Consider the following 121,896-nt stretch of genomic DNA (forward strand, 5'->3'; position numbering starts at 1 on the left):
GAGATGCGAAGAACTTCAACGCATTCACAGAGGTAGAGGTGTTGTTGTGGACTGTGAACCACTGCGTTGGAATCCCTTTTGCCACATATGCCACACTCGACCCAGGTGTGGTAATAAGTGGGTACCTGGCAGGATTCATTCCTTGAATGCACTGAGCGCTACAGTTGCGGCAGCTATAGCTGTGGACCTGTGGTAATAATATCCAAAGTCTTCGGGAAGCGCTCAGAAAGGATATATCAAAACGTGATATACAAGGACGGCATAATATTATTTACTATCCACAATCATCTTCTGTGATGGCTAACATGAGGACAAACTACACCGCCGCATTTACCGAGAACATGGTTGTCTCTTTTACTGTTGTGAGACTCGTCTTAACCGGCATTGTTCTGGTGCTAACATCCATAACTTTGGCGATAATAATAATAATAATAATAATAGTACATTTATAAAGCGCAGAAACTATCCAACATTAGGTATATATTCTACTGCGCTACAAGAGCTCCTGATATGCGATGTTCCTATTCAACAGAAAACTCTGGAAACAGCATAACATATTTCAAGTGAACATCATATTGGCAGATACCATTACCAACCTTATCGGATTTGTATTTATTAGCCAGTCAGATGCTCATCATCGGGCAAGTATTTGTTTAAAACTTTTATTCCCGCGTATACGATTTTGAATGGCCCCAACCGAAAGATTTTCGTCAGATTTCCAAGAGCTCCGGTAATACATTGCCAGATACTGGAAATATTAGCGTGGAAGCTTTGATCTTTTCTCCCCTGAAGTTGACTTTTGGGGGCAAATTATAATGCCCAAACCTTTATCTAAATTACATTACTATTTACTTTTATTTTTCTTAGCAGCGACAGTTTTCATCGTAGATTTTGAGTTTTGGCTCTGTCAAGATCAATAAGATTAGTGTGGCCATTATCGTAACTGGTTCATTCTCTACTCCCTCCCCCCCCCCCCCTCTCTCTCTCGATATCTATCCTAGTATATTTATGTTGAGGTCAAATCGATAGGTCACCGGATTGTCATTCCTTGAATTCATGTTTGCACCTATGGACAGGTGGGCTAAAGCCAGGTTGGTAGTAGTAGTACGTTCTAGGCACGTTGAGCATTACTCGGGATGTATAAACATGTCTACATAGTTACATGCAGTTGTTATTATTGTTATTATTATTATTGTTGTTGATGTTGTTGTTCATTTTATTATTATCATGATTATTATCACAATCAGCGACAACAGCATCGTTGTCATCACCAATATGATCATTATCTTTTCATTTCATATAGAATTTCAGTATCATCTATTATCAAACTAATTCTCTCTCTCTCTCTCTTTCTCTTTCTCTCTAACTCTCTCTCTCTCTCTCTCTAATGACGTTTTCTTTCTCATTGTTTTTATTCTCCGTCTCTAGATATCATTCTTTTTTTAATGTGAGTGCTGAATCAATTTATTTGCTCAATACTGTTTCCCGTTAGGTTCGACTCAAAGTCGTTAACAAAACTCATCTATTAATTCCACCAATGCCAGGTCACTTTAATGATTCATAATTATGTAATAATTTGTTTTTTAATCTAATCTTTCAGAATCCGTTTCTGTATGGTCTGGTGTCTATCCCGGTGGCAGTCTCGTTGGTAAACATCTTGTTGGTGGCGATATATCGATACATTAACATCGTCATGGATCCTTTTGGAAATCGCTCAATACTTACTACACCGCGATGTACCGTGGTCAGCATTTTAACATGGCTCGTCATTTCGAGTTTGGCTGTAATAGCCGCAGCTTTCCTCTCAACAGGACCTAATATTATTGTAACACTTATGATTGTTGCCCTTCTCGTAGTGACTGGGGTGCTCTACATCACCATTTATCGCGCGGTGTCAAGGAGCATGAATCACACCGAGCAACGATTGGCTGAGAACAAACGCATCCTCAAGACATTTGCTCTGGTTTATTGTACAACTCTTGTATTTATGGGTACACTCGGGGTATCGCAATTTGTATATCACTACACGGGTGTCCCGAAGGCCATCGCAGGGTATATCGGTTTATCTGGAGAAATGTCTGTTATTTTGGGCACAATGTCAAATTCACTCATATACTGGTGGCGACTGCAAGAGTTTCGTTCGGTCATCATGTTCCTTAAGTGTAAGAGACCTACGGTTCAAGTTTCAACCCATAGGTTTTGAATGACAGAGTGATACAGTCATATATCATAAAGATAATATAGGTTTTCCCGGTCAATTTCGCAACTCTCCCAATCCTTTTCTATTCAAATTGATGATCTGTGCATTTATATTCGCATTTTAGTCGGTCAAATAAACATGTTTCTCATTCAAATTCATTACTATTATGCACGCCTTTCGTCAAGCGTTCATTCACTTTAGCACTACATGATCACGTAGTACTGCCGTTCGTACACTCAAATTCCTTTTTTTTAATGATTCTCTTCATAAAAAATTTTAAAAATTGCAAATCACTTTTATATATAATGACTATAGTACGAAACTTTCAAATTTGCTTTGAATTAAACTTATATGAAGATGATTATAGGAATTTAGATTTAGGATATGGGTGTAGAACTCAAGGCCAGTGATTGGTGTGTGTGTGTGTGTGTGTGTGTGTATATCAAACTTTTGTACTGAGAGGGCTAAGAGAGGTTCGTGTGATTTGGTTGCTTGTAACTAGGGGCATTCATGTTACTAGGGGCCTATATGTACAGTTTTATATTTCTTTTGGGACGGGGGGGGGGGGAGAGGGGGAGCTCTTGAAATATAAGATTGCGCACATGTTCACAGCGTGGCAACTTTTGTTGTGGTGTGTGATAGGATGTGTTTTGGGGTGTGTGTTTTGTATGCTAGTGTGTATGAATCTGGTGTGTTTTGTGGTGTGTGTGTGTTTGTGTTTGTGTGAGGGAGGGGGATTTGGGAGTACCAGTAAAATAATCTCAATTTTTTTTTAATTTTTTTTTTAATATAATTTTTTTGTTTTGTTATTATAAGTGAATAATATGTACAATTGACTTATCACTTATGTTTATGTACTCTAAGTTTTTGCTCAGTTATAATATTAGAGTGATAACACTACCTGTGCACACAGTCTGCCCCATGCACACACACACACACACACAAACACAAGACACTCACACAACACTCTCATACACAAAGACCGTTTAAACGCATATTCATTTTAAATTTCACCATAACATTTTTCTTTTGAGGCGGTCATCCTAGTCAAGAATCGCTTATGATTGCGGTCTCCTGCACTTTGTCCACAGATAGCCTCATTCGGATAATACTTTAAATTTATAATTATGTTATAGAAATATTAAATTTTGTTATTATATGTATATATGTAAATAACATTTTGACATGAAGTTACTATTGTTTGTATAATTCGTATTATACCTAACGTTTATATGTTCTTTGTTATTTCAGATATTATATTTGGAAAAATGCAGCAATTGAATAAAATTAAATAAATATTATTAACTTACAAATCTCAAATATCAAGGTACTCATTTAAAATGCAGTTTACAACAACAATTTTAAAATAAAAGTGATGAATTATTGACTACATGTTATCGAGTGTAAAGATTAAACTGCTGAGGAAATGGTGAGAGCATAAACATATCTACGTTGGACTTGCTTTCATATTAACAATTTTATCGTTGGATTTGGCCTATAAGAACGTCACCAGAAAATTAAAAACATTATGGGTTGTGCTCGAAGCTCATATCTTTGTTCTTATCGCCTTTTGTAATGATCCATTCTCTTATTTTAAAGTGTGTGTGATATAAAGTGTTCGATCTAAAATGTGCGATCTAAAGTGTGTGATGTAAAAAGAGCGATTAAAGTGTGCGATGAAAAGTTGATGATGTACAGTATGCGACATTAGTCTAAAATTTGTGATGTAAAGTGTCATATGTATATATTATATATTGAGAAGGATGTGAAGTTTGCCATGTGTAAAGTATGCGATGTAAAGTGTTATGTAAAGTGGGCGATATAAGGTGGGCGATATAAGGTGGTGCGATGTGATGTAAAATGTGTCATGTAAAGCGGTTGATGTTAATTGTGCGGTGTAATTAGAAATGATCACATCAAGCACCCACACAAATACGAAATGGGAATGCAGTAGCTGGTCGACTATTTTACACCCCTCCCCCCCCCCAACCTTCCTTTAAAAATAATATTATCCGAAAAAGGATGAGACCATTACATAATTAAAAATTAAAAAATAAATGGAAACATGCGTATCGAGCGTCGTGTAAAACAGTTTTCAACGAAAGCTATTGTTATGGAACCAATGGGTTCGAATGGAACTAATAGATCGAATCAAATTGGTATGAAGGTGACAGGTCCATACATGCAGCAAGAGGGATGATTCACACGTTACACAATTTAAATACTTAACATACATGGAAGTACGAAGAAGGCAATGATTACACGTATTTATATTAGCAACGGCTCATTTACACGAGCTCTACAGAAATCAGGAGAGAATCCATGATTTTGTTAAAGAAGGGAACAAAACATTTCTGACATGCACAAAGGAAAAGAAATATCACCTTTTCAAGGTGGATGCATTTTTAAATAAAATTGTATTTCAAAGGGAAAACAATTTTTTCTTGATGTTGTACTTCAGGAATGGAAGACTGGTTTGTACAAGGGGCACATGCCGCCAGTTTTTACTTACTAAAGTCGCCTCTAAATGATATTAATCTGACTCTTTGAAAGCACCAATTTAGAGGGCATATACTCCATATTCGATCCTTTTGATCTCTTCACTGCAAACAGGACAGGACCATATAATTTATTATCCCTCGAACCAATAAGTTGTGATTGAGGAAGACTTTTAGATAAACCATGAACGAAACATTATTGCAACCTAAATACAATTTGTCATTTTCCTCTTTGGCATTGTCGTTTCATTACTGCTGGGCATAAGACCTAACCATATTAATGGCAACATAGTGAGAACGCGCAACTAAATGGTAATCATCGGTAATTTACTTTATGAAAGCTGTATGGACGCTCTGTTGACAGCGATAAATAATAGATCATAAACGGGAAATTAAAAATTCATATCAAAATTGCGTCCCTCATCAGAGCAACCATTCTCGTGTCAGTTATAAAAAGCACCTTTGGCGAGAAGAGAGAAATATGAGATATTGGAGTTACTCTTTGACAGTCATCACTCGAGGAAGCAAAGACATTTTTATTTCAGTGATAAAATAGAATATTCTTACAATAATTGTTTTAAAGCAAACCTTATGAACTGAAAGCGTTTCGAAGCAGCAATTGCTTATATAGGGGAAATAAGTGAACAAACGTGGATAAGCCTTATGATCTACCTTTTAGGTCGGATTTTTTGTTTAATTCAGTAAGGAGTGAAATGTAATACCTGTGGCTGCAATTGTATCTGCGACTTAATTTTTCTGCTCATCGAATTGGCGCCAAAAAAAATGATTGTGAACAGAAATTGATTGTGACATCTCTGTCAGTTTCTTCCAACTTGAGATGCGAAGAACTTCAACGCATTCACAGAGGTAGAGGTGTTGTTGTGGACTGTGAACCACTGCGTTGGAATCCCTTTTGCCACATATGCCACACTCGACCCAGGTGTGGTAATAAGTGGGTACCTGGCAGGATTCATTCCTTGAATGCACTGAGCGCTACAGTTGCGGCAGCTATAGATGTGGACCTGTGGTAATAATATCCAAAGTCTTCGGGAAGCGCTCAGAAAGGATATATCAAAACGTGATATACAAGAACGGCATAATATTATTTACTATCCACAATCATCTTCTGTGATGGCTAACATGAGGACAAACTACACCGCCCCATTTACCGAGAATCTGGATGTCTCTTTTACTGTTGTGAAACTCGTCATAAACGGAATTGCTCTGATGCTAACATCCATAACTTTGGCGATGTTCCTATTTAACAGAAAACTCTGGAAACAGCATAACATATTTCAAGCAAACATCATGTTGGCAGATACCATTACCAACACCATCGGATTTGTATATAATAGCCGGTGGTCAAATGTTCATTATCGGGCAAGTACATTTTTATTTTTAGTCTCGCGTAAATGATTTTTGAATGGCCCCAACCGAAAGATTTTCGTCATATTTCCAAGAGCTCCGTTAATACATTGAGAGATACTGGATATATAAGCGTGAAAGCTGTGATCTTTTCTCCCCTAAAGTTGACTTTTGGGGGCAAATTGTGATGCCCAAACCTTTATCTAAATTACATTACTATTTACTTTTATTTTTCTTAGCAGCGACAGTTTTCATCGTAGATTTTGAGTTCTAGCTCTGTCAAGATCAACAAGATTAGTGTGGCCATTACCGTAACTCAGGCGCGGATCCAGGGAGGCCGAGCGGGCCTTGCCTCCCCTCCCCCCCCCCCCCCCGCAAAAAAAAAAGAAAAAAGAAAGAGAGAGAGAGAGAGAGAGAGAAGGAAAAGAAGGGAAAGAGGAGAGAAAGGGAAAGAAAGAAGAGGAAGAAGAAAAGAAAAGGAGGAAAAAGAAGGAGATCGGGGGGCCGAAAGGGCCTTGCCTCCCAGCTGTTAACCCCCCCCCCCCCCCCTCCCATCAAAAACTAAGAGAGAAGGAAGGAAAGGGAAAGAAAAAAAGAAAAAAAGATAAAGGTAAGGAAAAAAGAGGAAGAAGAAAAGAAGGGGGAGAACAGTTGCGATTAATCCCGCCAACAACGTGTGGATCGGGGGGAGGCGAAAGGTCCCTGCCTCCCCAGGAAACCTAAAACAGGGAGAAGGAAGGGAAAGAAAAAGAAAAGGGGAGAGAAAGGGAAAGAAAAAAGGAGAAGGAAAAAAGGTAGGGGAGATCAGTTACGATATGTTGGAAAGTGGCAAATTCATGAAGAAAGAAAGAAAGACTAGTGACCTGCCTGAGTCACATAATAATAAGGTGTCAAAATTTGCTCATCTGACCGTGATTAAATGCCTAAAACCCCTGAGCTCCGGGGGGCTCTGCCCCTGGATTCTTCCCTGTGTACCTAAGGCGGGCACCTGGATGCTCATCTGACGGTAATTTAATGCCTAAAACATCTGAGCTCCTGGGGGCTCCGCCCTCTGGACCTCACACCAATTTGTGTCCTGCCAGTGTCACAGATAAGGTATCAAAATATGCTCATCTGACCGTAAGTTATTGCCCAAAACCCTTGACCCTGGCAGGGGCATCGCCCCTAGACCCCACGCCAATTTACGCAACGCTCTTCCTGATCGTTAATACCTACCCCCCCCCCCCCCCCCCCCCCTCCGTCCCCAAACATTTTGCTCATTTCGCCACTGCCGGTGTCATCATTACGTACCAATATTTCGCTCGCATAATTTCTTATCTGTAAAAGCCTGTTGTCTTTGATGTATAAGTGACTTAATCTCACCATTAATCCACGGTTTATCGCTTTCGCGGAAACGGATAATCTTGGGTAGGAGATGTAATTCAAGATGGGATTGGATTTCCTTCAGGAGCATATCACACTTTGTAGATGAATTATTAGCTTACATGACATCCTCCCTAGTATGATTAGTTATCCAACTGCCGAATGCCCGGAGGCCGCTATCTGGTAAGCTAGGGTCTTTCGATTTTTTCCGAACTCTCTCTCTCTCTAATGGCGTTTTCTCTTTCTCCTTGTTTTTATTCTCCGTCTTTAGATATTATTCTTTTTTAAATGGGAGTGCTGATTCAATTTATTTAATCAATACTGTTTCCCGTTAAGTTCCCGTTAAAGTCGTTGACAAAACTCATCTATTAATTCCACCAATGCCAAGTCACTTTAATGATTCATAAATCATAATTATGTATTAATTTGTTTTTTAATCTAATCTTTCAGAATCCCTTAATGTATGCTCTGGGGACGATCACGGTGGGGGTCTCAGCGGCAAACATCTTGTTGGTGGCGACATATCGATACATAAGCATCGTCATGGATCCCTTTGGAAATCGCTCAATACTTACTACACCGCGATGTATCTTAGTCAGCATTTTCACATGGCTCGTCTTTTCGAGTTTGATTTTCATAGCCGTAACTTACTTTTCAAATGCAGCATATGCTACTATTTTGGCCCTTATAATTTCCGCCGTTCTCGTAGTGACTGGGGTGCTCTACATCATCATTTATCGCGCGGTGTCAAGAAGCATGAATCACACCGAGCAACGGTTGGCTGAGAACAAACGCATCCTCAAGACATTTGCTCTGGTTTATTGTACAACTCTCATATCTGTGGGTACAGCCGCAGTATTGGAATTTGTATTTCACCTCACGGATGTCCCGGAGGGCATCGGGGTGTATATGAGTTTATCTTTAGAAATATCTGTCATTTTGGGCACAATGTCAAATTCATTAATATACTGGTGGCGACTGCAAGAGTTTCGTTCGGTCATCATGTTCCTTAAGTGTAAGAGACCTACGATTCAACCAATGGGTATTGAACCCGGGTTTTGAATGACAGAGTGATACAGTCATGTATCATAAAGATAATATTAGGGTGATCATACTGCCTGTGCACACAGTCTGCCCCACGAACACACACACACACACACAACAGCAGTCAGTTGGTAAAAATAGCTATTTTTGTATTTTTTTTAATTTTTTTTAACTAAACAATATTTTAATTTTTTTATTTCACATTTATTTCAAGCATACCTTTAACTACAATTCTGTGTAGTTTCATTGTAATAGGCATTTGGGATATATGTTGAATTATTTAATTAGAATATTGTCCTTTCAGCCATTATTGTGTGACATGGCCCGCTGATCGCCCGTTGACTCGCGCTGCTATTCTGCGTGGTGAAAATGCACCTCAATGTATAAAACTCCCCTACAAAAATGCAATATCCTCATGTGTTTCACTCATTGAATCAATGTGTTATTTACACTCAAGGTAGTCACAACTGTACTAGGATCACCAGACTCTTTGGTACTCTGAAGTTCAGTCCCTGTGGAATGTTATGGCCTGTTGAATGGTTTCTCGGAAAATCGTCATAAATCCTCAAATCTGATATCTTTTAAATAGCCAAATATACTGTGATGTAGCTGAAAGTCTACAAATTCTTATCATATGATCGGTTTTTGTGAATAATTTGTGAAAAACATGAGGAAATAGCTGTGACGGTGATCCAAGTAATTTCCATCGCCATATTTGATTGGCAATGCAAAACTATTTGGAATTTAAGGTTAATATTTGGTGTAAATTTGATCTATGAATATATGATTTAAAAAATGCAAAAAAAATGAACAGTTTGACTTTCCTAATTTGCATAATGAGTGCGCGAATATATAATTAGCTGAAATGACCAAATTTGCATATTTGATGAATATTCATGATTTTTTTATTATTTCAAATGAAATATATTTCCATACCTGTCTGATATACATAGGTTTCACTGATGTATCATGTTCGGTTTTGATTTGATTACATATGCGCATACTAATTAGGCGGACTTAGTTATTTTCGCAACTTTTTCATATCTGCAGATTCGCAAAAATTGCAAAAATGACTTATTTTGTTGGCTTCTGTTTTCAAAACGGTAATAGATATATGAATTTTCTTTTTTTAATTTTTTACCACAAAGATGATATTTTAGTGTTTGATAATTTAATCTATTATTTGTGTGCAAAAAAGTGATGAATTAAATTGTCAACTTTGTCGAATTTTGTCATTTTTGCCAATTTGACCATTTCTGGCTGGTTTTTCGGTAATTTTGCGATATCAAAAAAATGGTATAAACTCACAACGCATTGACCGATTTCGATTCTGTTTTTTGTTTTTTGAAGCTTTCATAAAGCTTGATTATTTGCAACCATCAAATAACATGTGTTTGTTGTAATTATTTTTTGTGTGCTATACCTAATAATATAAGTTTTCCCAGTCAATTTCGCAACTCTCCCAATCCAATTCATTTCGTGTGCACTCAATTTAGCGCAATTTAGCGTTCCTTTTTTCTTTGATAGTTCAAATTCATGATCTGTGCATTCATATTTGCATTTTTAATCAGTCAAATAAACATGTTTTTCATTCAAATTCATGTACTATGCACGCTTTTAGTCAAGCGTTCGTTTAATTTTAATGGCACGACATGATCATGTAATACTGCACACAAAGTATACCCATTTTATGTACTCAACGTTCTCTTTAAAAATTTACCTAGCTTTCTATACATTGTTTGTTACATGTGTAGTATGTAACACCAATGGTAGTTTTATAGAGGTTTAATATTAGGCATAATTGTGGGTGGAGGAACTCATATCTATTACTATATTAGTTACGGAATGGGCTTTTTGATTTCCTTCATTTCTTAGCTGCTGCCCAGTTGTTGATTTCTGTGCCAAGTATCGTACACAAATTATGTGATAGAAGAAGTTGTTATGTGTGTTGTTTTGTTAAAAAGTGTCAGAATTAAATATGTATTTAGTTGTAAGCAATACAATACAATTGATGGCAAAAATGAAAACTTAATGAAATAGAAAAGCGACTTTAATCTTTTGATTACTATAGATTCATGGACTTCACGTCATCTCTCATTGTTAGAGCGCTCGTGAGATTATACATGTACATTCAAGAATGAGTGAACTAATTCCATGTCAACCATTGTGAGTCATAAGTTACAAGATTTGAATTTCAATACATTGCAATTTATTTCATATTGTGTATAAATATATATATACATAATATAAAGGCCTATGAATGTTTAAATATACTATGCATATCTAATCGATTCTCACATTATTTTCCTATGTGTACGTTCAACGTGTTATGTAGTTTATATTTCCAGAAAAGAATGTCTATCTTTTACATAAGATTTGTATCTTGGTGGTCTTATTTTGTGGATGTTCCTTCAATTGAAATAACCAAAATGAAATTTACATCCAAATTTAACATTACCTCAACAGATTAAAGATAGGCTTAGACCTACTGCCCTCTTATGTTCGTATGACATTTTGTATTGATAACTATCTCCATTTCCCCCTCTTTTCTCCTTCCTCGTCCATGTTCATTCCCTTTTGGTATGTTCATTTACCAAACACCATCCTTTCCCTACCCCCCCCCCATCTCTCTCTCTCTCTCTCTCTCTCTCGCGTGTTTTCTATATCTTTTATTTTAAGTTTATTCACTATAAAACTATACAACATACAAAACTACTCTGTGTGGCCATGCCTTGAACCATAATGCATGGCCGTACAGCCATGTACAGAGGAAATTATCTGTTGGGGACCGGAGGGAAATCCAATGTATTATTATTAATTTATTGCATTTTTTTTCTTGTTGTTGTTGTTGGGGCTGCCCCCTACGCTAGCCCCCCGATGCGTACATTCATGTTTCAGTGGCAAAGCAATGGCCCGAGAGGCCCCAGGATCAAAACCGTGTCGATGTGATATTAGTGCCGTTGTGTGAAACATTAATCCTCATTAATGTCAGTTATGACTTAAGGCCGTAGGTCCATTAGTTGATAAGCATAGTAGCACACACACATGCTTTAGCAATCACGTAAAACAAGCACTCGCAAAGTATTATTTAATAAAATCTGAGAATGTATATTACTATCTATAGCTATCACGAATAAATCATTGTCGAAATCATTCCATAAACTTTTATGACCAACAGTGTGTACATTTATATAAATATGGCATCCGGTTTTGTGTAATGTCTAGGCCTGCTGTATATACACGCATTGCTTCTCTGTTTTTGGCATGCACAGTATATCGAAGTATGCATACTATTTATTGGGTACATTCTATCCGTTCTGATCCTCATTAATTCACAATGTTACACTACTTTATTTATTTGTTGTCACAAATGATTTGTTTATTTACTACATTAATGACTTTATAAATTATTGTATTAGTGCAGGGTGCTGTAAATGAATACACACACACGCACACACAATACACTCACACAACACATTCATACAGAAAGACCGTTTAAACACATTTTCATTTTAAATTTCACCATAACATTTTTTTTTTTGAGGCGGCCATCCTAGTCAAGAATCGCTTATGATTGCGGTCTCCTGCACTTTGTCCACAGATAGCCTCATTCGGATAATACTTTAAATTTATAATTATATGTTATAGAAATATTAAGTTTCGTTATTATATGTATATAGGCCTATGTAAATAACATTTTTACATGAAGTTACTATTGTTTGTATAATTCGTATTATACCTTAAGTTTATATGTTCTTTGTTATTCAGATATTATATTTGGAAAAATGCAGAAATTAAATAAAATTAAATAAAAATTATTAACTCACAAATCTCAAATATCAAGGTACTCATTTAAAATGCAATATACAACAACAACTTTAACATAAAAGTGATGAATTATTGACTACATGATATCGAGTTTAAAGATTAAACTGCTGAGGAAATGTTGAGAGCATAAACATATCTACGTTGGACTTGCTTTCATATTAACAATTTTATCGTTGGATTTGGCCTATAAGAACGTCATCAGAAAATTAAAAACATTATGGGTTGTGCTCGAAGCTCATATCTTTGTTCTTATCACCTTTTGTAATGATCCATTCTCTTATTTTAAAGTTTGTGTGATATAAAGTGTTCGATCTAAAATGTGCGATCTAAAGTGTGTGATGTAAAAAGTGCGATTAAAGTGTGCGATGAAAAGTTGATGATGTACAGTATGCGACATTAGTCTAAAGTTTGTGATTTAAAGTGTCATATGTATATATGATATATTGAGAAGGATGTGAAGTTTGCCATGTGTAAAGTATGCGATGTAAAGTGTTATGTAAAGTGGGCGATATAAGGTGGTGAGATGTGATGTAAAATGTGTCATGTAAAGCGGTTGATGTTAATTGTGCGGTGTAATCATAAATGATCACATGGCAAGCACCCACACAAACACGAAATGGGAATGCAGTAGCTGGTCGACTATTTTACACCCCCCCCCCCCTCCCCCACCCCGACTATCGTCACCTCCTTTAAAAATAATATTATCCGAAAAAGGATGAAACCATTACATAATTAAAAACTGAAAATAAATGGAAACATGCGTATCGAGCGTCGTGTAAAACTGTTTTCCACGTAAGCTATTGTTATGGAACCAATGGGTTCGAATGGAATTAATGGACCGAATCAAATTGGTATGAAGGTGACAGGTCCATACATGCAGCAAGAGGGATGATTTACACGTTACACAATTGAAATACTTAACGTACATGGAAGTACGAAGAAGGCAATGATTACACGTATCTATATTAGCATCGGCTCATTTACACGAGCTCTACAGAAATCAAGAGAGGATCCATGATTTCGTTAAAGAAGGGAACAAAACATTTCTGACAAGCACAAAGGAAAAGAAATATCACCTTTTCAAGGTGGATGCATTTTTAAATAAAATTGTATTTCAAAGGGAAAACAATTTTTTCTTAATGTTGTACTTCAGGAATGGAAGACTGGTTTGTACAAGGGGCACATGCCGCCAGTTTTTACTTACTAAAGTCGCCTCTAAATGATATTAATCTTAATGTTGATATCTCCCGTTCTTTTAGTGACTCTTTGAAAGCACCAATTTAGAGGGCTTATACTCCATATTCGATCCTTTTGAGCTCTTCACTGCAAACAGGACAGGACCATATAATTTATTATCCCTCGAACCAATAAGTTGTAATTGAGGAAGACTTTTAGATAAACCATGAACGAAACATTATTGCAACCTAAATACAATTTGTCATTTTCCTCTTTGGCATTGTCGTTTCATTACTGCTGGGCATAAGACCTAACCATACTAATGGCAACATAGTGAGAACGCGCAACTAAATGGTAATCATCGGTAATTTACTTTATGAAAGCTGTATGGACGCTCTGTTGACAGCGATAAATAATAGATCATAAACGGGAAATTAAAAATTCATATCAAAATTGCGTCCCTCATCAGAGCAACCATTCTCGTGTCAGTTATAAAAAGCACCTTTGGCGAGAAGAGAGAAATATGAGATATTGGAGTTACTCTTTGACAGTCATCACTCGAGGAAGCAAAGACATTTTTATTTCAGTGATAAAATAGAATATTCTTACAATAATTGTTTTAAAGCAAACCTTATGAACTGAAAGCGTTTCGAAGCAACAATTGCTTATATAGGGGAAATAAGTGAACAAACGTGGATAAGCCTTATGATCTACCTTTTAGGTTTGATTTGTTTTGTTTAATTCAGTAAGGAGTTAAATGTAATACCTGTGGCTGCAATTGTATCTGCGACTTAATTTTTCTGCTCATCGAATTGGCGACAAAAAAAATGATTGTGAACAGAAATTGATTGTGACATCTCTGTCAGTTTCTTCCAACTTGAGATGCGAAGAACTTCAACGCATTCACAGAGGTAGAGGTGTTGTTGTGGACTGTGAACCACTGCGTTGGAATCCCTTTTGCCACATATGCCACACTCGACCCAGGTGTGGTAATAAGTGGGTACCTGGCAGGATTCATACCTTGAATGCACTGAGCGCTACAGTTGCGGCAGCTATAGCTGTGGACCTGTGGTAATAATATCCAAAGTCTTCGGGAAGCGCTCAGAAAGGATATATCAAAACGTGATATACAAGAACGGCATAATATTATTGACTATCCACAATCATCTTCTGTGATGGCTAACATGAGGACAAACTACACCGCCCCATTTACCGAGAACCTGGATGTCTCTTTTACTGTTGTGAAACTCGTCATAAACGGAATTGCTCTGATGCTAACATCCATAACTTTGGCGATGTTCCTATTTAACAGAAAACTCTGGAAACAGCATAACATATTTCAAGCAAACATCATGTTGGCAGATACCATTACCAACACCATCGGATTTGTATATAATAGCCGGTGGTCAAATGTTCATTATCAGGCAAGTACATTTTTATTTTTAGTCCCGCGTAAATGATTTTTGAATGGCCCCAACAGAAAGATTTTCGTTTGATTTCCAAGAGCTCCGTTAATAAATTGCCAGATACTGGAAATATTAGCGTGAAAGCTGTGATCTTTTCTCCCATAAAGTTGACTTTTGGGGGCAAATTGTGATGCCCAAACCTTTATCTAAATTACATTACTATTTACTTTTATTTTTATTAGCAGCGACAGTTTTCATCGTAGATTAGTGTGGCCATTACCGTAACTGGTTCATTTTCTACCTCCCCTCCTCCCCCCTTCTCTCTCTCTCTCTCTCTCTCTCGATATTTATGTTGTGGTCAAATCGATAGATCACCGGATTGCCATTCCTTAAATTCATTTTGCACCTATATGGACAGGTAGGCTAAAGCCAGATTGGTAGTAGTAGGACGTTCTAGGCACATTGAGCATTACTCGGGATGGGTAAACATGTCTACATAGTTACATGCAGTTGTTATTATTCTTGTTGTTGTTGTTCCTCTTATTATTATTATTATCATGATCATTATCATGATCAACGGCAGCAGCATCGTTGTCCAGTGGCGGAACCTCCCCTGGGAAAAAATACAGTTAAAAACACGTAAATTTTACCTTTTTTGGAGATGGGCCCCCTCCTCTGGCGTTCAAGGGGAGGGGGGTGCGATTTTTTAAATTTTTCGAAGGCCACCCCAAAAAATTGTGCTCCTTACCTCCCCCCCCCCCCCCCCCCCCCTCCCGCTTATTCACCGGCTTGCTGTTTCGCCGATATAATATTCTCTCACGAATTGGGCCCCCTCTTTGGCCCCCTCCCCTGCCGCCGGCTGGATCCGCCCTTTTGTTGTTATCACGAATATGATCATTATCTTTTCATATCATATAGAATTAACCCCTAACATTTCAGTATTATCTATTATCAAACTAATTCTCTCTCTCTCTCTCTTTCTCTTTCTCTCCATCTCTCTCTAATGACGTCTCTCTCTCTCTCTCTCTCTCCTTGTTTTCCCCATTTTTTCAAATGGGAGAGCTGACTCAATTTCTTTGATCAATACTGTTTCCCGTTCAGTTTGACTCAAAATCGTTCAAAAAACTCATCTATTAATCCCACCAGTGCCAAGTCACTTTGATATCAATTCTTTTTATGTGATCTTTTAGAATCGCCTTGTGTATGCTGTGGCGACTATCCCAGTGGGGGTCTCAGTGGTAAACATCTTGTTGGTGGCGACATATCGATACATTAACATCGTCATGGATCCCTTTGGAAATCGCTCAATACTTACTACACCGCGATGTATCTTAGTCAGCATTTTAACATGGCTCGTCATTTCGAGTTTGTTTTTTATATTCGCAAATTTCATCCCAACTGCAACATATATTATTTTTGAGGCACTATCCATTTTTGGCCTTCTCGTAGTGACAGGGGCTCTCTACATCACCATTTATCGCGGAGTGTCAAGGAGCATGCATCACACCAAGCAACGGTTGGCTGAGAACAAACGCATCCTCGAGACGTTTGCTCTGGTTTATTGTGCAACTCTCATAACTATGGGTACAATCGGGGTATTGGACCTTGTATATCACTTCACGGGTATCCCGGAGGACATCATCGTGGTTATTAGGGTCTCTATAGATATATCTGTTATGTTGGGTACAATATTAAATTCACTCATATACTGGTGGCGACTAAAAGAGTTTCGTTCAGTTATCATGTTTCTTAAGTGTAAGAGACCTACGATTCAACCCTTGGATATTGAGCCCGAGTTTTGAATGGCAGAGTGATACATGTATTATAAAGACTCGCCTTTCGCGCGCTTTGTGTGAACGATAAAGCCTCTTTCACACCAGGCCATACGTAGAGTTGCGTAGTGTTGCGTACCGACTACGCCGGGCGTACGCTGCCCTACGCTGGCCTACGTTACTATACGCTGAGGTACGCAAGGGAGTACGCGAGATGGACGCAAAAATTGAACATGTTTAATTTTTTCGCGTACTTTCGGCGTAGACACAAGATGCAGAAAGTACGCATTTGTTACGTAACACTACGCACCACAACGCTACAGTACGCCAAGCCTACGGAACGGTACGCTACCCTACACCAGTCCGACAAAGCCGCAAACCTATGCACCAGGCCTATTAACCTACGCAAACCAGCCGTTTTTTAATTCTTGATTTGTATTATATTTGTAATTTGCATTCTTGTATGTATTTTAATTTTTATACGGAAAAAACCCCAAATCAAACCAAGATACGCGGTGCCTATGCACAGCAGGGGCGTACGCAGGATTTTTTCAAGGGGGGGGGGGGGGGTTTAAAATCTGGCCCAAAATATTTTGCTCTCGAAAATTTGAAAATCGCGCCGGCCGAAAAGTCGCTCCGGGGGCGGGGGGGGGGGGGGGGGGGTAAGCGGACACTTTTTTTTTTTGGTAGTCCAAAAAAAAATCGCAAAGACTCAGCCAACCGAAAAGTCGCTCAGTGGGGGGGGGGGGGGGGGGGGGGGGGGGGGGGGTAAGCGGACACTTTTTTTTTTATTGGTCTCGAAATTTGAAAATTTGACATTTTTTTTCGTTGGGGGGGGGGGGGTAAGGTCACTTTACGTTAGCCGTGGGCATAATTTTTTTTTTTTTTTTTTTTTTTTTTTCAAAAAAAACAAAAAAAAGGGGGGGGGGGGGTTTTTAGTTTTTTTGGGGGGGTTTACACACATAAAAATACCAAAGGGGGTTGAACCCCCCCTGCGTACGCCCCTGATGCACAGGATACGTAACCATACGCCATCGTACGCCAGCCTACGCATTACCTACGCATAACCTACGCAGGGACTACGCCGTAGCAACATTTTTGTTCATGATTACGCAGCCTAATTTTGGCGTAGTCGGTACGCCACACTATGCAGCTCTACGCAGATCCGGTTTTGAAAGGGGCTTAAGGTGTTGAAAGGACGCGTACTTGAGAGTTGGCACAATGGTGGATTGGAAAAACAAAACGAAAGAAGTTGGTGAATGTTATCCTCAACATAATTATAATAATTACGAGACATTTAATTCGTCATTGAAACGAATTAGGTGGTCTGTTATTTAATCTGAATAACTGGAAGACTGTAAACATCTTTGAAGGAGAGTAGAATCATTATATACAGTGCGTCCTAGAAAAAACGAAACCGAGAATTATTGATGTTTTATCATAAATTAATCACAATTGTAATTAATAAATGACACATATTTGTAAAGCTGCGATCCTCTTTCATTTGATGCAATTCATATGATGCTATGATACATATTTCATGCATGAGTGATTAAACACAATTTGAAGAGAGAAAACCAAAAATTCATTTTTTTATGGGCGGTATCTGAATTTCAAAGAGAAAATCACATTTCTAGAAAGTTCATTTTTAGCCTTTTCATATGACACCTCAATCAGGAAAAATGAGCCAGGAATAACAAAGTTATGTTTTTTAAAAGTAATGCCTGCATTTCCCTAATTTGATTAAAGGAATACGTTTTCACTGGCCGCCTGCCGTGGAAACACAGGGTTGACACAGGGTTGACGATCAGCCATGCATCAAGTCTTTCGTCTTCTTTGTGCATGGCTGATCGTCAACGAAACGTATATACGCTCGTTATAATGGCGCCTGACTGGAATGCTACCCAGGAGAGTGGTGTGTCCATTATCCACGAAAAACTAATTGAACTTAATGATCGGGGTAATAATAATTACATTACGTTAAATTAAATGTGGCTGCTATTAGGATGATTAGTTTCCACTTTAGAAGAAATTGGTTGAAAATTAACAGTTTTTTTTATTTACACCTGCTTGATAACTCTTGAGTATTTATTTAAGCTCATGGTCCTATAAGTACTATTTTTTACATTCATTTATTTTATCTTGTAGAATTGCTTTTCTTTTCAAATCGTACGGTTCAGTACAAGTTTTATCTATACAAAAAAATACCATGTTTATTGATTCATCTTCTGGATTTTTTGTATTTTATATACTCATTATAATCGATATGTTTTTATCTTCTTAATATTTCAGTATACATTTGTTTCCCTTGATAAAGTTCGATTAAATCGCCATGTAAATGATTGATTTGTTTGGTGTAAATTTAAATGGATTTTGTTCCGTCTGCATTATGTGCAATTAACGATGTATAAAGTTTTTAAGTGTTCTCGGTGCAGTTTGTGTTAAAGGAAATAAAAGATATGAAATAAGATCAACTATCAATAATAATTAGATCATATCTATAACGCTGCTATTATACTCTACTGCAATAAAAACAAAAATATTTGTCAATACTCTGGATGTTACTGAGTCCTCCTTTATGTTGAATATAAAGAGAGGCTTGTTAAATTGAATAATAATATTATTTATTTATTTATTCATTTATTTATTTATTTATGCATGTTCACAATTTCACAATTCATTGAAGCTAACATCACATGAAAAATTAATATAAGATGACAAATCATTTTCAATTTTACAATACATTTGAATTAACTTCACGTGAAAAAGAATATAACATTGTTTTATCAAAGACAAGTTGCAACTTATATACAGTTTGGAGAATGAACACACAAAGGTGATGAAACATAAGCAAATAGAGCTTGAATCGTTACAATACCTTTCAAATATATAATATATGACAAATAAAATTCCTAAAGTTTTGTAGTGAACTATTTACACTATTTACAAAGTTTTTAAAAAAAAGAAAGAAAAAAAAAAGAATTTCGTTAGGCCTAGTAACAAAATTATGTTAGATTTAATTAGAACTGATAAATAGATTATAATGTAAGTAATATCTTACATCTGTGAAATGATAATACATTTGAGTGCTCTTTTAAAAGAGTTTGCTGATTTTATATTTCGAATATCATTAGGTAAAGAATACCATACATCTGGACCCAGGCGCGTACGCAGGATTTTTTCAAGGGGGGGGGGGGGGTTTAACATTTATAAATCGGGCCGAAAATTTCGCAACGACTCAGCAAGCCGCTGAATAAGCGGGGGGGGGGGGGGTTAGAGGTCACTTTTTTTTTTTTTTTTGGTCCCAAAAAAATCGCAACGACTCAGCAAGCCGCTGAAAAAGCGGGGGGGGGGGGGTTAGAGGTCACTTTTTTTTTGTTTTTTGGTCCCAAAAAATCGCAACGACTCAGCCGACCGTTGAATAAGCGGGAGGGGGGGGGGGTATGAGGTCACTTTTTTTTTTTTTTTTTGGTATCGAAATTTGAAAATTTGACATTTGTTCCGCTGGGGGGGGGGGTAAGGTCATCTTTTTGAGGTCAGTCATGGGAATTTTTTTTTAATAAAAAAAAAAAAAAAAAAAAAAAACCAAAAGGGGGGGGGGGGGGTTTAGGGAAATTTAGGGGGGGTTTACACACAAAAAAAAATACCAAAGGGGGGATTAACCCCCAAACCCCCCCCCCCCCCCCCCCCCCCCTGTGTACGCGCCTGTCTGGACCTCTGTGTCTGATTGATTTCTGGGCTAATGTAGTGTGAGGATTGACCACATGCAAATTCGATGACTGCCTTGTTGAATACAAATGAACCATGTTATTAGGTTGGAACATTGACGATAATGACGTAGGTAATAATTTGATATTAAAACGGAACATAAATATGGCAATTTGGAGGAAGATAATATCATCAATCTTTAAGCGTTTCAGTTTAACAAATAGTGGGGTAGCATGGTCACGATAACCAGCTCGGGTACATATGCGTACAGCTTTCTTTTGTAACAGAAGAATATTATTAGTCACACACTTGGATGTTGCCCACAAAATATTACAATAAGAGATGTGTGGTAAAATTTGACTATTATATAGCATAAGTAATATTCTATCAGAAACAAAACATTTTATTCTATACAGATATATAATAGATATTGTAAAAAATTTTGTTGGTCTACATAAATATAAAGCCAGCTCAACACACCTGTATAAACTTTAAATTCTTTTGTACAGACAGCAAAAAGTAAAAAGTTATGTTATCAAGTATTGAATGCCTATTACATAATAATAATAGTGTAATAATAATAATAATAGTGTAAACTTATAGAGCGCACACACCGTCCAGGGACGCTCATGGCGCTAGCTCAGCAACAGTTCTCTTTGATACAAGTAAAGTAAATAATTTTGCAATATTTTTTGTGATATTTTGTTATAACCCATTTCAATCCTCAGCTCTGCCTGGTGGGGCCCGGTGCCCTCCAGCTGCTCCGTTCACTGACAATTTAAGGGACTAGCCCAGTCAGCACATTATTCACAGAAGCTCTAGCATCTGAGGCCAACAGGCCCCACACAGGCAGCCAATGAGACTAAAGGGTGATAACTAATTAATTTCAAATGTATATACAAATAACATATCAATTATGGATTTAGTAAAATAAACTTATACAACTTAAGGAAATACTGGGTTACAAATGGAATAGGTAAGTCTTAAGACGAGTTTTAAAGGCAGAGTATGTTGCAATACAGCGAAGTGATGAGGGAAGCTTATTCCATAATTTGGCTGCTGCATGCGAAAAAGCATGGTCTCCCCATGAATGACTGGTACGGGGAATTTGCAGCAAATTATCACTTCCAGATCTTAAGGTACGAGTTGGATTGTAGGAGTGTCGTGAAAACATGTAAGATTAAATATTAAAGATTTATCTGATATATTAATTGATTCCCATGTTCCTTTCAATTTCTCTGTAACTCTGATGATTAATTATATTATCTTTGCCAAACAATGTAATAGAAATTAACATTAACTTATTCAATATAGGCGTCAGTATCAAATCATTTCATGGGTATTCTATTCAAGGGCAACCGGGCTACCTAATCCACAAACGGCTTCTATATCCTACTCGATAATCCCACAAGGGGCGGTGCATCCGATAACAGTATCATATTAACAGCATAGAACATATTAACATATCGTTTTGAAGAATTGACGCTGGTTTTGTAAAAGTAAAAACGCATAATCATCTTTTTCTCACGGTTGTTTTCATTAATTACCGCTTTCTTCTCGAATTTCCATCAACACTGACAAGACTCCCTTTATATAATATATATGACTTGTATATGAGTTGAGACATAAAAAATGAGCCATATATAGGCATGTTATATTTATATCTATTCATGTATTTTCATGTCTCAGCTCGCCCCGGGGTAAACTGAACAATAAACCCGGCCGGAAAGCAAATAAGCCTCTGTGCTAAATATAGAACGAGGGCAAAAGGAAAATACGAATAAATACAATGTACTGCAGTTTCCGACACCAAGCCGAGAGACACGTGCAGGCGAATGTGGATAACGTGAATCTCTCTACTGGAAAGATCTCTTAAATCTTATCTCTTCATGCCGTCGTTCAGTTCTGGTGACATATCATTAAAAGCATATTAACTACATGTTTATATGCCTTTCATGCGGATCCAGAAAATATCAAAGGAATAGTTAAAATCACATACATTCTGTACAGCTGTGTAGTTAAATCATCAATATGGCCCGTGTGAAGGACAAACACTGGAAACCAAAGGATATATTTCTACTGCCCAACACCTTCAAAAATGGAGATTCATATCCCAACAAAGGACATCAGAAGGCATTAGAAACCGGCGGATATGGTGAGTATGTACAACATGTAGCATATGGGCTGGTGTGTGTATATAAGCAATGTGGGGGGGGGGGGGGGGGTGGTGAGTATGTGAGTGTGTAATTGTGTATGCGAAAGGGAAAGAAAGAACAAAGGTTGCTTAGCTTAAATCAAAGCATACATTTATATATGTAGAGAGAGAGAGAGAGAGAGAGAGGGGGGGGGGGAGGGAGGGGGGGGGGGAACACAGTAGTTTATTTATTTGTACATGTACTGTATCTATAGTCTTGCGTATACGTGGCATGGTGGCAGAATGGTTCGGGGAATCCCCACCAATAGACTCGCACTGCCTAAAGTCCAACAGCGAGCTATTTTTGAACTCAAAGAGAAATTCGAGTTCTGGTAATGTGAAAAGGGAAATTGTGAGCTTTCTCTTTAGATGGTCCGAATTGTCTATTTATCATGTTTATATCGTTATGTCCCCCAAGAAAATGCTCTCATATTCGAAATATGATCTGATTGTTATATTTAGCTTAAACCTTTGGGACAAGTTTACACGCCAGAAATGCGTGTAGCCACATCAATTTCTGTTAGCAAAACTTTTCATTGTATGTGATTATCAGCAAGAATGAACTAATTTCTGTAAACTCCTGCAAAGCATAATGATTGAAAAAAGCTAACATAAATTGTAAATCATAGATATATCTAGATCATGGCGGATATCGCATTTTATTTGTATTTACATAATGCAATTGTTCCTTAAAGAGGTCACACACGAAAAATAAAATAAACACATCTTTAGCAATTGTATTAAAACGAAAATCAAATTTTAAAACAATCAAAAAGTAATCAAATAAGGACAGGCATTAAAACTATTTGTTAAAACCTGACAAAGCATGGTTACAATTGTAACAAAAGATTAGGAAGTTATCGAGGTGAGCTATAACACTGATTTAAATGACTGGATTATGGAAATAGCATGCAATATTGAGGGTCTATTGAAGAAAAAAAAATCCTTTACAACTGATTCTTCTCGGTCTGATAGTTTCATATAATCTAGTTCAAGGTTAACTACGATTTTAAGAGAAGGTTGAGTCCTGGGGAGAGGTGAAAGATAATTTGAAAAAAAATTAATGTTCCCTGAAAAGCATGGCTCTTCAAATGCCTCCATATTCTAAATATCACAAATAGCAGCCTAAAAATAAGGCCAGTTTTTATGCCACGTGTTTGTGTAGCCCCATATACATCTTTCTGTGTATAAGGATTGCTACTTTACCAAGACTTGGCCAAATTTCTTATCATTTTGATGACTCCAGAACATTGCAGTACATAGATACTTATATGATACATGATCAAGTTTTTTCTAATCGATTCCACACCGTTTCTTTCACAATGCACTCGCATGACCAGAACTCAACTTTATCTTTAAACATCATAAATACTCTGTTGTTGTTTCTCCTATTCCCTAGTTTTTATCTCTCTTTTCTCCTTTGTTATTGGTCCTTTTCTCCCTAAACGCCTCGACGGTCTTTCTCTTTCTCTCTCTGCCTATTACAATTTTAATCTTCTTTCTTTCTTACTTACTTCATTTCTCTCCTTTTCGTCTCTCAGCAAGTGACATATATCATTTTTCGTTTGCTCATCCTTTCCTCCATCATTATAGATATGGATTATATCTTTTTTAATCTTGTACAATTTTACTGAATTCGTTTATGATATGTGATATTTTATTTGCTGTATTTAAACTACTTTGATTTGACTTTATCTTATAGTTGTGACGTACTTTCAGTGCCCAATGGGAGACCAACTTTTGTTGAATGGTCTACACTGGTGAAATAATTGTAAAAACCAAAATAATGAATAAAAACAAAATAAACCAAATTTTGATATGCTCCTTTTAACGGATTTAATTTCCTTCATTATAAAATGTCATGTATACATCAAGTTCAAGTATGATAATATAGTTTCGTTCTGAAAAAACCCTCCCGCCCGGTTCTGAACTTTCTGTAATAAATACAAATATTTCTTAGATGCAGATTGCCGAAATATATCCGCATAATCAAAGCGGAGAGAATAGATTATTTTCATACTTCATACAGTAAGATTCATTTAGAAAATATTAAAGTCTCCCAATAAAATCGCCCATCATGATTTTGCCTATTTTAATACATAATTACGCTCATTACAAATAATAAATATATATATATATAAAATACAAATAAATATTTTATTTTTATTTATTCATTTATTTTTGTTAATCGAAAGAAACACTGCCATTTTGCCTGATGTCTGGTTCCACAATATTCTCAGTATTTTCTATCTGATTTGTTTTCTAAATGATCAAGATATAATAAAGTTGGGATGTGTACACTATAGAGTGGAGCTGATGTATACTAAAGACATGCAAACATCAATACAATTATTTGAAGTATAGAGGGTTCCTCGTGATAATGGCTAATAAAGACAGTATAAAGTTTCTTGTCTCACCATTGTTGTATCAATATCTGGATACACCACTAGCTGAGGCACAGATCATCATCATGATGATACTTACCTGTATAATCTGGTCCTTATTATACAAGCTATTTCAATTGAAATATTTGCTAAAGATTGCTCATGGTTGTAATACTGATCTGTCAAAATGCATTTTGACATGAAATAGATTCAGCAGACCTTCACCCAACTGGCAAGATAACAATATTGATCGTGACCCAGTCATTTACCATTGGAGCAGTAACAATGCTCATTCCAAAGCGGTTGGGATAAATTTAACTATACCTCTATATGACTATTGGTATATACGTATCTTATTTGAACTGGAGTAAGCTATGAACACATAATCGTTTTATTGTTTTATTTTAGTTCATTATAAACGTTAACAAATAAAATACAAACGTTTGTTGTTATTTTCTCAAATCAGTTTTAATCTTTGTATTCTCATCCACCATTTTACCTTCTTTAGTTTAACATTTAGAATTCTTTCAGCAACGTTTGGGTCTTTATCAAAAAACATAATAAAACAGTATCATCGTATATATATGAAATTAACATTGATTTTCAGTTACATTACTGCCTCTGTCGTAATCATGATCGGGTTACTACTTAACATTTCCAAGTCAAAACTAACTTTCAAACATATTTTATGTTTCACCAGTTTGCTTATAGTATATTATATTTTCCCGATTACCTTGCTTCAATCCCATGCGCCCAGCTATTTCACCCATTTGATTTTCCATATTTTCTCAGGAAGCTGCAATGTTGAAGGCGGCTTAGATCGATCTTGGACCATAGACCAACTTGTGGACGAGGTAAGAGGCCAGTTTCCTCGTCACGAGGCTGAACTCGCTAAGACTGGGATCGAATTCGCCCAAATCACCCCGAATTCCAAGAAGATCAACGTCCATGTCCTTGTCAAGGGTGATACTGTCGCTGATCTAGAGAAAAGCCATGGCAGCGGAATCTTGGTAATTCTTCAAAAGGTAAGCCTCGTTAGCCTCCCGCAAGAAGATCGTTACTGCCCTTGATTATCTACCTTTTACGGCGCTCTTGTGGGCAGCCGACGAGGTCATTTCGTCAGCTGAGAACTAAAATTACTTAAAGTTTAAACCTTATGGCCATCAGCAAACGATTTATCAATGAATGCAGTAGCATATAGTCCATGATCGAGGTGTTCCCTATTTCTACAGTGTCCGTATAATCACTTCCTAAAAATCAGAGAAGAAGATAGATGTCTCGTATGAATCGCTGTAGGCTATGATGTCCTTTTGCATTTAAGTATTTTTAAAGGTTTGTGTCTCTTCTGTTTTCCTGACGAATTTGTTACAAGTTAAATGTTTTAATATTTCAATCGTTCTACTTATCTATCAAAATTGATTTGTTCATTCTTTCTTTCTTTTTTGTAGGCAAGAAATGCGTCACTAAAAACGGTGCCAAAACAATCGAAAAGCACGCCTCATGTCAAGCTGGAGATCAAGTCCCCGAAGAAGCCACAGAGCCAAATACGAATAAAATCCGAACCAACGTCACATAACGCTCCGCTTAACCAGGTCCAGTATGAGTTGGACATCTTGGCGCAGTCAGGAGGGATCAAGATTGCTCATCTGAATTGCCAGTCTCTTTGTAACAAGAAAGACGAGCTGAAACTCCTTCTGCTTTGTCGGACAGACATCGATGTGATGACACTGAGCGAGACTTTTATGAGACCAAACGACTCGAACGGCAGCTTCAGTGTCCCCGGTTACACCATTTTGGCACGAAAAGATGGTGTGTCCAAAGACAGCGGTAGGCCCCGCGGTGGTGTTTTGACATATGTCAAAGTCAGTTTAGCGAGATCTGCAAGAAAGTGTTCTGTCGACCTTGAGGAAGGCTTAGAAGCAGTCTGCGTTGACGTTGAGCTTGATGACGATGGACCTAGCAAAAGGCTGACGGATCAGGCCAATTCCGGTGCATGTGTGAAGAAGGCTCTTCTTAGAATTGTCAATGTGTATGTGCCGCCAGGAACAAGGGGACAGATTGTCCTGTTGAAAAAGCTGCAAAGAAGTATGGATATTCTGAGAGGAGCAGATAAATGTTGCAAGCCAACATCTTCCAGAGGAATTTGTGACAAGAAGCATTCTTGCAGTTGTAAAACGAGCTATGTGATACTTGGCGATTTCAACTGCGATCGAAAAACTCTTGCGGAATGTAAAGTCATGGGGTCGGTGATGGGAGAGAAAGTCCAAACGCTCGATGAACTTGAAAGTAGCCATCACTTGACACAGTTGATAAAAGGTTTTACACGGGTTGATTTGCGGAAAGAAAGAGGTCGGGATACGTATAAGAAAACCGAAAGCTTGATTGACTTGGTGTATACTGATGACACAGCCAGTGTCATAGCGTCCGGGGTGGTTCACATCGGTATGAGTGACCACTTTATGGTGTACTGCGCTTGGGGACGTGATAGGAAGAAGGGTCTTCGTAAGGCAACCCGGTTTCCGACGCAGGATGCTGCCTTTCGGCAATTTTCTACCAAGGTCAATAGCGACATCGATCGACGTGTGTATGACTTGATTCGTGATCGCGACTCTGCTATCGCAAGGGAAGACTGGGACGAGTACGAGAGACTAAAAGATGACATCAAGATAGCTAAGAAAAATAACAAAAAAGATCAGAAGCAAAACGAAAAGGCAATGAAGACAAAATGACTTACCTCAAAAAGGAGATAGTGATGACCCGAGTCATATGGCTCCACAAACTGTAGACACGTGCTAGGTCTGTCGGGAGTTATCACAATCATACTTCTCTCATGTACTTTTCGGTCTCGCGGACAGAACTCAGTTTAGAATTGAAATGAACCCTGCATGGCTCCGTTTTTCAGATTTCTTCCAGAGATCCAATGGCTGTTTAAACCCTTCTCTTGAATTAATAGGCAAATTTGGGTGGAGGAACTCATATCTATTAATATAATAGTTACGACATGGGCTGTTTGTTTTCTTCATTTCTTAGCTGCTGCCCAGTTGTTAATTATATGTTGAATGTACATTTATATGCATATTTTGTTCTCATTTCTCTATGTTACTCGTTCTAATTCTATCCCTCTGCGCCTCAGAATAGTTTTAGATCGATGGCTCATAACAAATACTGTATTTATTATCATATTATTGTTGATTTCTGTGCCAAGTATCGTATTTACACAATGTATTTGATAGAAAACGTTGTTATGTTGTTGTTGTGTTGTTAGATAGTGTCAGGGTAAAAGGAATTATATATGTATTTAGGAGTAAGCACTACAATAGATGGCAATAATGAAAACTCAGTGGAATAGAAATCAATTTTATATTTTGCTATAGATTCATTGACTTTACGTCATCTCTCATTGTTGGGACACTCATGAGATTATACATGTACATGCAAAAATGCGTGAACTAATTTTACGTGAACCATTGTGAGTCATAAATTACAAGATTTGAAATTCAATATATTACAATTTATTTGATATTTATTTTATTTAATATTGCGTATCAAAAAGATATATGTAAAATATTCCATACATATCTAACAGATTATCACATTATTTTCCTATGTGTACGTACGGAGTGTTTCACTGTATAGTGTTAATCCTTAAACATTAGAGTCGTATTTTGGTAGCTTTATTTTGTGGATGTACATTTAATAGAAATAACCAAAATGAAATTTACTTCCAAAATAAACATTATACCTCAATCAGATTAAAGATAGGCTTATAGGCCTACTGCCCTCTCACGTCCGAATGACTTTTTCGATTGATTTCTATCACCATTTCTTCTCTTTTCTCCTTCCTCATCCATATTCATTCCATTTTGGTTTCTTCATTTACCAACACAATCCTTCACTACCCCCTCCCCCCATCTTTCTCTCTCTCTCTCTCTCTCTCCATTTCTATTTTCCGCTAAAGGATAACCCCTTATTCCTTTCTATTTCATATTACTTTCTTCTTAGATTCGATCCCCATCTTCTGTTTCTCACATCATCTCTTCCATTCTTACACACACACACACAAACCCTACTCTCTCTCTCTCTCTCTCTCTCTCTCTCTCTCTTGTGTTCTCTCTCTTTCTCCCTCCAATTTCTCTTTACTCTGTCTCTATTCACTATAAAACTACAAAATATAACCACCCATTTCTCATGACCAGAAGTTGAGAGAGAAAGAAAGAAATAGAGAAATGAGAAGAAGTAGAAGAAGAGATGTGGAGAGAGGGAAGAAAAGTTAAAAGCAATACGAATATTCCATTACTTATTTCATTGTAATAGGAGGGGTAAAAGAATGAGAGACAGAAGGAAGCAGAGAGAGAGAGAGAGGCTGACAATAATGTGAAAGATACGGGTATTGTTGCGAACATAAATTGTTTGAATCAGATAAATACATTGTAGCATCTTTGAGTTCTCATCCATAGAACTACCTATAAATGAAAACATGATCGCAAACGGGTCAAAACATCAGTTCAGTGACTTATTAACGAGACTTCTTTAATACCATTAAAAGGTGCACTGACCTTTTCCCCATTCGAAGGGGGGAGGTGAGGGTGTACATTCCAATTTATTCCAGTGCCTGGATGCTCTGAAAGCGAACATGACTAAGGCTTTAATGACGTTGACATTGACTCCAACTCCCCGCATCATCACTTTGCATTGTGTGTGCCTCGACTTCATCCGTTTTTATTTCACCAACATGATCGTGATTATGACTCTTGACCCAGAAGTCGATCCGTTGGTCCTTTGTTTTCTCTTTCTTACGAAAATGAAACGCCGATCCTGATTGGTTGAATGTTCACCCAGTCACGATATCCACAGTTATCCGACCAAGGATACTGCTGCTTCGTAAATGTGCAGGTTGCGATGATCTGTGCCTACTTAACTTGAGAAAAAACCCATAAATCGTGATTGCAAATACCATCACAAATTATATAGGCAGCAAAATGTATCCTGAATAATTTCCAAATGAAATAGCACAGCTAAACAGGGCTCAATTGGCGCCATTGTAATCACTTTCTTGTAAGGACTAACATGAAAGATGCACTGTACAATAGGGTTGTATTTATAAAGTATGAGTCTGAGCATGTGTGTGAATAGACTATTCTCAAATCATATTAACCCTGACATTTTGCACGTAGTCCCATGTCTTGCTCAGAAATGGAATTATGTAGATTTGATGAGTAAAGCACGTGATGCGACTTTTGACCTTATTGGAGGGGTCACAAAGTGAACTTCATGGGAAAGGGGGTAGTTGTCTGAAGGAATGCAATATTGTCGATATATTTTCAATACTTCATAGTCATTCCCATAACTCAAGATCGACTATTTTAAATAGATTTTGTTCTTTGGTTTTGTTATCACTTGTCAAAGATTGCAAGAATTCAGTTATTTAAAAATATCGGTCAGGTCTACTGCACTGACAATAATGGAGTGGGTCAGTATAATATTCATGTCCACTATATTAAAGAAAGTTATGTTTCCGTGTGATCAGAACATAAATCTCACAAACATAATAGACACCGTACACTTTTAACCGTAATAGTTGTTTACTGAACGAGTTAACGGATTGAAAGACTATTGTTGGCTTATTTCGGACAATTATTAATTTTTAACACTAATTATCATGGGTTATCATGAATACTGAATTTTAAAAAGGTGAATTGATCGTACTTTCAAACCACGCACGAACAAAATGTCGAACGCAAACTTTCGACCTTGATCTTGCACCCGGAGTAATCTATTGTTTACCCATTCGTCTTTCTCAACCCATCTCCATCATCCCATGACGTAAGCTAAACACGCAGTACTTGGAAAGCCACCAGTCATGTTTAAATTACATCATAACATATACACTCAATCCGTCACGAACATTACGTAGGGCCGTGAACCACTGCTATGTGACCCCATTAGTTCTTCCTTTAAAAAAAAAACCTCGAAGTTCAATGATCTTTATTACCAAGCCATATTATTAAAAATTTTCACTCAACAAATAGGATTGGTCATTCATTAACTTCTTTCAAATAAATTTCTAATATTGTGTTTTTTTTGCATTTTAAGGCATTTTGTGTATTTTTTGACTGATGTAATGAAAAAAAAATCCCATTGGTTAGAATCGGAAATGTTTAATCATGTTAACAGGACATCGATGAAAAACAGCTTTGCTGATTCGATTGTTTCTTTTTTATCCTGTATAAATATGTCAAATAAATAAATAAATAAAATATTATGACGGCACTCTGACACTTTCATTGTCAAACTAGCTTAGTGTAAGCCCATTTTACTTTTCTTGTTGGTTTTGTTCTTGGAGTTTTTACCTCAGATATGATCAGATCTTCTACATCTATACATACACACCCTCACCCACCATGACACACTCACCGAAACACTTAAAAGTTGCACCACTAATGAATGTAATTTCGTACGATTATTCTTTATTTTATTTTTTTAATCACTCGATGAATTAATCAATCAATTAACAATCTTCTTACCAACAGCCAATCAAATTCATTCAACTAAACAACTAACAAGTCAATCAACTACATAGTTAACCAATCAACAAAATCAATCAAATATCAATAATCCATAGATCTATAAAACTGCAATGGCCATGTTTAGATGTAATTTTTCTTGATCCTGCTATACCACGCGATTAAAAGCACGATCGCTATCCACAGGATTTCCAGCATTTTATGAAGAAAAAAAAATTCCTGATTTGTTAGAATAAATTTCCAAAAATTAAGGATCAATCGAGGAGGTGCTTTACACACTCAAATATAACGGACAAAATATGAGAGGCTGTCTACTTTCTTTGGGGGGGGGGTAACATTTCCTGATGTTTCCCTGATTTGAGAGAGATTTAAGTCAAGTTCTCCTGACTGGAAAACAGAAACCCGTTTGTCCAGGTTCGCCCCGATTTCAAGGATAAAACTGGGAACAGCATGTATGCAGTTTGGCATATATTGGTGTCAAAAGAAATAAATCGGAAAACTTACCAGTATGGGCAGCAAAACAAAGCTACATTTATGCTGTCCATACGGTATCAGATGATCTTAACGTTTCTTTGTGAACCAACATTTTCAACAGTAGGGCCAGGTGATAGTGCGTCATTTCATTCTTAATGTTCATTCAATCAATGCTCAACTATTCCATAAAATTTCCACCTCGTAAATTGTTTTTCTCTTAGCTGTCTTGGCAATTGCAAGCACACAACAGTGACAACACATAAAAGTTTATAAGTAAGAATTTTGAAGGTGAAGATATCTAAAAAAATATGTCACTTCATACGTTCACAATCTCCATCACAAAACTGCAAGGGATATGTTCAGCCATGATCCTGGGTGGCAGTTGATGAATAACAACCGTACACAAGAAGCTTGAAATTAACGAGTCACTATTGCTGTCATTTATTTCATATACAATATGATGCTTTCGTATGTGCACACTTCAGAAGTAAAACAAATGTTAAAAAGCCAACGAAAACCACAAAACAAACTGATGGACAACTGTATACCAGTTAAAAAAAGGACATTGTCTTCTTCTTCCTTGAGCCTTTGGTAAGCAAAATTTAGTTTCTAAACATTGAAAAAATGTAATGAGCACTGTCTACCTTCAAAGCTATTTTATAAATGATTTTACACAGCCTTCTTAAAATCAGAACAATTAAATTTATATTTGTTTGATCCATGATGAAGATTAGACAACCTCGACCGTTTTCATTTGTGTACTGTCCTGACCCAGGGGTTGGCCGAAAGAATAATCGCCAGGTTTCTTTGATTTCAGTTGAGAACAGGATACGATTGAGATACTTACAATCCTAAAACTTTATAAATATTATCCCCTGTATCATATTTATCTCGAGTAATCCCTCATCAATATCTAAATTATTCTAATGTTCCTATGCTTTATATTTCAACTCTTGTAATGTCTATAAATATAGGACGTTTTCAATTAAATGGCCCTTTGGCACTTGTCTCTATCCACAAAGAGCAACAAGGTTTCACCCCTCTCATCGTTACTGTATGCCTTGATATTACTTCTCATGGAATGTAATGCCAACGTCATAGTTGTGGATTTTTCCTTCATAAGTATCACAATAGATAAGAATAGATCGAACTGAAAGAACTAATATTGATATGATTGTTTTTTGTCAAATTACATAATAAATCATATTCATTTATTCAGTCTTTTCGTCGATACCGTTATGGTCTTTACAAGTGCAAAAATAATCCAAAGTCCTAAATACACAATTTTAATTAAATGTCAACATTGTCGCCTTTATTTTAAGTTTTGGTTCAAATACACATTAGATACATTTACATACACTGACATTTTATTTTATTGTTTGCAATTGTTCAGATTGAAACGTATTAAAGTCAATAAAGTTTCAAGATATCCCTAGTATTGAGTCAATATAGTTTATCACGATACATCCTGTTCACACGTTTCTGAAAATCAGTCTTCATCTCCTTACAATCTATATTTTAATCCCTATTACATCACTTCTGTAAAATGGGAACGATATTTTCTGTCACAAGAGCATGGGTTCAATTCATAATTAATATGACACAGCTTATACAACATACAACAGAATAATTTAGAGCCGCTAAATAATGTGCTCGAAAGTAACCACTCTTTTCTTCATGATTCCAAAGTATCTTAAAGTGAATATATTTTTCGATGGAAAGCATCCACGGAGTCTGATAATAGATAGATAGAAGTAGTAACATAATACATGCTCAAGATTCTACTTAATTAAAGCCCCACTGCACTACTTATTGCTACTTGCGCCCTCTATATAGCAAACAATGCATAATCGATGCCTGTTGGTCCCCCATGGTCCTATTTTTCTTATGTTAATTGAGAGCTGATTTGAATTTAAACCCATTCGAGTCATTACAGTAACTATACTTTCACCGGGACTTTCACAAACTCACAGAGCTCCCTCGAGAGACTGAAGCCAAGATAAACATTTATTCTGTCTTCGCTCGTTTCCAGCTATTCCTTTTGTCGCCTCTTTGTCCCGGTGGGACAAAATATTCTGAATGTATTCCCGAGAGAATTCCCTCACATTGATGAATCGAATGCCACCGATTTGCTCTTTCAGTTCATGCAGGTCCACAGGCATTGACAATCGACGACCGTTACCAACTGGAGCTTCGTCGTCCCCATCGACACGACTATTTAGTAAAGTCCCGACAGATCGTCTTCGAGATGAAGCTTTTGAGATTCTTTTCACTTTCGTTTTCTCATAACTGTCAGAATCGCTAGAGTCTGGACGGGGACAAATCTCTTGGATGTTTTGCAGCGTTGCCTTGAAATGTCTTGAATTGCCAAGTGCCGGTGTCTTCGGTCGATTCGTCGTACCTTGATCGTCATTACCTTCGTCACCCTTGTCATTTCGTATACCATACCCATCGTTTCCAAGGATAATCGTATCCTTTCTTTTTCCTCGAGACTTCTGATATACTTTTCTTGGGTCACTCGGTGGTCGGGGACTTCGATGCATTGGTGTAAATTTTGAGTGTTCTCCATTTTCGGTCGAGCCTGAAGAGCTCGCTATTGGAGTCGGTACGCGAATTCGACGCCTCGGTGACGTCGTACTGCCATTCCCGCTAGTCCAGGACCCGCTTCCCGTTGCACTGCTACTGATGCTATTCACACCAAAAGGACTTTCACCTCCAGCAATTCTTATTACCGTTTCTCTGCCGCTGTAGAAGTCATGTGAACCTGAAGAAGCGGTCCCTGATTCTAGTATTGTCTTAGACCTTGATGATGCACAAAGTACCTTGTTGTCGTGAACACATATTGTCCCACATTTTATCCTCTGTTGTTTCGCCCCAATTCCAGGGAGTTCCCCAGGATGCTCTTTAGGTGGTGGCATCGGTCTTGATATGATATCATTGTTACTGCCGTGAAGATAGATACGTTTCGTGCGTTTTAAACCATGTTCAAATTTGCTCCACTTACGTACACTAGGTAGACCTTTGTCTCCCAATACACCTTTCCGGCGCGCAAAATCCATTGGTTTCATAGTCAAGTTTGAATGGTGGGAGTCTTGCTCAACTATTGAACTGTTTGTGGCACACTTTATATCACTAGATGCTCTTTCAATCCGATTTGAAGGCTGCGTTGGCACCATTTCTTCAATAAACTGTATGTATTTGCGATTCCGTAATTCATAAGTTAAACCCATTCCGACCTATGGATTTCTTGGAATGAAACAACGCTGATTATAAAACGATGTAGGAAAAACTGAATTAGTGACTCCTCTAACCTGCAGCGATACGGAATGGCGTGTCACTATTCGACGAGTTCGTAGAGACATTGGGAGAACAGGGACCTAGTTCGGCTGTGCAACCGCAAGAATGTCACCGTTTCCATGGAGTGACGACAACATTTTCCCATCCATCATCTTTTCCTAACCAGAGTTTGCATCCCCACGGCACCGAGCCCAAGACGGACCACTGTGAACTCTGACCTACGTACTGGGTAAACAGACATGACGAGCAGAATTGAAGCCGTGTCGAGTTTCGATGTTTTATGTCGTACAGTAGTATTAGTTCAAATGCACTATGTCAGGTCGTGTGGTACTTTCGGCAACTGAAGGTCGTGTAAATGGAGGTTATAGGGATATATATAAAAAAATAACATTATTAGAAAAGAGAAAAGACCAGACAGATCCCGGAGACAGATAGCCTAGACGAACTAAGGTGTTTCATTCCGTGTCTTTCTCCTTTTTTTGTCCTGGTCGTATTCATATAACTTTCCCCGTCCAATTATACTTTATCACTTCGCTTACCCATTCCCCGAATATTTTTCGAGGGGAAATATCCTAAAGATATAATTGACACTTAGTTAAAAATACGTCACACTTTGGGGGCTCTGATTTTCTCTGTAGTCAACGTTCGTCCCAAAATATAAAATCTCTCTTGGTTGCTAAGTACGCTACCCTGCATCCTCTGTAGTTTAACTATAGGCCCACTACAAACCGATACTATATGACATACACTGTAAAAAAGAATTTGTTCATTGGTAATTTTTACGTATTTTTTCCATGTAGAATTTACTTGAAAACATTAGTTTTGCCACTTACGCACTAAATTTAAGTCTTGCTAACTCAAACTTTCAATTTAGTAGAACATACGTGGAATATTTAAGTAAAATCAAATACATAAGAACTTTAAGTAATTTCAGCTTGTATTAATTTAGTAATTTTAACTCAAAATCAGAAATTATACGTATTACTCAAACAATTTATGTTGATTATTCTTATCTTTTTAAAGTAAGGACCGATGCAGTGCGTAATAGAAATATTTACATAATTTATGAATATTCATTAAAGATAAACTCCAGTACTGGTAAAAAAAAAAAAAATTCTCACAGAATCAAACGAAACTTACACTGAATGTTCAAGATTACAAATAAATGACATGTGCCAAACAATTTTGGAAGAAAATGTATACTGGCTGAGTAATGAGCATAGAAAGACAAGGAAATCAAGGTAGTACTAGCCCCGACACCATGTGTGTTGTCCCATATATAGCTTTCTATGTGAGTGCTTGTTACTTTACCAAGACTCGGTCAAATTTATTATGATTTTGATGACTCCAGAACCTTGCAGTGCACACCAATACTTACATGCTACATAATCAACTGTTTCTGATCCTTTCCACACCTTTTCTTTCACAATACAATCGCATTACCAGTACTAAAGTTTATCTTTAAACTCTTTTTTAAAATAAAACAATTCTTTTTTGTGGTTGAATGAAAATTTAAGGACTTTAAAACATTTACTAATTCATTTAACATGGCTAAGCAAAGACAAGACAATTTTTAATTGTTACCCAGTTCAAAACAAATCAAAACTTGATATTTCAGGAAATTGTCAACCAATTTTCCTTTTAAGATGCTACGATCAAGTATATATAAAATTTGGAGCCTTTCAATATGTGTCGAATTGAAGCGTATGTAATAGTTTGTGATGGTGGTAGATATATATATATATATATACGGTTAAATCTTAAATAGAAGTAGTGAATGTTACTTGTTAGATTAGATGGGTACCAAATCGTGCAATATGTAATCCTATCATAGCTTTTTTTTAATTATCTAAAATGATTACAATACTTAAATTATTTACGTTAATGTAACTCGATTTCACTGAGTAAAAATTTATTCAGCAAAATAAGTAAATTCTACTTAAGATGCCGTAGGTAATATTTACTTAATAAAAATAAGGCAATTCTTTTCCTCAATTTTATTGAGTTATTTCGACTATTATTTTTTTACAGTGTAGGCAGAGGTTTCATTGTGTTCTGACATTTGCCAGAAAGTAGGATGTGTATGATCAGGAAGTAATGAATGGCAATGCAATGTTAAAGAAAGGGGGTCTCCCACCACCACCCCTCTACCCCCCCCCCCCAAAAAAATACAGTGCATGAATACGGTTTATCAAAGGGATGGCTACACGCAAAGTTTGTAATGCAATTTATTGTATAATCGGGATTTTACTTCCAAAGACATTACCCTGTTTAGCCTCAATGTACCTCGAATCGACGACCCCCCCCCCCTCCCTCTATAATATGTTATTAGATTTTACTTTTTTTTAAATTAAAAAACGTTAAACAGGAAGAATAGGAGAAAATTGTTTCCCATATAGGGTAATGTAGTACCCGGGCAAGACATTAACATAGAAAAAATAACATAAACAATCATACACATGAAGTTATGCTTAATTCAATTAAAGATAGCGGAAGTTCATTGAGTAATATAATTCCATAAAATATCTACGAGGTAAGAATATTATACGACAATCGGTCAATCTATACGGGTTCTTTTTCGAAAAGTAAATGTTGAAAATGTGGTAATTGAAGTACATGGGGGAACCCCACCTCGATCCATTTCTTGTCGGTCTCTCGTCTAGTCCTTATAATCAATAATGGAATGGATATCATTCAGAACTATCAGATTGTCAGCAGGGGAACTATTCCCTGAACAAACCTTGAAAATCGAGTAGTGCGAAAAGAAAATTTGATTCAAAGAGATTGCTTTGTTTCCCCTTGTCCCTTTGCAATCATTAACGTCCTTCAATTGCCCGTTGAGTTTATGTACCCCGGTGTTTAAATCCCACTGCGTACCTCCAAAGACGAAAAACATTCGTAAAAGAAAAGAAATGTTCCTCTTTTTTTCGATGATGTTATCAAATTTTGAACATATCTCATGTATTCATGTGAAATGTGACGCTTTTTGGTCAAAATGCCGCTCACTGCATGAGGTGGATGTGACCCCATTCCTGCTCAGCTTTGCGCCTGCATGCCCGCCGGCACAAGAGGCAGGAAGGTCGGAAAATGTCTGAAGTCATGAATGAAAAAAAACATTTACTCATGCATACGAGAATGGAATTTTACTATCAGCAGTTTCAGGAAGAGAAGAGAACATACTAGAAGAAAGTTATATTATTCTCTCTCTCTTTATGAACTTAATTATAATCTTTGTAATCTAAAACTGCAGAGCCTTTCTCCAACCCACTTTGGATGTCCGTAAATCAGTTATAACTTATTGTAAATATTTTATTATTTAACATACATATTTGGGTGGGGTTTGTTTCTTCAAATCAAGTACCAACAGAGTGAGATTGAGACGAAATTGAGAAACGATTCATGCTTATGTCCTCTGTCCATAAAATTGTGATTCCCCTAAACTTTTAATGCCCATGCCAAAGTCGGTTGTTATTCAAAAGAAATTATCCCATGTTACAATGCCTTCAAACAGTGGCGTACGCAGGATTTTTTCAAGGGGGGGGGGGTTAACATTTTGAAATCGGGCGAAAATTTCGCAACGACTCAGCCAGCCGCTGAATAAGCGGGGGTGGGGGGGGGGGGGGGGGGGGGGTAAGAGGACACTTCATTATTTTTTTTTTGGTCTCGAAATTTGACAATTTGACATTTTTCTTCGTTGAGGGGGGGGGTAAGGTCACCTTTTTTAGAGCAGCCATGGGCATAATTTTTTTTGTTTTTTTAATTATTTTATTAAAAAAAAAAAAAAAAAAAAGGGGGGTTTTAGGGTTTTTTTTTTTAAATACACACATAAAAAATACCAAAGGGGGAGGTTTAACCCCCTAACCCCCCCCCCCCCCCCCCCCCCCTGCGTACGCGCCTGCCTTCAAATAGTCTGCAGATCAGGTGTCTCAAATACATCCAATGAGGTGACTTCCCACTCAATATCTATGCCCTAAAATCACATTTACGTATTTAATTACTTGATGAGAATTTTAGCATTTGGAATTTTGGGGATCTAATACTTTTGGAGAAGATTCGAACATATCCCACCCCCCCCCCCCCCCCTCCCTCGAAAGAAAAAATCTCCTTCCATGTGTCTGCAGATGGGCGCCATTGCTCAAGGGGACCGTCCTCAACGTGGAACAGCTAGGAGCGTTGTAAATCAGGAATGAGCCTATTGAGCTAGGTGCCCGGTCTCATCAACCTTGGAATAACCTACCTGAAAAGGTAGTGTCTGCACCTACAATGGCGCCTTTTAGATTGCGTCAATTGAGAGCCCTTCCCTTAGGAAAAGAGGGCTAATCTACCACGTAAGTAGGTAAGAAAGTGGGTACCCCCCCCCCCCCCCCTTGTCTCCCACCTCATTTTGCGATCATCGTGCCACCAATATTGATTATGACACCTACAGACAATATAGAGGCATGTTAGCCTATAGTCTGGTGAATAATTATGTTGGATTCCCTATATGGAGTAATATGGGTGTATATAAAAAAATATAACCGATCCAAATTCAACTTTTCAATAAGAAACTCACTCACGGGGCTCACTTATAGGCGATTTCAAGTGTCTCTTCAAATATTTTGTTCGTGTATTTGTTACAGCAGAGACACCGTACAAGTGTGGGCCTTTCATACAATTTTTTTGTCGACAAAAATTCAACATTTTGACGCTGGGTAAGGTTCTTCTGGTACTCAAAATCCGAAAGTAGAAATTTATGATATACATGTACCCTAAAAACATTAGTTAACTCGTAAATTTTGTTTATTGCGATAATGATGATCAAAAATATATCTTTTAAAATCATGCGTCAAATAACGGTCCCATATACTGATCAATGTGTTGGCGATCTCTCCGTAGAGTTTTGCGCATTCATCACTCATTGTCATTGGCACTCGTGTACTACGTCGACTACTAAACTAAGTAGTACTAACATGTGGTTGTCTTAGAAATCTAATGTTTTCTTAAATTTATTGATTTAGTAGGATTAGATATTCTTCAATTATATCTTTGAAGAATCCTTTCTACTTTTTATGTTGGTTTAAATTAAACCAACAAAAAATGGTTAATCATCAATCAATGATTGGATTATTTTTGTATGGAACGTGTATGATGTTGAGAGAGTCTGAGTCACTCTGAGACTGAGCTGAGACTGAGCTGAGACTGAGCTGAGACTGAGAGAGAGAGAGAGAGGGGGGGGGGCGATTAATGTTATTTCAAAGTTGATTTTCAGACGTCAATTTACAGACATGGCCTTTTGTTAGATCAGCAATAATGTTTGATGGCATGCACATTTGCACTTGGGTCAGATACCCGATGCCAGATTTTTACTTGTACCATCTTTAGATCTTAATATGTTTGATCTTATGCCTGACCTTATGTTTGATCTCAATTTTATTTTTATTTTTATTATTATATATGCATGATTTATTGCATAAAGAACAGATTTATATTTTGTGTGTTTAAAATGTAAGTTTTGGTTGGTACTTTTTAGTCAGACAGTGGTACGCTTACAAACACCCGTATTAAGCACCTAATAAATGTGTATTTTTACTATTATCATTACCAATACCATGCGCAGCATCAGCCCCGCTCACAGAATGGGGCAGTCACCTCGATACACAACATGAAACGATGAAAAAGGTGTTCACCTTTACCATGAGAACATCTCTTAATTGTTTCACTTCAATAAATGCCACAATTTTAATAAAAGATGGACTGAAATTGCATTAATTCTTATCACTGATTATTCAAAAATATACACTATTCTACCCTTTTTGTACCCAAGTATGAGCAAATATCATCTCTTAATAATTAAAGGGATTGGGTATCTTTGCCTCAGATTCTAAACAAAATCTGGGATTTAGCTCGTGCTGCAATCATAATTATTAACCTTTAGGTCAGAAATGAATCCCATAACTTTTAGAAGCCAATCGCATGTTTGATTATCAAAATATTTACAATTGGAAATCAAGATTTAAAAAAAACATGTTCATATTCCTTAGTATATACTATATATTATTAATTCATAAATCTGAGGTTTGTTATATTACAAAGTTATTCAATGTATTATTTATGACATGAAGTAAACGATGCATATTTATATATTTCTAGTGTTCACCTTTTAATAATCATATGTTATTCGCAATGTATCATTGTATTTTATCAGTATGTACATAATCGTCAAGAGCCCATTTTGTCTCTCTCTCTCTCCTGTTTTATGATCTCTCTGAATCTTTTTCGTCTCTCTTTCTTTTTTAAGTCAAACTTTTAAATTGTAATATTGTGTAAGATTGATGGTATATAGTATACATGTACACGCTCTTTATAATTATGTAGATTGTAGTGTGATATCTCTTGAAATCAAATGTATAATCGCCTTTTACATCAATGTTTTTATTCATGTGCAATTCAATTACTTGTTACTGTGATATGTCTTGAAATCTATACTTGCCTTTTACATCAATGTTTTATTCATGTGCAATTCAGTTGCTTGTAACTGCGATACATGGAAATAAATCAATAAATACCATTTATCTATATATCTATCATCTATCCTTAACCACCATTTCCCATGCCGTTATTCATATGTTTTGCACAATGATCACTAGATTCAGAGATTCTAGTGAAATTATGCCATTTTAGCAGTAGATTCTTTTGTTTTAAGTGTTACTTCTGAATTTAGATGTAGTATTGTAGTGAGATACAAGGGCCTGTGTCTGTAATTAAGAATGATTTTAATTTCAATAATCCTTTTTTACACTTGATCACCTCCTAGATTGACAAATATTTTGTGGCAGAGATTTACCAAATAATATTGGATATTTTACCCATGACATGTACCCTAATATTTTTGGCCAATCCTGTAATTGAAGGTTGTGATGAATGAAAATGTTTGCATATCAACAGTAATCATCTTATATTCGATGTCAACCGACCTTTAAGCTGCTAATAAGATATGTCTGTTTAAAAAATTGCAAATTCCCTCTTGTTGATTTCTGACATAATGAGTTCATTGTTTCCCCTTGCTCAACTGTACAGGTCTAAGCAGCAATGGCAGGACTGGGACACCTTTTGTCAAGGAACTCAGATTTGATAGGGAAATGTCTCACTGACTTCTCATGCAGGTCACTTAGGTAAGTTCTGGTGATAAACGCTGCATAGGAATATAATAGATGTTCCCTTGGTAAATGAGTATATTCACAATGGAAAACTTCTTGGAGCTGCTTACAAATTTATTCCAAGCTCGATCACTCATTATTTGCGATTTTCAATTTCACCTCATTTGGGGTGTAAAAACAGCAAAACACTGAAAATAGTATAGTTCCATTTCATTGAGTTCAACATCTCTTGTTCATTTTATTTATTTTTCTTCAACTTTTTCTTCATTCTTCTAAATACCCTGAAAGCAGGTTCTTTCAATGAAAGAATATATCAAATCCTTCATAATTTTTTATATTCTCATATTCAATCATTCCCTAAAATTATTATACAAATATTTTTTTGTGGTAATGTTCAATTGCTGAAATTAACAACTTAATGTTATGTAATAGTCAAAACCAGCAAATAATCAAAATACAACCAAGAATTCAGAGAAATACCTTCCTCTTATCGTAGCTTCCATGCAATCATCATCTTCACCTTCATTGTCTTAAGCATGAAAGCTCTCCTATTTCCATACTCCAAGGAGTTTGGACGTAACATTCTCCCATAAATTAGATTTATCTCTGTTAGGAAAAGAGTTACTGAATTAACTAATTGCAGTTTGTTTATATGTATTATTAATTCTATGATCAGTTCAATTTCTAGTTCAATTATGCTTATGCTTTTTTTTTCTTCCTTGATGATTCCAAATAGTACCACCAACCCCTGCAGTGCTATCATCCTACTGAGCAGACTACGATGTGTTGATAACTCAGCTCTGGGCGCTGAGACCATCAGGCACAAGCCTCCACGATGCATCCACGTCTACAACAAGCAGCGAGTCGGGAACGTCGGAGACAAGATCCTCGTGGCCATCAAGGGGCAGAAGAAGAAGGCATTGATAGTCGGCGTGAGGAGACCGGGCGAGAGCATGCTGCCTCGGTTTGATACGAACAATTTGATTCTCTTAGAAGAGAATGGCAACCCGACGGGGACGCGGATAAAGGTTCCGATCCCTTCTCATCTGAGAAGCAGACCAGAGTTTTCTAAAGTATTCGCTATTGCTAGTAAATTTGTATGACAATCTTGGAAGAGAAGAGGACTCGAATTTGTATATGACATGTCGGAGTTGAACATTGTGCTTGTTTTCAGCAAGAGAGTCATGAAAGTGGTGCTTTCTTAGTTTTAAATCATATTCATTGTAAATCCTAAAAATGAATAAACTTTATCAAAGCAATCAATCTTGTATGCTGTTTGGATTCTGATTCATCACTTTTTCTTACAGATTAAAAAAAGCATTAAAATCATTCAACAGTGTGATGCAGAACTGGTAATGTATTCATTTAAACTTGTGTTGTTGCATTGTTGTCCATGAAAGGATGATTTAAATGGCAATTTCCCTCCCTCCCTCCCTCCCTCCCCCCCCCCCCCTCTCTCTCTCTCTCTCTCTTTCATACATAGATTGCATGTTGTTTGATGGTTTGTTTTACCTGACTGCTAATAAAGCATGTGTAAGCTTGTAAGTAAGAAACCAAGGTACCAACAACTTAAAGTCCTCCCCAGTGGACTTAGTAATGAGGATTAATGCCTTACCGAAGGGCACTAGCCCATCAACTTGGTTTTGAACCAGGTTACGGTTACGAGACTAACGTTCTACGATTTATCCATGGTGTCTCCATTAGAGTCCATGTATATTCTCAGCTGTTCTTACTCCTTCAGGTGGGGCATCAATATTCTAGTGAGGGTATGGCTGTAGACCACATCCTTCCTTTTCCTCTTCTTTCATTCAAAACCTGCAATTTCTGTAATTCTGTACTTGTAGATTCATTGACTGCAGATTTGTAGCATTTCAAGTCTTGGAAGATTTTCTGAACCCTTGTAAGTGATAATCATTAATGTGACAACCTTCACCCACCCACTTATAAAGACTAAGTTTTCTAGCAATGCCCCTGACAAGAAAAGTACCCTACTCCTGTCATGCTTGTAATAATGTTGTTCAACCCTCTTTAGAGATTTTTTTTTCTTCAAGTACATGTACCCCTAACTTTCGAAAAAACTCTCATGGATTAATCCAGGCAGGTGAACTTAATGGAGTGTTTTTTCAAAGGTAGTGCAATGTAGCCTGATAGATAACATAGGTCAATATATTTGTGGTCCAAACAAACTCTTATGCAGGACATGTAAAATTTGACTTTATATTATAATGCCAGTGTGTTTTTTTTCCTTCAAGTAGGACAAAAAAGAGGAAAGGAAACAGTCATCACATATACTGCAACTGACCATAGGTTGAATATCTTCACATTTATATCTATGTTTATTAAATTATCACTGCTACATTTTTACCCTAATTTATGACTCAGTTATGAGGTATAGATATGTTTCATTTCTATTTCTGCAAGTGCTTTTGAATTCATTTTCTTGTTTTGCCTTATTTAGAAAATAAACAACATTAAACATTTGTAATTGAGCTGTTTGTATCAATCATTTATAGAATGGATGTCTGTTTAGACTCGCACCAAACCTGAATACTTATTGGTCGCCCTTTGAAAGAAGGAGCACTTTATGCTCCCAACCATACCACAGGTATTATCAAATGTAGTTGTAGACATTTCAAATACATTGTGTCTTATGACATTTTTCTGCTCGAATTTGTGAGATCTTGCATACATACACGTGTATAAACTGTGTACAATATTTCTTGATGATGTCAATTAAAAAAGTACAAATACATGTACATAAAACATAATACATTTGTATTAGATGTTGTGCATAGTTGTTATTGTGCATCCAGTAAGGAGAAATTAAAAGAGTGGAAATGGTTGAGAAAGAGAAAGCGGAATGTGAATTAAATATTTAGACAGGGATTTGAATAACTGATCGACCAGTTGGTATGGTAAGAGCTTGAGCATGTTTATGTAAAGGCGCTATACAAATATCAATATGTATGTATGTATGCATCTATGGTGTACAAAGTGTACATCATTTTGCTGATGCAGTTTCTCTTGTATGTATATTTTTTAACAGGTATGCAAAATTGTTTTCCCTTAAATTGAATATTTGTTAAACAGTTGACCACTAACCTTGGCGGATGGATGCTTACTCATTATATTAACACAGTGTTAACACCCATTTCATCTCAGCACGCGATTCCACGATTTACCTATGTTTGAATTATGTACAACACCAATGGAATAAAATTTCTGTATTGTACACGTATAAAGACAATAAAACTATTAATCTTTCAATCATTATACGTCCATGTATGTTTTCTATATAAAACAACAGGCAGTGTTAGGATATATTGATGTCTCTTTGAAAATATGTTTTTGCGTTACTCAGTTTGAAGAATACACCCTTTCACTATCACACCTTAGAGACGTATTAGATGTGTTAAAACAGTCTTGCGGGGGAAGGGGGAAAAAAAGAGGACTCTGGTATCTCTTTGGGTAAACCTTATTATGTAGTTGTGAAAATATGTGAGTCCGCCATCTACGTTTATTTTAGTCCGATTTAGTCATGATGATGTAAAGGGTTGCACGGTTGACGCTTCAAACTGGTATACTTGCATCAAGCTTGATATACGTGTACGTAATTTGTTTCTTCTCTCTCTCTCTCTCTCTCTCTCTCTCTCTCTCTCTCTCTCTCTCTCTCTCTCTCTCTCTCTCTCTCTCTCTCTCTCTTCCCTCCCTCCCTCCCTCTCAAAAAGGTATGCATGATGCATATAATAAACCATGTCAATTCGTAATTCGGTGACTTGGAGTACTTACTCACAAAGTCGTGAAATAACCAACAGGTACACTTGTGAAAAAAGCACTAATTTAATTGACAGAAACAGGCAAATAATAACTCAAATAAAAGACACAACTAAATTTTAAAATGCCATCTTCCTGAATCTGAAGAGACTATCAGGGTCGTAGCTAGCGAGGCCACACACGTTCACACGCACCCACAAACACACATCCTTTTAGGTGGGGTAGCGTGAAAATTTACCCCCAGATAACAGGGCCCCCTAGTACGAAATTGGAAATTTCATGTAAATAATTTACACCACAACGATGTATAATAAGCTGCTCGTGCACTGAAATGCAAAGTTTCAGGATAAATTATATTCTCTAGGTCGCTACGCTCCTTCGAATAACATGAGACGCCGTGTTTGTTTAACACTGTAAAAGCTACGTCTACAAAAGACACCGAAAGCAGTGATGCTTCTATATATATCAATGGCAAAATAAATGTGTCCCCCCCCCCCCCATCAGTAAAACGATAAGCTTGCTAAAGGTCTGATTTGCAAAGTTTTATTATTCAAATTAGTGATATTCCTCGTAATAACTTGTACTAGAAGCAGTGACTCTTAGTACTGGAGAAACCCTGGCTCCTAGAGGCGCTAAATGTGAGGGGGAAACCGTTGCTCTTTCAAAGATTGGATCGACAAAATCATCTCTGTGTCATCCCCGCCCCTTATATTTCTCTTCTTTTTTTGCACATCTTTCTATAAAAGTAGGAGCCAATTTAGTTTATTTCCCATCCGATCCAGGATGAGATTTTTTATCCAACAATCTATTTGCAGTGTAACTATAGAAAATAGTTCTAGTGCTCTAAATTTGCTCCGTCTCGGTTTCTACGCTCCTCCGCGTATGTGTTGCGTTAAGGCGCCAACAACGAGGGGCAGATGTTTCACGAGGGGGGGGGGGGGTGGCGGTTAAATCGTTTTTGCCTCTTTACTAAGCCCCCAGTTTGCAATATTATAGCGATTACCATAATAGGAGTGCTGTATAAATTAAAAGTTTCAACTAGCAAGAATCTCTATTTTCTTGATTGCAGTGACCGATTTTGACCACTCTCGATGGGCTCCCCTTTTAAGACAAAGGCAAAATAGAGAAAACTTACGTGAAATAACTTGCTCTCTTGCTTTAAAATGCAAAGTTTCACAATTCCAAACATTAATTTTCTCGCTCGGTCGTTAGGCTCCCTCACCAAACTAAACAAACCCTCGATCACAATGCTCCAAATCGGGGGGGGGGGGGGGGTGAGGGCACGTGTACACCTCGACAAAAAGAGAGGACAATTCATTTTCCCGTCCCTCTCTGAGCGAGAAATAAAGAAAGATATGACATCAATCATTTTGCAGTATACAGTCATGAAAGAGATGCTCCGAAATAATTTACAGTTACAACATTCAGAACGGTACATTTTCTTACTCAGTCGCTATACTCAATTATGTTTAGAACATGTTCATGGAAGCTATTTGCCAATACTACAAAATCAAAATTCTACCAAGCCTATGGATATCAACTTCATGGTAGTGATAGGTTTTAATCTCAAATGTCACTCTTAACCCGCTACAAGCGGAGATAATTATTCAACCTGCTGATAATTTCCAAGCGATAATCAAGTCATAACTAAAGAGAGAAGGTGTAAGGTTAGGCCTGTTTCAAGCAACAAGCACAAATAATAAGGAGAGAGAAAGAAAAGAAAAGAGCGAAAGAGGGAGGGAAAGCGTGAGAGAGAGAAAGAGAGAGAGAGAAAGAGAGAGAGAGAGAGAGAGAGAGAGAGAGAGAAAGTGGGGAGGGAGAGAAATGGAGGGAGGAGGGGAGAATATACCCTGCCTGTCCATAGTAACTTATGTAACATAATTATGTGTCCTTTTTCCGAAGAAAAAATATTTGAAAAGACAGCACATACATGAGGTGCTTTTACGCACAAACACAATTCCAACTTGCAAACTAACCTACATCGTTAAATTTATCTGAAATTTTACTACGTAACATAACATTCGTCATGCGTTGTGGAATTTTCGTTTGTATTTTTAAAATGGGGAAACGGATGTGTTCATTTTATTTTGCGGGTGTTATGAAAAGAAGGATCACAAAGATATTTTTTTAGATTATTTCAACGATTTGGGTTTATTGCAAATACCATTGTTGAATTGATGAATCACTCCGATTGAATTAGTTTGATTTATTGGTATCCATTCATTGGTACTTGACGGTATTATTCCGTAAATTTGTCAGACTTTCCACTAATAAATCAGAGATGAATAGGGTAGGATTTATTTTGAAAATACTATTTTATGACCATTAATGGCCGTTTTCATTATTGTGGTAGAAGGGTACACTTTTGTTCGATTTTCACATGACTGTATGGCAGCATACATTGTAAAAGATAAAAAGGAAATGGAATAACAGTAAACATTTTAAAAAACAGGATCTAAATACAAGCAGGCCTACAAGAAAACTGGATAAGAAAATTGAAAACTTGGGAAAATTCTGAGAGATGTATTGTATTCTTACCCGTTAATCTACAAGATTCCCCACCAAGCTGTATGCATGAGAGAAGCATAAAGCAAGAATAATGTACAGTTTCTTATCACGACACGGGCGTCGCCATTTTCTTGATCATGTGACGTACTATGAGAAGCCGTTTATCAAGTAAATGCATTTAAATTTAGGGATGTTTCCTTCTCAGGTGTGTGTGGTTATGAAGCATTATATTCACCTGCTATTATTCTTTGTACCACAATTGCCAGAACGCAAATTACACAAATAAGTTGGTGCTCCTTCTTTTGGGTTAAACGTTTCTAATAATTCATCTATTTGTCAGCTGCTGTATTTTAGCTTTTTAAATTAAATGAATTACATTTGTTCCCCTGTTATATATTTTTCCCGAAATATAAGTTTTTACCTTCCCAGCTATGATTTCCCTCATTACAAATTGAAGGTTTTGTTATTGAATTAAAAAGTCTTTCTAAACAAATGTAGTGCATGCATGCATGTTACATGTACCACTTCGCCCGGGTACGTCACATTTTCAAGAAAATGGCTGCGCACATGTCATGCTAAATGGCATTACATCATGCCAATAATATCTTCATTTTATACCTCTTGTAAACTTTCGTAAGGAGTATTTTACATTAAAGGGCAAGAATACATCTCATTTTAAAAATACCTACACTACGTACTAAGCTGGAAGAATTGTTGAATATACTTTAATTTTTAGCCTATGTTATGTTTCACTCAATCATTGAGTTATTGATGTAGTACATTGCTATTATGGAAATAAAAACCTCGCTTGAAGATAAGAGAAAAAAATCTTTGGGTGAGGTTTCCTTTAAAGAAAATTCTGACTCTGATACAGTTATACTGTATAATTAAGAAGGGTATACACGTTTTCTCCCTATTAACATAATCGATATAATTATGCAATTCTAAGAGTAAGTCTTAACTTGTTCAACTATATACTTGTACCTTGCTATGCATTTATTGTTCATTAGCACCACGGTTTCATAAAAAGGCGTATTAGTATCACTAAATTCGAGACAAACATGAGAAAAACATGGAAATATAAATCAAATCTTTATCAACTTCGAAAAAACATATTTGCCCCTACCTCATTCAGAAGGACGTCTAAAACAGTAATGATATAATTACCGGATGTGGCTATAATTATGGTAAGGATTCACAAATATCTGAACAATTTGGATTTATACCGATTATCATATTTTGGATTATCAATTGATATCCTTGGGCGTCCTCTTTGGTTGAGTCTGTTATTTGAATCGTTAGAAAATAGCTTTGTTTAAACCATTATGACTCTTTCACTTATCCGAACAAATGAAAGCCACAATCTGACTATTGATGGGTCAAAATAGTTTTTGTCCCAAGGTTTAAGAGTATACCTCAGTCTGGTGCGGTTTCTCGCCTTCCATTATGTATGCTCCAAATACATATGGATGTTTGATTTTATAATGCTAGATGGAATATTACATGGTGAAATCTATGCATATTTTATCTGACCGTGTTTGATGTAGTATATGCTTCCAAGAAGTATGATGAGAATTCTGAGTTAGCAGTTATCATGAATCAGTTTCTCTCTCTCTACTAAATTCTACAGAAATGAGTAGAAATGTTCTGAAGGGCTGACCTTTTAAACTTAAAGTTGGGAGTACGAAATGTAAGTGAGGCTCAATTTAACTAAATTTTAATTGTATCCGTGATTAGCGTAATTACATGAATTGGTAATGGACTTTCGACTGTATTGCTTATTAATAAAAACAAATAGTGCATTTTTATTTACCTCATAGTATTAAGAGGTCTGTTGGGAATTCGTATAGCACAATAACTAAAAATGGGTGACGATATGTGTTTGTTTTACTGCCATGACTGTTGTCGAACGAATCCATCATCTCATTGTTCGTCGTTGCATGTTAATTAATAAAAATGGAATTAAATATACAAATCCTGTATCTTAGTACAATGGTGGTAAATCTACTAACTGAAGAACATAAATATATTTCATCGGGTAAGACGATGGAGAATAAGTTTGGAAATGTTGAAATAAAAATTAATTATTTTTGCTCACAATCCAACAAAATTTAAGAACATATTAAATAACATGCATATTAATATCGAGTGTATCAATAACATCATGAGCCTAGATCTTGGCATATTAAAATTGCATCTATTATCAACAATGCAAATTTTCTAAATAAATCAATTTACTTCTGCTAAAGGTGCATACAAATCAGACGTGTATAATGAAACTGAGCATGAGGGGCGTTAGAGAAAATATTGGAATATTCGAAAGTTGCCACTTTTCGCAACAATGGCAAGGGGTTAGGTCATTAGTTTTGCTCAAAATGAAAATTTTCAATCTTCTTTGTTTTCTCAACATGAAATTCCCAAATTGACCTCAGAATTATGTTAATCCCCATTTGTTTCCCAATATGGGCGTTAGGGCAAATATTGGAATATTCGAAAGTCGCCTCAGTCTTTTTGGCAAAAGTGGTAAGGTGGTTAGTGGTTAGTTCATCAATTTTGCCGAAAACGAAAATGTTCAATGTTCTTTGTTTCCTCATCATGATGATAGCCCTAACATGCCCTCAGAATTATACTGTCTCCCGTTTATTCCCAAAAAGGGGCTTTAGGGCAAATAATGGAATACTCGAAAGTTGCCACTTTTCGCAACAATGGCAAGGGGTTAGTTCATCAATTTTGACCAAAACGAAGATTTGGATGGAAAGCGAATCAATGCTTTTGAGATGAATAATTGTATGAGAAGGCTTTTGCATATCCACTACACTTCGCATAAATCCAACAAGAAAGTGAGGGAGATAATGGAGCGTCGTTTCTGAGGGACATGATCACCTCATTATAATTGTGAGAAGAAGACAGCTACAGTAGTCTGTGCATGTAACTATAGATGTGAGAATAGCTTGACAAACACCATCTTGCAAGGAGGAACTGATTGGAGAAGAAAGAGGGGGCAGACCAACATCAAGCAGTAGACGGGAATTATATTTGAGCATGCAGCTAAAAAAAGTAGAACAGCTGAAGACAGGGGTTATGAAGAACTTGTGTCTCAAGGTCATGTCATTGTCGCCCCAACGGCCCCAAGCTATGGGACATTTTATATTGATAAATAGATAGATAGATAGATAGAATCATAAAGTTGAAAATATTACATTTGATGCAGATTATCATGTCAGTATGTCATAGGCATAATCCGTTATCAGGTGTATACATTCTATTCCTGGATATTGCACAATTCCGACAATATAGGAATAAATATTTTCGCTTATCTCTTCATAAAATTATCGACCTACAAACATGACATACCTGAACTTACATTTCTGTTTTATCCCTGACTTAACTATGACGTGCATACATGCATTTACAAACCTGTATGGTTAGATAACTATTCTTCTTGATTTAAACTGACGAAATGGAAAACCAGGTCAACTTGCTTTTTTGTCGTAACGAAATTCTGACAAGCGCTTGAAGAAAATATGATGATGAATCTAGATCTGTTCCGATTTCATGGCGATTGTGTTTATTTTGTATCAGTTTGAACTTTGATGTTTGCCGCCCGCATCACCTCACAAATAATTTCTGCTAAACTCGTGTCCACTGACTCACTCCCCTATTTTCTTCCCCCATATTATTTTCGTCTTTCCAGAAAAGTACTCTTGTTTGCATTTCTGATTAGGATGACAAGTTAAACCACCCTTTTGTTAGTATTCTTGTACATTAAGGACCGATCAAGGTTGAATATTTTGGAAGTCTTATTATGTGAAGGACCTTACTCTTTCCTCCCAACAAGTAACCCAATGCTTTGGGACTAAAGCTCGGTAAATATACATTATTGTGAAGGGTGGTGCGTTGGAGAAAAGATCTTTTTTGAGGGAGAGAAACGGTCGCCCAAGACCAGGGCTGCAAAAACAGCCATGGAAGGAAAACGTTTCTTGATTTTTTTTTTCTTCATTCTATAATCCCAGACGCAGAGAGGTTAAACACGTTTCTCGATCATCGTCATTTTTTCTCTTCTTTCACCAGAGCAAAGAGTGATGATACGGACCACCTTGGCCTGCAAGTATGAGTGCAAATAAAATGCCGTACCCAACATGGAATGAAGCCAGCTAACTTTGTGCCACATGTCTTGCATGCCCTGACTAAGTATGCAATAAAACTGCTTTAAAACAATGTTATAATCACAATGATTGTCTCTTGGCGGTTTTTAATCAATATTTCAAAATCTTTTTGAGGAAGATGCACACACTCAACACGAGCATACACAAGCATCCCTCCCCCTCCATGTATCATTTTTTCTAATTCATATTGCACTTTATAACACTTTTGAAAAAATTTGCATTAATGGAACTGTTTTCAAACTTATTCAAAGTGCAAAAGAAATTAAGGGGGGATATCGGAGTAATGTCTTTCGGATGTTGCTCGCGTCCATGCGATTATTTTTTTTTTTTTTGTAGAAAAGTACAAAAAAGCAAGTGAGAAAAGTTTTCTTTTAAGCGCACTGAAATAGAAACTTTGCTTGAGTATGAAAGTTTCAATCCTAATTAGCGAATGTTGACTTTTGTTGAGTGCTACCGGCGTTCAATCGTTAAGAATATTAACGTCTTTAACTTTTTATTAGTTTATGTATGATAAAATAGTGATTATAATTATATGCATAGGCCTATATAAGATATATTTGTCCTTGTTTTTTTTTTGCTTTCTGGTCGATCCTGAATAGTTGAACCTGAGTGATTGTTTGGATCCGGGCTAACTCGGACCAGGGGACAACTCGGCCCAGCTGCAAAAACTGTCGTTTTTTGTCATTTTACCTCTAACCCTAACTCTAACCCTAACCCTAACCCTAACCCTAACCCTAACCCTAAACCTTAACCTAACCCTAAACCTAAACATGCAAAAACTGACCGTTTTTGTACCTGGGCCGAGTTGTCCCCTGGTCCGACTCCGATTGTTTGATCTTGATTTGTTGATATCGATTGGTCGAACATCATAAAACCATCATTGCCAATGTTGAGTGATCTATCTTTATTGCTTGATCCTTATTCGTCGATCCTGATTGGTCAGTCATGATTGGTTGATCCTCAGTTGTTGATCCTAAATGGTCGATCCTAATTGTTTGATTTTTATAAGTTGATCTTAAAAGTTCAATTTTGAATGAGATTATGTTTCTCCAGCCTAGTCATTTCATCATTGGTTCAAAAGTCCATAGAAAAAGAGATACTTTCTACTGATGACATAACTACTAAAACCAACACAATCATTTTTTGTTTGCGATTATACAACAGTGGTGTCAAAATTGTTGATACTAAATTATAATATCCTAGAAAAAAATCATAAAAGACACACAAAAATTGATGAAATAACCTTGCTCCCAATCCATCGTTTGGGGTTAAATTACGCTTATAGATATTCCTAGGTTCAGTGGTCGGTCAACTGTTCTAAATCCAATTGAAAATGTGGTTTTCTTTGCAATCCTTCTCTGAATGGAACTTAATTATTTTGTCTGTGTGTGGATTATTTTGGGGGCACAATAATGAGTGGAAGGAAGTCAATTCAGCTGAGCTATATAGGTGTTTCACCTCCCTACTTAATCCCACAATGGTGATAGGAGGGGTAAGCTGACGGTTAATCACATCATTTTCTACATACATTATTTTCTACAAAGTGCTGTATATTATATGACTTATTCTTAAGAACAACAAACAACCATCATCCAAATGTACATGCTCAAAAACACAACAATAATGTAACTTCTTGTCATTCGCTTGAAAAAGTACGATAACTATATTGGCTTTTTGGTACTATCAAAATAATCATCCACACAAAATATATAATTTAAGTTTGGTATCAACCAGTAGCGAATCTCAAGGAACCAACAAAAAAGTGGCGAGGCACATGTAGGCAAAACCGCAAAAGCATGTAAGAATCCCAAGCCCCATTAGCCACCATGGGGTCACTACCTCTCCCCTATCCACCCTCCCCAAAATAGTAATGTACATATTCTGCTATTGCTCCTACATGGTATTATATCGATTCGAAAAAGATCGTGCTTGACCAACAGTTATCTAGAACATTAATAGAACTTAACACCATTCTCTACTTTCTGATCACAAGCAATTTGTATATAAACCAAATTAATCTTGTAATTTCGAAATCGATATTAGTCGGTAAAAAAAGGAGTGCAGTATGAAGAAAAAAACACTGTCAAGACAGAATGGATTATATGATATAGCAATTGCCTTTTTCTCAAGGAATTCGGCATATATTATATAGCGTATTAGTTAGTTTGTAAATTTTAAAGATACACCTTTTTTTTAATGATTGAATTAAGTCATATCCTGAATATTGATCTCCGCAGTTAATTGGGCAATCATTATGAACACGTTTAAATCATGAATAAAACACAGCTATACAGCTAATGGGCAGGAAAATTTGATCAAATGGCCAGTGGCAGATTCAGAGGAGGGCCTTCCCTGGGGGGGGGGTGCAATTTTCAAATTTTCGGGGGCAAACAAAAAATTAGTGCCCCCCCCCCCCCCCCCCCCCGCTTATTCACCGCGTGGCTGTTTCGCTAAATATTTTCTCACGAATTAGTCCCTTTCTTTGGCTCCCTCCCCTGCCGCCGACTGGTTCCGCCCCTGCCAAAGGCCCTTTATAATAGATAACCTTACTTCTTACAAGCATGTTATCTCCAACCTAAGAGAAGGTATATAAGATATTGATTTTAATTTTATTTTATACAAATTTAACATACAATAAAGAAGTTCAAAAAGCAATATGTCGGTAAGATAATGACATCCGCCGAAAATTGGAACAACAAAATATAATCACGAAATCAGAGAAGAATGTTATACTAGAAACCCGACTAGAAGATTCTCAGTGAGGTTAGCACGGGTCAATGACAGCAAAATCTCCAAAAGTTTGGAAAGCAGTCATGCGAGGCCTCAAAGTGATCTTCAATCTTCCAAGACTCAGTGACAAGAGTTCTTCTTTCAGATCTGTCAGCAAGTTTTACCCCCCCCCCCCCCAAATCCATCAGTGTAGCAATACGAGTGCGAAGGGGTTAACATTTTAAGCTTCCGTCTAATATTGTCCCGATAATAGCCCTCTAAATCTGTAATAACGAAAGAGCTGCAATTTCTAGAATAAAAATTAAAAATGATAAAATGAAATGAAACTTTCATACATATGCGAACATAGCACGTCAGCTCATTATTGGCGTTTGCATGGGCGCGGGCTCGATCGATCGATCGCGCATGAGCGAACAAACTCATCATCCAATCAGAATGCATTATGACGTTGTAAATTTCTGTCAACATAGTCATAGAAAATCTGCACAGTATAGAGCTGAATCTGTTACGTGATTAAGCTAAACTAAAATTAGTTTGATTTCATCTGAAACTGTAACCAGACGTAGTACACTTCATCGCTTGATAACGGGTCAAATATTTCAACTTTAAGAAATTTCGATTAATTGATAAGCATTATGGAACAGCAAACCCGTATCCTAACCATGCTGAAATCACCAGCGCAAGTACCACCTTCTTTCCCCCCGCAGCTGCCCGGCAAACCGGTGTCCATCAACAGCAACATGCCCGAGTCCATGCCCCGAGAAATGCCGCCTGGTATGGCTGCGGGTCCGCCGGGGGTGACGGCAGGTCCTCCAGTAGGTGCTGATGGGGAAACAATCATGGCCTTCGGTCATCGTATGGCCCAGACCATCAACGCCGGTTTTCTGACCTTGTCTATTGCTGTTGGACGTCAGACAGGATTATTCGAGGCCATGGGCAGCTTTCATGGACAACCCAAAACTTCACAAGAAATAGCCGACAGAGCAGGGCTTAAAGAAAGGTAAGCATTGATTCTCAACGCCCGTCTCAACGTCGATGTTTAGAATAACTAAGTTATGAGTGAAGAAGTAGACATTGACCTTGACCTTCGCTGTTCCTCACAGCCTCCTTCTTTCACATGTTCAGTGTTTCAACCCATCGAGTCTGTCTTCTTTCTAACTTAGATCTAAACATAGACCCCGAGATCCGAAGAGATAGGCCTGCATAGGCATAGCGCCATTTCGTGGGGGAACAGAGTACCAATAGTTCCAAGATTAATTTATTCCAGGTCTAGTTTTTTTTACACAGGTTCAATTCCATAACTGTTTGTACCGCTATCATGGTTTAACTTAAGATTAGTCTAATTTGATTACAGGAAGTTAGATCTTGTCAGGGTCGCTAAGCCTTTTTCTTTAGGGATCATGATCAACCAATCCATTTTATGTTTTTGTTTTTATTCGTAGCGGTTAACATGGTAAAGTCATTTACATGTAGATGTTGGTAATGTTCACAGGTAAAAGTGAATAATATTCCACATGTTTCTTGGAATATTTGGAGCTATCTGTATCAAGTGATGTTGTGCATTTTGAATCGTAATGCTTTCATTTCATTCTGAGCTGGTTACACTATATTAACATAACAACAAACAAACACTCGTATCAGTTACCGTATACTACTAGACCTTCATCTCTTCTGATAGTTGATTAAACGGTCAATTCAAAAGTCATCTTGTATTTGGCCAAAAATCTTGATTTTGAAGCACGTTTCAGAAAGACACGGATCTCCATTTATTTACGTCATGAACATTCCCATTACCAGAAAATGTGTGATTTATCACTTTGAATAATTCCCATTTCAAAACCATATCCGGTAAAAAATGTTTTTTTCCAAAGTTGTGATTTACATCATAACTTTGGAAACGGATGTAAATGTTTGAATGAAAATGACAGACACTGAAATAATATATCTCAATCCTCCCTACATAAATACATTTTTGGGGTAATATTTCTTGTTGTATGTTACCTGCTTTTTTTCTTAAAAGCATACATACGTCTATTTCTTTTAAGGGAGACAAAGTTTAAATGCAGAGCTACCATTTCATATAAACCCTTGAAGTTCTTCTTCTTCTTCTTCTTCTTCAAAATAATCTGCCTCCTTCACTGCTGAAGATTCTTGCAGATGTGTGCGAGTGCATGTGTGTGGCGACATGGGGATGTCCAGGTGTGCAGGTGAAAGATGTATATGTGCCAGTAAAAAAATTGCCGGAATTGTAGTACCTACTTGTAGCTCTGAAGTAACAGTTTACCCAGAAACTCAATAGCAATACGGATATCATGGAGGAAACAATATTGTTACTCACAATTTTGTTCATATTCTATACTAACTTGATGACTCATTGAATGTACGACATGGATATAGCGTGCGGAAACGCTATGATATTTTTTCTTCATAATATCGCGAATGTATTGATCAATATCCATCGTTAAAATAGTGTTGATCTCGAGTAGATTAATGTGGTCGCTTCCCCTGAAATGACATCTACTATATTATATTATTATAATGAACTTGATTTTTTTTTAATTTAAGTTTTAAAAGTAGAGAATAAAGATAATCAACAAAAATATATGAGAATAGGTAAATCTATCATAATCAAGTCGATATAAGTCTACGCTTCTACCCTGCTACAAACTGCGTTTCAGTCTCTTCAAAGAGGGTTTGAAAAGAGCTACAAAGGTATAATGGAAAACGGTATAATTTCACAGATTGAAAAAGTGTATGGTGTGGTTAGCCCATGTACGTCCTAATGATTTAAACAGGTTTACATTTCTTTCTTTTTAAAAGGAGCTTTTATTTCTTCTTTTCTTAAATATTGGGTTCATGAATATGTAAGAATTACCATTTATTATTGTAAGTTCTATCACTTTATTTCAACGGACCGATCTGTTAATCTTGAAAACGTCAACTTTTATTTGATCCTCAGTAGATAAGATCATCTTTGCGACTTTGCAAAGTAAAAATGCGTATTTTGTAAGACTTTGAGAACATGTAGCAATACCACCATCCTCCCGATCCATCCCCGATATAACAGTGACCGTATTAGACATGACTTGTTTGTATCAATATTATATCTACGTTTTTTCTTTATTTGGTAACGTATAGTGAAGAAAATATGAAAGACCAGTATGTAGAACATTAAAAAATTTGTCTGCATGGTTTTTAACATATTTTTTCTTTGACGCTCTCCACCAGGGGAGGGATTCGGTGAAGCCAGGCGTAGTCTCATCAGGACATATACAACTAAAAATTCATACCCCTTGTAAACTTGATATTTTTTCGTATCTCAAGAATAAAAGGCGAATAATTTTAAATGGAAGCTTAATATGTCAGGTTCTCAAGAAACTTAAACCAAGAAAAATCAAATTTTCACATACTTAAAACAATTCAAAAATTGCTAAGGGTATGAATGATTAAGTTGTTAACTGTATCCCCGAATGAAATAGCTTGATTTTTTGGGCTAGTATAACATCTGCTTACAAATCATCATGATGATGGAAATATGCTGGTATTATTGAGATAACTAAACGAAATGATTAATGATTACAAAACATATTTGTGAACTGAATAATAGATACTAATTTGCCAGGAAACGCAGTACACAGCGTGAAGGTGATGATTAATGGACAACATTAAGAAATGCATTGTGGTAGAAAAATTAATTATCTAACAAGATATAATGACATTTTTTTTTCCTTTCCCCTATATTTGAGGTTCATTTTATCATCGCTCATGCACGGTTAGTGTTCCCCCACACAATCACCCACAATCAAATATTACAATACACTACAAGTACCTTACTAGTGCCAAAATCCTTTCATTGACATGAGCCAGCGTCTTTTGTCGCCTTCACAAAGCCTCCATAAGTTACGGCAATTGAGACTCGCTCAGTTTTGAAAAAAAATCTGATACCATATCAACACAATATTTGACAGCACAATGCGTGGAAATATTGACCTAATGCTTTCATTTAATTTCAATACGAGGTGATGGAAACTATTTGTGGTCTGTATTTCGCAGGTGTGTCGAAGCGATTTTCACAAAAAGCAGTAGAGAAGAAAAACATTGCAACCATAACAGAAAGGAAATTTGGTAGTAAAGGGGCACGATGGTATGTGGATCCTATTTTTGAAAGCCAACCTACAACAAGGAACAGGATTGCCAAATTTCTCACCTACACAAATAGTTGTACAGGTTGTCGCCAATATGTCCATGATCCCAGTTAAGTAAGACACCTTGTATTTCAAGAACAAGAGATTATCCAGAGAACGATGTTTTTAGTTTGTGAACACTGCTGGCCCTTATATAAGGAAGAAGGGGACAAAAAACTTTTATCAATCAAGAAAAGGCGTCTATACTAACTTCATTTTGAAGGGAGGCCCCCTAAATCTTTAGTATGAACAAATTATATATGAATTGGATTACAATATTCAGAGGATGATATTCTTAATGGACAAAATGGTCCAAACTTCTAAAAATGTAATGATTTTATCCTTTTTTTTTTTTTAACGGTCTGGAAAACAGGAGGGCGTGCATCGGGTATGTCCTATGATGGATACGCCACTGAGATGGTAATATTTATTGGAGTGTCTGATCTTCATGTTTCGAGAATTATTGACCGATTTTTGCTTTCAGGGTCATCCTTAAGTATCAGGTTTATTCTGAGAGACGCACCACGATGCGCACTTGAAATAAGGTCAACGTGCGCGCATTTTTACGACAATTGTGCGTAAAATTGCATAATCTTTTCATATTAATAGAGGGCCATAATATATTTCAGTTTGATAACTCAGCATCTCTACATATTCTCGTAAAAGTCAATGAAAATAACAATATGTCTTTCATTCTTCCCGAAGAATGAAAGACATTCTTTAAAAAAGAAATTTGTTTTTTTAGGGGACGGAGGGGGAGGGGCGTGCTTCTAGTACGTATACTTATTTTGGTGTAATTAAGAAGAAATATTGAATTGTGGCAATATCAACACTCCGCCTCACTGACAGTCATGACTGACAATAAATTAGAAAAAGTCGAGAATCTGTAAGTCAATACAAAACTTGTTGTCACTCGATTAAATGAATGATAATAAGCCTATATATATACCAGTGTGATCTATTTTGAAATTTAGTGGGCGCTTTGGGTGTTACATCAACGCATTACGAACGCCTCGTTTCGTTATGCTCACAAAACACGACTTATGTGAAGAAGGCATCAAGGCTGTCGTCAATTATCTTTCACATTGAGGGGAAAAGGGCGTTCTACACAAGGTGCTGTTGGCACAAATTTCCCGTGCGTTTGTGACAACTATTTTTTTCTTCAGGAACCACGGCCTACTTTTCCAGACTCTAGAAGCGCCATTAATAGTGTCTAATTTGTCAATACTCTCACTTGCAACCAGACAATATCAACAGAGTGATCTTGAAATTTGTGAAGGGCCTTGGCCCTATCAGATTTGTTTTGCATTCAGAATACTGCATTTATGAAATTTTGCGCTCCTCACTATTGTCTTGTCCCGTGTCGTTGGATTATACTGACTGTGTACACTGCACAGTTGGAGACCCACTTGTCACACATGTCCTTTTCAATTTAGGGGATTTTTAAAGAGAAAAATCAAGGTAAAATCATTGGAAAGGTGTGTCTATTTCGTCTATCTGTCATCTCCATTGCGACCAGAGTTGTCACCTCCCACCGAGTTTCATGTGCCAACAAAATATCGGCTCGATTGCGAAGTTCTCAAATTCTGGCTGTCGTCTCGTCTCAATTAGTTGATAAATACTGTAAATCTACAAGATCTGAAAGAATATAGTATCTAGACCATGGCGATCATGATCAAAATTTCAACTCATTAACCATCATTATCATAAATGTTGTCAAGGGAAATCTTTTATGCCATGAGTATACATCCCAACAAATTATCTCATAATGAGACACAATACAAAATATCAGTGATGATTGTGGAAATATAATGTTGAAGAGACTGGCAACCATGCAGTTACAGAAGAAGTGGTGATCACAGTGATTGTTTTCTTCTTCTTCTCTCTTTCTCATTTTCAACAGCAAAATGCATGAAGTATACTGGTAAAATTTGCAGGGTCACAAGAGGTCATTAAAGGCAAGCAGTGAAAGTCTATATCTGTTTTGACACGAATCAAATAAATGCGATTTTAATGAAAGTAATCTCATTATTCTGTTTTAAATCCCATTCTACGTAAAGAAAACTAGTTATCCTTTTTCTGTTTTGCTGTATCAAAGAAAGGTTGAACAGAGATTTAATTTCAATGTACAATGCCAGATTTAAGCAAAGAAATAATCATTTTCACCGAAACGATACAATATCAGCAAATTGGAATCCAATTTGAAACCCAAGGAGAGACAAAATAAATGTGCACTCTTGATCCCCTTATCGGTTCAATTTTTAGCTTTCAATTAGAGCACTGCTATGATACCATTCAGGGTGTATAGATCTGAACATGTTGCTTCGCTGCATAGATAATTATACCCTTTCTACATATCCACCCATCAATATTGCATAATTTGGAAAGGCTAGAAGGAATGCGAGTCTGTCTACTGCAGTTTGTTTAAAGTAAGCGGTTTTTGATCTTACTAAACTCCGTTCAGTGAACTCCTCCCCTCCGATTCTTCTTACCAAAAAAAAATAAAGCCTGTCTTACCCGCCAAACTTTTGTTGTGAAAGAGCAAGATTAAAGATATAAAAGATGTGTCTATAAAATAGAAAGCGTTCGTATACTGCATTGCATCGAGACCATTGGTATTATTTCTCTGTCTCCTTTTCACTTGATAGACATTCTCTTATAAGATTTCTGCAAGCTTCTTAAATCAAGTCAAGCTGAAAAATCCTCGGCTTAACCGTTTAATCTTACTGCACGATGAAGTCTTGCAATGGTTCTAGGATGTCGTGTTATAATACTTATTAATGGGAGCTGGGATACCATGAAAACGTTTGACTCCTGTTCCCTCAACGAAAATAATCTGCGAGTTTCACCCACTTACCGGTTCGATTGAAGGTCTGGTGGATGAAACGAGAATGTTGGCGATGGCATGCCCAAAGTACGATCTACAAAATGAAAATTGCCATCATTTCTTGTTAATACAATCTTGTTTGGCATTCAGGTTATTTCTGAAATATTGCTTATGTAAAACAATAATGGGCCTATATTGTACAGTAAGGAAGAAAGTGAGCACAGCGTTGGACGTTTAAACTGCTTGACTTTTCTTGAGATACTAAGTCTTTTTTTAGAATATTTCAAAACATTAATGCGAAGGTTATCATCCTTATCCTGATAAATTTTATAGCGAGAAATTGCTGAGAATTCACTTGGAGGTAATTTTATTAATATCATACTGTAGGTCGTATGAAAGAGATGGAATTGTAAATAATGCAAAAACAAGCGATCCAATTTGTTGTTCGAGTTGGATGGTTATCTATGGGGATGACAGTGGATAATGATGTTGCAAAAATTGTACTTCCAAATATTTGAGGAATTCATATTGAGGACTATTGCGGTTTCTTTTCACTTCCAGCACTGTCCATGCCGGAATAGTATTTGGCAAAACAACCAAAATAAGTACCCCCGCACAGGCACTTCTGTAAGCTTACGCCATCATATTTTTTCCTTCTCCATAACAATATTTACTCCCTATATTGAATTTTAAAAAGTCGTCATAATGAACCCTAATAATGTCAGTCTTTGCCTAACGACAAATTTCCTGTATTGATAACAATAAACAATCTTCATATTCAAGTCAACTTCGTATGCTGTGTTGACAATGCCAAATGCTTCGATAGGAAATATGTCTGCATTTTGATAATGGAACAGCTATTACCGTCTCGTAAACCTCATTTGTAATTGTATTTTAGTTGAATTTTAACTGGGTTTACAAATTGAAATCCCCAGAGGTACAAAAAACGTGATTATTTGTTCTCTTATTGTTACTGGACGTAATTATGGTAGAATTCAAAAGGACTGCTACTGAAGAATGGCTTTAAGAAGTGGATGGACGATTTAACATATCTTGCTGTCAGCTATATTATACACGACGAATATAGAAGCAAAATAAGAACAGGTACAATGGTAGACTCTGCTAGTCGTTGTTCAGCGCTTTGCAGCAATTAAAAATTAATGATTTTTTTATGAACCCCTGAGGGGGCCCTATTAAGAAGACACCAGCCCTGCATTCTTATGATTTAAATACCCGTGACGGCTTGAAGAGAAGAGGAGAGGATAAAACTCGAGCTGGCTTTCGTAACTCAAAATGACATTGTCGCCTGAGTGCCTGAACATCAATTTCCACTTAATCGTTTGAGGGGGAAATTTTCCATTGCCGTATAAGTGAACAAAAGCGACAAAACAAAGAATACTTGCTCTTCTGCGTCGTATAATTTTGTAAAATATCGGAAATGGGGGCTGGGCTGTTGTGAATGGACCCTCATCGCTTGGCTACTCATCGATGACTAGGTACCGGCTCGTATTGGGGCTACAGCATCGACTGATCACGAGGAGTAGTTATATACCACCATATACATTTTCTAGTCCTTTGTTTACAAAGAGAACAAGATGAATTTGTCGGGTGTCTGGAATTTGAAGTTTTTTGGAAATATGCCAGCATAATTTTCATTATACTGCGTGTAAAATTTTAAATGGTAGCTCTTCAACAGTAGTGATTTTCAAGCGGGTTACCAGTCTTGCAAACATTTTTTTGTTAAACTATACATAATAATATTCTTTTTCGAATTTAGAACGTTTAGAACTATTTGATACACGAAATGTAAATGTACATTTTGTATGTACAATGTTTCATCCCTAGCCCACTTTAAGAGATTTTTAAACAATGTATTCCTTCTCGTGATGCCATCCTAGGCTCTCAGTTGTATCTATTACACTATTGGTTGTTATGATTGTTTCTAATATTGTTGAATTTGCTCTATCGTTTAGCAATACACACACCCACACGCACACGCGCACATACTTCTCATGCTGCCATCCTAGTCTCTCAGTTGTGTCTATTTCGCTACTTGTTGTTATGATCTTTTCTAATTATTGAATTTGCTTTATCATTTAGCAATACACGCACACACGCACGCGCACACACACTTCTCATGCTGCCATCCTAGTCTTTTAGTTGTGTCTATCTCGCTATTGGTTGATATGATTGTTTCTAATTATTGAATTTGCTTTATCATTTAGCAATTCAGACACGCACATGCGCACACGCACACACACACATACACACTTTTTTCTTCAATAGTTTTATTTACACGCACGCAAACCTAAATGGATCATACGCACATACATCTTTGTTCTCATTATTGTTGTCATCATATCTGAAAACGGCAAAGATGATTAGAGACGCAGCCTGCTCAAACAAAGTGATTTAAGGAATGTTAAGATCGTAGTTTCGACGAAAAATCAATTTTTACCAGTGCCCTTTTTTCTGTTTCAAATCATGAAAATAGAGTTTCACAAGAGAATGACTATTGAAAATGTATTTAAACAGCTAAATCCAACGAGACTTCATCATTGGAACCTAACACATACATTATAGTTAGGGTAAGACTGAAGTTCATTACAATCTCCCTACTTATTCAACAAGCAAAAGTGATGATGCCGGAGTTTCGAGTGGAGTGTGCTTACCAGACAGTATCGAGATAATTGTTTTGTGTCGTATGTTTTTTGATTCATTGTCAGGAAGTAGTAAACTAGTAAAATATAAAAAATGTCCTCGAGTATTCGGACTCGTGCCAACAATGAAATTAATTCGTTGACGCAAACTGACTTGCAACGTGTCTGTATGTATGTTCCCACAATACGCTCTCAACTAAATCAATGGGTTGGTTTATTGGAAAATGACTTCGTGAATAATATACAACCGGGGATGTAGTATTTATTGTTAAATGGAACTACTCATGCTTCAAACCACGGTACGGTGTCACACTATGATGCGCTTCAACTCCGTCTGATTGACTGGGGATATCATCAATTTGTTACAGCATGACATTGCACAAGGGCATAAAGTCATTTTCAATAAACTTTCTGCAAATTGTACCAGGTAGCATGCTAACCATGATGGCCATTTAAGAAAAAATCTTTTCTTTGGAGATTAGATTAGTCTTTTCAAGCAAAAATATCTTCTTCATTTTTCTCTGAAATAGAAGAACTTGTTCAATCTACAATATGAAATTTTAAAATCCGACTACTTTTTTTAAAAGAATGTGTGATACGTCCTTTGGTCTTAAACAAAATGTCATTCCTTTCTATGCAGGTGGATGCAGTTGCCGTTTCCCATCATTGTTATGAACAAAGACAAAAGTTTGATATTTGAGTACGTTTTTGTGGGTGAAAGTTCACTTCGCGCCATTTTCCCGCGCTTTTGTGAGTGTGGGTGTGAATTTTACAAACTACATGATTGTAAACTCTTTTCCCGACATTAACGAAATCTAGTTTTACATTATGCCATGTATATCAAGTGAATATTTAAAAGCACAAACTGACGTCACTTATACTTGTTGAGCGAATAGTATACTGATGTGAGTTTCAGTGTTAATGGCGTCATTAATATGCATATATTACATCTTGTGGCACCACGTTCAATTGGGAAAGGTTCAAAGCTGCATGTCAAAAGAAAAGGAGAGAATGGGGATCTACATGTATGATTCATATTCTGTAACAAGTGACAAATTGTCAAGAGTTTATATCAAGAATATCCAATTAAACGATTGGCTTTAAATTGTTTCAAGCAATCTATAAATGCGCCATCTTGTTTGACGGATAAAGCATGACCACGAGGGCTCGGGTGTTAGGTAGTTTGATGAGGTCAATGTTTAAGGAACAATATCTGATTTCTTAAAATATACTTACTTATCTCCAGTCCATATCATGAAATGATTGATCATAATTGGAAAACGGTGTAGGCTTGAAGGTTCATCATATCGCCCAAACCTCTGTTCGTGTTGTTTTTAATCATCACAAACCAATTTTTTTTAAACCTCGTTGCTTTAACCAACAAAAAAAGAAAAAATGAACGACCTAAATCTCGTAATTATTCTGAGGATGATTTGCATAAAGATGCTACAACATTTTAACACTTCGAATGAGAGGAAGAAATGTGCTCCGGCATTAGCCTATGAAATAATATATTGCAGACATGCCAATTGTCATATATAGCAATATTATGTAGCAGACTGTATTGACAGAGCAGACCAGGCCGGGATCAGACCATATGAAATCCGATAACTAACTATGTATTAATCTTTCACCAAAAAAGACAACTCTTCTCGCATGTATCCCACATGCATGCCTCGGTAACTCGAAGGAATCATCCAGATTCGTTATCGCTGCCCTTTTGTTCGTTCAGAATTTGGTGGAATTTAGACCTTTGAATGACATGCTCACTAATTGTCATTTTTGTCACATATCTGTGATCTAATCTGGCGGAATTAATATCTCACCCCCCCCCCCCCCCAATAGTTTAATCCTACCTCACTATTGCCGTGCATATACAGGTGTTTTTCAGTATAAGAGTGGGCGGCTGTTCTGAGTCGCTAAAAATGCTGTTCTCAAAAAATTAGTAATTCTGTTGCGAAATGTTTATTTTCTATGCGTCATTACAATAAGTGGCAAATCATAATGGAATTATTAATATGTATTTTATTTCGCAAAACATTCTACAAAAAGCCCTATATACAATGGATATTTTAAAATGACGAATAAGCCAAGTGAAATTAACATTTTTCTGTACGTCCACTTAGTTTTCAGATACATGTATGTGGATGTAGAATGATAAAATATTTAATTCTTTTATAATTATATTATAAACATTTAAAATGTTGATTTCTATAACGATTCCACTTTCATTGAGGTAATATTGTGATCAGAAAGACAGACCTTTGGTTACACCTTGTCTGTGGCGCCCTGGAATAAGATTGTTTGGGCGTGAGTGTTTTGCAGTGAGTGTGAGGGCGGCTTGTGTGTGAGTTCATGACTATGCGGGCTGATAGTCCTTATGTATATCATTTCAAAACCCTTAATGAAAATCTGAGCACCACGGATGCGTTGATAAATTACATTCCGTGATGACGTAATAATTTTACGTCATGGTTATTTTGTCAAGCCGCTTTCCAGAAATTTGATATGCTGATTAAAATTAATTAGGTCAGCTATTGATTGAGAACGAATTTCCCCATCACACAATGCTGATTGAATCAAAGTATGAAAATGTCATCATGATGTCATAACTGCCTGAATATACTTCGTAGTATCCCTTTGGTTGTGGGGTTTAATTCTTTGTCCTTTTAATTTCCTTTTTCTGATAAAAAAAGGTGACAATAATAATTATCCATGCATTTTATGGAAAAGGGGCAAAACGTTTCAGAGCAATTTAACACAATACAGCAAGGGATTACTCATATCATAAAATGTGTTTTGGGTTTCTTTTTCTAAATTAAAAAATAATATAGAATATTTTGATCGAAAATCGATTGATAGAACAAAAAGTGAGGGCTGGATGTCTGTCTGTCGCGCTAAAAATATTTCACAATGTTAACTTTGCATGACTCTGTTTGTCCTGCAAGGTGCACGTTCGGCATGGGTGGAACTATAGTACTTTATTCGGATGGATGCGTGCGTGTGTGTGTGTGTGTGTGTGTATGCTGTGGGTGTGTGTGCGCGCGTTAAATTAGGATGGTAAGGGAAGTTACCATTATCCAGAAACTCTACACAAAGTTTGCTTAAAATGAATATTTTTATGCAGAAATTTAGAAATTGGAAGCTTTTGCAAAATTAGACCCATTCAGGATGTGAATCGATCCACTAAACGATTATTGTACTGCATTAAATTTAGCAGGTACAATGAAAAATTTCCTATAGAATGGCCAGTAATGCTTGAATGTTTATTGATTACTTCAATATCTGAATAAATATGTTTGTTTTTTCAAACACACGCGGTATTTTGGGTTTAGAAATACTACACCTATTTCTAAAATATATGTGATGTAATGCCAATGAAACTCGTCGTTTCCAAGCTTACTTTAGATGAGAAGAGAAAGGAATTCGGAAGTAACGTTTGTCACAAAACGAAGAATTGATTATTGACATATTGACTTGTTACCTTTGGTTGGTTTTAATACACCAATCATCCGATTATGACACACGGGGAAAGGCATTGATGGCGATTAACAAATTGAGAGGAGTGTCTTTGTTCGTTTTCCTCTTATCAGCGGTCCGCTGATGGACAGCAACCGAAGCGTTACGGCTAAGTGAGGCCCACGTTTTTCGGCTTCACGTCCTAGGGTTTTACCCGTTCTTTTGTCCAGGAAGCCGCAGTGGTGGTTTTTGACTAAAAAGGAAGGGGCTTTATAATAAGAGGCTCACATCTTTGTCATTCATCTTAAGCCAATGGAAATGCTTCAGAATTGATAAGGTTATATACCAAAGAGGTTGAATCAGCCTTTTAGGAGAAAACAGGAAGGACCAAAGCGGAGCGTTTGACAGGAAACACGAGGCATAAAGTAAAAGGAGAGTCTGAGAAAATTAATCTCACAAGTGCAACAGATATCCAAATCATACTTCGGTTATCAACTCCTCCATTTTTCAAGATTTGATCCATTCAAACTATTTGAAACCGTACGGATACTTTTTATTGACCTGACGTGTTTGAAGTAAAAGTGAAATAATCGTTCATGCCGATACAGAAAAGGGTCTCTTGAAAACTGATTAAAAACGCATTCATCGTATGTTATATATTTAAGTTTAATTGACAAATGTCTCAAATTTTACGGATTTTACCATGAAGTTTTGCAGTTGTTGCAAGGTAATAATAGAAGGATTGCTATCTGCGATATAACTTAAACGAATGAGAGACAGCACTCTTCCATTAGTGTCAATTTGATTGAGTGTAACGATAGCGAACGAACACATGCCTATCCAGAAATAAGTTTTATACAGATCTTGTGATAAAAGGACTCATCAAATGGCAATTTGTATCAATATTTTATTTCCAAAGTGCGTTTTGTAAGCTAGAAACGACATAATTGATCAAATTTTGTAATCGCTCCTCTATCGCCCATTTCGTAACAATGAGTATTTTATGATGTTTTCCTAATCTTGGTACATGGCCTTAGGCGTACAAAATCAATAGTTAGTAATTTCCATTCGAGTCAGACGGTCCGTGACTTTCGTAATGATTTTTAAAGTTGAATAAATAATATTTCTGCCTGTCACTCTAACATGTACCGATTCTGTTGTCACGATTTGATCAAAATATCTTTATCATCTCGGCAATTTTATGGTTGTTATTCTTCCTGTTTGTCAAAACGAAAAACGAGAAGAAGAAAAAACGCGGTCTCTAACCAAGATCGTTAAGGGCTTCGCATGCAAATACATCAATTCGATATCATAATCATCCTGACCGCTTTCAATGGGATCAAAACTTTTACATTGGAATAATAAAATACATTATAACTAAATTTAGAGCGGTCTTGTTCTCATAATCCATTCGCATAGTTTATCGAATTCTTCATCAGTTCGACAAGAAAATAATCAATGAAGACGGAAAAAGATTGCCGGCGGTGAATTTGATAAACCCCGACAAACAAGCTGCCCCTAAATACTCCTCGATATGACAATGGTGGGGGTATATTGATATGAATAGAGACGAAATTTGGTGCGGTTTGACGGTGCCCCGGGGGTGTTCCGGAGCAAGCCTGTTAGATAAATACTCGTGATTATAACGTCGCACAATCTGCGATTTACACCAGCATAGACTTCAAGGGCACTTACAAAGACGAAATTGCTCCTTAATTATAGGATGCACACGAACTGCGTAGGTATGGATTCTTAATCATATTATATAAAGTTAGCTCGAAGATGCAGACTCGATAGATTATTAGCTGGGCTACTATTTATAATAAAAGAATGAAACAATTTCGTTTTTTAAAAAGAAGGAATATTCCCATATACTTCATAAAAAGAACCATAATAATTGATCCTCAAAATATAAGAGGACTTGATTTCATTATATAATCTTTAAAATACAATAAAAAAAGAGGTGGAGAGAGACAACCCGGCAGACTGACAGGCCATGAAGAAGAGCGCAATTTGTATTCAACCTCATAAAAAGAAGAAACTCCATGTGCCCTTATTCATAATTATAGATTCATTAACAAAATTCTTCGGTATTAACATTAGGCACAATCCAGAATCATATCGAACATCTCCCCTTCCCACCCAAAGAAGAACCGCACCTGGACACAATTCCGTTAATTACGTCTGATAGCCGTACATGTATGAGATTATTATGGTCATCGACCATTTCTTTCGAACTCTAGACCAGTGTGTTTCAGTGAATGGAAGTTACACACTTTACATTTTTTTCAAAGACCACCAACAATCATCATCCTTTCAAGGTATTGAAATTTCTCTTCGTTTCATTTCCGAGGCGAAAAATATGAAATGCTATTTGCTCCGCTAACAATTTCAATCCAAACCGAAGAATATTCAATATTTAAACAAATGGAATTAAGTCGAGAGGAGAAAAGCCTGTAAACTGCTTATCGATTTAGTAATGCTAACACAGAATACAAAAAGGCAAGTCTCGTTTGCTTTATGGTCGTGTAAAGTTTGCCAAAAATGCCGCAGGCTTAAATTGAATCTTTTGATTCTAGTGTAACGATACTGTATGTTTAAATTTCATTTTGTGACTTTATCAGTGTGTGTATTGTCAAAAGGTTCTCGACAAACACATTCTGCTCGACATCAGGGATATTAGTATATCTGTAGAAGAGATTGTGACGGAGGTTAACGATCGGATGTAGGCCTTCTTTATGATGTAACTTATGCATATATTTTCTAAAATTAATTTTGTTATAAATGGAATTATAGGACATGTTCAGTCTCCCAAACCATTTGTTGTGCATGCCCAATGCCACCTTTTCAATATGATTTTTCTGAGAACAATAAGACTGGAGAGATGATTTGTTTGAACTGGTGACGCAGTGGTATACAGAGGCTAGTGTAATTTTTTTTTAATTGTTTGGGGGGAGGGGGAATTATCTTAGAAATTTACTGAACTCACAGATTGTACTTGAAAAAATACCTTCAATTTTATCCACCTGTCGGCTAGTTGAAGTTTAAACAGGCCTTTCTTTCAATTCTATCGAAGTTTCTTCTAAAAGACGTTTTCCATTAATTATCTCAACAAAATTTAAAAGAGAGCTCATATATTATCTGCCCATAATTTGTACTCCAAAATAAAATGTGTCCTTTCTGATGCATGCCATGGGTGTATTGTAGTAATTTGTTTCATGAAAAAACGCATTCTCCTTTTACTCATACTTCGTAGCTAAGGGATCTGTAAACCTATTTATATATAATTATATTGGATATAATAGTCCTGCGTCGGTTGACAGAAAAAGAATGCGAAGAAAATTGAACAATTAAACTACTGTTGGGTGCGGATGAAATCTTAGGTGTGAAACATCAATGCTACATAGTAATTAAGAAAGAAAAAAATATTGTGCTCTATAATGTAAAAGCACGCTGAACAAAGCCAGTATGGTTGAAAAAACACACAAAATAGAGGGTTGTACCGAAAGCGGAAATATTCTATCAAGGAAATCTAATGCATTTGGAAGTTTTCTTTATTGTATGGGTGAGCGAAGTGTGTAAGTTTGTTTTCATTGTGTAAAAATCATCTCGATGCATGTTCCTACAGTTTGTCGCAGCTGCATCTGAGAAGAAAACAAAATAATAATACCAATATAATATCTGCATTTGAAAAATACTGATGGACAGCTCTCGCAACGATAGACTACAAAAGCACCGCTACTAACCCCACCTGAATGAATAAGATTTGGCCCCCAATTCACTCCCGCCCTAGCCCTGCCAGCCTGAAAGAAGAAAAAAAAGAAAACTTGAAGGAATCTATGCCCCAAACGAGCAGCCAGCTTTTATGGCTGCGTCCCCTCTTGTGTATAACCCATTTTTTCTTGCTATCAATTTACTTCCACCCCTTTCAACGTCTCCCCTTCTGGTATTGTCCGTTTGGGGTTTCGTGTATATACATGCAATGTAAAGGCAAAATGCTGTTTTCTAATTTTACAGATTTATACTCGTTCCCCCTTAGGGCCAGATTAAACCGATGCATTGAAAACGAATGAAATCTAATTACTATGTCCTTGAACTTGGATCAATAGGATGAAAGACGGTCAGGGGGTTGATGAGTTTCTTCTCTTTAATGTCTCCATCTTTTTAAATTGGTAGTCGAAACTCCTCTATGTTTTCATTTCTGCTAGTTCAGATTTAGATAATTCGCGGTTATTTTCCTGTCGTCGCAAAGATTGCTTTGAAACAATTTGTGTTTCAGTATTTCGCCTTGAGCAGTATTGGCCTTTGATTGTACATATATTTCAACTTTATGTGATGTTTGTTATTATCATCTTAATTTTTTGTTGAAGTGTGAGGGTTTTGTGGGTGTTTAAGGTCTATCCTTCCCTTTGTATATAGAAGGTTACCCTCGCAGAATATATGCATAAGCCACATCTACAATTATTGTTATGGATCTTCTAAGTGCATTTTTTTTTACAAAAATCCGTTTATTATTTGATATGGTTTAGAAAAATCACATATTGATTCGGATGTCATATTTTTAAAGTCCCGCCTTCAAGAAAAGCTCTTTATCGAATTACCTTTCTTTTACTTTCTTTGTTTGTATAAATGAAATAGAATTAATGTTAAAGATATACAAAGTGCTCGTAATTGAATCAAGAAAAAAGAGACATAATAATTGTGTATCATAAAACAATCGTGAAGTGAGCTTTTGATCTTCATCCATTTTGCCTTTTGTTCTTCCAGATATGTTCGTGAGTGGCTTGGTGCCATGTTAACTTCTCAAATCGTCGAGGTCGAAGGAAGAGACCGCTTTTTTCTGCCGCCACACCGAGCCATCTTTCTCGGCCGAGACGGGCCAGGAGAAGAACTCGCCATTCTCGCGTGTGCCTTACCCGTGCAGAGTCAAGTCTTTGAGAATATCGTCGAGTGCTTTAGGAAAGATGGTCCGCGAGGTAGGCTATTTCATCTTCAATTGCATCTTCAATTTCATAATTGAAAGAAGGGTTTTAACGATATACATAAACAAAAACGACTCATGTTGACATTCTCGAAAAAGTACCCAAAACATTTACATCAGTGTTAACAATTATTAATCATGAAATCTCTCCAAGTGGTTTTAGACGAAATACATCTTTAAACAATCGATATATTTAATTTCTTAGTAAGGAGATTTACATGTACATATATTCCTAAGTATCTTAATAGGTTGAAGATTTAGAGGTTTTAGTTCCCATGTAGGCCTATATTATAATCCCAGTATTTCTTGTTTATTCTTCTTTCTTTTTCTCAGTTCCCCTTTTCTCCCTCTTTTCTCCCTCTTTCTTATATTTTTCTCTCTAGTTTTGTCAATCTGTCTTACCAATGATACATGTATCTAAATATTGCATTCAACTATATTTTAGGTGATATTTCAACCTTCTGAAAAAGAAAGTATCAAAGTAATGATGAGGTATTTCCAAAAAGACTGATGAATTTCGTTGTTATAGAATTAAAACCTGTCTTGTGTTATACTGTAATGTTAATCCATTGATTGTCTTTGATGTACAGGTGTGCCTTATGATTACTTCGACAAATTCCACGGGTTCATGAGCCAGTGTTCCAATATCTGGTGGGGCAAGAACTTGGTCAACTGCTTCCTCCCAACTGTACCTGGTCTAACGGAGAAACTTGGTATGTAACCACCCCCTATCACATACCCACACACACACACACACACACACACCACATAATTCTCTCTGTCTACTCTATTCCCTTTCGTCCATGTAATCCTTTGCAAATATTATATCGAAGTAGTATAGTAGTACATGAACTTATTTGCTTCTATCGGATGTATTTTAACCTGTCGTCTATGAAGTCGACACATTCAGGGAGTAAAGTAGTTCACTATACAATGATTTGTTTTGTATTGATCCTTCAACAATTATGCGATATGGCATCAACTATGTATTTCTAATTTTGCAATTCAAATGTCTGTAATTCAATGTTCTTTTATAAAAAAAAACTGTCTCCATGAATGTCGTATTTAGTATTATTTATGTGTAAATGATAATAACAAACTTTAAAATTCATGTTTTGGTTTGACAGAATCTGGTATCACAGTTCTGGACGTTGGTTGTGGAGAAGGCGGTGCATCTATTCTCATGGCCAAGCAGTATCCTAACTCACGGTTCATAGGAATCGACATCTGCAGCTACGCTATCCAACAGGCCAAGGGTTACGCCATCGACGCCGAGGTAGAGAACGTCGACTTCCAGATCATGGATGCCCACTTAATGCCGGACGAATGGGAGTTCAAGTTCGACTACGTCCTCGCTAGCGATTCCCTGCATGACATGGCACATGTGGGCGTCGTGTTGCGAGAGATACAGAAAGTGCTCAAACCCAATTGCCACATGTCTGTCCTGGAGGTTAACGCCCGTTCCGACATCGTCGACAACTTATCGATGCCGTTTGCCTCCACGTTCTACACCAACAGTCTCTTTCACTGCATGACGGTATCGCTGTCGGCCGACGGCGGGGAAGGGCTCGGCAACATGTGGGGACGGGAGAAGGCCACGGCTGCGCTGACCGAAGGCGGATTCACGGTCATCGACGAGTCCGTTCCCGAGGGCTGGTTCAATATACACTACGTCTGCATCAAAACTGACAAGAAGGGCCGTTCGTCTTCTGACAGCGCAACTTCGACGCGTACATTAAAACCGGACGACTGATCGAACATGAGATGTCAATGATTTAAGACATGGAACTAAAATTCGGGAAGAGCATTGTGCCTCAATCCTGACACATATAAAACTGACTATTATTCAACCACCGGAGGATATCGTCACCTATGACTGCTATGAGAAAGACGTATTCCGTGAAAAAATGTTAAGAATTTCCTGATTCCACCGCCATTTTGATAAGCAAACACGTACACTTTTTAATTAATAGCTGCCAGGAGGTAAAAGTTGTAAAATGTACATAATAAAAATCATGAATGACAAGAAATATGCAGTCTGGCTGAAATGGAATTGTTTCAATCATGGTATTGTACAGTTTTGAAACTCTCCTAAACCATCGTTATTTATTTTCATAAGATAGCAACTTTATAGCGCCTGTATATACAGAAGTATTGTATTCACAAAGTAAAATATTGTGTATCATGTATATCGGGAAATGTACAAAAAAAAATAAGTAGCTCTCTCCACAAATTTATTGGAACTATCTTCAATGATTATGAAATCAAAAATGGGAACCCTCTAGGTATATGGTAAACATCAATGTGACTATAAACTAATTTAGATTCTTTATTAGGTTCGGATACTGCTCAAAGTTTGGAGGTTTTTCAAAATTATCCAATTACTTGATGTGGTATAATGTATGTTAAAGACTGATAAATAAGCATGACTTTACAAAGACGTCATTGCAAGATACATTTGTTAAAGCAATATTTGCTACCTTCGTTCATTATAGTTTTCCAATGATTTTTAGTCTCAATATATTCATTCACGACGTTAAGATGAGAACCATAAATCGAATTTACTTGTGTTTTACTCAACCTGTGTTTCTAAGTTGTTCTAAAGTAATCACCAGTGATCATATTTATTTTATCAATTCTGCATGTATTCAATCAAAGTTGTGTATTTACACTATTCTTATTCATGTCTTTGTAAATTGTTTGGTAAGAAATACTATAATTCTGAATCGTAAAACTGTGTGAATGTTTTTTCACTACACTCCCAGTTCCCTATCTGTCTATCTATCTAACTAAGTATCTTCTCCCGGTTCGGAGGTTGATTGCAGCATCTCTCCATTTCACTCTATCTTCTGCCATTCTGATGCACTCTTGCAGTTTTAATCCTATCCAGTTCCTGTTCGTGTTCTTGTGACCCCAATATATCGGTACGAATACACTTGATATAATAAAATTTCCACCCCAGCCATTTGACATCTAAAAAATTCAATATCAAACTATCTATCATGTTAATAAAATAGCTTTGCTATGCGGTAACAGGTAGTTACGGGATCGGAGCATTGGTATATTTTATGGAATAATTCTAAAAGCAGCACCGATAAGTTACGTCAAATATGAACAATTTTTAAAATGGTATATATCTGGTATTCGTATTGCTCAGGCACGATAGAAATGGGTATGTATAAATGAATACTCATATTATTAGGATAGGAAGGGAATTAAATGCTACTTAAAAATATATATAATATGAGTATGGGAGGATGAGTTGCATTGCTTCTCTTTACAATACGATAGCCGTTATGAATAGAGAAATTAAATATAATCTGTTTTGATAGCCCTTGCAATTGGGCCTTTATTTCACTAATTGTATATTTATCCAGCGGAATCAGCTGAAGGTTCGATGTAAATTCATGGCGAGGTTGACAATCAAGAATAACCATGGTAACTATTGAAATATCCACCATGACGTCATTGGGAAAGTGGGAAAGAAGGCGTTTTTGGCGCCGCTGTAATTGGGTGAAATTAAAACGTCTGTATAATTTCATCGTTTTCAAGGTTGCCATTTTCAATCAGTTTTCCACAACTTAATGAAAATTCCTGCAATGTCTGATGTTTTAAAACGTAATGGCCTTCCTTATACTTCTCGATCTAATTATTTTAATGAAAGATACATTTTGAATTCAATGTTATTAGTATTAAGCTCCCCCCCCCCCCCCCCCCCCATTTTGATAGGGAATCGATATTGGTGTTTTATCATACATGTACATCATAAATTGCAGATATATCATTGGAAGCTTGGAAGGGTTATTCCGGCTCTATGCAGTATCTTAGCGGTATTATTTTTGTTAGAATAAGGCAAGTTACAGGCATATGAAATAGACTTACGTCCTGTAATTTTAACGCTGGAACATATATTTATCCCTTATTAGAATCAAGATTATTTTACTTTTATTCTTTGTCTACGCAAAACATCACTGTTTGTAAATATGTGTATTTTGAATTCTTTCTCAAAAATGTCTATAAATTTTCTGTAATAGTTCTGCGTTTTATATTCAATTGTAATTGTTTTAATAAATATTTCATTTCAATTACTAATAGAGGGCTACATGTTTTAATTGATTTGTTGTAATTTGAAAATGTGAACAATGGCAATGTTTGAAAAGACATTTTTCTCAGTTTGGGAAATCGGGAAGAGGCAGGTCCAACAAAAAGAGCAAAATGGGGGGGGGGGAGGGGAGGGGGGGTTGGTTAATTGGTCCTTGTTGTGACATTGCACTTGAAATTGCTTTATCACCCAAGTCAGTTGTTTATTGTCTGTACCATTGATGCATGACATGACTACATGCATATTATGTAAAAGCACTTCCTCGGGCAATGTGTCTAGCATAGCACCATCTATTGCTGTGCACTTGATACACATTCAGAATTCGACATGAATTTCGTTGTGTTGTGAGGATCAAGGATCCTCTTTATGCCAGCGCATCATGGGGATTTGAGCCATATTATTGTCATAAGGGCAGGCAAAGAGGTTAGTTTTGTCACCCGTATTACATTCTGTAACAAGTTTGGATGTATTTATTAATTAAAAAAACTAATCATGTATCATCACGAAAGCGGCGACTTGTTTGCTTGAGTGAAAATTAAATTACAGTTGAAGAACACAAACTTGAGGAATGTATGGAGGATTTGTGTTTTAGGACGGTAGTCTACATTTGCCACACCCCACCCAAGTGTAAATGGGTACCTGATTATGCTTCAGCGCTAGTTACTTTGGCGACTCTACCAGGGTAATAACGTCTAAGCGACATGAGCGTTACTGTGTGGCGGATACGAGAGCTATTATAAGAAGCCATTAAGTCAATTGAGTTCATGTTTCATGGAAAGTATAAAAGGGGAAAAAGGAAGAAATAGTTCTAATGCCAGGTGGGGAAGTATGTTAGATTAAAAAGTTTTGTCCGGGAATTTAAAAGCATAACAAAATCGGATCTATTTGAAGCATGGACAATCAAGAGAGGGGAAAAAGCGGGGAGAAAAGGGGGAGGGAAAAGGAGGGAGCAAAATGGAGTGAGAGAAAGAAAAGGGGAGAATGAGGAAGGAAAAGAGCGATAAAAGAAGGAATAAGAATTCACCCGATAGTTGACAGAAGACTATTTCCAAAGTACAATGTTGGTCATAATGGTGGAATAATTTTTTTTAAAACTCAATTTATGGAATGATTTATTCCTAACAGATCTAGATAATAGTATACATTCTCAGATTTGAGAGTGTTTGTTTTGCGTGACTGCTAAAGCATGTGTGTGCTACTATGCTAATCAACTAGGGGACCTACGTCCTTAAGTCATAACTGACAGTAATGAGGGTTAATGCCTCACAAAAGGGCACCAATATAGCTGATCGACACGGTTTTCACTCTGGGACCTCACAGTAACGGGGCCATTGCTTAGCCATTGAATCATGACTGTACGCAGATGGGGCTAGGGTACGTCGCCGTCCCCACAAATACCAAAAAACAAAGAAAATGCAAAAAATTATCAATAATTCATTGCATTTCCCCCCGGTCCCCAACAGGAAAAATTCCTCTGTAGGGCCATGCATTATTGTTCAAGGCAGCAGTATATACGTACGGGGGAGCTTCAACTTGGCCAAATCGGTATTATCACTATGATGTATTGCCGGCCAACTTTCCCATTTGTTCCATCACACAAAATGACTAAAACGTCATTTTGTTTCTCTTCAAAATGTATAAGAATCGGGAGGCTCTTTTCTTTTCAGAGGACATTTAATCATATACTATCCATAATAATTTTTTGTTTTTAGTAGTGCCCCAAAGAGGAAGGCACTTGGGATAAAATCAGAAATTAATGATATTTTTGTACACGACGAAGGGGGGAGTTGTCCGTGACTACGTCACAATCCACTGACAATATTCAAATATTCATAACTCTTCTTATTGGTCTGATTTATTTCAAATTTTCGCCATCCAATTCCTCATATTTCTTTGCTTTCATGAACTTATTACAAGAGTTAGGTTGCTCTTTAAGGGGGCGGAAAGTCTTCTGAGGGCCAATACTCACAGTATCTACCAAAAGTTTAGGGCAAGTCAAATATGGGCACTAATTATTTCCCATATGAATTTTATAATAGTGATATACACATTCAAATTATGGACTCAATTGGTATTGCATCTCTGAATATCAAGTAAAATTATCCTTTCATTGTACAATTTAGTTAATTTTCCAGTAGACATATTCCGATATTCGTTTGTAGCTTACCTCGAATGCTTCTTTTGTATGCTCTACCAAACTATACAACATTTGATATGCACAGTGACAGCATAGTATATCCAAACTATAAAATATATGTTGACAGGTGAATAGACGCCTTTATTTTATTCTTAAATCCCCTATAAAGAGTTGGGGGCCTAACAATTTGATGGTAAAATTTCACTTAAATTGTAAATTTCTGCAAGGATTTTCAAAACAAATGTGTTATGAAGTAAAATATTGATGCAAGAATACAACATTTAGGTCTTCTGTGTAAAAAAGAAAACACAGATTATGTATTATTTTATCAATATTTGTCTTCTAACACATTTTTTTTTTTGGGGGGGGGAGGAACTTTGCAGGAGTGTTGTCTTAATTGACATCCTCTTTCATATTATGATGGAATTTAAGTAAAATTTTGCTATCAAATTGTTGGCGAATGTGGGGCTACCAACACTTTAGAGGGGCTTTAATATAAAAATTCCAGTATTCCAAATCTCTTTATCACCATTCAGCACGCAACCCTCGTCCCTAAGGAAAGTAATGACGTACACAAAAGTCCATTAACGGCACAGTATCTCTCTTTGAGTATATAAAATACATTTATTGAATAAAAATTCTCAATTGGGAGCTCGGTAACTGTTCTCCTCTGCCTAGAAGACTAAAAATATTCCACAATGGTAGGATTAGAATTCTACACACATCTGTATGCAACAAAGGAAAACCAATGGCAAAGGATTTCTTCCTTTGCCAGAGAAACCTGCTCAGGTGGAATAATAGTTTTCAATCTGCCTAACTGCACAATTATGCAAATACTATTGCAAGTAAGTTGTGCAAGGCTAACACATCTGCAAAAACACGAACCTCATTTCATTATTCTGCCACAGAAAGGGAAATATTCCAATTGATGTTCTTGTAGAGAAAGCAGCTTCTTTCTTGTGATGCGGTTTATTTCCTATTTCTTTGTAGCGCTGGCTTTCAAAGCGCCTCTTTCGATGTGTGGCAAAAGTCAATACATGCGTATGTAGTAGTGGGATTATCACAGCGTAGGGACATGTTAATCACAGCATGGATGTAGAGCTGGCTATTTTTTGCCATGCAGTGGAGGAAATAATGCATTCACAGGTCCAAGTTGGGGGTCATGTAAAGGGACAAATGAGCTTTGACACCTATACAAATAAAAATTATCATTGCATAAGCGATGAGATTTACGAAAGTGTCAAAATCATTTCGGTCTTTTAGGCCTTAAGATTCAGTACAAGTACGTGCAGATCATCCTAGGGTCCTTGAGATTTCATCAAAACATGTAAAGTTTTATTTTAAAAAGTAGACTTTAACATAACATCATTGTTATGTTTAAAACTCTAATTTTCTCTGTTTCAAAAATTATGAAATCCCATGATAGATGATGCTGACATCACATTCATGTTGAGTTTGAAGAAAGTGAATGCCAATTTGCAAAGATTCACATCATCTATTTGAACCACTGAAGTTGGTAGTTTGTCAAAGGCAGAAAATTATGTTCTCATCATTTTAGCAATGAAGTAATCTGCTAAGAGGTCAAAGTTGAATAGAATGTTTTAGTTCATGATGACCCACAAATTTCCCTCGACAATAACAGTATTCACCTTTATCATTAACCAAAATGAAAGATAGATCACTTTCTTCCTTCAAAACCTTTATTTGCTTCATTAACTTTAGATTAGAATTGATACTCGCTGTCAAACTTATAACTCAACTCTATTTTCAAAATCAAATGTGAAGCAAGATTAAATCACAAATTTATGAAGTACCTTTAATTTAAACCATTCATAACAAATACCAAAGGATCCAGGCATGAGATATTTGGTTCATGAATATCAAAGCTATACACTTCCACTTCCCCGGAGTCAAAGCCATTTTAGATTGGCATAATACAACCTGTAGATGGCAGCATTGAATTTTGGAGACATCTAGATTTCAATGCCAGACTAATGCCGTCACCACTCACCAATACACATCCACTGCAAAACACAGTATCCATACCTACAGGCAAAAAAATGCCAGTCCTATGGAAAACCTGGAGTAGAAGTGGTAAATGTATTTCCAGTTCCACCTCACTAATGTGTTTTTAGAAGCACATTTGTCATAAAGGACACTAATCCCAAGATACAAAACACATGACTGAATGTATTCTATCATCAAAAGATATGTATACAAATGGTGTGTTACACACTCCACAGTCCACAATGCAATTTGTACCATACACAGACGATCATTACATGACACAGTTAGGGGGAATTTATTAGGCAAACAAGTTTCAAAAGAGTGCTTTTCAGGTACCATACAATTGTTGGCTTGAAGCAAATTGAGTTTGTCAGACCATTATCATACCACAAATTCTTCATCAGATTTACTGTTGAAAATGGGGCAATAAAAACAAACAGGCATGAAATTACCTCTGAAATTTTTCAAAAGATTTGCAAATAACGTGGTTTAAATTTGTCCTATCCTAGTACTGTGCCTAAAGCACTTACCCGTACTAATCTGTGCTGCACTTGACAATTCTAAAATGCACAGAACATAATATACCTAAGCAGGTCGGCAAACTCAAAGTTTATGTGACAATGCTAATTTTCTCTTGATTCAATAAATACATTGTATTTCTTTCTTTTGAACTCTTATTAAGGCAGAGGCTTTATTTGATGAATACAGAACTCATTCAGAATCACAATAATGATTTTTTTTTTTATAAGTACTAGTACTTGAGGTCGTAAATCTTATACATGTGTACATCCCTTGAGTGCACAGTAATTGTTCAAAACTTTGTTAAAGATTCTATTGCCATATCACACTTCAGACATTTTACAAATTCTTTTGAATTGTTGTATGTTTCAGAGAATTTTAATTAAAAATCCATGATACATGCATTTGGACTTATTGTATTGATTTGTATTATGATAAGCTATCCTCTAATATTCTGATTAAAATAATTGATAAAACATGAATTTTATTTACATCTAATGTTTTGACTTCTCTGAGGTTCAATTAATTTAAATAATTCTAAAACTTGCACAAACCTCAGAGAAGTCAAAACAGTAGATGTAAATAGAATTCATTCTCCTACATAATGCCTGTCAATATTTCTAGGTACACAGATGTTATATGTATAACAAATACTATCATTACAAGTAAACTGTATACATATATTTTACAAATCATGAGGATAACATCTCCCTGAAAACTGTTGTTCATAGTATGTATGGACTCACGCAATGCCAGAGAGAATATTAAACTTTGGTAGATACTCTAAGCAACTGGTTGCAAAGTTCTAATTGTATCAATAAGACTTGTGACAGAGAAAATGTGAAGAGATTCACACACAATATGAACATCTCCAAACATCTAAGGCATTAAGTCAGCCCGAGTAGCATGGTACCAACTAAAGTTCATCAGGTTCACAAAAGTGGTTTAACAACCCCAGCTTATTCATGAGAGGTATATCGGTACATGCTGAATAAAAATGCCATGACCATCGTATTCTCACCAAGATCCTGCATTCTTTCATGTCTTTATATTTGTCTTTTCATCTCCAAGCATAACATATTTTCTTTAAAAATCTTTTTTCAACTATTGCCACAGAACACCCTTCAATAGCAAATCAGAAGGCTGTCATTGCAGATTCCTTTTCAAGTCATAGTATAGAGGATTTCTCTTCAAAATCTTTCAAAAAGATTGATTGCCACCGACCATTCTTCCATTTCAGAGATGAAAGCTTGAGTTTACACATCCCACTTCACACCATACAGGTTTTCTCTTGAAGATTTGACCATTGAGGAACTGCATGCGATGCTTTCACTGTTCAAAATCTTCATCATTTAGCGGCTGCCTTGGCTTCGGTCATCTCTTCCTCGAAAGCCTCCCGCCTCTGGGTAGAGTCCTCCATGTAGCTCGTCATCTCCTCTTCCTCCAGACGGGGAACCACCTTGATGCCCATGGAGTGTGCGGACCCGATGGCCATCTTGCATATGTGATCCATAGGGAGACCTTCCATGTTCTCATCTTGACTCTTGATCAGCGCAATTTCATAGATGTGCTTCAGAGAGATGACCCCAAACTCTTGTTGACCTTTGCAAGGAAGAATGTTACAAAAACATAAGGAATTGTCAAATCATGGGGTCTTAATTCCTGCTATATCATTTATCTATCTAGTTTTACTTGAAGGTACAATACCGTTCTATCAATATTACAAACTTTAAAATCTATTACACTTACTTTTCATAATCACCACATACAGTATTGAAATTTAAAATGCAATAAGAGTATATTTGAAAACTAGTGTTTCCAAGTAGTGGGAGTGGGAACGGGATGAGCATCCCAAATTTTATCTGATTACCAACTACAATTAAGTGCAACTTACTAAGGTACTAATGACTACAGAGAGTACATGTATATCTGTAAACTCTTCAGGTGTTCTTTCATAAGTGATGGGGCTAGGGACGCCCTCAAAAGCCATACTCATTTTATTAAATTAAATCTGCTGAACGTGCAATATTTTGTGTGTGAAATACCCTTGCAAGGTGTGCTGGATTATGTAAACTACACATCTGCTGTTTGTTACAGCATTCATCAATTAAAACAACAGAGGAGGAGAAATTAATAAACATATATTCCTACCGGGTTGATATGCTCCTTTCTTCATGCCTGCTGCCTGCTTCAGGAAGTACGAAACTGGTGGTGTGGTGAACTTAATATTGTATGTTCTATCAGGCTACATCATAAATAAACAAAAAATAGAAATCATGTCATCAAATCAATATGGCATCATGGTACGCAAAGTTAATTCATCTACCTCTCTAAATATTACATGGATGGTAACAGAATTGCTACATCGTTTGATCAAGGCAAAAGTTTAGGATTGAATTTTCAAATTCTGATTGCTACTTTTATGCAAAACCAGACTATCAGGCTTAGGTACGAATACCTAGGTCCCGTTGCAAAAAACTTACCATTGATGGTAACTTTGCCATCTATGGTAACTACCATGGAAACCTTGATTTTTATTGGCTGTTGAGCCCTGTTACCTTGGTAGTTGCCATTGATGGCAAAGTAACCATCAATGGTAAGTTTTATGCAATGGGCCCCAGGTAACTTGTCATTCAGTATTGTTGCAATATGATTACCACCCTGATTGACCTATGGTTTTGTAATGTCTACATTTAACAATCAAGAAAGCTGGAATATCAGGTTTTTATTTAATAATATTCTAGAAATGTTTTGTGAACCGACTCACGTTAATGTAGATTTTTGACGGGAGGGGAATCCCATCCTTGATGTGCTTTGTTTTCTCATTGAAGTCTTTACAGAACTGGCCAATGGCAACTCCTCTCTGCAAGGTGATAAGAAATAGATAGAAACACAGAATTACAATTAGAAATTGAATATCATTCTTTCTTGGGGTATCCTAACCCGATTGGTTTACTTGTTTTGCATCTCAACCAAGAACCAGATTCAAAAACTCGGGATTGCTTTCTTATTTACTAGGTGCTCTCTCTTTCTCTCTCTCTCTCTCTTTCTCTCTCTCTCTCTCTTTCTCTCTCTCTCTCTCTCTCTCTCTCTCTCTCTCTCTCTCTTACAAACACTGCTGATCATGACTGCATCTACTTCAATTTCTGGTTACTTGAAACTGTAGTCAGTTATATCTATGGATACAATCTCCAATTTTTTAATTTTTTCCTTTTGTAAGGCCATTTAATCTTCTTAAGGGCATGGACATGATATGGCAATTCATTACTAAATTGGGGCTCATTCTACAGTTATGTATGAAAACATTTACAGATTACTCATTTGTAGTATTCCAAATACAAATAGGTAGAGTGGTACATGTACATACTTGAAGCTTTAATAACCACCCGCACCAGTACGCTAATTTTGGTTAGAATACAGGATTTTTTTCTCAATAATTAGAATAGTCAGGTGATAGTCTTACCTGTCCCAGCACAGGTCCAAGTGGGGGGCCTGGGACAGCTGACCCTGCTCTGACGTACGTCCTGATGACGTTGCCAAGGTTAACTTTCTTGGCTGTATCCTTGGCTGCTTTGGCTGACTTGGTGGCCCTTGACATAGTGGTATTTGATGAGGCAGGCTGTGAGCAGAGTCAGTACTCTTCAGTCCACTACATGTACCCTCTGAAACAAGAATAATGAATTTGATTAAATGATTGTAAAAAAACATGTGTCTAGGAGAACGTTCAAAGGCCGTCTTAGAAATGCCACTTACTTCACCGATGTGCGCACCTGCACCCCACCGTCGGTACGGTATGCAATTGTATTGTGCAGTGGTTCGCTGTGAAGCTTGTGAGAAAGTGTACATTAATTATTATTATGTCTTCGTTTTTAGGAAAAATACTTGAAAAGAGATAAGAAAATTGACACGAAACGGGTAAGAAACAAAACAACTTTTATATCATATTTGAAAAAAATTGATGAAGACTTACAGTAGTTGATTTTTTTTGGTATGTATTAGTAGGGTACAGTGAGCACTAAAAAAAAAACTTCCTCAACCCCCCCCCCCCCCCCCCCCCCCCTTGAGTAACCAAAAACAAAAAAGATTCAGGAATAAAGATGGCATAGAACAACATTCCTGCCTTTTGAGTAAGAAAATTGGAAGAAAAAAATTGGGAAAAATAGGGAAAGTAAGGGAAAAATAGGGGAAAATAGGAAAGAAAAAACAATTGGGAACAAAATTGTGGGGAAAAAAAATCAGCTTACAATTAGCACCTTGTCTTTGGAATTATTTACCAAATTTGAGAATCATAACTTCCTTAGAGACCTTTAAACCCAAACAGAAATCTTATCTTTTTTTAACAATACCTGTACTTGGCACTATGACACTCATCCAAACTTTCTCATTCTTTCTATTTTTCTTATGTGCCTCGGAATAGCATTGTCTAGATAGACGGCGCTATACAAATGCCTATTAATAATTACTGGAAATTTATTCTGAGATGTTCGTTGATTTTTCTAATTTGCGTGTGAAATGCGTCACCAGTTTAAAGCACAACGTGTCAAAATCTCTGTGGTGTGACGTAATTTTACGTATTGACTTTGCCATTGAACTTAAGTTGTGCTTAAGTTAAGTAGGCCCTCTCTCACTTAAATTAGAAGCCACTCGAGCGGATCACTGTACAGTGCCCAATGCGCAAAGTTCTTCGTGGCCTGGTATAGTAGGGGTCGCCGGAATTAGTAGCCTAGACTCTACATACGATTTTGAACTGGCGCCCGGCTAGCTTCCAGTGACCTCCACCGTCTCCACGTAGGATGTACTACTACAAGTCAATTTATACAAGTTGAGAAATTAGCGATGATTACGCATCCCCCCCCCCCCCCCCCAGCACACCCACACAATCACAACATTTGCATAGCCCTGAGAGCAGGCAGCATACAAATATGCATACACTCCGAGCATGAGCCACAGCATGCATGCATATGCATTCGCTGCCAAAGATTAGTTAGCAAAGCGTAGCTCAGCTCAGGCCAGGCCAGGCTGCTCGCGGCCAGGCCAGGCGCTACTTACTCTGCTCCGGCGTCGACGTGCAAACAAACACGCAAGTGACTCACTATGTATTACAACTTACTTCATACTTCTCACAAATGCATATTTCATACGTCAAATATAATGTCTTAGTTTATGCATGAAGTATACTACGGAATAATTGGATGAAAAGGCGAACTATTATATTTAAATGGAGAAATACTACTTAAAAAGTTAAACTTACGTTCTTGAGACTTGTGTTTCAGACAGAGTCAGACTCAGAATCTGAGCTGAAATTAAAGTGAAAGAAGGAGATAAAAAATATCAACATAAATTATATGTTGAATATTTATCGAATAAATATAAATGTTTTTTGAATATCAATTTTTTTCAAATTAAAAAAACTCTCCATTTTTTGCAAGAATTATTTTAGATCATCAAATTGGCAACGAAGCCGTAGTTCACACGCCGAACGTTGGATTGCCGATTTTCTCGTTAAATATGGCTTTAGGCATCACTGAAATAAAGAAGTTGCGGGTAGCTGATCTAAGAACAAGACTATCAGACCTAGGCCTTCCTATAAATGGTAATTATTTTGTTTATTCATTTACTGCTTTTGCAAGTTTTGCCTGTGTATTAAAATTATGCCAATGTAGGCCTATGGCGTTTTCATCTTTGTGCTTAACACAAGACCCACATGTTGAAATTTACGTCGGGAATTTTAGAATGGTGGTTGTACGTGGTGTGACGTAGCCGTGGCCGTAGGTCCTACTCGACTCCGTACTCCTAGCTTAAAAACGATTGTATCGATTTGTATCTTATTACAAAACAAAAAAAAGATATCACCTAGCCTTAATTGCCACACATACCCCTGCATTAACAGAACTCGGTACGGAGGGGCACTGGTCCTCGTCTGCATATTAAACGAGGATATCGGGTAGAGTGCCCAGTATTCGGTCACTTAAGTAGGCAAATTCATGCAAAAAAATATATTAAAAAAATTGACTTGAAAACACATCACACAATTAGTCTGAACCGAGTCAGGAGCAAATATGAAGAAATTATATTTTTAAATGTTGTAAAACCAAAGATATAAGAAGAAAACTGACCAAGTATCTGTACTAAAAATCGTACATGTAAAATTGGTCGTATACATTCGACAGCTGAAAATGATGCGCACGGTTACATTACGTGCGTTCTCGAATCCAAAATCATACCTCACACACACACTCTCGCCATACCGCGAATGGTCCGTCGTGGGGAGCTGGCCGGCTGAGAGTTTGCAGCGATACCAACGCAGCTTCGGAGCTCCGCAGAGCGCCATTTTAGCGGGACTCGGAAAGGTTCGAGGTGGGAAGGCAGCGGCCTAGCTTTTTGCCCAAACAACGCTAGATCGGCTGCTGGCAAAATGAAAATAACTACGATCGAGAACATCGTCGGTTTCTTAACTTTTCAGTGAGATAATTCTGAATTCTAATTGAGACTAAGCCTGAGTCATTACGGTTTTTGTGCTAAACGGTTAACCGTTAAAAGTATACGGGCGGTTTCGTTTAACCGTTTAATAATAATCTGAAAAAGTGAAAATACAGTATTTGTAATAGTGCTGTAGCTCGGAACCCTGCTGGTCTTCAGACTGTTGGGCTGAGCATTCCCAGTCCCAGACTATGGCACAAATTGGGTCATCCTGATAAACAGAGACCAGTAATAAACAAAACATGTCTTATTATTCCTCATCTGAATTTGATATCGTGATTAACCTTGCAAAGTTACTCTGTGAAGATAGCTGATCTGTGACGTGTTTATATATGCCTTTGCAATGCAATGTTTGCACATGGTCAGGGAGAGAGCTCCCTGCATGTATCATTGCCATATGAAATTATGTGGAAGTGTGTATCACACACACCCAAGACACACCCTGCAATGAGCTGATCCAAGTTAGTGACCAATCAGGAAGGTTCTCTAGCTATGTGGGTGGAGTTTGATACCAGCATAAATTACAGGTTGGTGACCGCGCGTGCTTTCACCGTACCCAGTTCAGTGGGAGGTCAAGAAGCCACGCCCACATGTGTGCATGTGACAAGCATGAGCTCTCCATCTGTGTGTATGTACAGTGTATTTGGGCGCCGGAGGTTTGTGTGTACATGTGTGTGTGACTGAGAGAGCATGCATGGGGTAGCATGTCCCTGCATGTCCCTGCATGGACCAGGCAGGGACATAAGAGAGTGAAGAAGTAAAGACAAGTGAGACTAGATAGAAAGGGTGGCTGTGTTAATCGGCTGAATTGAAGAATGATCAAAAACTTAAATTACTCACAATATCCAAGACTTTGTTGATTGATATTTCTAAAACTTCAATTATTATTGTTATCAATATTTTTGTATTTCATTTATATATGAACATTATTTTAGGGGCGAGTCGGCAAGGGATGGATATTAATATTGAGAGAGAGAGAGAGAGAGAGAGAGAGACTCGGGGGAGAAGGGATGTGAGAGGAACTGACCATCGAATGTGTAAACATTTAGAAAGTTGTGAGCTGAGAGTGCAGTAATAAGAAAAGGTACATGAGCGATGAACACATTGCAGAGAGAAGGGAATAAAGAGGGTGAGAAAAGAGAGAAGGGGGCTGGTTGTTTTATTGTTTACAAATTCATTCATGGGGATTACTGCTGCCAGAAAGCTGGCGCGCAGCGGCCAGGGTGTAACTTTACACTGCGGTTTCTTTGATTATCTTTATCATCGACTATTAGCACATTCCAAAATGTATGCAAATAACGGTTAACCGGAGCGAGATATGCTAAACGGTTTTGATGAATGCGGTCGGATAACCGTCGGTTAAACGGTTTGACTCAGGCCTAATTGAGACTATATAATAAATTAAATCGACAAAGAAACCTCGGTAGAACTCTTATAACTATACAAAAGCTTGTTTATTTCTTCATTTGACATTTCGTTTTCGACCATTTTTTCGTGCGCGAGTCAATGCAAACTATGTATTACCAAACTTTCTACACGCAAGGAACGGGGAACACTCGCGGACCTCGTAACAAATTCGTTGCAAAAAACATTTTCGAGGGTGATTTTGAAGCAGTGAAGAACATTGGCGCTGCAATGCGCAGAAATATACTTGAAAGAAACTTAAAAAATAATACCTGAATTTTCAGAAAATCGTATTTGTATCAGTGTACCTAGATGTGACTTGTTTATAAATAAGATTTTATGAAGATTTGTCGGGAAAAAATGTCAATTTTTTCCGTTTGGTGGTCATTTCTAGGCTAATATTTTAAAAGTTGCATCAGTAATGGGCCCGATATTTCTCTTATCGTACTCGCATGTTATTTCTACATAGATTAAACATAGGATGGTTAAGGGTAAGACCAGATAACATTATAAAAAAGATATATTCTTCCACCCTCCCATATCCAAGTTTTGGGCTGATTATTGCCGACCCACCGCAGCAAGGCCATTCAGATTTTCGTACGCGCGCAAAGCGCCCTCTAGTGCCCCATGAATGTGCCTAACTTAAGTAGGGAGGCCAATGCCCGGGCGTAAGGCTTCTACACCTACGGTTTGTGCGCTCGTCGCCCATTTCAAAAAATTAGCAAAGGGGAAAAAATGATGTAAAAATAAAAATTGAAGAAAATAAGAAAAGAAAATACAATTATACATTTCACAACATACCTATAATCACGGATCTGTAACAGTCTTTCACCATTTGTTGACAATCTTGCAGATTTTGACGTTTTTTAATCCAATAATTGTGGTTGCAGACGACCTTGACGCACTCGCACCACCGACTAAGAAAATCCTAGAGGGCGTAGAGGTTTGCTCACTAAAAACCTTCTCATTGGCAGAAGGTAGACCCTAAAAATATGGGATCCGTTTTGAGTAAAGAACTTTTGATAGAGATCAACATTTCAGATGTTCACAATTGCCACTTCTAACAACTAGAAAATATAAAGAAAAAAGATTATATCTTTTTAAATACAGATTTTTACAAACTGAACATTCGAAAGTAGATAGAGTACGATGTTTCTGTCAATCTTGCGTTGGTTTGAGCCCTATAGCTACATCCATCTCAAAATGAGAAGGAAAACAGTGAACAGTGACGTCATTGTTCGCGCCAAAAATAAAGGGTATCAGCTGGAAAGAGAAGCCTATAATCTACGAAAAACACAAAATATGTCAACTAGAATTCGACTGGTTGGTGTAAAACTAGTACTGGAGCACAGGCCAAAATCACAGACACTAGCAACTTGGACTTCATTTCGTGAGTAGAACGATTGTTTCAAAATAATGCGTCTATACATGGAATTTCGTTTTACGACACGTCACCGTTTTTCTTTTTGTAATTTTTTTTTTAAATACTATTTTATGTAACTATATGCCATTTATATTCTTTATTTTACACTCTTTCAATCGAAATATCTTGATTTAAAGCACGCCTTATTACAGTACCATCTACATGTGCATAGCCCGTTCCCATGTCAACCATTTAACAAAATGATTTAATTCATTTATTCATAGAATGCGATTCCAAATTCTTTGAATTAATACTTCGGCACTCAGTAATCCAAGAATGTAAACAATTTAGTCGATTATGTAACATGTTCTATTATGCAATCGTCAAGCATGTCAACAACTTGGCGGATTGGGGGTGGGGGGTTTTCCTTCATTTTTGGACTGTGAAACCTATCTGTATAGAGAATACAAAATACTGAACTTGCTATCTTGGAGTGAGTGTATGTGTGTCTGTATGAGTGTTTGATTCGTTATTGTATGATTGGATACAGAGCAAATACTAATTGTTGTGGGTGCACCGTCAAAACAAACTCTTCCGTTTGCTGTATAAACTGTGACTGTTTTCACGATGAATCATGTCATGTTATTCAAAATGTTTCTGATTGGATGTGCAAAGATTGTATAATATGCATATTTCCTTTTAGTCTGATTAGCGACGAAGATTTCAAATCTAATATGTTTACTGCCGATTCTACAATTTCGTTACAAAATTTCAATACCATCAGACTTGAGTTGTTAAAAGATAATTTGAATGCACTTGATGACATTGACCCTGATTTACATTGCGATATTTTTAAGAACAGTGAATGCAATTATTACATACCTCAGGAATTTGTTTCTAAATATGTCACAAGAGAAGAATATTTCTTTAGTACTATACATTTTAACGCAAGAAGTTTGTCCAAAAATTTCAATGATATTTCAGATTTTTTATCAGCAATTAACTATCCTTTTTCCATTATTGCTTTCACGGAAACATGGCTTCAAGAACCTACACCACATTGTTTCGATTTCTCTGGATATAATTTTGTTTACTCCAACAGAATACAAAAGAAGGGTGGGGGTGTTGCTATGTTAGTAAGAGATTGCTTCGAGTTCAAGACCAGAGATGACTTAAAAATGTGCAATGATAACATCGAATCCATTTTTATTGAGATAAATATATCTGAAAGAAAAAATATTATAGTTGGAACCATATATCGTCCACCTGCTTCCAATATTCCCTGCTTCCTTGAAGAAATCGAGGCACTTCTCATTAAGATTAGTAAAGAAAATAAAAGCATATATTTAATGGGTGATTTTAATATAAACTTACATAATTCACAAAATATTCATGTTTCTGACTTCTTGAGTATTCTCCACTCTAATAGTTTATATCCTTTGATAGACAAACCCACCAGAATAACATCGAAATCAATGTCATTGATCGACAACATATTCACAAACGTTATCGATGATATTCATTCTGGAGTTCTATATTGTGATATTACAGACCATTTTCCAATTTTTCAAATTAACTACAAATTAAAGGTTTCTATTCCTATCTTAAATGTTCGTACACGGCATTTTACGGAGGCAAACATTGCACAATTTTGCATTGGTCTACATTTATATGATTGGACGTGTGTTTATAGATCCACAAATGTCGAACAGGCATATAATATATTTATAGATATCTATTCTGAATTGTATGATAAACACTTTACCCTCAAGGAGAAAAGTAGGAAGAAAAAATCAATTCAAAAACCGTGGATAAATAATTTTCTTTTCTCTTGTATCAATCGGAGAAATAAGTTATATAAGCAATTGAAGTTGAAATTTTCTTCAGATTTGAGTAGGAAGTATAAATCTTATCGAAATAAAGTTACTTTTCTTCTAAGACAAGCACGAACAAAATACTATGGTGATATGCTTAAATACAACTCTAATAACCTGAAGAAAACCTGGGGCATTATCAATGGTATTTTAAATAGAAAAGCTAAAGTCCTGCCGAATCATTTCAAAGTCAACGGTGTGATAGTAGACAATGAGTGCGAAATATCCGAACTGTTCAATAGAATGTTTAATGACGTTGGAACCAAAACAGCTGCCCAGATTCCTCGCTCTTATAAACACCATTTGGATTACATGAACGCATCAAATCCAAATTCGTTATTTTTGTGCCCTACATCTGAAAACGAAATTATAAATATTTTTAGGAATTTAAAGAATACAAATAGCACTGGAGTTGATGATGTTAGTCAAAATATAGCAAAGAAATCTATTCACGCTATAGCCCGTCCGTTGATGCACATTATGAATTTATCAATTTCGACTGGAAAATTTCCAAACCGGCTTAAAACTGCAAAAATTGTTCCTGTACCAAAAACAGGGGATCCTTATGATATATGCAACCATCGTCCAATTTCTTTACTTCCTTGTTTTTCAAAGTTACTAGAAAAATTAGTTTACGTTCGTCTATATAAATTTCTTGAACATAACAATATTTTATACATGCATCAATATGGCTTTCGGCCAAACCATTCAACTGATCATGCTCTTATTGATTTTAATGATACAGTATGTAACGCATTGCACTCAAATAAGTTTGTTATCGGTATATTTTTAGACCTGTCGAAAGCTTTCGATGTAATGGATCACGACATATTACTTTCTAAGTTATCTAGATATGGTATTCGTGGTATACCCTATTTATGGTTTAAAGATTATTTAACAAACAGAAATCAATGTACAATGTATAAAACTCATATTTCTAAAAAACTTTTGATCAAAACAGGTATTCCTCAAGGATCAATTCTAGGTCCTCTATTGTTCCTATTATATGTTAATGATTTATATTGTGTTTCAAAATTGTTTCACTTTATTCAATACGCAGATGATACTTGTTTGATTGCCTCAAATTATAATCAGAATGACTTAATATGTCAAACAAATACAGAACTTATCAAGGTTGTTGAATGGTTAAGAACAAACAAGCTATGTCTCAATGTTAAAAAAACTAAATGTATATATTTTTGTTTGAACAATTCACGGAGTATCGCTTTACCCAAAGTACAATTGGACGGAGAGTTGATTGATTTCGTCGACTGTCATAATTTCCTTGGTATACATGTTGATTGTTATCTAAAATGGGATTTTCATGTCAGACATGTCTGTAATAAAATAAGTAAAACCATTGGAATTTTATATAAATTGAAATATACAGTACCCCCACATATATTAATTCTATTATACAATACTCTTATCTTGCCGTATCTCATGTATGGTAATATTGTATGGGGTTCAGCGTGTAAAACCAGATTAGTAAGTATTTTTAAGAAACAGAAACAAGCTATTCGAATTTGTACTCTTTCGCATTATCTTGCCCATTCTAGTCCTATTTTTCATTCGTTAAATCTTTTAAACATTTTTGAAATATATAAATATCTTGTTGGTATTTTCATGTATCGATATATCGATATATGATATGTTTCAGCTAAATTCAGACATAATCTGAGCTCCGGTCAGATCGTGTGCAAAGCGTAGTCTTATTTATAGACCCTAGTACCTTATTCTAACAGCACTAGATACGAGTGTCGTGCAGTAATGTATGAGAAGTGTTAAAAAAGATATTTCAGTAAAAAAAAAAGTCTACGTGAGCAGTCTATACTCCAATTGAGAATTGAAATGAAAGCCATGATTTGAAGGTGTGTGTTGTATGATACATGGTTAGTGAGTGTGTATGTTACGTATAGCGAAAGGGAGAGAGAGAGAGAGAGAGTGAGAGAAATATTAGTACACGTACGTTGCATGCATGGATGTGCGCTATGATTGTGTTCGCTGCAAGATGGATTTTAATTGGACCTCGTAACTTCTCGATCGTTGATAATAAGGAATACTCATGAGGAAATCGAATTATTGGAATACACATCTAAGGTAAATATCAATGAGTTATATATATTTCTTTCCTTTTTTGAACCATCGTCTTCGGCTCGTAGTAGTAGAAGATGTAATCGTTCGCACATTGATGGCTGGACTTCAGCCTGCATCGGGGCTTGCCTGTGTCGGTGGAGGGATCAACTAAGAAGAAGAAGGTGTGTACGTGTGCGACCGATTCAAGGCTAGCCGCTGTTGAGTGATTGCACTTTCGCGCGAAGTTTTAAACTTCATCATGAACTTTGTCCCTCGGGCCTGTCTACTTATGAACGTAACTTTGCGACATGAAATATAATTGTTTCAAGGCTCTTACGTATGGAAAGGCGTAGAAGGAAGCTGGATAAAAAGAGCTGGATATCTCCTATTTGATGGAACTTCTGGAGTCGGCAGATGGGTGGATTTTCTTAGTGAAAGTAAATGCTTTCTTTTAATCTTAGTTTTAGTATAAACAAATTAGTAATTAAAAAGTTAGATTTGGGCATTGGCCTCCCTAACTTAAGGGGAAATCACTAATATTTTGAATTCTTACCTCTTTTATTTGGTAATCTACCCATCAAAAGAAAAAAAATTTATTCCTCTAATAGGATTTTATAGTCACTTAAAATATAGAATAATGATAAGCAAAATACTTCCGAAAGAAGACGGAGCATTTTTCTGCCCAGAATTCGGTCACGCGATTTGTGTGTGGTATCTCCGTTGCCAAAGAGCGAAGCGTATTTGCGCACTATTTTCACACAATTGCGCGATAAAGCACTGAATGTCAATGCGTTGACCGAATACTGGCCGAGCGATACCGCATGGCAAGGGTATCGTATAAATACCTCTCGCACATCGGCAAATGCGTCATTTGCAAATTCACTGCGATGGAGTGAACACGGAAGTGATTCTCTTCACACACATACTAAATTCATTGCGACAGCACACGCAGTTGTTTCGCAATAGACTTCTACATATGGCTATGCATGTTAGCACATGTGCTAAGAGAACGCAGAAGTGCAGAAAGCGAAAATGTGCAATAAAATACCCCAGTTCACTGTCTACTTTTACAAGTTGTCCCTCTTCCCGACTCGAGACTTTTATCGTTCATAATCAGTAGGGGCACTGGTCCGAGAATAAGGATCGTCTTCATAAACACAGACCGATGCGTCCTCAAAAATAAGGACCGTCTGCATTTTCGCAAACGTTTCATATTTTTGATCGGTGCATTGGCGATGCAAAAAACGTATTCTGCAATGATTTTCTTGATGCATTTTACATTGACTTTGTACAGAGACCTTCGCATTATGAGCAATAATCCTTAATCAATAAAACCCATAAAAGTAGATGGTGAACTAGGGTTATTTTCCCCTGAGGAATCCATTTTTGGCATCGCCAGCAGACCGTTCTGTAACATGAAACCCCCAGAGCGCCGATGAAAAAAAAAACGTCCTCGAAAATGCAGACAACCCTTATTTTTCAGGACACATTTTGTCTGCGTTTATATCCTTGTTTATGAGGACGATCCTCATTCTAGGACCAGCGCCCCTACTGATAATGTGAAATTCTGTGTGATGTTTAAGTAATGCATGCATCATGGATCCTTTACGCCGCGTTATAAATCCTTTTTTTTTTTTGCATCGCCAACGTGCGGGTCGAAAATGTGGACGATCCTTATTTTTTAGGACGCCATTTGTCCACAGTTACGAAGATATCCTTCTTTATCTTGGATTATGCATATGCATGCCTACATTATAATCCAAGCTAAGATGGCGGCCCACATGTTTTGCCTCTTAGACCAATATTATTAATTTCAAAGTCATGAAAAGGCAAGCATGGTCTACAACAACTCCAAATGAAAAAATAATCCCAGCTATGCATTTTTTAAAAGCATTTGATAGCCAAAAACTTGAAAATTTTCGGCATTTACAAAATTGTGAGTTACCAAAATATAAAGGATAGTCAACACTTAAAATGCAGATATTCCAAAGAAAATATTTGTGACGTTACGTCTTGTTTTTACAAGCGTAAATGTAGGTTATTGACAATAGGATTTGGATCTACTGTATATGATATATATTTTCATAAACCTCAATGTTGCTTGTCTTGATGATGTGATTGTTACTTTTTTTCTTCTCTCTTCATTTTAGGATTAAAAGCAGAGCTGGTGGAGAGATTATTCTCATACTATCAACAACAACGGAGCATAGGTAGGTATCACAAGGCAGAAATGTTTGTTATTTTTAGAAAATTGCTGGTTTTGAATGTAATTATCACAATGAGTTTACAAATTCTGAGTTTATCCTGACATCCTGTCAATCATTTTCCAATTAATGTTTGAGATATATCTTTGTTCTTCTAACCATTAAAATACAAATGATTGAAGTAATTTAAAGTAAATGAACATAGATTGAGGAAATGCGATGAGATAAGTCCCAGGTTATTCTGAATGTCACATAGTTTAGGAATTTGGATTTTCAGTTGTTTATTGAAGACCTATGAAGGGGTGCTAGTAGATAATAAAGAATGTGTATGGAATGCGCTTGGTTTTTATCTCATATAATGCATGTATCATTCACATATAGACTGAATATTCGATTTCTTGGAATGATCTTCATCATTATTTCCCATATATATTTACAGAGGAGCAGCAGCAACATGGCAGCCAGCGTGGAGCCCAACATGAGGAATTTGCCCAAGTATTCCAACCAGATAGGATGGGAGAACCACCTACTTTGCATTCTCCTCCAATACAACCTCCAAGGATGGACTTTGGGCAGGCCAATGAACCCCCATCCTTCCCCCAACAGCCACCACCTTCTCAGCAGACCATGCAGATGCCTCCTGTAGCCCACATGCAAGCACCTCAGATGCATTCACCCCAAATGCAGCCTCCTCAAATGCAGCAGCCTTCAATGCATTCCCCTCAAATGCAGCACTCCCCAATGCAACGCCCTCCAATGCATTCTCCTCAAATGCAACACCCTTCCATGCAGCCACCTCCAATGCATCCTTCCCAAATGCAACGCCCTCCAATGCATTCTCCCCAAATGCAGCTCCCTCCCATGCAACCCCCACCGATGCAGTCTCGTCAGATGGAACCCCCTCAAATGCAGCCTCCTCAAATGCAGTCTCTTCAAATGGAACCCCCACAATTGCAGTCCCTTCCAATGGATCCCCCTCAAATGCAGGCCCGTCAAATGCAGCCCCCTCAAATGCAGGTTACTCCGATGGAACTCTCCCAAAGGCAGCCCCCTCAATTGAAACCTCCTCAAATGCAGCCTCATCAAATGGAACCCCTTCATTTGCAGTCTCAACGAATGGAACCTTCTCAAATGCAGTCTCGTCAAATGGAGCCCCCACAAATGGAACCCCCTCGAATGCAGTCTCATCCAGTAGAACCTTCTCAACTACAGTCGCGTCAAATGGAACCCTCTCCAATGCAGTCCTCCCAAATGGAGCCCCCTCCCATGCTAATGTCTCAATTGCAGGCACGTCTAATGCAACCTGAAATTCAGCAACCTCCAACACGACCCCCTCCCATCCAGTCTTCTCAAATGCAACCACCCCAAATGCAGCCCTCTTCGATGCAATTACCTTCTTTCCAACAACCTCCAGCTCCTTTCCAGACATCAGAATCTCCACCTGTCGTGCAAAATCAACCATCATTTCCCACTCCCCCGCCACAGCCTCCCAAACCCCCTCACATGCTCCTACAAGCTAGCCAGACACCCATGCAGCAGCCTCCGCCAATGCCCATCCCTTCTCCTCCAACACCCCCAGCCCAGCTACCATCCCCCTTAGATACACCAAATCTACCCATGCAGCTTCCCAACTTGGGAGCAGGGCAACCCCCTCCTATTCCTCCCCCACCGCCCCCACCAATGTCACTAGCCCAGATGTCAGCAGCTCCACCCCCCGTGGTGCCAGCTGAAACCATATCACCGCCTCCCCAGCACATGAGTGGAGCAGAGATGATGGAGATACGACAGGTACAGGAACGGGAAAAGCATGAGAGAGAGGCGGCAGAGGTTGCCGAAGTGGCTCGTATCGCAGAAGAGCAGCAGGAGCTGATTGAAAGAGAAAAGCAGAGGATCCTCCAGCAGCAACAGGAACGCATTAGACAGAGACAGGAGCAGCAGAGACACGAGGATGAACAGAAGATGCAGAAAGCCATGCAGCAGCAAAAGATGCTGGAAGAACAGCGCCAGGCACGAGAGCTGGATGAGGAGACTAGACAGAAGGTCGTCCAACAACAGGTACACTAGAGATATGCCCTTTGATTATAGATTTGTTTTTCTGATGATATCATGACTAAAGATAACATTGAAAATGCAAACTTAGGAAGTCAGGATTTAGTTGCAGTTGGTTCCTTGTGGGTTTGGTTTGAAACTTGTGTGCAGAATTAATACAGGGGGAACACGAGAAAATCAGCACACAAACATCGTCACAGCACTGTGCCGTCAAGTATCATTTTTTTGCAACCCCCACCTACCCAGCCACACACACACACTATCCAATTAACATGGAGAATCTTCTGCAATATAGTTGTATTCTTTCGCAGATTTTGAGGGGGAAAAAAGGGTAAAATAAAAGAGAAGAGAAGGAAATAGATTGAAGAATCAGGAGGGATGTCCTTCAAAGGAAAACAATTTTATCCGGCCAATGTGATGTATTTAACCTGTATGTTCAGGGATGTTAATCATTTTAATGAATCCTTCATATCATGTTTGAAAAAATCTTAATTTAAGTTGATTTCTATATTTCTAGATTCTTATAGAGCATCAGCGTGTTGTAGAGGAAACTATGAAGGAAGCAGATCTTCTTCGCGATCAACAGAGGGCTTTAGCTGTACAGAGAGAAGAAGAAGTCAAGATCAGAAAGCAACAAGAAATGCTGGAGATTGAGGCTTCACAGCAGAGGGAACATCAGCAACAAGGTATGCAAGCAAGATGGTGGAAGGTTGGAATTCATTGTATAGGGGAAAGGACAGCAGGACAGATAATTTGTAGTTTGTCAAAGTGCAGTAGGGTTGACCGATGAGCATACCCCTATGTTGAGTAAAACTGGTAAAGAATATATTTATATTTTTAGTGATGGGTAAGTTGACCACAAATTACTTTCTAATTCCCCTCATAAAATTTTCAGCATGGACAATAATTTGTTTATCATCAGTGTTCATTCTATGTTTGCAGATGACAGGGGCCTGATTCTGATATTTGTAAAATATTTACTAGACGTATCTTTCACATTTGTAATACTTTTAATGATTAGAGTGTACTGATTTTTATTCTTTTTTTAACATCCCAGTCAATATGGGTGGTCTGTTACCAATCCCAACCACCGGAGCTCCAACCCAGTCTCGTATGCGGCCAGAGATGGAACGCCCACCACGCCCCTCATCACGCTTGGAGCCACCACCCATGGGCCAGAACATCCGAGGACCAAGACCTGGTTTCCAACCAGGGGCTATGGAGCACAGGGGGGGACCACACGACAGGCATCGCATGCCTCAGCGTGATGGCAGGGGTCCAGGACCAGATGGCAGGGGGCCAGGACCAGATGGCAGGGGTCCAGGACCAGAATCCAGGCACATGATGGGGAGAGACCGATTTGAGAGGATGCCCCCTCATCTGATGATGGACAAGGGGCATCCACCCCCTCTGTTAGATGATGGTGGGCCACCAAAGATGGATGGTATGTACCAGTACCTGAAGTTGTTAGTTTCATGGGGTGTCAATGGTGGGGACAGATATAAATGAGAAATGTATACAATTCTCAGTTGTTGGTTTTCTTTTTTCTCTCTTTCTTTAAAAAGATGCTTGCACTTGTACACTAGTATAATGATCCAATGTACAATAGGACTTGAATTTCTATATTAAAACATTCAAAGCCATTATCACACTTTCCGCATATTGCATTAATCCTTACAGAACTAGTTGCTGAAACTCTGCCTTAATTCAAAGTAACCTCGATCTATTTTGGGGGGAACTTTCTAATGGTACAGGCTATGATAGTACTATATCAAAATTGTGTATACATGCACACATATCTCAGATATAAGTGATGTAATTTTACTATGGATTTGGAAACTATTTGGTTCAACTTATTTGATTATTTCCCAAAACATTGGATGCCCCTAAAGTTAAATAGATCATTCATCAGTAAAATTCTTTTTTTTTCCTTCTCCTGTAGATGAGCTAGCTAAAGACATTAAAGTACCACAAGCCATGGAGAAGGTGTTTGCTTTCAAGAATAAGAGAGCCCAGCAGATTGGAGCAAACGTTGATGAAGGTCAGTATCTAACATCACCAATGATGATCTGATGGGTGTTTCAGTCTGATTCTCAGCTTCGTGATGTGTAGTGTCAAAATAGCTGATAAAGATTGTGGAAGGCACTGTTTAAGCTATCTACATTGTCAAAAGAGTACTTTTGCCTAGGATCAACATTTAGGACCACCAAATATATCTGTACATCTTTTTGTTGTCTTTAGTATGTATGTTACATCCTGAGAAGGATATATTTAAAGAAAATTGTTATTCATCTCAATTTGTTTATCTCTCTCTCCCTCTCTCTCAAATACGTACTATCAAACGGATCACAGAATTTGACTTAGTGCTGTAACATCACGGATATCTCCAATTCCGTTTAACCGCCAGTCAAAACCGGACGGTTTTCGGTTAAACGATTTAAAAAAAAAAAATAAAAAAAAAAATAAAAAAAATAAAAAATAAAAAAAATATTAAAAAAAATAAAAAATATTTAAAAAAATAAAAAAATCGGGAAAACGAAACCGTCCAATTGAAAACGGAATCCGCCATGGGCGGTCGGATACCGGACGGTTAAACGTTTGACTACAGCACTAGTAAAGCCATTGTGTAACAATGTTTCCAGTTTTACAAATCCAAGATGCATGGCCCTACGTGTTCTCAGTGTCTGTGATATGGTGTAATATCGAAGCCCTAAAAATATTGCGCTTCAAAATGATCATGAAGTGCCTCAAAAAAAATAAACATCTTTGAGTGACCGGTTTTACCATACTCATTTTCCCCAATAGACCAGTGTGATAAAAAAACGTTGGGGAAAACAGTTTTTGAAATGTCATAAATATCTTGATAATCGGACAGGTGATTGGCTTGTAAAAGTTATGGGATTCCTGGCTGACCTAAAGGTTTATAATTATGATTGCAGCATGAGCTAAATCCAGGATTTTGTTTGGAATCTGAGACAAAGATACCCAATCCCTTTAAACAATGTAAAACTTCATATTTTTAATCTATAACCGTTGATAATTTTTTATTTAGCAGCTGAGAAAGCAGAGTTCTTCCCACCAGAAGGAGAACGTGAAGCCTCCGATGATGAAGCTGACAATGAAGAGGAAGAGGAAGAAGAAGAAGAGGAGGGACAGGAGGAGGAGGGAAAAAAGAAGTCTCAATCCAACAATCAGAAAATGGTAAGATCCATCATAAATCTCCTCCTTGTATAAATAAATCATATATTTCCAGGCTTTAAGTTTACTCTTAAAACTTAAAGCAGCATATTAATATCTGATTTCATTTCCACAGGATAATATTGGAATGATTACACAGGCCTTAAATTTCGTCATTTTTAGGGCAAGGCCAGTTTGGCCTCGAGTACCTCATATTTTTTAAGGGCACCAAGGCCAAAATATTTTTACAAAAAGGGCATCGAGGCCAAAATATTTTACAAAAAGGGCATCGAGTATGAGGCCAAAAAAATTGATTCTATTTTTGTTAGATGTCATGTGTATTTTATGAAACTTGTGCAGAGGAAAGATTGATTAAGAACATCAAACTTGCACATTAAACAGTATTTTAAAGTAACTAAAAATATTGATGAGCAAATGAATAAATAAATTGTCAATTTCACAAACATCGAAAGTCAGAAGGACTTAATTGGCAAGTTTACCGGGCCGGGTATTCAAAATCAAAATCGCACCTCACACACAAACCTTCCGCCACTCTCTCGGTAGTAGGAGCAAATTTGAAGAAATTATCTTTTTAACTGTTGTACATCATAGAAAGGTCTACATAGGCCTAACTAATGAAATAAGATGTAAAAATGTCCTTATAGACATTCGACAGCTGAAAGTGACACGCTCAGCTCAGTTGCGTAACGTGCATTCACGAAACCAAAATCATTCCTCGCACACACACTCTCGCCACTTTTGGTGGGAAGCTGTCGGGCTGGAAGTTTGCCAGCGAAACCGATGCACCCTCAGAATTTTACCGGGACTCGAAACATTCGTCTTGGGAAGCTGGCGGGGTAGCTTTTTGAAGCGAGGTCGGCTGGTGGCAAAATGAGAGTAACTACGATCGAGAACATCGTAGGTGTTCTTAACTTATTAATAAGATAATTCTAAATTCTATTTGAGATAAAATAATAAACTAGGCCTACAAACAAACCTTGACAGATCTCTAATGACTATTTGAATGCTTGTTTATTTCTCCATTTGACGATTTGTTTTCTTGATCCTGGCCTTCGATTTGTACGTACGTGCGTGCGTCAACAGCATGCACCATATGCATATCATGCGATCGCATAATATGAACGTACGTGCGCTAGCGCATTGCCTATATAATAACAAAGGGCGCATTTTCACGGCACTTGCGCCTTATTAAAGCACTAAATACGAAGCTAGAAGAGAGCTCGTGGGCGGCAAACTGTTCGTGATTCGTGTATTTTTACTGTTCTAATAATTTATGGGCGCATTTTCACGGAAAACACTTGCGCCTTGCCGTCTAGTTTTAGATGATTATGGGCGCAATTGGTGGTTTTATGTGCGCAAATTTAAAATAAAAAGGGCACGTCCAGTTGGAAAAAAAGGCACGTCCAGTTGGAAAAAAAAGGCACGTCTGCCAGTTTGAAAAAAAGGGCACGGCCTTTTTGGCCGTGAATATATCTTTTTTTGGGAGGGCACCGCGGCCAGTCATAGGGGCATCGACGGCCTGGCCGTCGATGGCCGTCGATTAATTTAAGGCCTGATTACATATTTGCACTATAAGCAAGGTTGAATAGTAAGTTACAGTTTAACAGTGTGCTATTTCAATTCCAATATATCTGTATTATATGTTTCAACATCCTCTAACTACATGGCTTATTGAACAAATTTCACTACCATCGAAAAAAAAAGAAGAGGAATGTTGTGGTTTTGGTAATTGCGTCATTGATACTTTGTACTGCATTGTAAAGACAAGAACACATTTTCATGCATCCGCTACAAAGTAACCTGAGGCATTATGTTTTCAGGTTGTCTGTCCGTCCATACGTACGTCCCGTTCTTGTGGTCGCGTCATCTCAAGAACCGATTGATGAATTACCGCCAAACTTGGGTCATATATGTATCTTGCAGAGCCAATGAACAGATTAGATGTTGAGGTCAAAAGTCACAGGCTCATTATGTATGCAAAAATAGCTTGTGAACCCATTATCAATAGGACCGACGAATGGATTACTATCAAACACAGGACAATTAAACTTGAATTTTAAAAATTGCTTCTGTTTTGGTTTGTAAAACCACTCTTTGGCAGGGGGAACATTTTCGGTTGCACGCAGTCAAAGGTCCATCTAGTTTACATAGATGTTAATGCAAAATATATTTGTAGTTCATCCTGATGTATCCATTTTGTTTGTTGTTTCAGTCGAAGAACAGGCGAAGGAAGCTGAAGAAGAAGAAGAGGAAAGCAGCCAAGCGTGCAGAGCAGGAGCAAGCCGCTGAGGAGAACCAACTCAAGAAGGAGGAAGAAGAGAAGAAAGGCAAGAAGAAAGAAGAAAAGGTGGAGGTGGAATACGTTGCAGAGAAGATTGAAGTCATTGACCCAGCATTCAGGCAGTTCCAGAGGATATTCCAAGCATTCCAGGTACATTCCAAGATAGTCCAATAGAATGTTGTAGGATCATATTGAGGGGTCAGTGACATGAAGACGTAACTCCATTTTGGCCATTTTTAGAAAAAGTGGTTTATGTGTCACTGAGCACTTGGGCCTTAAGAAGTTAAGTCTATGTTTCCCTAGCCATTGACTTCAATGGGGTGTTGGTGGAGTTAAGTTTTTTTTATTCTTGGAAAGCCTTCATTTTTCTGAACATTTTGATATCAAATACTCATTTTGGCAAAATATGGAGTTACGTCTTTGTGTCACTGAACCCTCGATATGTAGTTGCTGACCCTACTTACAATAATGTTCAAGACTTCAATCATTTTACTGATCTTAGAAATTATATATCTTTGTTTGCATTCATTTTGGCATTACTATGGTAGCATATTAATGCAAAGTTTAGGTTTAGTGAGCCTCATAAATTTCTTAGATTTGTTCAATATTAGATGATGAAGAGCAACATACATTTCTAAGATACTGAGAAAAATGTTAGGAGCAAATAAGCTTTAAAATGATGTCAGAGGTCCACATTCCTTTGTTGACATCTTCTCTAAGGAATGTAAGGGGTCTTCTTTTTTTCTACACCATACCAATTTCATTTGATCAGCTAGATGAAAAGCCTGTTGGTCTACCTACGACTTTTTGCATATTGGCTTCATCGATAGCGATAGGGTCAATGCTCTCCAGTATTGTATTTTCCACACAGAAGGTACTAATCCATTGTATCACTGACTCTTTGTTTTACCTTGTTTACATTATGTACCTCGAGTAATTTCCACCATTTGATTTATAGAATAACATCTGTCCAATGCATTTTTTTTTCTTTTTATGTGTCTTTCATTTGTCAGCTCTCTGAGCCATTGAAACCAGAAGTCCGAGAGCCAGAGGAGGCAACTAAACTACCCGAGAAGCAGAAAGAGAAGGACTCAGATTCAGACTCTGATGACGATAGTGATATGGTGAGTTTGACACAACCTCTCAAAGTTGTATTTCCCATGCCTGCGTGATGCAATATGTATGTAAAATGTAACCGTCATCATCATCCTTATCATCATTACGTCTTGAAGGCAGTATATGCAATTTCTGTTACAGTCGACTCTTTGATTGTCATTACCTGTTGTACACATGTCATTGCATAAAACATGATGGACCAATCAATGTTTGGTGTGTAAGGAATCCATGTCTAAACATACATGTAGTCAGTCAAGGTATGGCAATGTCCTTTATCTCTCTCGTCCATCTATCTCTGAACTGTAAGTAAGTTATAGAAATAATTCTCTATTAATATATGTCGTGAAAAGAGGTGCCTTCACATTAACCATCCATGGCTTCTATTATTGTAGGAGGAAGATGATGGAAAACCCAGGATTTCTAAGAAGAAGTTGCGTAAGCTGAATCGTCTGAGCGTAGCTGAGCTCAAGCAGCTGGTGACCAGACCAGACGTGGTGGAGATGCATGATGTCACGGCTAGGGATCCCAAACTACTCGTCTACCTCAAGGTGTGTAATCACATATTCCAATGAGATATGTACAATTCTAATAATGCATTTGAGATTTGACCTTGTTGATCTAGTACCCATAATGTTACTTCTGTTAAAGGGGATGTAGCATGACGAGACTATGGTCTCTCCCGTTGCCTGACTCGGGACCAATCAGCAATCACGTGCGTGCAACATACGCGAAACCGAAGCATGAGGAGAACTTCGGTCTGTTTCACGAACGCTGACCATGTAGAGATTTATTCACTGACTACCGTTAATCAAGTCACTACGTTTACATGTAGTTGTCAAAAAGAAGATGTAGATGGCGTTAACCAGTATTTGCCAAGCTAGTAGTAGCTGTTTGTCGCGAAGTGACAGTGACTGCCTTCACTTTCTTGAAGGCTGCTTGCAAAAGTGGGTAAGTACCGGTAGCTCTTGCAAGTTACTAATGGCACTCTCTCAGGAAACTGGTGGTAGTTTCACACCGGCAAGGACAAGCCAGGACGGGTGTGAACCACTAGACCACGGGTGGCCAACCTTTTAAAGCTCGTGGGCCACAGCTAACAATTGGCATAACTTGGCGGGCCATAGCCCTTCTCCCCCCACACACACACACTCACTCATTCAATACGTGAACACACCTGCAATTTTGCACAAACAAACAGGCAAACAACAAAATCAGTGAAAAAAAAATCAAGCTTACTTTTTAGTGTGATTTGACAAATGACTGACGTTTTTTTGTTGTCAAGTATTTGTTTTCTAGCCTCACCCTGTAACTCTCCATAATAGATGCAGCGTGTCATAATATCTTGCTAGGTTGTTAACCTTCACTACATTCACACTCTGGTGACAAATGAGGCAAAGTGGTTTACCTTTCTCTTCTATGAAGAAATACTTCAGAGACCAATCTGATTTAAAGTTTCTGCTTCATCAGAAACTTTCCTTTTCTTCGCAGGTCTCGAAGTCGATGCCATGTTGATCAAGGACACAACAGAAAGAATATCCTAACTTTATTAGTTGTACACTGTACATCCCATTGAACGGGTAGTAAAGGGAAGGGGACTATCCAGTTTACGATTAAGATTCATGAGAAAGTTCCATATTGTCAATCACCCTCAATGCTGTCACGGTGGCATGTTTTTCTGTTAGGGTTAGCTCCTTTAGCCTTAGATTCTAAAGAGAACCTGAACCACAAGGCCGTGGTCTACAACTATGTATGGCAATAACAATTGACATTTATAGAATGAATGAGGTGATTACAATTACTCTTATGTTGCGTTAAGTTAAGAGTACTAATTGAGCACAACCAAATACTACTTTTTAAGTTCTTCATTGATTATAGTGCTGTGATAAAACTGATTATAATAGAAAAACAAAGATTTTTTTTCTTGAAATAAGTGCAAAAATTTTAAGGAAATTGAGGGCAGATCGAAATACCTTATGATATCAAATTAAGTTGATTAATAAATTGAAAAACTGATTATAATATATTATGAATCAATTGATTTGGTTGATCCAGTGCACAACCAAAAAATTACTTTTTTTTTTACGAGGGCTCTTTTCAGATTTTCCCTTAAAAAAATAGCCCCCCTTAATTATTTTGCGGTGGCTATTTTGGAGCTCAGGGGGGCTTCTTTTTTTTTAAAGGTTGTATTTTTTTTAAACGCGGTTTTACCCAATTAAATTCCAAGCAAAGGCAAATATAGATACAATTGTAGCGTACATATGTCATGTAGAGTATTGCAGACATTCTGATACCCATGATTTATTCACTTTGTGTTAAACGTGTGGCTTTATGATTTACATATACATGTAACTAAAACTTGTCAAAAGGAGTGTTTTGTTTAACTGTTCGTTTTTCATATCCTAAGAAAATATTATCACTGACACGCGGGCTAGGAATTAATTTTTTTATGGGGGCTACTTTTCCCCATTGCCTAAAAAAAAAAAAGGGGCTACTTTCTTAAAGCCATATTGTAAGCTGTAACAATAAGTTGTGTTTTTCCTTAGCCATCATACTACTAGCAACCAAATTGGTAGGTAATATGTTATTTAGTCTTTTTTCTGTCCCAAATTTAATTGTTATCATGGACAATGCAATCCCATTAAAAAAAAATGTAGACCAACTCCCTTTAAAATTGTGTTATTTAGACCATTTATAACCATTAAATGTGAGTAAATATTTTTACTGTTGTCCCACATACCGATGTAGGGTCTATTTGTTATGCCGAAACATGCAAAATCATGGCCTTATTTTTTTTTTATAGACTCTAATTCTAAAGGCCAAGCCAAAGCTAGTTTCATTTCGTAGACAGAAATTGATGTCATCATCATCGATCGTATATAAATAATTTAATTTAATTAAACAGTTGTAAGAAATATTCTGAGGAGTAGGAACATCCTTTATATATTTATTTACGGTTTTTTTATAACAAAATTCAATTTCTGTGTACGAAACTTGCTTTATACCGATTTTACAGGAAAAAATCCGGCATTGATTTTGCACGTTTCGTTATTACAAATATATCAGTATGTGGGACAACAGTAAAAATATACTCGCATTTAATGGTTTTAACTTATAAATAACACAATTTTAGACGGAATAACATTTTTTTTAATGGGATTGCATTGTCCATGATAAAAATTAGGGCCAGAAAAAAGACTAAATAAACATATAACGTACCAATTTGGTCGCTAGCAGTTGAGCTCTCGTCACTCGCAATTACTTATTTGCTTCATACAAGGAGCGTGCGGGCGCGCGCTGGAGCTGAGCCAGTACGTTTCTGTGTATTGTGAACGTGTGCGGACTGCGTATGCATTCATGCTGTGCACAAATGCATCGGGGCCGGTGGCCTGTCCGGCCGCCGGGAGCTTAGGCGCAGGCAGGCGGATACCGCTGTAGATCTAGCTACAGTAGGTACGACCGCCGATCCGCTGCAACTCACAAAACTTTTAAAATGTTGATGGAAGTTTCTAGTTTTGGAGTTGGTAGTTGGAACGGAGATTTCACTCAGACACATCAATAAATTGGTTTATTAATTCATAGGGAATATCAATTTATGGCGGGGGCGATTTTTCAAGATATATTGATTTTTTTTCGCCCTCGTCTTGATTTTTACCGTGGCGATTTCAGAGGTTTAGGGGGCGAATCGCCCGTCGCCACCGTGTATTTTTTTCGTTGCCAGTGCAATTGTACAAAATTGGACAGAGATCCTAACAATTACAGAGCTTGGTATTGTTGCTCTGTTCGCCAGCAGTTTGAGGATATTGAATCCTGCTGCAGAGGTAATGAGGTATAAATGGCTTGTCATTATACAGAATTTGCACTGCTCAGCAGATCGTTGATTCAATTCAAGATTCAAGATAATTTATTGTCTGATTTTAAAAATACAGAAATTCGTCCTCCACTGGCAAGTGACATACATATACAAGGAACATAAACAATATATATACATACATTCGATAATAATAATAACATTAATAGCAATAACATAACTGACATGTAAATTTGAAATTGGCATTTAAACTTGAATCTCGACATTGCACAGAATGCATGAAATTGGTGAAATAGAAGTGCTCTGAACATTCACCCCTTCTCTCCCAGAAATGGAGTATGAGGAAAAAACAGAGAAAAGAACAAATGAGAGAGAGAGAGAGGAGTAGAACAGAAAGGGAATGTGAGGGAGAAAGAGAGTAGGTGACAGAAAATGAGAAGCTCTGGGTGGGAAGAGATGAGGTAGAGTACAGGCTACCAAGAACAGTGACTGCCCGTGGTAAAAAAGACAAACGAGTCATTGACATTCAACATTGATAGGCATAAATACAGTAGCTTGTCACTGTATGGATGTGGTGCTGCTCAGTAAATAGTTGTTGGATGTGCATGACACTAGCTTGTCACAATACAGATATCGCCATACAGCAGTTAGTCATTGGACAGTGCAACGCAGTTGCTTGTCACAATACAGATGTTGCTCTGATTAGCAGAATGTTGGACAATGCAATACACTAGCTTGTCACAATACAGAGAGGTTTTTGTACAGAGTTGTTGAACGCTCGTCAATATATAGATCAGCTGCAAAGTTGGTATTCATTGGAAGATGCTATGCACTAGCTTGTCAAAATATGATGATGCTACACGGAATTGTTGGACAACATTGTTTGTCACGATACGGACGTTATGCAAAGATGGTAGTCACTGGACACTGAAATCCACCAGCTTGTCCTTGTCACAATACAAATATTGCTGCAAACAAAGTAATTTGTAGCACTATGCAATACACAGCAACTGGTTATATTACAGATGCATGTACCTACCATGGTGCCCCTCTCTCCATCTGCAACAAAAACTTATAAGCCTTGCCTTAATATATGATTTTTGTATAAATTCCATAAAAAACAAAAGCATAAGTCTTTGTGTCAAATTCTTAATAACAATAAAGCTACTTAATTTGTTTGAGATTTCTTTGGAGATGAAAATTTAGTTTTCTGGACCCCCTCCATTGGGCCTATAAAAAAAAATTGTAATTATCATCTCGCTCAACGGGTACGAGACATGCGACAGTCTTGTAGTAGAGCGGAGTGCTCTTGTCACTTTTGACACTGCCATCATTACTGCATGCACTTCTCCTTCCGGTACTATTGGTACTGCTGCCATTGTAAGTGTCGATTTGATTGTATTCTACGTCTGGGCACTCTTGACAACCCCAGCGGCTACGGACTCTTTTTCTGTGCTGCTTGGTGGCCTCTGCTTTGGCCAGTCTCTCCTCTTGCGGCCACAGAAGGGTGCTCTTCAACACGTAAAACACATACAAAAACACATACAAATATGATTTTTGTATAAACTCCATAAAAAACATAAGTCTTTGTGTCAAATTCTTAATAACACTAAAGCTACTTAGATATTTTGAGATTTCTTTGGAGATGAAAATTTAGTTTTCTGGACCCCCTCCAATGGGCCTATCGAAAAAATCGTCATAATTATCATCTCGCTCAACGGGCACGAAACATGCGACAGTCTTGTAGTAGAGCGGAGTGCTCTTGTCAATTTTGACACTGCCATTATTGCTGCATGCACTTCTCCTTCCGGTACTATTTGTACTGCTGCCATTGTAAGTGCTGATTTGATTGTATTCTACGTCTGGGCACTCTTGGCAACCACAGCGGCTACGGACTCTTTTTCTGTGCTGCTTGGTGGCCTCTGCTTTGGCCAGTCTCTCCTCTTGCGGCCACAGAAGGGTGCTCTTCAACACGTAAAACACATACAAAAACACATACAAATATGATTTTTGTATAAACTCCATAAAAAACATAAGTCTTTGTGTCAAATTCTTAATAACACTAAAGCTACTTAGATATTTTGAGATTTCTTTGGAGATGAAAATTTAGTTTTCTGGACCCCCTCCAATGGGCCTATCGAAAAAAATCGTCATAATTATCATCTCGCTCAACGGGCACGAAACATGCGACAGTCTTGTAGTAGAGCGGAGTGCTCTCGTCAATTTTGACACTGCCATTATTGCTGCATGCACTTCTCCTTCCGGTACTATTTGTACTGCTGCCATTGTAAGTGCTGATTTGATTGTATTCTACGTCTGGGCACTCTTGGCAACCACAGCGGCTACGGACTCTTTTTCTGTGCTGCTTGGTGGCCTCTGCTTTGGCCAGTCTCTCCTCTTGCGGCCACAGAAGGGTGCTCTTCAACACGTAAAACACATACAAAAACACATACAAATATGATTTTTGTATAAACTCCATAAAAAACATAAGTCTTTGTGTCAAATTCTTAATAACACTAAAGCTACTTAGATATTTTGAGATTTCTTTGGAGATGAAAATTTAGTTTTCTGGACCCCCTCCAATGGGCCTATCGAAAAAATCGTCATAATTATCATCTCGCTCAACGGGCACGAAACATGCGACAGTCTTGTAGTAGAGCGGAGTGCTCTTGTCAATTTTGACACTGCCATTATTGCTGCATGCACTTCTCCTTCCGGTACTATTTGTACTGCTGCCATTGTAAGTGCTGATTTGATTGTATTCTACGTCTGGGCACTCTTGGCAACCACAGCGGCTACGGACTCTTTCTCTGTGCTCTCCAATGGGCCTATTGAAAAAAATCGTTGTAATTATCATCACGCTCAACGAGCACGAGACATGCGACAGTCTTGTAGTAGAGCAGAGTGCTCTTGTTACTTTTGACACTGCCATCATTGCTGCATGCACTACCCTGTCTGGTGCTGTTTGTACTGCTGCCATTGTAAGTGCTGATTTGATTGTATTCTGCATCTGGGCACTCTTGGCAACCACAGCGGCTACAGACTCTTTCTCTGTGTGCTTGGTGGCCTCTGCTTTGGCTAGTCTCTTCTCTTGTGGTCCACAGGTGGGTGCCCTTCAACCTCTCAGCCTTACGGGCAATTTTCTCTGCAGCCTCCTTCTTCTTCAGCTCATCAGCAGCGGCGACAAACTCCGCAGCCTTCTGCTGTTTCTCATCCTTCTCCCTCTTCTTTTGGAGCAGTAATTTTTTCATCTCCTGTTTCTTGAGGGCAGCCTTATTCTGCTTCTCCTTGATTTTTTCGACAAATTTCTATTCCTGCCCTACGATGGCAGGCTTGTTTCCAAGCCTCTCAAGTTGACGAGGCGGTTTTGGAACACGGAAGCCCTTGGCTGTCTTCAGGCGCATTCGCACATTGTTGACTTGTATATTGAAGGCAACGCCGTTCGGTCTGACCTTCCCGCCGATCACGTCGGCGACCAAACCGGTGTCCCGGAACTCCTGGATTATCTCGTTATTGGTCTTGGTGTCCTGAGAGCCGCTGCGCTCGTTAGGCTTAGGCAGCTCGGTGATTGGCACTGTCAGTTTGGGTACTAGAGCTGCAGTTGGCCAAGCTATACTCCCTTTAAAGGGATTGGGTAACTTTGTCTGCACTCGTTAGGCTTAGGCAGCTCGGTGATTGACACTGTCAGTTTGGCTACTGGAGCTGCAGTTGGCCAAGCTACACTCCCTTTAAAGGGATTGGGTAACTTTGTCTGCACTCGTTAGGCTTAGGCAGCTCGGTGATTGACACTGTCAGTTTGGCTACTGGAGCTGCAGTTGCCCAAGCTACACTCCCTTTAAAGGGATCGGGTAACTTTGTCTCAGATTCTGAAACAAAATCCTGGATTTAGCTCATGCTGCAATGACAATTATAAACCTTTAGGTCAGTCAGGGACCCCATGACTTTTACAAGCCAATCGCCTGTTTGCATTATCAAGATATTTATGATTGAACATTGTAATCAAATTTTGCGTTTCCCTAACTGTTTTCATAATTCATTGAAGAAAATGAGTATGGTAAAACCGGTCACTCAAAGATTTTTACTTTTTTGAGGCACTTTGTGATCATCTTGAAGCCCGATTTTTTACACATTACATGACATTACATGACATAACACCATATCACAGACATTATTAACACGTAGGGCCATGAATCTCAGATTTAACATTGTTGAACAATGCCTTTTTTTACCATTTGTTATCTGATGGCTCCTACAGGCATACAGGAACACGGTTGGTGTACCAAGGCATTGGTGTTTCAAGCGCAAGTACCTGCAGGGTAAAAGAGGTATCATCAAGCCACCGTTTGAGCTGCCAGAGTTCATCCAGAGAACAGGCATCATGGAGATGAGGCAGGCCCTGCAAGAAAAGGTACGTGATTGGTGTCAGCCTTGTATATTTAGATGGAAATGAGATGAGCCTTACAAAATGTCCTTTTTTTTAAATTAGGTTGAAATGGAAATATGTGCATAGTTGTCAGAACACAACATATTGGATGCTGAATATATAGCAGATAGGAGTGAGATAATAAGCAACCAGGGGGGTGTTTCATAAAGCTGTGCGTCAAGCTTCGAATGACTTTACAAATTATTTTAATATGAAGAGCCAAATGGGATGCCCGAGTTTTTACTGACATTTTAACAAAGTGTGACTGTATATCCCATAATCTCAATTAAATTGTAGCAGAAAATACACTTTGCATTAAAATGTTTTGTTTATAATGATAAATTAAAAGGATTTGAGAATTCCATTTAGCTCTTCATATTCAAGTCATTCGTAAAGTCATGCATAACTTTACGCACAGCTTTATGAAACACCCCCTGGATTCAAAGGAAATGAAGTATGCTTCATGTGAAACTTACTCAAAATGTTGATATAGCCGAAATAGCCGCTTTTATAATAATCTATTTAGATGGTTAGAAGCTCTTGCTTTTTCAAATGTGAAACCCAGTCTTTCCATCTACGAAAGAAATTATTGGGGGAGGGGGGCTATAAGCGTGAAGATGAATATGAAAGCTAAAGTTTCTTCATGTTTCTTGAATGCAGGAAGAGCAGCAGACAATGAAGACAAAGATGCGACAGAAAGTCCGACCCAAGATGGGCAAGATTGACATTGATTACCAGAAACTCCACGATGCCTTCTTTAGGTAATACTCCCATTAGTTCTCAAGAATCAAGTTTTGTATATGTCGTTGGCAATTGTGATAAAAATAAGTGATTTTGTTAACCTTTTACATCAGTTATCCTTTATTATTATGATTACTATGATTTAAACCAAAACAAAAATTCATAATGAAAGGTTGAGTCTAGTGTGCGATATTCTCTTACTCTCTCACTCTCTCTCTCTCTCTCTCTCTCTTTTCAATTTCGGTAAAAGGTTGTTTTTCAGAAATCCTTCTGCATTCTTACCTTTAAGGTACATTCTTTTCCAAAAATGTTGTATATATTGCAAAAGAATACTGTGTGTGTCAAAAGCATTATTAATTGTTCTATTTTTGATTGACAGATGGCAGACAAAGCCCAAGCTGACCATACACGGTGACCTGTACTACGAAGGGAAAGAGTTTGAAACCAAACTGAAGGAGAAGAAACCGGGAGAACTGAGTGAGGAGCTGAGGACAGCTCTCGGCATGCCTACAGGAGGTGTAAGTAAAGGCTTTGTAGACCGATAGGATAGCACACGTCCTTATGTGCAAGAAAAAGTACAGAGATTTAGTTTGCTCTACACAGAGGTATTCTGAAGTGATAACACAAGCATCATACATTGTAGTATATGTTATAGATTTACTCTGAGTTTTGTAATTATGTATCACCATACACAGTTGTGTTGTACACAATCAAAATTGCAACAGATTTTCAGAATTGTGCTGGAAATTGCCTTAGGATGTTCAGTGAAACATCTTTTGAAGAAAAAGAAAAGGAAATGTTATTTCTTCACAGGTTGTTTTTGATGGACTTGTTTTTTGCTTGAATTTTTCACTCATCCTCTACCATAGCTGATTGTGATTCCAAGATGAGTGGTGAGCACTCACATGTAACTATAGACCAGAAGAAGTAATGCATTTTGTTTTTTATATAGAGCAAGTTGATGTAGAAATAATCATTCAAGTCGTACTAGTTAAAGTTTGAATTAATTTTTAACATGGCAAGGGGAAATGACTTGGGGATAATTGCTGAGGGAAGTCACTAAATGTGTCGGGTTTATTTTATGATCAGAATTTGGGAATGAAATATGAATGGAAGGGGGAGAGAGAGGGGAAAGAGAAGAGAGAGAAAGAGAGAGAGAGAGAGAAAGAGAGAGAGAGAACATTCCAGTTTGAAGCATATTAATCTATTTACAAAATTTGAATCTTGAATCCCACAGAATGCTAACAACTACCCCCCGCCCTGGTTGATTGCCATGCAGAGGTACGGACCCCCACCCTCGTACCCACATCTCAAGATCCAGGGACTCAATGCACCCATCCCAGAGGTGAGCAAATTGGTTTCTAGCTTTTGGCAGCGGTGATGATTAAATACGAGTATGATGTTGAAATCATCTAGATAAGCAGCATATTACAACATTTTAAATTATTTGTGTGAATAAAAGTCTGAAAGTGGAGATGTTTCCTCTATATGCATATGAAGGACTTTATTGTTTGTAGTCCATTTATCATATTTACATGTTTGATTATTCAATTACAGAAATTAAACCTTTCTATGTGACTGCAGTCCTACGTGAACATTCTAGATAGTTCTAAATTGACAATGCAAATAACATTTCTTGTCCCCAACATTCTCTTTGAATTTTCATGTTCTACATTCTTATACTTCATTATCACCTCATATTACCCTGTTTTGATGTAAATTGTGCCTTATTTTGTATTCATGTTGGTAACGATTGTTTTAATCTGGACAGAGTTGTTCCTTTGGTTACCATGCCGGAGGATGGGGGAAGCCCCCTGTGGATCAGACTGGCAAGCCTCTCTATGGAAACGTCTTTGGCACAGATGCTGCTGACCTCAAGGTACATTGTTTATTTTCCTTTTTTTCTTCACATTTAATCAGACAAAGTCATGGATTTTCACTGTGATCCTTATGCTACCAATCAGAACACACTGTAGTCTTTAGAATCTATAACTTCAGCTGTTTTAGTTATTTTCCAGGGTATAGACTTAATTGTTTCACTGAGACTAAATAAAGATGTTATTTCATTCATTGGAGGGAGTCTTGTTTCAATTTCCTCTAGAAAATATATTTTTTAGCTTGAGTAACACACTAAGAAAGTTTGCTTATCCTGCAATTTTAGTTGAATTTACTGCTTGTCTGGCTTCTTGCAAATGTTCGACAAATAGGGAAGTACTTGTTGCTAAGTTTTGCTGTCATATCAGAATCTCCTTCAGACTTTCCTGTTTAATTATGTATTCTCTTCTTGCTTCCTTTAGGCTGAGGAGGAGGAAGAGATTGATACGACAAGATGGGGTGAACTTGAGAGTGAGTCAGAAGAGTCATCATCAGAGGAGGAGAGTGAAGAGGAGAGAGAAGGAGGAGAGATAGACGAGAGTGGTCTTATCACTCCAGCTGACGGGTAAGTCACTAGATATGTAAAATGAGAGAGAGAGAGATGATGAGTTGTGTTATTGGGAGATAAGATATGGGATACAGAGAAAGGATACATATTGCTGGTAGAGAGGATAGAGATAGAGATAAAAGAGGAAGGGTTAGCTGAGAGTTGCTTTGTAAAATTGAAATGATAAAGTGCTTTTCATGGTTGAAAATTCATGATAGTTATGAGGGAAAGAGAAAGGAGGAAGGCAAATATAGGTAGCAGAAAATAAAGATTTGAGTTGGTATTTTTAAAAGAGACGAAAATATTTCATTTGCAATGTATGAATTGAGGTATATATGTCATTGATCATGAAGATGTTGTATCAAGTCTGTCATTTGAATAAAGTAAAGTTTAAAATGAAACATATTCATCCACAATCATAACGTCATCAGCTCTTTAACCCCGTACCTTTTGTCCTTTCCTTTCCTCATGGCAGTGGGTTGATCACTCCCAGCGGCCTCACCTCCATTCCCACTGGCATGGAGACTCCGGACATGATTGAGCTGCGTAAGAAGAAGATAGAGGATGCCATGGAACAGGGTACGGAGACTCCGCAGCTCTACACCGTCATCCCGGAGAAGAAGACTAATGTAGGAGCCGCCATGGTGGGATCCACTCATGTCTATGATCTACCTCCAGTAAGTGGTCCTTTCAAATTTTTAAGCATGTGTAACAGGAACTCAGTGTGCAGAAGGGGTTGGTATAACTGTGACTGGGTAGGGAACTGGAATTGTAGGGGTGGATGGTTTAAATGCTACATTCAAGTGCATATCTGTAGACCTATGTCATATTGGTCCTGTTAGTCCCATTGGACCTTAACCCTATTTTAACTGGGCTATTTCAGACCAGGTTTTTACTGGGGGGGGGGGGGTCAATTTGACCCCCCCCCCCCTAAGATCTCGGCCGTTTCACCGCCGATCGCCGCGAAAATTTGCATGCATGTCAAGTGAAGTGTATAGAATACTATGGTAATTTCAAATTTTTAAAAAATTCACTCATTTGCATATTTATGGTAATTTATGCAAACAATGTCATCAAATTCACATTTCTGCCCATAAATCATAGATTATTCATGTTTACATATTCTTTTTCACTACATATATTTATTAGACCATTTGGAATAATAATACAACACAAAAAATTGGAAGAGCCAGGTTATTCCTTATGTTATCTCTTGTTTTTATAATTTCTTATGTATTTCATTGTTTTTTTAACTTATGTATTTTATTGTTTTTGTTGTTTTATTTCATTTATAACTACAATTCAACTATTTTGACCTCAAAACAAACATCTAAACTTTAAACAAGACTGAATAACCAATGTTTTATCTATTATTTCATTTATAACTACAATTCAACTATTTTGACCTCAAAACAAACATCTAAACTTTAAACAAGACTGAATAACCAATGTTTTATCTATTTTTAGGAAAAATGACTTTTACATATGTTTTGTACACAAATCACGAAAATGAGCGATTTTCGGGCTGACATGCACAGACAAAAGGTCACGTGAACTTGTAACCCTACGTCCGATTTTCAAAAAAATCGTTTTAAAAGATGCGTAAGACTCGAAAGTAAAAAGTCATGAAAGGAAAATTTTATATCTGCCGCGGTTTCGGAGTAGTCGTGAAATTTCTACAGGGGGGGGTCAAATTGAACCCCCCCCCCCCCCCAGTTAACATAGGGTTAAGGATGCTTTTAATGTAGTCCTGTTGGTCGTAAGTCTAATAGGTATAGGTTTCAAGGGACTTATTAGTCATAAGACTTGTAAGGTAGGAAAAGAAACATTAGATGAGATTCAGGTATTATGGGCAACCTCTGAAAGGATCCGATTCCAGATTCCCTAGCTGAATGTTACTCCAGATAAACCATGTTTTAAAAGGTTGAAATGATTCAGTGCCATGGCACAATGAAATGATTATTACTGATAGAAAGCTTGCAGTCAAATCCAGAAATTTGACCAAGCTCCATGGGCAGTATATTGTCACATACAGAGGCAAAAAGTAATGAACCATCAATGAAATATAGATGAATAATTTTTAGATTCGGGTCCGCACATGTCGTAATATGTATTGCATTTCTTCTTACTAGGTTGGTGCTAAGAAGCTAGCAGGAGCAACAGCGAGCGAAGGAGTAGCCATTGCCTTAGATCCAAGTGAATTGGATATGGATACAGAAGCTATGACAGCCAAGTGAGTAAAAGCCTCTATTTAATGTCTTCTTCTCCTTTTTGTGCTGTGAAAAAGATTTTCTACTAATTTCTTTGGAATAGAAGTATGTCATGTTGCCACATCATTTTTAGTGCATCTTTTGGAGTTTGAGATGTTCAGAAATTGAACATGTTCTTCGAAGATGTGTTTTGCGTTATTTTATGAATGCAAGGTGTACCTTTCAATGTTATATTATATTTATTGATGTGATCAAGCAAGGTGATAAAAAGGAGTTTCCTACAGGAAGTTTATGAATTGTTTGCGAAGTGAACAGAGATGGCTGTGTTATAGACTTGTCATCAATATTTGATATCTAGCTGGGGAGATCCACAAATTCTTATGTCTTCTCAATAAACATCGTGAATTTCTATTTCATTTCTTTCCCTATCAGGTATGAGGAGCAAGTAAGAGAACAGCAGAGCCAACTGGAAAAGGAAGACTTCAGTGACATGGTGGCTGAACATGCAGCTAAACAGAAGGTGAGAAAGAAACATCAAGTATTATTGCTGAAAAATCAAAAGATTTGGATTAACCCCTGACACATTTCTTGAGAATATGACAAGAAATGAGTAGAATATAATAAAAATGAGTGCATCGTAATCTACAGTATTTTTAGTTCTCATGCATTTTGTCCAAGAATGAATGGAATTAAATTTAGGTGATACTCTTCCATTATCCTGCTGAGATATTTCAATGATAAGAGGTCTTGTCTTTTTAATCGCATTTTGATACCATTTACCATCTCAGTGCATATTATTACAGTTTGTAGTTTCTTCAAGATTTGACATGACTTTGATGTAACATATTGTATATTTTATATCTTTCTTTCTTCTTTTCTTTTTCTTGTACAGAACAAGCGTAAGAAACAGACCCAGGACAGTGGAAGGGCAGCCAAGAAATACAAGGAGTTCAAGTTCTGATTCATGCTCGTCCAGATATGTCATATGTATATTTTAGGCTATCTGAAGCAAACATTACTTATTTTTAGAGTGTCATTTTGTTAATACATGGATAATATCCATAGGGTAAAAAAGTTGAAAATGAAAGTACAGTACTGTCCTTCAGCCAATAAATTTTGAATAGTCAAGATCTGTCGACATTAACATGTATGATGATTAAAACATTTGAATATTGTCATCCTTCTCTTAAAGGGGAAAATCAAGGGAAAAGGCTACATATTTCAAGAGATTATTTGTGCATCAATTCCCCAATTCAAACCATGTTTTGTTACCATGTTTTGTTACCAAGTGTTATATTAAATTTGTTTACTTTATTATTGATAAATTACGTCATGAAACCTGCATTGCCAAAAGCTCTGTAATTCTCCTGTATGTGAAGAATTGGACAAATGCCCTTGTGTTCCTCACCAATTTTTTGTTTGCTTTTGTTTCACCCTTTAGGAGGTAGGGGGTGCATGATTTACACACAACTTTGAATTTATATGATCATGTGAAAGTTTACCCGATATGTTTGTTTGTATAGTAATCTAGCATCAGGCCAAGATTTGGAAATTAATTTTTGATTAACTTGAAATATGCTTTAAATTCTTAAATCTGACGATAGTAGCCATGCTTTCTTGTGACATATTCAAATACATAAAAAGAAGATATCTTGATAATGAATATATTCAGCTTTGGCCTGTACAGATTATGTATCGAGGATTTTACAAATGACAACTTGTAAACAGATATACCATACTCACAAATGGCACTATACAAGTGATGCATGAGTTTATATTTAACAATTTATTTCTCTTTAATATGTACATAAAAATTAAAAAAACATGA

The 121,896-nt window shown here is 37.2% G+C and overlaps 5 protein-coding genes across 6 annotated transcripts; 4 read left to right on the forward strand and 1 right to left on the reverse strand.

The window, feature by feature from the left end:
* The first annotated feature begins 22,176 nt into the window (after positions 1-22,176).
* On the forward strand, positions 22,177-28,727 carry LOC100887867. The gene is made up of 3 exons (XM_003728364.3): positions 22,177-22,514; positions 25,730-25,962; positions 26,386-28,727. The coding sequence occupies exons 1-3, from the start codon at positions 22,391-22,393 to the stop codon at positions 27,664-27,666; spliced, it is 1,638 nt and encodes a 545-aa protein (XP_003728412.2). The 5' UTR covers positions 22,177-22,390; the 3' UTR covers positions 27,667-28,727.
* Positions 28,728-39,837: 11,110 nt separating this feature from the next.
* On the forward strand, positions 39,838-45,138 carry LOC581055 (39S ribosomal protein L14, mitochondrial). Its single transcript, XM_781078.5, has 3 exons — positions 39,838-39,923; positions 42,289-42,383; positions 43,105-45,138. The coding sequence occupies exons 2-3, from the start codon at positions 42,301-42,303 to the stop codon at positions 43,469-43,471; spliced, it is 450 nt and encodes a 149-aa protein (XP_786171.2). The 5' UTR covers positions 39,838-39,923; positions 42,289-42,300; the 3' UTR covers positions 43,472-45,138.
* Positions 45,139-56,003: 10,865 nt separating this feature from the next.
* Positions 56,004-76,522, forward strand: LOC100893605. The gene is made up of 4 exons (XM_003728362.3): positions 56,004-56,546; positions 73,444-73,652; positions 74,248-74,370; positions 74,785-76,522. Exons 1-4 carry the CDS (start codon positions 56,182-56,184, stop codon positions 75,408-75,410), a joined length of 1,323 nt encoding a protein of 440 aa, XP_003728410.1. The 5' UTR covers positions 56,004-56,181; the 3' UTR covers positions 75,411-76,522.
* A 3,972-nt stretch (positions 76,523-80,494) lies between these two features.
* Positions 80,495-87,719, reverse strand: LOC580926 (39S ribosomal protein L11, mitochondrial). The gene is made up of 5 exons (XM_780954.5): positions 87,674-87,719; positions 85,886-86,084; positions 85,190-85,285; positions 84,574-84,667; positions 80,495-84,024 (listed from the first exon to the last, which is right to left on the reverse strand). The coding sequence occupies exons 2-5, from the start codon at positions 86,018-86,020 to the stop codon at positions 83,771-83,773; spliced, it is 579 nt and encodes a 192-aa protein (XP_786047.1). The 5' UTR covers positions 86,021-86,084; positions 87,674-87,719; the 3' UTR covers positions 80,495-83,770.
* Positions 87,720-87,862: 143 nt separating this feature from the next.
* Positions 87,863-121,342, forward strand: LOC580638 (splicing factor 3B subunit 2). 2 transcript variants are annotated; one of them, XM_030998328.1, is made up of 20 exons: positions 87,863-88,015; positions 97,770-97,829; positions 98,263-99,878; positions 100,390-100,558; positions 100,930-101,316; positions 101,815-101,913; positions 102,925-103,073; positions 105,283-105,501; positions 106,365-106,475; positions 106,860-107,015; positions 114,528-114,680; positions 115,356-115,456; positions 115,816-115,954; positions 116,674-116,781; positions 117,208-117,315; positions 117,734-117,876; positions 118,334-118,535; positions 119,991-120,091; positions 120,501-120,588; positions 120,961-121,342. In XM_030998328.1, exons 1-20 carry the CDS (start codon positions 87,931-87,933, stop codon positions 121,027-121,029), a joined length of 4,263 nt encoding a protein of 1,420 aa, XP_030854188.1. In that variant the 5' UTR covers positions 87,863-87,930; the 3' UTR covers positions 121,030-121,342. The 2 variants fall into 2 exon arrangements, with proteins under 2 accessions (XP_030854188.1, XP_030854189.1); XM_030998329.1 differs by having other exon boundaries at positions 102,928-103,073.
* Positions 121,343-121,896: the final 554 nt, after the last annotated feature.

Source organism: Strongylocentrotus purpuratus, unplaced genomic scaffold (genome assembly GCF_000002235.5).
Source record: "Strongylocentrotus purpuratus isolate Spur 01 unplaced genomic scaffold, Spur_5.0 spur5_scaffold_5, whole genome shotgun sequence".
Taxonomy (NCBI): domain Eukaryota; kingdom Metazoa; phylum Echinodermata; class Echinoidea; order Camarodonta; family Strongylocentrotidae; genus Strongylocentrotus; species Strongylocentrotus purpuratus.

What these genes read in the sequence shown, in the direction of transcription:
- LOC100893605 (XM_003728362.3), top strand. Translation starts at nt 56,182, where the DNA reads ATGGAACAGCAAACCCGTATCCTAACCATGCTGAAATCACCAGCGCAA. An exon ending in AGAGCAGGGCTTAAAGAAAG is followed by an intron (nt 56,547 to 73,443) that starts GTAAGCATTGAT and finishes TTGTTCTTCCAG; the next exon opens with ATATGTTCGTGAGTGGCTTG. An exon ending in TGGTCTAACGGAGAAACTTG is followed by an intron (nt 74,371 to 74,784) that starts GTATGTAACCAC and finishes TTGGTTTGACAG; the next exon opens with AATCTGGTATCACAGTTCTG.
- LOC580926 (XM_780954.5), bottom strand. Translation starts at nt 86,020, where the DNA reads ATGTCAAGGGCCACCAAGTCAGCCAAAGCAGCCAAGGATACAGCCAAG. An exon ending in CGTCAAAAATCTACATTAAC is followed by an intron (nt 84,668 to 85,189) that starts GTGAGTCGGTTC and finishes TTTATGATGTAG; the next exon opens with CCTGATAGAACATACAATAT. An exon ending in GAAAGGAGCATATCAACCCG is followed by an intron (nt 84,025 to 84,573) that starts GTAGGAATATAT and finishes TTCCTTGCAAAG; the next exon opens with GTCAACAAGAGTTTGGGGTC.
- LOC581055 (XM_781078.5), top strand. Translation starts at nt 42,301, where the DNA reads ATGGCAGGACTGGGACACCTTTTGTCAAGGAACTCAGATTTGATAGGG. An exon ending in TTCTCATGCAGGTCACTTAG is followed by an intron (nt 42,384 to 43,104) that starts GTAAGTTCTGGT and finishes GATTCCAAATAG; the next exon opens with TACCACCAACCCCTGCAGTG.
- LOC580638 (XM_030998328.1), top strand. Translation starts at nt 87,931, where the DNA reads ATGGCTTTAGGCATCACTGAAATAAAGAAGTTGCGGGTAGCTGATCTA. An exon ending in CCTAGGCCTTCCTATAAATG is followed by an intron (nt 88,016 to 97,769) that starts GTAATTATTTTG and finishes TCTTCATTTTAG; the next exon opens with GATTAAAAGCAGAGCTGGTG. An exon ending in GGCAGGCCCTGCAAGAAAAG is followed by an intron (nt 114,681 to 115,355) that starts GTACGTGATTGG and finishes TCTTGAATGCAG; the next exon opens with GAAGAGCAGCAGACAATGAA.
- LOC100887867 (XM_003728364.3), top strand. Translation starts at nt 22,391, where the DNA reads ATGGCCCGTGTGAAGGACAAACACTGGAAACCAAAGGATATATTTCTA. An exon ending in ATTAGAAACCGGCGGATATG is followed by an intron (nt 22,515 to 25,729) that starts GTGAGTATGTAC and finishes ATATTTTCTCAG; the next exon opens with GAAGCTGCAATGTTGAAGGC. An exon ending in TCTTGGTAATTCTTCAAAAG is followed by an intron (nt 25,963 to 26,385) that starts GTAAGCCTCGTT and finishes TCTTTTTTGTAG; the next exon opens with GCAAGAAATGCGTCACTAAA.